The sequence below is a fragment of the Pelodiscus sinensis genome, chromosome 17, assembly GCF_049634645.1.
Source record: "Pelodiscus sinensis isolate JC-2024 chromosome 17, ASM4963464v1, whole genome shotgun sequence".
NCBI lineage: Eukaryota > Metazoa > Chordata > Testudines > Trionychidae > Pelodiscus > Pelodiscus sinensis.
Genome location: NC_134727.1, coordinates 30157194 through 30301372, shown reverse-complemented (window position 1 = coordinate 30301372; position 144179 = coordinate 30157194). Strand labels below are relative to the sequence as shown.

General features: G+C 44.8%; 1 protein-coding gene across 1 annotated transcript; it reads right to left on the bottom strand.

Moving 5' to 3' along the window:
- Nucleotides 1-73484: 73484 nt before the first annotated feature.
- On the bottom strand, nt 73485-121126 carry TGFBI (transforming growth factor beta induced). The gene is made up of 17 exons (XM_075900435.1): nt 120958-121126; nt 113726-113824; nt 101754-101818; nt 100078-100235; nt 98881-99045; nt 96499-96645; nt 95351-95492; nt 91782-91994; nt 90785-90922; nt 90354-90499; nt 89313-89449; nt 87628-87758; nt 79586-79710; nt 78913-79015; nt 77646-77725; nt 75802-75826; nt 73485-74486 (listed from the first exon to the last, which is right to left on the bottom strand). Exons 1-17 carry the CDS (start codon nt 121077-121079, stop codon nt 74446-74448), a joined length of 2037 nt encoding a protein of 678 aa, XP_075756550.1. The 5' UTR covers nt 121080-121126; the 3' UTR covers nt 73485-74445.
- Between the last annotated feature and the right edge of the window lie 23053 nt (nt 121127-144179).

Here is a 144179-nt window from a genome sequence, read left to right as displayed (position 1 = left end):
GGGAGTAAGGGAGAGCCTGTGAAGGATAATTGTATAGACCTCAATTTTCTTTTCAGTAACTTACTACTTAAAAGGTCAGATCTAAGTTGGGGGAAGGACTTTTAAAAACACAGACTTTGGACAGGGCCAATCGGGAGCACAAGAGGGCCATTTGGCCTGGGCCTCAAGCTTAAAGGGTCCTCACATTTTGACACTTGTTAATTTTTAGCATTTGATAAGTTTCGCAACTTGTTTTTATGCGCATCCCTATGGGGCCAAAATGGGGGACACACTCTGGCTAAGTCTAGACTAGCATGATTTTCCGCAAATGCTTTTAACGGAAAAGTTTTTCCGTTAAAAGCATTTGGGGAAAAGAACGTCTAGATTGGCATGGATGCTTTTCCGCAAAAGCACTTTTTGCAGAAAAGCATCCGTGCCAATCTAGATGTGGTTTTGTGCAAGAAAGCCCCGATCACCATTTTCGCGATCGTGGCTTTTTTGTGCAAAACAATACCGCGTTGTCTTCACTGACCTTGTTGCACAAAAGCATTTGCGCAAGAGGGCTTTTGCCCAAACAGGAGTAGCATAGCATTTCCACAAGAACACTGACAATCTTACATGAGATCGTCGGTGTTCTTGCGGAAATTCAAGCGGCCAGTGTAGACAGCTGGCAAGTTTTTCCGCAAAAGCAGGTGCTTTTGCGGAAAAACTTGCCAGTCTAACCACAGCCTCTCAGCTTAGAGCTGCCAAGTTAAGCAAATAAGAGATGTGATTTGGTAAAAGATTTTTTTGTTGTTGTTAACCGATATAGATTTTATTATAGCAAAGAGTTAAAAATGTCCATAAATATTAATAATAATATATCAGTTCTGTCGGCACAAGAGTAGACCATGATGAAGATATCCCCTCAGATCAGCTGCTGATATAAACAAACTGCTACTAGTGGCTGGTGCTGGATCAGTGCTGTCATTTTTTATGTTATGGCTAGGGGCCTCAAAAAGTTGGAAGTGGCTGGGGCATCTCTGGACCTCTGAGGGGACCTGACTTTGGATCTAAAAGAGCAGGCATTGAGAAACATGATCAGGCCATATTTCAAAATTATTCCCAGGCACAAACCTAGCCTCAGTGTTCAAACTATAGTCCACTAGTGTAAGACCGATTATGAACATCAGGATTAGCTCTGCCCAAATGAAAAGATGTGGAACTAGGAGCTAAAAGTGCGGATACAATCCTTGCTGAAGAGTTTAAAAAACAAGTCACCTTTTAAAAAGTACAAAATGATTCACTGAATGAATCCCAGGTAGACCAAAACATCAGCAATAACCCATCTTTTTCCACATTTTTCCTCCAACATATCTTGCAAACGATTAGATTTTGCGTTCAAGAGGCCAGGAAACCAATCAAAGTCAAAGATGATGTAAGTATTTGCTTTAAATCTTCCCTCTATTTGAAAGGTAAAAGCAGAGAAAATTCACATTGAAATCAAGCTGTAAAGAGGAAGGCAATGACATTGAGTTTGTTTAGACCTCACAATAATAGGGAACCTGAGGGTATTTTGCCATAAAACTTTTATTCCTCTTTGATATGAATGAATTACAACTTAGTATCTGTGAGTTTGAAGTCACAGCTTCTTAACAGTCTGACTTGGCCAGGGTTTGACAATCTCATTGCTCTTGTCACATTGGCTGTGTCTACACTGGCATCCCTTCCGGAAAAGGGATGCTAATGTAGCACTTTGGAATAGGCAAATCCGCGGGGGATTTAAATATCCCCCGCGGTATTTGCATTAACATGGCTGCCGCTTTTTTCTGGCTTGGAGATAAGCCGGAGAAAAGCGCCAGTCTAGACGTGATTCTCCGGAAAATAAAGCCTTTTATTTAAGATATTAAGAGATCCTCTGGAAAAGGCTTTATTTTCTGGAGAATCACATCTAGACTGGCGCTTTTCTCCGGCTTATCTCCAAGCCGGAAAAAAGCGGCAGCCATGTTAATGCAAATACCGCGGGGGATATTTAAATCCCCTGCGTATTTGCCTATTCCAAAGTGCTACATTAGCATCCCTTTTCCGGAAGGGATGCCAGTGTAGACACAGCTCATGTGTTATAGAAAGTGCTGCTTTAAATTTATTCAACAAAAATAAGCCCAAGTGATGAGAGGCTATTTTTGTCTGAGAAACCCAGGACTTTCCACAGATCTGTATCTGTGGAATCACAGATTCTCCGGTCTTTATGTTTAACTTCATTTTCCTCACTTTCTTTGATTCTATTCCATATGACTTCCTCAGTCTCTGTAATGTTGAAGCTGCCTCTCCTTCAGGCATTGTAATGGATTTACAGGACTTCAGACATTTTCTTGGTGATTTTCTTGCATGATTCTAAATAATTATTTCAAATTGTCTCTTTAGACAATGACTTTTCCAGCCTCGAAAGTGAGGATTTAAATGAAGTATTTGATGATCTGTTTGGCAAGTTTTAGTAGTGGCCACACATAACACTTTGCTTTTATATAGCAGTTCTCACCCAGAGAGCTCCAAGAGCTGTACAAAGGAGGCAAATATCTCCATGTTACAGAGAAGGGAAGAGACACAAAGAAATCACCTTCCCCCAGGTCACTCAGCAGTCTAGTTCTAAATTAAGAAACAGATTGTATCCTCAGTCAATTCAACAGCTTATTAACTTGGACCCAAAACTTCTTCACCTTCTGACTAAGATGTCAATTTAGGTAAGCATTGCCATCAAGAAAGCACTTAGACCACATTTGCCTTTAGGCATGGGCTTAAGTACTTTCCTGAATCATGGCTTATGGGCATAGAGACTTTTCTCTTGCGTCCAAGAAAAGGTTCTGCGGTGCTAACAGAGCTCACTGCTGGCAGATTTACTCTCCTCTTCTGTCACTTGGACCCAACCAAGTGAGGTATAAGATCAAGAACACATATTCCTGTGCATCCAGAAATATAATTTATGCTATCATGTGCCGAAAGTGTCCGTCCTCTATGTACATTGGACAAACGTCTCAGACACTTCGCCAAAGGATCAATGCCCACAAAACAGATATCAGACAGGATCACAAAGAAAAAACAGTTTCTTGCCATTTCAGCCAGAAAGGACATTGTCTCAACGACTTGATTACCTGCATCCTGCTTCAAGGACCTTTTAATACTTCACTTCAAAGAGAATCCTCTGAACTGTCATTCATGCTTAAATTCGACACTTTACACTCAAATTTGAATAAGGATGCTAATTATCTTACCCATTACAAAGATAGCTTCCCCAATTATCACCTCTAATATCATTAGGTCACAGACATTTACCTCCCCCCCTTCACCCCCCCATCCCCCTTCTGTTCTGAAATTTGATTTGTCCTTTTCATATGTGTTCACTTTTTTTTAATTGTATCCTTTGGTATATATGGTTGTGACAATTTTCTTCCACTATTTGATCTGTGGAAGTGGGTCTGGCCCACGAAAGCTCATCACCTATTAAACCATCTTGTTTGTCTTTAAAGTGCTGCATAGTCCTGTTTTTTGTCTCTTCTGTCAGGGTATCCTATGAAGCAGGAAGAGGATAAAGCAAAAAAACCAAAACAAAACAACACCCCAAATAAAACAGGGAACATTTAAAACTCTATTTTGCCCAGCATTAATTTGGAAGGGGGGGGGGGGGAATAGAGAGGGGTATCAAAGGACTTTTTCCATCCCAAGTTAGTTAGCAGTGTTATTACTCTGTTCAAGAACCATCTTACTTTCCTACATATTCGATTTGGTCCTTCAGATAGGTTCTTCTCCCAGGTAGCATCCCATATACTGACAGAATGGCTAGGGCAGAGGCCATGGTGGCTTAGGAAAGCAGGCCTCAATGTACCTAGAGTAGCTGTTGCTAGAGGAACCAAAGCTTACGTGCTCACCTCTGCTGCATCAGCAGGTACAAACATCAGATGGAGAAAACCAGGGGAGCGGCTACCTGTGTTTTACTGAGTTAGGCACTAGAATTCAAAAGTATTTGGCCCCCTTAACTGTAGCTTAAAGGGACTCAACAAAAGATGATTTTTTTTTCAGTTTAAAAATCTACTTTTGCTCACAAAGTTGCCAACCCTCCAGAATTGGCCTGGAGTCACCAGGAATTAAAAATTAATTTTTAATTAATGATTTTGTCATTGGATTAAATCTTCAGGGATATTTCCAGCTCACACTGGCAACTGTATGTGCTCACAGTTTTGTTTTATATAAACTCATGAAAGGATCAGGACTGGGCTACACAAATCTGATCTCTTGAGTGCAGTCCTTCATACCCTAGAATATTTTTTCCTGCCACCAAGTCGCACTGCATGTGCCAAACTTTTACAGCTCATCACTGTTATTGTGGCTAATTTTGTTGTCCCTAAAGTAAATGCTCTCCGTACATCAAAATTCTGCCTCATTTTTAAATTATCCATTGCCTCGTAGTGGGCTTAATACTGCCTCATCAGTAGTCCTACTCAGTCCAGATGAGAGTCGACCTTCAGCAGGGAAGAGCATTAAACAAGTCACTGCATCACTCGTATTCCATTCATTTTTGCTTCTGCCCAAGCAGGATGGGTAAAAGAGGCAAAATAGGAGACAACTATACTCCATTCCCAAGCTCAGAGAGCCCCCTCCCCACCCAAACATCTGTAATATCTGCATACATACAGTAAAATAGGAGGGGGAAGGGCCCCAAGCAGCATGGTGTACTAAGGCCTCATGTTTCTCGCCTGGTCATATTCTGTAGGGACAAAAATGTGCATGAGTAAAATTGAAGCCTTTTTTATGATGTTGAAAATGTTGGTTAAGTTTTAAGAAATCTAATCACTCACACCCCTCCCATTGACTTCACTGGAGGTTCTAGCTGCTTATCTCTAAGGCCATGTCTTCATTCTGGGAAGTTCAACACTGCTGTCATCAATCTTCCAGAGTTTGATTTAGTGAGTCTAGTTAACACCTGCTAAACTGAACTCAGAGAGTGCCTGTATCAGCACCGGTACTCCTGCTCCTGTGAGAAGGAAGGGAAGCTGATGGGAGCATTTGCTCATGTCGGCTTTCCATTGTGGGGACAGTGGGGAAACTCGAATTAAGATATGTGGACTCAATAGTAATTCAGCCTTCCCCTTCAGTGTAGACCTGGCCTAAGCTACTTATGGTGCACCTTTGCCCTAGCTCATTTTGGGAATGAGATGCAGAAACATCCTAAGAAAGGTACTTGTCATATTATTAGTCGGGCTAGACTAACATCACGCCCAGGCCTCTGAGTCTCTGCAGCCCATGCAAGACTAACATCAGGCCCAAAGTCTTTTCAGGCCCCTCCTTCAGAGCAGGATTTTATTCCTCAAGTAGAAGACTGCAAGGCTGCAAGGACCCAGAGGCCTTTCCTGTGTGTTACCACCCTCCCCACATGCAAGGGACAGCCGCAACTCTCTTCTTCAGCTGACTTACCTCAGCCCTTTATAGGAATTACCTGAACCCTTCCCAGAGGAGTCTGATAATTGAGCAGGACTGGCTGGGCGTAAGGTCCCCTGCTGTTAAAGAGGCGGACCACCACCACAGGTTGAACCTTTATAGTCTGGCGCTCTCTGATCCGGCAACATCCGTGGTCCGGCATGATTTTAATTAGCTGGATGTTCACTTATCATACGTGTGGTCAATTTTCCTTCAGTCCCATAAAGTTCGTTTACAGCTGCCAGTCCTGGCTCTCAGTGTTCTGTGCTGTTAGTTAGCTCCTATTTACCCGAAATGTCTTCTAAGAGTCTGGTAAGCAGTGGAAGTGTTGGTAATGCTGTTAAACAATATTGATTTCCCCTGGTTTGGCACCAATCAGGTCCCAAGGGTGCTGGACTAGAGAGGTTCAACCTGTACAGTATTTTCATCCCAGCCAGCCTAACTGCAGCGAGGCTCCAAAAGGGTTCACCAGTGCACACTCATAGAATTGGAGGCTGAGTTGCAGAAACTGTGCCAAAATATAACTAAGACATTTTAAATAAGCAGCCATCCATGGGTGCTTTTCTGAACTGAATCTTCACAGTATGAGAAGGTTAGGAAGGGGCTTCATGCCTCATTTAGGAGTTTGGCCTGTAACAGGGTTTTTACAAGTTATGATGAATCCATGCACAATTAGACACTTTTGCAAAGCTGTTCTTCCTGCACTATTGAGGAATATTACTGATTGGCTGAGGTTTTCAAAAGCAGCTAATTCATTTAGGAACTCAAGTCCCACTGAAAGTTAATGGGATTGGTGCTCGTTAATCACTTAGGTGCTTTTGAAGGCTTAATTTTCTTGCAATTTTCAAAAAGATTTTTTGATAATAAAACTCAAGATGTATGGTGAAACTATTTGTTATAGGAAGAGATGGGAATTGCATACTAAACTTGCCAGCTGCACAAAGCTTCAACTCAGAAGGAGATCATGGAAAAACACATGGAAGATTTAGTGCTGCCTCGTGACTGGCAGGCACTTTTATCAGCTGGAAGGGCAATTAACATAACATCAATCTTGTAACAGAATGATCTGTATTCACAAGCTCAGTGTGAAGGGAACAGCATGGAAAAAATAATCACATGAAAATGTCCAGAGACAAAGACTGGTAGCACAAAGTCGGTGCCTTGCACTCTTCTGGCACTTTATTAAGTAATGAATAAAGTGCAAGAAAACACAGTCCTAGGGATAACAAAGGTCAAAGATTTGCACCTAATAACTGAAAGCCAGAGTGTCATTGTCAAGAAAGTGGCAGAGAGCGCAAAAGAGGTCTGCTTATCCTGGGATGCCTGAGAAGAGGCTGTCTGAGAATTTGTTAAGTAGGATGAGCTGAAAGTACCAGAAATGATACTGATAGTGCCAGAGGGGTAGCCGTGTTAGTCTGTAAATGGAAAAACTTAAAAAACAACGAATAGTCTTGCAGCACCTTAAGAGATTAACAAAAAATGTAGATGGTATCATGCATTTTCGTGGGCAAAACCCGCCTCTTCAGATGAATGGCGTTTAAGGGGTAGGTCCAGTTTTCAAATAAATAGCACAGAGAGGGGGTGGGGAGAAAGAGGAGGAAAAAGAAGAAAAAAAGGGAAAAGAAATTGTCCATGCTAAATGAAGCTGATAAGAATACTTAGTACCCACTTAAAACACCCTTTGGTTTTTTATGTCATTCGGCTGTGGAATGTAGCAGGCCGTCTACCCAATGTCTTTGTTTAGACTTCAGTTGTAGGAATCAAACTTGTAAATGAAATTAAGTTTCTGTAGCTTCCCTGTGGAGCTGGCTTTTGAAATTGGTTTGAAATGATAGTGTGACTTTGAAATCCATTCATGAGTGCCCAAGCAGGTTAAAATGTCCCCCAACAGGTTTCTGTGTGTTGCCTTTTTGGATATCTATTTGTGTCCATTAATTCTTTCTCGTAGAGACTGTCCAGTTTGGCTGATATACATGGCAGAGGGGTATTGATGGCACTGGGTGGCATAGACCACATTAGTGGATGTTCAGTTTGAGCCTCTGATGTGGTGGTTTATGTGGTTAGGTCATAGAATCATAAAATCATAGAACAGTAGAACTGGAAGGGACCTCGAGAGGTCATCAAGCCCCGTCCCCTGCCCTCACGGCAGAACCCAGTACCGTCTAGCACTGTCTAGGTCCTGTATAGATGTGTGAACAGTTGGCATCAGGGTTGCTTGCAGGGGTGGGTGATTGACAGCGTAAGCCCCTTTGATATCTGATTACATACTTTCAGATCCACAAAGGAGGAGGGGGGAGCAAAGGGAAAGAACTGCCCCAGGGCCCATTCATTCAAAAGGGCCTGGGACTTCCGGCCACGACTACTGCATCTCTAGTGACAACTGGAGCCCCAGATCCTTTAAACTGCTGCCAAAGCCCTGTAGAGCATGCTCCGGGCGGCACTGAAGGCGGCCTGGGGCAAGAGAGCGCCCAGCCTTGCCCCTTCTGTCTCAGGCCCCGTCCCTTCCCAGGGGTGCAGAGCCGACCCTGTTCCCCCACCTTGCCTAGGGGCCGGGCAAGTCTGCTGGCCGCCCTGCACACTCCATTCTTGGGCTCAAGGAGGGTGCTGGACTCTGCAGTACTTTTGGAGAGCTAGTGCCTTGTACCCTTCAGTACCACACCCGTTTTCCCATTCTTTTGAGACACTCACTTGCAAACTAAGGGCCTGATCATTGAGACCAATGGGACTGTTTGTATTTACTTCCTAGGGCTTTGGATTAGGGGTGTAATAGTAGAGTTGATTAACTGATTAACTGATAATCAAAAGCTTATAGGTTAATGCTATAGCCTACACGCATTTCCCCCCTCACCCCTTGCTGGTAAATTTTTTAGCAGGCTGGCCAGCAGTCCAGCTCAGTCCCAACTTGCACTGGGTCCTGGACCTACCCATGCTGCGGCTCTACATTTAAAGTGTATTAGGAGCCAGACGGGAAGACAACCCAGCTCAGTTCCGGCTCGTGCCAGGTCCAGGAGCTCAGACCCCTCCCACCCAGACAGGGCTGCCCAGGGACTGTAGGCTAGTCAACTAACCGATAAGAATTCATGAGGTTAATCGACTATTCAATTAACCAATATTTAACATCCCTACTTTGGATCAGGTCCAAGTGGTCAAATCTGTCCTTAGTCTGATAAGATTCCTGTTGTGGTGACTGTCAGAGTGTGGGTTTCAGCACTAGGTCCAGAGTTCTAGATTTGCTGTAGCGTCCAATTTCCACTTGATGCACGGTGCAGGACAGGAGGGTGAAGGAAAGCCTGCAAAGGGGATGGTTGTCGCATCCAGTCTGATCAAGCCAGCATGTGTAGTCACAATGAGAGGGTGAGCCCCACTGAATATGTAGCTAGGCTTTCAGGTGTGATTGTGCCGGGACAACCAGCACATCCCACACTTATGCCACTGTGGCTACATGGCTATGTTGAGTACCACCAGATCAATCAGAGCAAGCATGGGTATAGCCATCAGAGCTGGAAATGATACTTACAGCATAGAAACGCTGCATGGGATGGGTGGTGTAGGAACCAGCGATGATGGCTCTAAACCAGCGGAGTCAGTCTCAGTTGCCAGAATTTGCCCTGCTCCCTTTGTTCCACCACTCACACATTCAGGAGCAGGCTAACATTCAGGCTCAACCTCCACAGTTTGAGGGTTTTTTTTTTCTTATCCAGCAGAGAAGTTATGTTTAATGATGTCACCGCCCTCCTTTCTGAGAGTTTATAAACTTTCAGAACCCAGAGAGCCATTACTCATAAAGTGTGAAGTATTTCTCTCGTGGCAGGCTGAAATTTCTAACAACGTCCCTGAAAGGGAAAACTGCACTTTGCTCAGTCCTGCAGTCTCACCATGAGTGTTTGTAAATGCAATTGAAAATAAAGATTCTAATTACATTTGGCATGTCTGAGAGTCAGTCTCTTGCTAAACAAATGACATCATTTGTGGCATTGGCAGTAAAAGAGCTGAGTCTATGAAACAGTAAACAAGAATCTATCTAGTGTTCACTTTAAATTCAACAAGAGGAAAGCGGGAAATCTTGTTTAATAGCTGTAATGTTCAAATATTTTTAAAAAGGATTAAACACATGCAGAAAGTTTCAGTCTATACGTCTGCAGAGTGCTATTGAAGTGGGAAAAATACACACGGGCACTCTGATTTTCAGCAAATGTAGGCAGGCCACCAAAGTTGTATGCACACTTACCATGGCAGGCATGAGTCACAAATTCTGGATCTGAACTTTGTCAATGTCCAGACACATTCAGATCTGGGACCTTTGTGTGGTCTCCCTTAGTTCAATTCTTATATATTTTTAATTCCTTTGGAATTATGGGGTGCATGTTCCCAAATGGCAGTTATTTTTGTGGTACCTCTTAAAAATGCACTCCTCCATTATTTGATTTATAATATAATGTTTACTACTTCTTCTCACAGCTGTTTACATACACTAATTGGTCCCCTAACACTTTGCAGATATGCTGGTTTCTGTCGCGAGAATCACAGGTCCGATGATAAATACCCAAGGGGGGAAGGATAGAACCAGGTGGACAGTTTTATCAAATAAAAAATATTTATTTATGACAATGGTGAATTTATAGTATTTATTCTAAGATTTTTAATAGACCATGTTAATAATGGATTTACAGTATTTATTATATTTATTCTATGGCTTCTAGTAAAACGTGTCAGAGATATAAGGATGGGAATGGCAAGGGGAATAGTCTCTAATCTTAAAATATCCAGCTACAGTAATTAAATAACAGTGATAACTACAAACTCTTATGTGCTACCCAAAAACAACTACAACACTAAGCTTATACAACAAGAAAAAATCAAATCATACATACCAACTTACACACCACATGGAATATTTCACAGATATCGGTTCAGTTGCGAAGGCCTTGGTTACGCCCGAGAGTCGGGGGAGGTGGCTGGTTGGTTGATCAGGCCGGCAGCGCTTTGAAGTATGCGAGAAGGCACACGCACGGTGGTACGTGTGTTGCGAAGACCTCCTAGAGCCAACTGTGCCATGGGTATTTATCCCCAAATCTGCACATCGCTTTCCCGCGCTTGCATATTACCATATATGGCCCAATGGTCACCAAGTGGGGGGTCTGTGTCCCAGGGGTTGGGCCGAAACAGTGCAGGTTTCATGCGACCAGGTAAGCCCCGCAGTTCTCACGCCAAGGTGACGGGTGGGAGAGTCTGAGGCTATTTTCCCCTTTTCACACCTTTCCTTTTTCTAAAGGCAATGGTATGCAGGAAGGGTGCGGATGGTTTCTCTCAAGGAGTACTGCAGAACAAGAGCGGTCTGGCCAAACTTTTTTACTGGGGGGGGGGCAGTTTCTTTTCTCTAACAGTTTCTTATAAATTCAGAGAGAAGAGTGTTGCCAACACCTGTGCATTTTTTGAGCTCGCCTTTCCAAGTAATGATCTGTCTTGACCCTGCTTAATTTGTGAGATATGATGGCATCACAGCATGCAATGGTATGAATGCAGCCCATTAATTGTAACAGGATGCTCTCAGGGGCTTTTCAATACACACATGCCTGTAACTGTAATCCGCAATCACATGCAATTACTTTCATCCCCTAATGGAAATGGAAATAATATTTTGCATTCAGTTTGCCTTTAGTGCACAGAGCTTCAGCATGTGATAATGTGACCGCACAAATGTTCAGATGGGTATTTGCCACGATGAATGTGAAAGAGATTTAAAATTAATGAAGGATAACCAGGAGCAGATAGACGGACTTGAAACAAAATACAACAGACATTTACAGGAAAGAACATTTAGCATTGTCAATAGGGTGGAATAGTCACGCATCTGGTTGTCCATGAGAGTCCTCATTTCAGAACATAGTGAAAGGCTGCAGACTCAGTTGGTGGGGCTTGGACTTGTGGTTATATATGTATGGTTCATAGTACTTGTGGACTTGAGTGCGTGTCGGACAGGAGGCTGCAGCAATGACATCTCAGAACTGGCAAAATTTTACATAATCAAACTGACGTCGAGTAAACAAAATTAACAAGAGGGTATTTTGCATCTGTTTTTATTATCAACTGGGGTGGAGGAGAATTTGTCTATATTTTTACAAGCTAAATTATGGGGATTTTAGGTTTGGTTTGACACCAAATAAAAGGATCAGGAAATCTCTCTCTCTCTCTCTCTCTCTCCCAAAAAATAAAATCTATCATATCAGATAATTCTTGTTAAATATTTAAATAGTAAAGGCCAGAATCACTGGTATGCAGTAGCTGCTTTGCTCTATTCTAGCAATGCAAAATAGCTAGAGCCATACTTTATCAATTAAGCCAGTGTTACGGCTGATTTCTCTTTGCTGTGATGGTGAATCTGGCCCTAAATTCTTAATCGTGACAACAGTCTGGGTTCTCAGTGGGTTTTGCTACCACCTTGATTCATAGTATTTGTTGTGGGTCAGAGTATCCTGACATTTTAAGTAGATCAGTATTTTCACTTGGAGCCTGAAAAAAATTACAGGGTAATTTTTCCCGTGGGGCCTCAACCAGACCATTGTACACATGCAGGTTTTTGCTTATCCGCAAAGTGTCAGAATTTAAATGCACAATGCCTTTGCACATTTGATTTGCATTCCCCAATAGGCTGGCAGTGCATTTGTTGCTTCTTTCTGTGATAATGATAGGATCATTGCTTTGCCATTTGCTGCTGCCATTGCAATACAGAAGGCTGGAAGAAGTGGCACAGGCTACAGGAGATGAAATCCTGCATTTTCCTCGATCCAGCCCAATGGCTGGGCATCCTTTGATTTCTCAGCAGTCAATAGGAAGGTTGGAGACACATGGGTTTGATCATACTATCAAATCCGGCAGGATGCCATGTAGCTTTTCCCTTCATGCCGCATTTCAGCACCATCCAGACATTAACTGAAACCACATTCTCAGACATTCGCTCAGTATTATGCTCACTTCTCATTCCTATCCATCCACTTTTAAACAAAAATAAATTCACATGCATATTAAATCAGCAACATATTTCTTTTAAAGACCATAAGACAGCCTGTTTACTTTTTTTTTCCCCCTGGCACTTCGTCCACTGAATTATTTTGTTACAAGGAGGACATACTTGGTAGTTTAATGGTGAGAAGGGACTGTTCTCGAAATGGGTTGTCATGGTAACATGCTAGGAAGCTTAGTACATGCTTAAATTAAGGCATGCAATGAATACTTAGCTACTGTAGCTACTCTTTTACTGCCATGTTTGGAGACCTTCATCAAATTCTTCAAGACATCTTGCTGAATTGGCCCTCAAGAGAGTCTAAGAGAGAGGCAACTAAATCAATGCTTTCACCAACATGTCATCTTTGGTCTTAAACCATAGTCAGGGCCAGCTCGAGCCATTCCTGTGCCTTGGGCAGCAGGCGCGTGACGCATGCGTGGCTCCACCCCTAGGCGCACGGCGCATGCACAGCCCCACCCCCAGCATGCTGTGCCCCTTACAGCTGCCATCAGGCACCACGCACCCGAGGCTGGGGGCCACATGGCGCCCCTCAGGTGCCGGGCCGCACACGGCCTGATGGCAGCTCTAAGGGGCGCTGCACGGCCAGGCGTATGGCGCCCCTTACAGCTGCCATCAGGTGCCCCCCATAGGTTGGCGCCCCGGGCATGTGCCCGGCTAGCCCCCCGCTTAATCCGGCCCTGACCATAGTCATATTCATTGCATAACGTGGGAGCGGCAAGAGCCACAGAACAGCAGCTACGTTGCAGTGTCTGTTCAGCAGTACCTGAAATACTTTCCAGTTCCACTGACATAACTCTTGACTGAGGGTTATATTTAGCTGGAATGTTTGACTGAAAGACACAGGGGTAAATTTTCTAAAGCATCCAAGGGAGTTTGAATGTCAGTGGGAGCTAGACTCCAAGGGCCAGATTTCAAAGCCACTTAACAGTCCAGTGGGATTTCAGAAGTGCCTATCTGCCTCTGAAGGTACCTAAATACTATGGCTATCAAGTAATTAAAAAAAACCATGGTTAATTGCACTGTTAAACAATAAGAGGATACCACTTATGTAAATACTTTTGGATGTTTTCTCTATTTTCAAATATATTGATTAGAAATAATACAGAGTACAAAGTATACAAGGCTCAGTTTATATTTTTCTTACAAATATTCGCACTGTAAAAAAAGGAAATAGTATTTTTAAATTAGCAAAAGAAATAGTATTTTTTTCAGTTCACCTAATACAAGTACTGCAGTGCAATCTTTTTATCATGAAAGTTAAACTTACACATGTAGAATTATGTACAAAAAACTACATTCAAAATAAAACAATGTAAAATTTAAGAGCCTACAAGTCCATTCAGTCCTATTTCTTGTTCAGCCAACTGCTCAGACAAACAAGTTCATTTACATTTGAAGGAGATAATGCTGTCTCCTTCTTTTTCACAGGCGTTTGCATAGCACTGCTGTACCTGGTGTCACAAGATATTTACATGCCAGGTACACTAAAGATTCCTATGTCCCTTCATGCTTCAACCACCATTCCAGAGGACATGCATCCATGCTGATGACAGATTATTCATGATATTTCAAACTAGTATGGACTGACATGTATATTTTTTTATCATCTGAGTCAAATGCCATCAGCAGAAGATTGACTTTTTTGGTAGTTCAAATTTTGTAGTTTCCTCATTGGAGTGCTGCTCTTTTAAGACTTCTGGAAGCATGTGTCACACCTTGTACCTCTCAGATTTTGGAAGGCACTTCAGATTCTTAAACCTCGGGTCAAGTGCTGTAGCTATCTTTAGAAATCTTTCATGGGTACCTTCTTTGCATGTTGTCATGTCTACCTGTGGCGAGTAGATTGCAACCCGGAAGAGCTGGGTTCGGGTGATACGTGCATGTGCAGATCGCCGGACAGCACGGCTGAGGAGCGGGGCTCGCCACGGTTCGGCAAGCCCTGTATATAGCTATTTGCAATATGCCCCATTTTGGTGTGTTTACTAGCTTGAGTTGTACTAAAATGATAGCGTTAACTTTCTTTATTTGATTTCATATTAAATAAACATCTTAAGCATTGCTACTTGTTAATCATCTCTTGTTTTAATATATTGTCTTCCATACCTATGGATTGTTTAAAATATATATTTATACCTATGGGGATGTCTAGACTACATGGCTCCATCGACAGAGCCATGTAAACTAGTTTACCCGACATAGTCAATGAAGCGGGGATTTAAATAATCCCTGCTTCATTAAAATAAAAATGGCCACTGCGCTGTGCCAACAATCAGCTGATCCAGCACAGTGCGGCAGTCTAGACGCGGATCGGTCAACAAGGGAAGCCTTTGTCGACCGCTCCTGTAAACCTTGTTTCACGAGGCAGAAGGGAGCAGGCGACAAAAGCTTCCCTTGTCGACCGATCCGCGTCTAGACTGCCACTCTGTGCCGGATCAGCTGATTGTCGGCACTGCGCGGCGGTCATTTTTATTTTAACGAAGCAGGGATTATTTAAATCCCTGCTTCATTGACTATGTCAGGTAAACTAGTTTACATGGCTCCATCGATGGAGCTATGTAGTCTAAACATACCCTAGGTGTTTTGTTTTTACTGGGACACCGCCCAAGGATGGAAAGTGTTAGAGGGAACACTGGTCAGGGCCTGTTCTCTCTCTCCCCCACCCCCAGGCCACCCAGAGCCTGATTCCCCTCACCTTGCCCTCCCAGGGCCTGTTCTTTTCCCCCTCTCCCCAGACTACCTTCCCAGCCCATCTAGGGCCTGTTCTCTTTCCCCAATTCCTCCAGGCCATTCTTCCCAGCCTCCAGGGGTCCAGTTCTCTCCCTCCCTCTGGTGCTGCAGCCAAGGGTTGGGAGGAGGGGAAAAAAGGGTTTGAGCCAGGGGGGCTACTCACCAGTGTGCTGGGAGACAAAATGGTGGAGCTCCAGCTCTGTTGGCCATTTCCTTGGTGGTTTGGCTGCCCCCAGTGGACACACTGTAGGATAATGCTCCCCTGCCGACTCAATGCCTCCACTGGCCACTCTCAGACTAAGTCATAAAAAGAAACGCAATTTGTGAAACGCAAATTGCGTCTCTTTTTCCACTTTACTGTCGAAAGACAGTGCCAATTTTCGGGAAAAAAATCCTCTTTCGACACATTCCTTCTTCCTCATAAAACAACGTTTCAGGGATGGCAAAACAGCGCATCCATTTTTTCAAAATTTTTTCCAAAAAAGCGGATGTGTTCTTTGGATGTGACATTGCTTTTCCAGGATAACTCCGGTATTCCAGAAAAGCGCTGCAGTCTAGACGTAGCCTCAGTATCGTGTCCCTCTGAACAGCAGCCCCCCCCAAAATTATGGGCATCTGTGCTTTTCCTGGGGTTTCTGGTTGTCTTGGCACAACCAAACCCTGACCTTGCTTTAAGTTAGGAGAAGAGGAAGCTGCATACCAAATTTGGTGGCCTTAGCTTTTACTGTTTAGGAGGAGTTCCTAAAGAAACAGACTCACAGACAGACACACTCTAAGGGTATGTCTACACTAGCCCCCTATTTGGACCTAGGGAAGCTAATGAGGGCAACCGAAATTGCAAATGAAGTGCGGGATTTAAATATCCCATGCTTCATTAGCATGTTCCCGGCCAGTCGCCATTTTAGAAATTGACTACCCCGAAGTAATTGCCCGCGTCTACATGTGGCAGTAAAATGGGATTCCAAATTAAAGCCCTAAATTGAATTAGCTGTTATTCCTCCTGGAATGAGGTTTAACAGCTAATTCGATGTAGGGCTTTAATTCAGAATCCCGTTTTACTGCCGCGTGTAGACGCAGTCAGTTACTTCGGGGTAGTCAATTTCTAAAATGGCGACCGGCCGGGAACGTGCTAATGAAGCGCGGGATATTTAAATCCCGCGCTTCATTTGCAATTTCAGTTGCCCTCATTAGCCTCCCTAGATCGAACTAGGGGGCTAGTGTAGACATACCCTAACAGACAGACAGATAGATACAAAGAATATAAAGTGAGCACTGTGCACTTGGTATTCTGTCTTGCAATTGAAACCAATATATTTGAAAACTTAGAAAAACATCCAAAACTGTTGAATAAATTTCAGTTGGTATTCTATTGTTTATAAAAAGTGCAATTATCACAATTTATTATTTATTCACGATTACTTTTTTTAGCTCATCATGTGAGCTAACTTTGATTAATTGACATTCCTCCTAAATACCTTGGCTCAACTCTTTTAGGTGCTTTTCAAAATCCAAGCCACAAGATTCCCCCTTCCCTCATCCATATTTTGCACAGCATTCAAATGAAGTCTCTACAAGTGGTTTCCTCAGGAAACTCCTTGATGAAGACAGTCCCATTCAAATGGAAAGTTAATACATTTTCCAAACTAAAGACCAGATGCTCAGCTGGTATAAATTGGCCCAGCTCCATTGACGTCTGGAGAGGTATGCCAAATGACACCAGCTATAGTTCTGACCCTGAACGGATGGTCAGCAGGAGTTCTTTCCCTAAACAGTCATTAGGTGGGCTCAGTGCTAGAGAGGGGCCCTCGCAAAAGCCCAAATCCTTGCAAAAGTTTGCATAGCAAAGGGAAAAATAATGGCAGTTCCTAAGCAGGAATTTAAACCAGCACAGACCCTTGGGAGACAAGTCCATTGAAACTTCGATAAATTAAACATAAGGAATGCAACACACACACACACACACACATATATATAATGGGTAAAATTTTCAAAAAAAGTGCCTAAAAGAGACAAGAGTCTGTTTTCAAGTGACATATACACTTCGGGTCAGATTTTTAATGATAGTTAGGTGCTGCTACAGTCAGCACTGTAAAGCCATAACATAAGTAGTAGTGGTCACCAAGCGAAATTAATAGGTAGCAGGTTTAAAACAAACAAAAGGCAGTTTTCCTTCATGCAGTGCACTGTCAACCTGTGGAACTCCTTGTCAGAAGATGCTTTGAAGATCAGGACTTTAACAGGATTCAAAAAATAACTAAATTCATGGAGGTTAGGTCCATCAATGGCTATTAGCCAGCACCGATAGGAATGGTGTCCCTAGACTCTGTTTGTCAGAGGCTGGAAATGGGTGACAGGAGAGGGATCACATAATGATTACCTGTTCTGTTCACTCCCTCAGGGGCATCTGGCATTGGCCACTGTTGGAAAACAAGATACTGGGCTAGATGGACCTTTGGTCTGACTCAGTATGGCTGTTCTTATGTTCTATGTTCTTATTCAGGAGCCTATCGTTTTCAGGAGACCTAGGAGTCTAAATTTCATTGACTCTCAAATGGATTTTGATTCTTAAGTCCTACATATTCCCTATAAAATTAAGCAGATAAAGTTTTACTTCACTGTACGTGATCTGCAGCTTGCAGCAAGGATGACCCCAGACACATGGAAAAATGATCAAAACAAACAAGCTGTGGTTCTTAACAGAAACGGCAGTATCCACAGAAAGGATAAATACACATGGCCTTTCAATTCCTTTAAAACAATACCAAGGCTGAATCATGATCAAGGCTGGGGAGAAAAAACCCAGAGTCCTTTGAAAGAAGAATAAATATGCTAGAGAAAAAGTCTCAGAGGGGTAGCCGTGGTAGTCTGTAACTTTAAAAACAATGAGTAGTCCTGTGGCACCTTCGAGACTAACAAAAATATATATAGGATCATGAGTTTTCGTGGGCAAGACCCACTTCATCATGTGAACTGGAGTGGAAATAACATTTATATAACAGCAAAAGTTATATTTTAAAAATTAAAATTAAAATTTAAAATAAGAGTTGCTGGCTTTTTCGTTTACAATTTTATTTTCATTTTTAAAATATAACGTTTGCTGTTTATATATCTTGGATTTTGTTATTTCCATTCCATCTCATCTGATGAAGTGGGTCTTACCCCTGAAAGCTCATGATCCTATACGCTGAAGTTTAATATCTCTTCTCAAAAGAATGGGAAACAACAGATGTGCCACCAAAGTGTACAAGACAACTCTCTCTCCAAAAGTACTACATCTTCCAGCATCCTACTTGATCTTGAGACTGGAGTATGATAGTGTAAGTCTGATTGTATCTGATTACATTTTCATTTCTGTTAATTTTAATCCTATCTGACAATTCTGAGGCAGCCTGATTTCAGGCATCCCAGAAGGAGGAGACCTCTTTTGCTCTCTCCACCACTTTCTGGACAACCATTACTGCACAATTACAATGCACAAGGTGGATCTTTGGGAATGTGAATACAATGTTAGGGTCAAAGCCTGCTCACCTATCCATAGCAGCAGTCTCAATGACTTCAATGGGATGTGTAGGTTGAGCATGAATTTGCCGCTTTAACTGCAATGTATTTGGGAAGTCCACTCTCCACCAAGGGCCTCCCATACCATTAGAAACCCATTGCAGAGGCCCCATTGACTTTAATGGTGAAAGAAAGTATGTAATAATACAAGTTGTACAGGTTGAACCTCTCTAGTTCAGCACTCTTTGGTCCGGCATCATCCATGGTCCAGCATGATTTCAGTTGTCTGGATGTCCTCTTATCATGGGTGTGGCAAAGTTCCCTGCAGTCCCATAAAGTTTGTTTACAGCCACCAGTCCTGGCTCTCAGTGTTCTGTGCTGTTATTTAGCTCTAATTTACTCCTATTTGTCTTCTAAAAACCCAGTAAGCAGTGGAAGTGTTGGTCATGCTACTAGACAATATTGACCCCCCTGTGGTTCGGCAAATTCTCTAGTTTGGCACCGGACAGTCCCGAGGTTGCCAGACTAGAGAAGTTCAAAATTACAAATTGTTAATTTGTGATAGAAGTTTGTCTGTTAAAAACACTCCCTCCCCCCGGAATTCATTATTTAGAAACACTGCTATTGTCTACATGTTCCCTATAAAAATCAAGCAAATCATATTTTACTGCACTGTACGTGATCTGTGGCTTGCAGCAAGGATGACCCCCGACACATGGAAAAATGATCAAAACAAACAGGCTGTGGTTCTTAACAGAAATGGCAGTATTTACAGAAAGGACAAATACACATGGCCTTTCGGTTCCTTTAAAACAATACCAAGGCTACATCATGAGCAAGGCTGGGAAAAAACAGATTCCTTCGAAAGAAGAATAAATACGCTAGAGATGTTTAACATGCACAACAGCCTTCAGGAAACTGTAGTGTTTGGCACCAGTTAGGAAAAAGCTCAAGCCGGCCTTATTTCAAGCTCATTTGTGGCAACACAAGTGAATATAAATGAGAGATGGGCTCAAGATGCAGAGTTCAGAACAGGATTAGTAAATTAACACTTTTCAGCTTCGATCTGATGCTTTGATTCAGCTACTCACAGAGATGGAAGCCAGCTACAACTGGATCTTTCCTCAAGATCACGGTCTGCTGAAAACTCATGAGGAAATGCAACAGTGCTGTTCTTCTTAATCACCATTATTAATAGCAAGGACTATATGCCGCAAGTGTAGTCTTCATTAACTGAAATATTCGAGAAGTTCTCATAATTCACAAGGAGACCATGAGACCACCAGTGTAAAAATGGAAGCTCTAACCATTCTTCATTTCTTCAGAATGACAACCAATATATTTAACATGGCAGGTTTGGGAGTACAGGTTTAAGCAAGGCACTGGTTTAATTTGGGCTTTTACCACTCTCTTCCCCCGCCTCCCCAGTAACTAGGACACAATCATAAAAAAGAAAAAAAAAACATCACTCAAGTGCTAATAGTCCTCAAGTGCCCTTCCCACAATCCTCTCTCCACCCTCCAAAGGAGGCACTAGTTCTACTACAATCAGTGGCATGGGAACATTTTTAAGGGTAGAGGTGCTGACATCTCTCTCTTAGCTCTGTCCTCCCCCAGCTGAAGTCAGGAGCAAAGCTCTGGTGTTCAGGGCCAGCAGCCAGGACCCAGTTCACACAAAGCAGCAGCCAGGACCCTGGGTGCGGAGCCAGCAGCAAAGCCCCCGGAGGGCGAGGTGGCAGCTGGGTCCCCCGCCGCATAGCCCCCAGTGTGTGGGGAGGCATTCAGGGGACCATGAACTGTACCCCTAGTTCCAATGCCTATAATTGACACAATCGACCATCTCAGCACAAAGCACCATGTGATACGTCCCAGGAAGGGCACAGGCACATGCAGAAATAATGAGGACCCAGTAACGCAAGTAGGGTTTTACAGTGTGGACACTCCTAGCTAGGTGGCACCTGGGTGAACTGTACAATGAAGATACCAGGTAGGGCCTCTAAAGGCTTATCAGGCCCACCGTTCCAGGCATCTTGTAAATCATATCTTACCACCCTGAAAAGGAAACTACTTGAATCCTCCATGCTCCGTCAGACACCAATAGATAGACAGAGGTAAGCAGCTGCATCCCAGGTGTAGCAACTCATTTACCTTGCTCCCTCTGGTGGGCTCTAGTTGCACCTGCACCAGTAGTCCAAATGACCGATTACATTGCTAGTTTGATGTGTCTGTTGTGCAGTTGAATAGATGCACAGTCCCAGTGTGTGTCTGTAGTTTACTTTCACAAAGTGGCAGTGATCACAGTTGTGTCTAAGGGACAGGCCTCCATTAGAAAAGACAGGCCTCTGAATGAGGGTAATATTTCTCAAGAGGGGACAAACTGCCAGCTCACGATCACCAGGGTGGGTTGCCTGAGGGAAAGAAGCAGATTGAAGCAGGCATGATTTGACACAGAACTGCAGTTCGCTGGGATCAAGGTGGGGGCAAATGCCTTCTGGGGCATGTCGTCTGCTGGAGTCTCCCCTTGTAATAAAACTCAGGGAAGCTGGCCAGACACAGCCCAGAGCTTGAAAGGGCTGCATTCGGACCTCCCCCTTGATTCAGACCTTAAAGTGCGCATACTACACACACACACAGCTGTAGTTTCTGCCATGGAAGTGGCTTTTTCAACAAATTGTGAAGCCAAGTAGAACTACTTGGATGTGCACAGCACAACTCCTGCTAGTCTTGAACTCCACTCCCCTACAAGGTACCATGACTGTGACAAAGCACCAATCAAGCAAGGCATTCCAGACAAGTCCTGGCCTCAAGCACAAATGGGGCATGTCAACTGAGATGCAAGGTGGCCACTTTTTGGAAAAGATTTATTTCCCTCACTCTCAAATCCGTGTGTTTGGAATAAGCCCAGTTTTTCGTGGGAAGACTCTACTCTCAGATCGGTTGGTCTCTTAAAAATATGTTGATAAAAATAGCTACACAGAACTTAGAAAATTAGCCAGTTGACATGAAGGCATCAGACTTGACCATCATACATTTCCCTTTTCAGCACCTTTGCTAAAATGTATTTAATTTTTACCTTGCTACCAGTATCTGTAGTTCATAAACCAAAAGAAATCTTTACCACTGGCAAAATACTTCATCATTCAAAAAAGCTTCCAAGTCATTCTAGGCCACATCACAGAGCCCTTACTCCGAATAGCGAGTAATTGCTTACGCACGTAATTCCATTGACTCAAGTGGGGCCGTCTATGTGCATACCTTCACCAGAGATGGGATTCAAAACCTGGCCCTTGCTAAGCATTCCCTATAGCTTGAAACCAAAGCAACTGTGGAGTTATTCAGTAAGTAGTGGAAGAGGCCAGCTAACAAATCTGCTACACAGAGATATTTACACAGCAGATTGCTAGGATTGTAAATATCAGGAGCCTAGGTGAAAATGGCAGTATGTTAGCACTGAAATTAGTGGCTCAGTATTGTTTTGAAAAGCTTATAATAAACTGATTTTCAATGAATTTTATTTATTGTTGAGAAGAGTCTGAGGCCTCAAACTTTAAATCACATTTGGGCTTTAGTATGGGCTCTATCTCTTCTGCTGCTTCTCCCCCATCCCCCTTGGTAGTGTAACACGTTAAAATTATACAACCCATAGGTTAAGAAATAAGAACCCAAATCCAGTTCTCCTTGGAAAGTGCCAGTGACTTCAACTATTCAACAACTTGGCCTATGACATGTTTTCAGTGTTAGATACATTAAAATCAAATATTAAAAATACTGACTTTCAATGGATTTTTTTAAAAAGCTTTGAATAATGGAGCTTTAGAGAGTAATTCATGGAGGAAACAAGAGACACCTGAATACCAAATTCCTCACCTCAGTCATTCATCAAACCTTTGCAGACTGTATTGTAGTGGGGGGAGAAAAACTGACAAATTCCCACTGACACCACCTGAAGAAGACACTTCACAATTTAATAAAAGCTCTTTTGTTGAATCTTGATTTTTTATTCTGAGAAATCATTTTATTTTCTTTAGTCTTCTACATTTTAAGTAAAAAAGGGAAATGAATAGACTCTAACGATCCTCTGGAGAAATCATTATGTGGCACTGCCAAATTAATCTGCCAAAACAGAATTACTGAGCTCCTAGAAATTTGTGACAATGAAATGCATGGTTTTAAGTACCTTATTGAATGTATATTATTCTGAAATCATGTGCGTGAGGAGCAATGCTCAAGAGACTACTGTAAGACTGTGCGCTACCAGCCAGCCTCTTCCTTTTTAGAACTGGATTGAAACAGATTGAGAGAGAAATACCTTGTCTTCTCTCCTCGAGTTCACTGCCTGCGAAGACACAGCAGCCTTTTCCACTGTAGCGATCATGCGGAAAGTTCCGGTGATCTTATTCTTTTCCACCCCTTATACCAATGTTTATTCTCTGATCGCTTCATGCTTCACTGCAAATGCCCCATTCAATGCAGAATGCTTCCTCTCATGCACCACTTCCTAAATATAGATGCTTATTTATGTACTGCATTCTCAGTAAATATGCGTAAATGAGAGAGTTGCCAGAACACAGTTAACATCTACTTTCAATAACGGATTAGTTTGTCATGTGGCCTTCAGCATCAGAGCTGCACGGGGAACTGCAAAAAGGGTTATGAAAGGCAGTGTTTCAGGTAAACATTGATGGCATTTGGCTGTGGAGGGGGAAAGGAGAAGTTTAAATGTTCTTAAGGTTTTTAAGTCTCAGCTTGACCAAGCCCTGGCTGGGTTGATTTACTTGGGATTGGTCCTGCCTTGGCCTTCAGGAGGCTGGACTTGGTGGCCTCCTGAAGTCTCTTCCAGCTCTGAATCTATAAGGTGAGGGGACAGCTCCTCAGATGGTATTACTGGGAAGCAGGGGCAGCCCGTGCCTATAGGCAAACTAGGCAGCCGCCTAGGGCGCCAAGTTGCATGGGGCGCCAAATTCCAAACCCTGCCCCTTCCATTTCCCACGCCTTACCTGGAGCACGGCTTCCCTGCGGCCAACGGGGGGGGGTAAGTCCTGGGAGAGGCAGCGCGCGGGGGAAGGGGGGGTTTCCCCTGTGCCCCGCGGGGAGGAGGTCGGCCCCGGAGGAGAAGGAATGCGGGGGGGGGGTTGCCCCACAGGAGGGGGGGTCTGCCCCGGGGGAGGAGGAATGTGGGGGAGTTTCCCCTGCCCCACGGGAGGAGGGGGTCGCCCCGTGAGAGGTGCATGCCGGCTTCTCTGTGGGGGGGTGGGATCTTGGGAGGGGGCGGGTGCAGGGGACTCTCTCCCCCAACTGGCACCCTGTTCCCTCTCCCCGGCCCCCATCCCCCAAACTCCATCCCCAGCCACCAGCCCCTCGGCCACCAGCCACAGAACTCCATCCCCAGCCACCAGCCCCTTAGCCACCAGCCACAGAACTCCATCCCCAGCCCCCCTCCCTCCCAGCACAGAACCAAAACCTTCAGTCGATATCTGCCCTTGGGGTTGGGGGGGGGTGCCGATTGCATGGTTCGCCTAGGGTGCCAGTTGCCGGCAGTTAGTCTAGGGCCGCCCCTGCTGGGATGGAAGTGTGATCTATGTGGTCCCTTATTCCTACTCCTGGCTCTGAGACAGACCGCTCTGTAGCATCGCACACACTACCAATGGCCATGTCTGACTATCCGGTCTCAGTGATATTAATGGGAGCTTGGTCTGAATCAAGTTGGACTGCAGGATTTGGCTCCTCAGGCTCCAACTTGATTTCCTGGGATGGGACCCTCCCTGGCCTCGGCATGTGGAAGGGAAGGAATGCTGCCTGTCTCCCTAAAAATTAAATCTGAAAGGAGCCGGCTCCTGCATGGAAAGGAAGCTGGCAGGGAACCACCAGAGGCAATGGCAGCAGTCCCACGTTCCCTGGGAGCAGAGGCTCATCAAAAGACAGTATATTTTACCCTGCTGTACGGGCATGGGTGGTGGGTGAAGCTGTTGCTTGGAGATGCAAGCGCCCCAGCCTGTAATCCCACCTATAATCCACCCCTGTTCTGCCCTGGCCCTGCCCACGCCCCATTGTCTCTCTCATCTCTATGTTCACCCCTTCCAGCCAAATTCCTGAACCCAAAGGTAGTAAATGACATTTGGAGATAGAAATTTTAGAAGAGTGTTTTCGAAAGAAAATGAAGCATGTTTTCCTCTGCATGCCAGATTGCGAAGACTGGATATGCAGAAACTATTTACTTAAAAGCACTAAATTTAGGTATCAAAAATGTCAGTCACAGGTTTTTTTTAAATATACCCTCAAGTTTGTGAGATATTTATTTGCAAAATATTTGTAGTAAAGGCAAGTCAGCAGTCCTACCGCATATAACATTATGGAATACATGATGTATCCCTTCTCTGTTTTACGTTTTCTTCATCAGTATTTCTAAGACAATTGTTTTATTTTAAATATATTCTTAAGCCTTCTTCAGAAAATAATCATTCCAGATTATTATGTAGGTAAACTCACTGAAACAAAGACATTAAATTAATTGGTCAGAGTGGTTTAGTATGTTCATAACAAACTTCATTGCTTTTAGAAAAAGGGAACAATAGTGTATTGGTGTGGTTTTCATAACAAGATATATATATGAAATTTCAACCTATGTTTATATTAAAATAGGTTTCCAAAGATTTGAGGCATAACAAAGGGTTTTATTAAGGTACTCTTAAAACTAGTTAATCAAACAGTCAGAAGTAAAAGTGAAACTCATTTGTCCAGATATGGAAGAAAAGGTCTCGTCCCTTTAAGGGCTCTCTTCAACAAGAGGTACGGGGAAAGAACAGGGATGGATAGAAAGGACAGGAAGACTTTGGAACCAAGTTTTTGTACCATAGTGATTAAAATTAAAATGTGTATTTTAGTTTAGGGTGGTCTTTTGAAGAATTTATAAAAACTATATATTTGAAGGTCCAAGCATTTAAGGCTAACGCTGAATACTCAGATTGTGCATCTAAAAATCCATGCAAGGATTTTTGAGAGATGTGATTTCATAATTTTCAGCATCAAACTAATGAAATATTTAAAGCAATTTTTAAGCTAATGTCCTGTAGACATAGTAATGCACAACAGTTTTTAATCAATACATTCAGGGTTGGCTCATGCCTGTTAATGAAATTATTTACCACTTAACGGCTCTTTCACAGGTTCAGCATTATGCTAATAGATCTGGCCAGCTGGAAGGCTGATCGCTTTTAAGTCACTTCTCATATGGGTTCATTTTTTTATTTGTATCCTTTGGTATATATGGTTGTGACAATTTTCTTCCACTATTTGATCTGAGGAAGTGGGTCTGGCCCACGAAACCTATTAAACCATCTTGTTAGTCTTTAAAGTGCTACACAGTCCTGTTTTTTGTTTAAGTCACCAGTCTGCAAGCTGCAACAGCTTGTTGTGAGAGTTTTTAGGAACCATCAGAATAGGGATTGGAAGAGGGAAGAAGTGGAACACTAAGACCCAAGGAAGGCATTACTTCCCCTTGCCTCTTACACCCACTGCCTATATGTACTGGGCAGTCCCAGCAAGCCTGAGTTCCTAAAATCATCACACTATGTACCGTCCCCTGATAGGATCTCCATGCAGGCCCTTGGTGAGTCGTTTCATGGGGCATGGCCGTGCCCTGCTCCATCCCTCGCACTGAGACCCCTAACCTCCATAGAGCCTCTCCTAATGTCCATCCCAGAAAGGGAGAAGGGCATCGCACAGGCATGCCAGAATGAGACTGACTTTACTGCCTGGCCTCACACTCAGCGAGGGCTAAAGAAGGGTCTCTCCATCCCACAGCAAGGGCCAATAGTCTTTGTATCCAATGGCGTCTGTCACACAGTATGTAGCAGGGGGTCAGGCAGGCCTTGTAGCTGAGAGGTGTTCAAAGTAGAGGTGCTACCATGAAACAGAAGATGGACAGCATTGGGGGTGGGGGGCGAGGGGAGTACTGGTCCCTTTATCCAAATAGAATTCCTTGTTCAGGGTTAGACGAGACTCTACTTTTGCACTGGACATCCAGGTCCTTCTGTCTCTACCCTGTGATGTCCTCCATGTAGGCTGCTGCACAGCAGCGGTGCTAGAGCCTCTCCAATGACTGTAAGTGGAGATCCCGGGGCTCATGTCTGCCAAAGGGCTTAAAGTCCTGTTTGCACGAACTTCCCAACCCGCCCTGGCCTCTGTTTCTTTTGATGCCAGGCGTCTCTGGAAACAACAACAGACTTCATTTGCTTGCTAAATCTGTCCCATTTTTACAGCGCCATTTAAACGACTTCCTCAGGAAATTTCACAGGCCACGCTGGCAGGCATTGATTTCAAGCAGAGAATATCTCGTCAGGAAGCTTAAAAGGGAAAGATGTGCAGTAATTATCTCTCTTTTCAGTTTATAGGCTTGTGAAAGGCAAGACATAAGCTAAAGTGTACACTGAAGATACAATGGCAGATAATGGTCTAATTAATGCAATCGGCATTTTTAAGGCATTTCACTGTAATTTGAAGTCTGAAAGATAACTGCACCATGGTATATTTTGTAACACATGATCACAGCAGTCTAGTCATCAAATGGCCACATACAGTCTCCACAACCATTTGACATAGACAAGGCCAATTAACTATTCAGCTCAGTTTCCCATTCATTAACACAAACAAACAAAATCAGACCCAAACTTGGTTCCACAAATCAGTTTCTGGAAACAATAAATGTGTTAGTGGGACAGACGTAAGCATTGCTATGGATGCAGATAAAGATTCCGAGTGCGGGGTGTAGAGAAGATTTATTCTCGCTTTGCAGGACATTACTACTGGGATATGACTGGTACAAAGACGCAGTCTCTCTGAACTATGGTTTTTCCTAGATAATTCAATGCTGATGCAAAGTGCCTGATTTACAGTACAAGTGAGGGTTGCTGGTTAGCCAAATGGTCCAGTAACTGGAGCGTTACACCGATGGTTCATGAATTTTTACCATATGCTAGCCATAGTTGCAGGGTGGGATAGATAATATCCGATAATGGAATTATACACAGAAGCATGACACGAACAAACTTTTACTGCTACAAGTTTACAAATCTGACTTCTGCACGGACTGGAACATGTCAAAAAATGATTCCGGGTGGCTATTGGAATTTTTCCAGTTAACTAAAGGAGGAATTGTATTGCCATCTGTGACAGATGCCAGTTAACCAAGATGTCTGGATATTAAAGGGCCAGGTGACATAGCTTGTACTGTATCTAGATTTACCTAAACATGTTCTGATGAATACATGGGCCCAGAGCCCCACAGGAATTTAGGGGTCTAAAAATCTTTGAGCATCTAGGCCATACTGCCCATAGACTTAGTATGTGAATGCATTATGTGAATTAAAATGGGCAAAATCCTGTTCCCTTTTAAGTTGCTCAGGTACTTATTCGACTCCATTGCTACAATATCTGAGTCCCTCACATTTTTCTATGTAGTTCTCACTTGCTACAGAAGAAACACAGCATAGGTAGTGGAGCTGAAAGCATCTTCACACTGCCCTGTCTGTGGGTCTGTCAGGCACAGTCTACGTTCATAAAAGAGTTATGAGTATAATTGACCTGAGCCATCACATTTTACTCAATCTAGTAGATTTTGTGTACTCCAGCCTCGCAGGCTGTGGGTCGGGGAGGTAGGTGGGAAGGAAGAGGCCTGAGCTTTGATCCTCAGGGACCAGATCCAAGCAAGCTGAGGGCCACATTCAGCCCCCGGGTCTGAGGTTTCCCAACCCTGATCTAAGATATGTAAGATTTGTATTTGTACTTTTGACAGATTCCTCAGCTTAGGTCTCGCAATTTCTGTTCCGCCTACTGAGTACAGTCACAAAAGTTCTGAACTTTCTTTTTTTAATATATAAAGCCAGGTTTTCATGAAGCCAAGGTTTTGGTATCTTTCCTACTTTTATACCATATTACAGTTTCTTTTGCTTTCTTTACTCCAGATCTAAAAAACGGAAAAGACGCTGTAATTAAAAAGTAAGTCTTAGTTTTCTTTACCACTTGCATGTGGCTATTTATACTTACTTGAAACAATAGCTGACCTTGGACTACTGTGAACATTTGGATACTACTGTGTTTTCATTGTCCTTGAGTATTCCCGCCCAAATGCACCGGCCTGCCTTCCCTTGCCAGTGCTGCCAAGCCACCGAATGAAGGGAGGGGACATCACAGGAGGAATATAAACAAAGTCAGTAAAGGAAAGACAGTCCATGGCTTGAATGATGCTAGGTTTCTAAGACACGTAGAGACAGGTTTTTTCCCCTGGCACTAAGAGTATGTCTACAGAGCAGCGTTATTTCGGAATAACTAACGCTATTCTGAAATAACACGGTGCGCATCTACACTGCAAACCTTCATTTCAAACTAATTTCGAGCTGAAGGACTTCTTCCTCTGACTCCTGTAACCCTCATTTCACGAGGAGTAAGGGAAGTCAAAGGAAGGGTGTTCTTCCTTTGACTTCCTGCTGTGTAAACAGCACCAAAAGCCGAATTAAGCTATTTCAACTTCAGCTACGCAATTGAAGTAGCTGAAGTTGCATAGCTTAATTCGACTTTAGCCCTGCTGAGTAGACGTACCCTAAGGCTGTGTCTACACTGGCCAGACTTATTCCGGAAAATCAGCAGCTTTTCTGGAATAGCTTGCCAGCTGTCTACATTGTCCCCTTGAATTTCCGGAAAAGCACTGACGATCTACTGTAAAATCATCAGTGCTTTTCTGGAAAAACTATGCTGCTCCCGTTCAGGCAAAAGTCCTTTTCCGGAAAACTGTTCCAGAAAAGGGCCAGTATAGTCAGCACAGATTTCTTTTCCGCAAAAAAAGCCCCGATCGTGAAAATGACGATTGGGGCTTTTTTGTGGAAAAGCACGTCTACATTGGCATGGACGCTTTTCCGGAAAAAGTGCTTTTCTGGAAAAGCATCCTGCCAATGTAGACGTGCTTTTTCCGGAAATACTTATAACGGAAAACTGTTCCGTTTTAAGCATTTCCGGAAAAGGATGCCAGTGTAGACGTAGACTAAGTGTAATGAAAACTTCACCATTGTCTACTTCTGTATATTAGTATTTTGCTTAGCGATTTTTTTCTGGAGTCTGCAAGAACCCATCACCATGCCTTGCCGGTTTTGTGCCTTCCCCTGTAGCAAGTATTACATTTTGTATGTTCAGTTACCAAAGGCAACAGGACAGAAAGACACACAGGGTGGGAACATTCTGGTAATGGCCTAATTCTAGTCTCTTTGAAGTCTATGGGCAGTTTTCCTCTGCTGGTACAAATTGGGAGAGCTATTTACCGGGCTGGCAACAGACTCGCTGGGCTCTGGGCAAAGTAGGAGAGGCTCAGCTCCGGGAGCCCAGGAAGGGGCAGGACCTCAGGAGGAAGGGGCGGGGCTAGTGGCAGCCAGGCTTCAGCACCACCTGGACCATACTACACCTCTCCCCACCAGCACTCAGCGGTCTGCACCGTGCAGTGCTCCGGCAGCCTAGCCCAGCATCCAGCATCCCAGGCCCTTTTAAACTGCCCCTTTTGCCTGCCCTGTTGGCAGCCTGACTACTTGGTTACCTGTTTGAAAGCTTTTTGTCGGGTCCCCCCTTGTGTTTGCAAATGCAATGTGCAATCCCGTGATAATGGGCTGCACTGTGGTTATCAGTGCTCAGTTTGTAATGAGACACGCCTCAGGGCTCAAACAATTTTTTTAAACATTCATAACGTGTGCAGCCAGCCCAGAGGTGCCAGAGCGATGAACTGCCAGGCCTAGAGGTACTGGGGCTCAGCCTTGGCACAAATTAAGCAGTGGTGGCCATGCGTGGAAAGGCAGAGTTTAGTAGTGGTAGCAGTGCAGTAAAGCGCTACCTATGAAGGACTGTCTGTTCTACACTTTCCTTCCCAAAGGCTCTAGGACACTGGCCAGCTCTATCAAATGGGTGAACCATAAAGTTTACACCTCCAAGGAATAAAGGGTCATCCAACATCAATAATATGATCCAGGTCCGGCCCTACCTTGAGGCGAACTGAGGCGTCCGCCTCAGGTGCCAGACTGTAGGGGGTGCCAATAGGACCCAGAGTGTAGAAAATTGGGTCTACTGCTGGTGCATATATATTGTCTCTGCTCTAGGTGCACAGAGATGGTGGAGTGCTGTGCTGGAGGAAGGAAGGCACAAGAGACCATTCAAAGTTTTGGCCCAAGCGAGGGTGCATGGGGGCATCATTTGAGCTCCCCGCCTCAGGTGCCAAAATGTTATAGGCCAGCCCTGATAGGATCTCCCCAAAGAAGGTCAGAGCTAGAGAGTGGAAAAACAACTGTGCAGCGGCATTCAGAAATAAAGCACTAGTGTTTCCAGCCTTTCCCATTCCCTCATCCCCAAGAGCAGGGATCTGTAGGCATACAGCCCATGGAGTGTTGATTTCTTCTTGGACGGTACAGGGTTGGTGATGAGTGCAAATGCACGACCTCCAATGGTCTAAACGTTAATGCTCTAAAATGATTCACCACTAGATGGATCTCTTGTTTAGAGCTATGGGGAGTCAGGAGGCTCTGACATGCATGCATTGAATATAGACTCAGGGTTTGGAGATGTTCCCTTTTCTCTCAGATGATCTCTGCTTAGCCTCAACTGTGCAGGTGCATGTGGCATTTCTCACTACTTGCTTGCAAAATAGCAAAGTATATTAGGGGCTGGAAAGTGTAACTGAGCAAAGAACTCATGTCAACTCACTGCTTCCACAAATTTCACCTGTTCTTCTGGTTGGACTGTTCGCAGTTCCTTATCGGAGATAAATCACCAAATCCTTGCGCTTAAAGGCACTGGTCCACTTTGGGAGCCATGAGAAGGGGTATAGTGCCTGGGTAAGTCCTGGGTGAAATCATGCCTCCAGGGTGAGACCATACCTCCTGGAGCTCCCAGGGGAACCAGCTGGGGCAGATGCATTACTCTCCCTTTTGCAAGAAAATAGCTGGGGCCCTACTTAATTCACAGCCATGAAAAATGCATCATATACCATGAGAGCTGGTCTCCTGCCATGAAGTCTGGTCTTTACAGATTTCACAGGAGGCGACCCATCTTTCATAAATGGGGGGAGGGGGGAAGTTTGACCCTAAAGAGAGGTCACAAGGTTATTTTAGGGGGGCACCCTTACTTCTGCTCTGCCTTCAGAAGACCAAGGATCCAGATCTGCAAGCAGCAGCGCGGAAGTAAAGCTGGCAATACCATACCATGCCATCCTTGCTTTTGTGTAGCTGCTTGCAGTGCCTCTGCCTAGTCAGCAGCAACCACTCTCCAGCTGCCCAGCTCTGAAGGTAGCATCATGACCAGCAGCAGAACAGAAGTAAGGGCAGCAGTACCGCCACTCCCTCTACATCAGCCTTGCACTCACCTCCTCAACTCCTTTTTTGGGTCAGGACCCCTATCGTTACAACACTATGAATTTTCAGATATAAGTGGCTGAAATCATGACATTTTAAAAAATCCCCAGACCATGCAATTGACTAAAATGGCCTGTGAATTTGGTAGGGCTTCAGAAATAACACGTGTTCCTCTCAATCACAAGCCAGTGGGGACTGGGTTGGGGCCAGGTCCCTTCCAACATCTTTGGGCTGGTAAGTGCTGGGCTAGCAGTCTTTTGTGAAGGGCTAGCAGCCTTGTGTGTTCTGGAATGAACTTGGGACTGGCCAGTGGAGAGGCTGGTCTCCCTCAGGCCCTCCGAAACAGGACTGGGTTGTACAGACAAAGAGGGCTTATAGCTCCAGTTATCTAGGTCTGAGCAAAAATTGCACATCAAATAGATTAACTGGCACAGACCCCAGCGGAAGAGGACACCCACCAAGGAAGTTGTCACTCTGATTTGTGGCGTATGGGCAGGGAGACAGTCCTTTCTATCCCATGAATGACTATGTAAATTAGAATTGCACAAGCCATCAGAACAACTCTATTGCTACAGCTACACTATAGCCTTCTTCCGGACAAGCGTATGCAAATGAAGCACGGCATGGAATATTGCCGTGCTTCATTTGCATAATTAATTAGCAGCCGCGTTTGCGAACACCCCATTACAACCATCCTAGCTGGTTTGTTTAAGATGCAGGAAAGATGAGAAAACTATTAGAGCATTTGAAATGTATGAAGTTGGGATTTAGTGTTCATTCTCAGCTTGATTTTAAACACACTCATTAAGTTATATCAATAGACCTTTTGGTTCAGACTAATTCAGATGTTTGGCTGGGTTTTCATGTACAGTACCTGTTCATAACATTTAAAAAAAATAACTTGGATCTACTTGTCATGGTTAATTCCCATGGAGGGAAAACGTTAGGGGCTCAATTGTTGCCACAGGACTCACAACACCTCCCACTCCCCCCAATCAGCAGACCCCCTAAATTAAAAGGACTGGTTGCACAAGCTAGGGACACTCATGTGTGTAAGGGCTTCCAAGGGAGGGCTGCGTTCAAAACCATCCTCCTACCTTTGATGATCAGCCTGTGCCTTGCCCCAATATGTGCAGAAGGGGAGGAAAATCTAGTCGACCTAGGCTGGGGTGTGTGCAGGAGAGGCACTGTTTTGTGATATGCTCCCCCAATCCTCACTGAAGTGTGTCTGCAGCAGTACTCACGTGAGGAGTCACACTACTAGGATTCAGACCCTAATTTTGCAATCGTTAGGGTAGCATGGAATTCATAGGATCATGTGATTTTGAGACTCCCACTCTTAACTCTCTGCTCCTGTGCCTTTTGATGGAGCTCACTGAAATGGAGGCCGAAACGTCTCCTCAGCTTGCAGGACTGGTTTTTCAGGGCCATACGCCCCCTTCAGTTCCCACCTGATCTCCAGTCCACAAAGAGAGCTGCTGCCAAGTCACCTTTCCAGTTACTTTACCAGCAAGAGGCATACGAGAAAAATCTCCCTGGCCCAATGCCGGATATAAACGCCTTATTTGAAAATAGGGCTGAATTTCACTCCGAAATGCAATGTCTAGAGGTCAGCTGAACAGAAACAGTTTGTTACCGTCTCCCCTTCGGAACACCTCACACGAAATCTCTCCCACATGCTCACTTCACCTGCAGGTGGCAGTGTTCACAAGGTTTTATCTGCAAACTTCTGTAACGTTTCTTTGGTTCATCTCAAAACAACAGCAACAGTATTTCCTGGCGGGTCGCTTTCATATTTGTGTCATAGGGGGATATATACTTTCCTGTGCCAAAGTAGCTGTGGGGCCCCACTTATACCCTCGTCCCAGGCCCAATATTTTACGCTTTAGGTCAGAGGAGAATTCCTCTGGCACAACCATCTGCAGCAGCTCCAGGCGACCTTTTCCAGGCTGTAAGGCCAGGCATTAGGGGCTAATCAAATGTTGGAGCATCTCCCGGCTTGCTCTAAGTCAAGCAATGCCTCCACTACAGACATGGTGGCATAGCTAGATCAGACGGGGGTAGGAAGAAGTGTGAGCCCCAACCGACATAGCTGTGCTGGCAGAAGCTGCTCATGTAGTCGCAGTTCCGCTGTCAAAACTGTGCTTTTACCAATATACAGGATGGACCTCCCCAGACGGCACCCTCCGGACCTGACTGGTCCCGGGTGAGGAATTTTTCCTCAACCAGGGGAGGTCATTTCTGGCCCCCTTGCTGCCAACCACACCCCCTGCCCTACCGCCCCACGGGGCTCTCTGGCCCCTGAACCCCGCAACCCAGCTGAGCCATACCCCGGTTCCCTCCCCCCTCAACCCTGTGTCATGCCAAGACTCTCTGATCCTGGAACATCTGTGGTCTGGAAGATCCAGAGCATTCTGGTTTATAGAGGTGCAACCTGTAGCTTGCTTTGTTAGGGGTGCTGGAGTAAGCTATAACGTTACAACTTTGCTGGAATAAACGGCGTCCACACTAAGAGCACATTGCGAGACTGGGACACCAATAGACATACCTGCAAAGTACTCTGTGTAGACAGGATCTTACAAGAGCCAAAACAACTCAAGTGTAACAGCCCAGGGGGTGCAAGTGTGGTCAAAAGCCACCCCCTGGCTGTGACGCCTGGGCCATTTCTCTCAGAAAGTGAAGCAGAAAGCTAACCCCCAAAAGACAACTCACTACTTACTTAATAGCCATCTCTGGATTTCACCGAGCAGCACGGGACCCAGCTTAAGTCTACAAAGGCCACTATAGGAGACAATCTTCCAGAACTTTTAATATATGCCTGGAAGCCTGATCTCTGGTGTTTGAGGCACTTCATCAACTGGGAAACAACTGGCTTAATTAAAAGTCAGCTTAATTGGCACCACACAGATGGCACTACATCAGATACAGATGCGTCGTTTGACAACGTTACTACTAAACGGAGCAGAATGGTCCTAAGAATTTGTTTTAGCCTTTTTTGTCTTCATTTATTTAAAAACTACAAGAATAAACCATAAAAAGTGTGTTGGGGGGTGGGGGAGGGAAAAAAAATCAGAAAGGGGCAAGCTTTTCCCTTAGGCTGTGTCTAGACTGCAGGTTTTTTTCGAAAAAAAGTAGCCTTTTTTCGAAAAAACTTCACCTGCGTCTAGACTACAGCCGTGTTCTTTCAAAATTAAATCGAAAGAACGCGGCTTTTTTTCCGATGGCGGTACTCCTAATTTCACGAGGAATAATTCCTTTTTTCGAAAGTGCTCTTTTGAAAAAAGGCACTATGTAATGCAAACTGTGCTTTTTCGAAAGAGAGCATCCAGACTGCCTGGGTGCTCTCTTTCGAAAAAGCAGCTTGCTTTTTCAAAAGTACTGTTTGTAGTCTAGATGCTCTTTTTCGAAAGTAGCTTTTTCGAAAGTATCTTTCGAAAAAGCCTCTTTCGAAGGAGGCTTGCAGTCTAGACGTAGCCTTAGAGTCAGAGCGGATGACAACAGGACTGATCTCGAGTACTTCAGGATATTTTTACAGCCACGCCCATCTCGTGATTGTGAGAAAAATCTCTTTCTGTTGCTGAGATCTTTGTCACTTCGCTTTGGGGAACTTCTAAATATTGTGGGTGCCTTTGCCAGCATTTACAACCATTTTATTGCTGGTTGTGGCATCTGCACAGACTTGAGCTGGAGTGTGTCCTCGACATTGCTATCGGGAGTTAAATTCCAGCTGTAACTTTGTTTTTGCTTTTTCCGCCCCCTTCTCTCCTCAGCTGCTGCTTCTATCCTGCTAGTGATGTCAGAGACCATTGAAGCTAGCAAGGAAGAAATGGAATAGTGCTACTTCAAATGCCTCAAAATAATCATTCTTCTGTCCTTTTTCCTTCTCCACTTCTGTTTTGAGTCTCTCCATTCCACTACCTGTTCCATGCAGGCTGTCTTCCTGTGTTTACATGTGAGCTTCCTCCGCACTTCTGTCCCTCTTTCTCCTGCATCTTTCACAACTTTCTTGAAGCAGTTTGCTCCCTAGAGAGCTATTAGCTGGTTGAAAATACGTAGATATTAAATATTTTTGGGCAGGGAAAAATGAAGACACTTTTTTAAATGAAAATTTCATCCCATTTTTGGCCAGCTCTGTAGGTAGCAAACGGAAAGTTGCCAGACTTTGGGTGCTCCGTGCAATGGAGATCAGAAGAATGGCATTGTGCTAAGTTGTGAATGGAGCCACAGGAAACAGCGTTGCATTACGCCAAACAACTGCAGCTAGGTGAACTGGCTGCATAACAACGCTAGCCCACACACTGGGACCTTTGCCAGAGACTCGAAGTGTACTCTGGCTTGCGGCGCGACCTACTTCACGTATGCTCTGCCTCCATTTCATAAATGCCTTTTCCTTTTCTCTTGATTTTCTACTGTTGAGTTCTCACCAGGAACGTAAGTGGACATGACAAGAGACCAACACTGAATTCGGACTGGTTCTCCCCATCACGACAGCCTTGACAATATGCTGTGCTATGTTGTGCTCTCGCTCACACACACTTTGTTCATCACCCAACACATTTCTGCACCTGTTTCCTTTGCATACTTCTCTGTTAACACAACCATAATGGTAGCTTTAGAAATATTTAAGCAGACGACACTGTTGTACTTGGAGAAATTGTTCCTTTGTCTGTCTGCAAATGACAAATTGCAGCAGGAAGCCCACCTATAGCTGAAACACGTTTGTGTTGAGTCTGCAGTCGCGTACGATGAAGGCCTAATTTCTGCTAGTATCAGTCTAACTGGTTTTTCCTAAAGCCATTACTGTACTATCTAGGGGGCTGATTCTGCAAAGTGCCAAGTGCCCTCAGCTCCCATTGACTTCTGTGGGATTCTTAGTAGCTTGCAGATCTGGCTCTGAGGTTAAAGACTACCTCATTGAAGAGGGCCAACACCAGTGTGACACAGTGCTTAAGGGGAACTGAAGTAATGCAGAGGTCACATGCTGGCCTTCTGCATAAGGGCAAAGCTTCCCCCTTGTACAGGACAATCACAGGGAGTGCTATCCAAAGTAAGATCAGACTCCTCAATCTGCTCCTTGGCCTCATTTCCCCAGAGCAGTTACCTGTCTTGCCTACTCCATTATTTAGAAGTTTTGCTTCATGCCCTGAATATACTAAGTTCCAGTCTGCTAAAGTACTCCTGGGCCGTGTCTACACTGGGCCACTTAATCCGGAAAAGCAGGTGCTTTTCCAGAATAACTTGCCAGCTGTCTACACTGGCCGCTTGCTTTTCCGGAAAAGCAATGACGATCTACTGTAAAATTGCCAGTGTTTTTCCGGAAAAACTATGCTGCTCCCATTCGGGCAAAAGTCCTTTTCCAGAAAAACTGTTCCAGAAAAGGGCCAGTGTAGACAGCACAGTAGTCTTTTCCGCAAAAAAGCCCCGATTTCAAAAATAACAATTGGGGCTTTTTTCCGGAAAAGCGTGTCTACATTGGCCACGGACGCTTTTCCGGGAAAAGTGCTTTTCCGGAAAAGCATCCTGCCAATGTAGACACGCTTTTTCCGGAAATACTTATAACGGGAAACTTTTCCGTTTTAAGCGTTTCCGGAAAAGGGTGCCAGTGTAGACGTAGCCCTGTCGTTGGGCACAGAGCGTTGGATTTTAGTCAGTGACCATATGGAGCCACTGCTGAGACATCTAGGTGCTTCACATTCAATTTAAAATCCAAAAATTTGAGCCATCCACATGGGTAAGTCAATACAATTCTTTCTAATGGGCCAAAACAAAAAACAGGACTATGTAGCACTTTAAAGACTAACAAAAGTTCTACATAGTCCTGTTTTTTGTTTCAGCTACACCAGACTAACACAGCTACATTTCTATCACTATTCTAATTAATTGCCATCACAGACAAAACCCCTCAGTAACCAGGTCATAGACTCTACAGATTAAAACCATCCTATGTTCTTTGTAGATGGTATTAATACCATTGCATAATCCGACCATGCTGCTTCTGCCTTAACAGGAAACAATGTCTGTGAATTAAGAATCATGAAAGTTCTAAATTATGTCCAAATTCATTTTTATGTTGATGCTGGGAGTTGTTCCTTTGGTGACATGATCGTTTCCTTTAACTGCGGAACTTGGAAGTGAGCCTTACTCTTTGCCATCGTGGCCATGTGCAATCAGTGCTCACATTTATGACCTATACGTTCAAGTTTACAGACAGCTGCACCGTGCAGTTCCTAATGTTCCTTTCTAAAAACCTATTCCGTCTCAGACTTACACGTGGGCAAGCATGTATAATTCAATAATGGAACATCAGTCACATGAGTGACTTCTGGGCCACCTTCTTTCTGCACTTCATAATCCAGAAAACGGGGAGCACCCCCCCAAAGATTTTTCTGAGCTCAAGTTCACCCTGATTCCGGACCCGATTGCTCACAGTGTTGATTATGTAGCCCAGCACAAAACTGAAAGGAGTCACTCCACTGTTTTTCTACAAGGGAGCCAAAGCCAGCCTGCCTCCCGCTAATTAGAAGCCCTGGTACTGAAATACTTATTTTTTTCCACTTTTTAGCAAAAGAAACCCTCCACTTCCTCACAGAACTCCCAGAGAGAGGCGTCAACCTCCCCCTCGTTGAGCAGGTCACTTGTTGCTTATTTTCTTCATGACCCCTCCCATCCCCCGCTGCTGCTGGGGCAGATTAAAATCTCCAGGTTCCTCTCAAACTCCAGAGCATTCACATGGTAGTGTGACATGCTGCTGCTGTGTCTGTTGGCTATTAGACAATGGGACATTGAAATGGGGCCTACGCACAGCAGGCTGTGCACATCTGCTTCACAGTCCTCCATTTGCATTTCCAAGCACATGATTCTTCCCCCTCTCCCACAAAGGATTTTCTCCTGAATTATCCATTGTTATTAAAGGACAAAAGGTGATATAAACCATTATACTGGTCATCCTCACAAAGGTGTCACCATGGGTATGTCTAGACTACATGGCTCCATCGATGGAACCATGTAGATGAATTTACTGGACATAGGAAAATGAAGCAGCAATTTAAATAATCACCACTTCATTTACATCAAAATGGCCGCCGCACCGTGCCGATGATCAGCTGTTTGGCGGCACAGCGGGGAAGTCTGGACGCGCTGCAGTTGACAAGGGAAGCCTTTGTCGACCGCTCCGGTATGCCTTGTGAAATGAGGTTTACTGGAGCAGTCAAAAAAGGCTTCCCTTGTCGACCGCGGCACGTCCAGGCTGCCCCGCTGCGCCGCCAAACAGCTGATCGGCCCAGCGCAGTGGCCATTTTGATGTAAATGAAGCGGCGATTATTTAAATCGCCGCTTCATTTTCCTGTGTCTAGTAAACTCATCTACAGGGCTCTGTCGACGGAGCCATGTAGTCTAGACATACCCCATGAGTCTTCACTAATTAATGCTCAATGGCCTTGGATGAAAGGAATATATAGAAGTCTAAATCATAAAAGTGAAATATATTATTCCCTTAGGGCATGTTTACACTAGTGAGATCGATCCTCCAGCAGTCGATCTTCTAGTGGTCAGTTTTGCAAGTCTAATGTAGCCCTGTAAATCGAATGCTCAGGGCAGCCCCCACTGGCATTCTGTGAGGAGTACGGGAAGCTGATGGGAGCCTGTGCCCCTGTTGGCCTTCAGTTATGTGGATGGTGTTTTAAGATACACGGACTCCAGCTATACAATTAACATAGATAGATTTGCATATCTTAGGTCCACCTTCCGCTCCATTGTAGACCAGGCCTGAGCACCAAATGCAATGCCCACTGACACCAGTGACCACCTTTCCATTGACTCCAGTGGGAACTGTATCAGGCCCTCAAAGAGGACAAGGCTAAACTATCCAGATGATGATGATAAATTACTGTAATTTCTCTGTGTCATTTTCGTATGTAGCCAAGTTAAAATTTCTTCTTTCCTACAAGTCATTTATCTTTACATTGTTTATGAAAAGAACTCTACCTGTCTGTGGCCTCACCATGGTGGTATCTAAGCACCTGGAATCTTGCCTACCATCCTTAACAAAGTAAAGTCTCAATTATCTGACCTTTGCTTATCCAACATTCCATGTTACCCGACATTCCACCCGTCACGTCACAAGAAGGGGCTTCAGGGACGCTTCACCACAATGGCCTTGCTTTCCCTTTCCCTTTTCCAGGGCTGGGTGGGAGCTATGGTTGGCAGGTCTGCAGCGCCCTCTTGTGCCTGAAGAAGATGCCACCGGCAATGTCATTTTTTTTCCTGTTTCTGGGGAAAGCGGCGAGCGCCTTGCCCTGCATCATGGCTCAGGCAATCCACACACAGCTCTGGAAAATCACCGCTGGGGACTTGGAGTGGCGAAGGGCATGAGCTGTGCTCCCACCGCAAGGTAGAGCCCCAGATCTTAACCCCATTTGGGGAGAAATGCAAGGGCTGGTCAAGGCGGCAGATTCAGGAGGTGTAGAACTGGACCCTGCAAGGTATTACAAAGGGCAAATTTATAACATTAATTACTGTATTAAAAGAATTTTCCATATTATCCGACATTTCCGATATCCAACTATCCTCCAGTCCCATTTAGGTTCGATAATCGAGATTCTACTGTACCTCCCCCTTGAGTGTCCCACTCTTCCGCTTAGTTTCGGTCTCTCCTTAAATGATCAGATGACTCTCCTTGGAAGCAATATGATGCACATAGGCGAAGGAATGACACTCCAATGTACAGGAGTGGACAGAATTCCATATGGGAAGCACTGCGTATATCAGATCATATTGCCTAGTCACATTATTAAATCCCAGTAAGTAGAGGAGATATAATTGTCACCAGTATCTTTTAATACGCCATCACAGTATGCATAATGGCTAAGGATAGGACATCTTTAAAAGGTATGATATCCACTAGTATATTCTCACTCTGCATGCACACAACGTGACACCTTTTAGCCAAAACATCAGTTATGTACCTATGGCCATAATCCTTCTCCTGCATCTATATCCTCTTCTGAACCCTGCACCCCAATCCGCTGCCGCAGGTCACAAACAAACCCTCTGTACCTTCCTCCCCGCACTGCCAGGTCACAATCCCACCCCCCTGCCCGACCTTCCACCCCCTCCAACATCCCTCTCCCAGGCCAGAATCCTCTCCTGCACACATACCCCCTACCAGACGCTGCACCCCAATCCCCTGCCCCAGTTCACAGCCCCTTCCTTCACCCAAACTCCCTCTCAGACCCCACACCCTCTCCTGCACCCCACTCTCCTACCACAAGCTCCCTTCTGCACCCCATCTCCGTCCTAGACCCCACAGCTCCTCCATAGGGGAGTGTGGCCCTTGACCACTTAACAAAATCTTGGCGTATCAGCCTCCCCTCCCCCAATCAAAAATTATTGCCTGCCTCTGGTCTTATGGCTAAATCAATATATTCCCCACAGAGAACGGCTACTATTTGTCCAAGGAGCTTGAATAGCATTTGTGCTTCATGATCTGGAGTTGAGAAGCTTGTGCTTCATCATATTTCCTGCTATAACAGGCACCTGGAATGGTCATACGCTTCCTGACAAATACCTGCTGCAGGACCGTCCCACAACATTTTGGCACCTGAGGCAGGGAGCTCAAATGATAACCCCATGCCACCTTTTCTTCTGCCTGCCTGTTATGTCTCTTGCGCCCTCCTTCCTCCAGCACAGCGCTCCACCAACTCTGTGCACCTAGAGCAGAGACAATACATATGCACCAGCAGCAAACAGTTTTCTACACTCTGTGTCCTAGTGGCGTTTTCTACACTCTGTGTCCTACTGGCGCCCTCCTCCCCCCCAGTCTGGCACCTGAGGCAGCTGCTTCATGGTAAGGCCAGCCCTGACCTGCTGCTTTTTTTGGCCCCAGCTCCAACCTGGCCATTGGTCGCCCTAATTCGCTGCTATATTTATGTCTGACATAGGACAAAGAAGAGAGAGAAGAGGGGAATAGGAAAGGTAGAATTCACGGCACACTAAAGATGCTTTTAAAAGTAAAACCACAGTGCTGCCATTAAAAAAAAAAGATACAATCATCCCGTTCTATCAGCAGTATCTCCTTAGACAGAATTAGGCAGAAGAATAATCATTATAAAAAAGGAATCTCATATAGAACTTTCCATCCATAGATCCTAAAGTACTTTACAAAGGAAGTAGTAGTTGTCCCCTGTTTTACTGATGGGAAAATATACACAGAGACTGTGTCTACACTGGCACGATCTTGCACAAAAGTGGCCGCTCTTGCGCAAAAACTTGCTGCCTGTCTACACTGGCCGCGTGTTCTTGCGAAAGTAAACTGACATTCTAATGTATGAAATCAGGGCTTCTTGCGCCAGAACTCTGACGCTCCCACTCAGGAATAAGCCCTTTTGTGCAACTGTTCTTGCGCAAGAGGCCAGTGTAGACAGGCAACATGAATTTCTTGTGCAAGAAAGCCCTATGGTTAAAATGGCCATCAGAGCTTTCTTGCGCAAGAGAGCGTCTACACTGGCATTCTGGAAGAGTTTTTGCACAAGAACTCTTCCACAAAAGAGTTCTTGCGCAAGAAGCTGCCAATGTAGACGTAACCAGAGAGGCAACATAGTCACCTCGCAGGAGGGTGGCAAAGCTGGGAAGGCTAACTACAGGCAGTCCCCGGGTTACGTACAAGATAGGGACTGTAGGTTTGTTCTTAAGTTGAATTTGTATGTAAGTTGGAACTGGTACATATTGTAGGGGAATCTCTAGCCAAACATTTCTCCAGAGCTCAGTTTTATTCTCCCACACCTCACTTCCCTCAGTCCTTTATTCTCAAGCTGAGGTGTCTGCTGAGAAAAGCCGCTTCGTGAATCCCTGATCTGCTTGGGGGGGGTGGGAGGGGGAGCGCGCTAGCTTCACGTGTCCCTGGTCTGCTGGGGGGGAAGCAGCTAGTGAGGGGTTGCCTCACCCCGTTTGTAAGTAGGGATCCGATGTAAGTCGGATCCATGTAACCCGGGGACTGCCTGTAGTCCAGTCCTGGCATTTATTCATTTGGTCCCATAACCTCCTAAGTGATTATTTTTATAAAATGGGAAGCCTACATTTGGGAGAGAGATTTTACAAGCAAGGTCTGGTCAATATTTATGGGCATTTTATTTATTTATTCTCAGGGGATTGCTAGAAATACTGACATGTAAAAGAAAAAGTAGCAAGATGACCTATGCAGAAATAACTTTGAATGGCAGGAAACCTCCCCTATTTCTGACTCTAGACATACAGCTTTCCTCTCACACACGTTTTGGAATTGAAGTAATTGTAGTGTGAGGAAGGAGACATTTCCAAAGCCAACAGTTATCCACCTGAGTGGTTGTAGGTACAACCAGGCACTTGGGCTTTTTCTACGCTATGACTTTTTCCACGAGAGGCAATGCAAATGAAGCATGGATTAGCATTTTTCCATGCTTCATTTGCGTCCTCTCTTACATTCCGTTTTTGTGCTAGGGGGGTTTGCGCAAAAACAGGCAGTGTGGCCATGGCTGTTTTGCACAAAATCCCCTATTTCCACAAGAACCTTATGCCTGTCCCGAAGAGACATAAGGATCTTGCAGGAAAAGGATTTTTTGCGTAAAACAGCCAGACTGCTTATTCATGTGCAAGAACCCCTCGCATAAAAATGGAACGGAAGAGAGTATTTAAATGAAACACGGGAAAATGCTAATCTGCGCTTCATTTGCATTGCCTCTCATGGAAAAAGTCATAGTGTAGACAAAGCCTTGGTGCCCCACTAAGGTGACTGTCTAAACCAACAAACGGAGATGTTCTGCTAGAAGCAAAGTTCTTTAAGATCTTTCTGGGGAGTCCCTGTTTTTAGGGGCTCTTGCTAGGCTGAAAGCCAGTGCTGATGTTTTCCAAAATATTAGAGAATAATGCTTTATTACAAGACATGGGCAATTCCTTTGTGCCTTTAAAGAGCAATTTGTCAACATTTTGAATTCCCCTCCCCCCACTATCAAGATGCTCTTTTCCAACGATGGATCCAAAGCCATGTAGGCCTGTGCCAGGAGAAGAGCTCCCAGACATAGTCTTCACCAGCAGCTGTGTCCACAGGGTCATGCCTCCCTCAGTCAGGTGAGGCTTGTGCTCAAGGATATCGCTGGATTGTGGAATAGTTTTTTCCTCCACAGATTTCCTCAGCTTCCTGGAAGGTTTCCATGAGGGAATTTGGTGCCACAGATTTTGTGGTGCGCTATGTGGCTGTGTGTGTTGCCTATTGGCAGAGCCGGCCCTAGAAACAAGACATAGGAGTAAACTGCACAAAGTTTGAACCAGGGCCTGAAGAGCTTCAGGGCCTGAGATGGCCAAGCTATCTGGAGAGCTATGGTAATCTCACCAGCCCTCCTGCTGAAGAACAGCCCATTCTACAAGCCCAGTCCACTGCACTTCAGTCCTCTGTATCTGCTTGAAGGTCTCAAGACCCCAGCATGTTCCTGAGAAGGAGCCACTACCCAGAGAACTTGAGTAGCCCGCATTCTACTCCATCCAGGGCCGGCCTGAGAAGTGACCTTCACTCAATAGTTCAGTTCCTGGCATCTGAGTCCTCACAAGATATTGTCTTGTCACTGAGGGTATGTCTACACTACCCTCCTAGTTCGAACTAGGAAGGTAATGTATGCATACCGCACTTGCTAATGAAGCCCGGGATTTGAATTTCCCAGGCTTCATTAGCATAAGCGGGGAGCCGCCATTTTTAAATCCCCGCTGCTTCGAACCCCGTGTAGCGCGGCTACACGGGGCTCGAACTAGGTAGTTCGGACTAGGGTGCCTATTCCGAACTACCGGTACACCTCGTTTCACATACCCTGAGAGAGTAGTTCCCATCCTTACCATAGCAACCTCAAACAGACTTCTCTGTTTGGACTGACCCAGGATCCATTCCTTTCCACGGAGAATCTTGGATTTTTTTTCCCATTCCAAATCAGAATAAGACCAGATTTAAACAATCTGAATTCTCCACACAGTGTTACCTTTCTCCATCCAGTTCTAGTCTGGTACACACTGGCTTCTGTTGAAAGGCAGCCCATCGGCAGACTCGATAATAAAAATCTAGCTTTCGGTATGCATTTCTGACACTTTCCTAAGAGATTTTACAGTTGTCTTCCCTTCACCAGTGAACTTTTAAAGCTGGACTGTTACTACCTGAAAGAGCATCACATCATTTGTAAAAACTGCTCTGGAGGTTGTGTTTTAAATCAACGATAAATCAGGTATGAAAGAAAAATGAACATTTAGTAATGGGAGAAACAGGTTGCTATTGTGTTAAACAGAGATCCCGTCCATTAAGCCCTGAGGCAAAGCCCAACTCAACCAATACAGACTCGTATTATCTTCAGGATGCTTTCGGTCAGAACTTCAGGGCCAAATTCTAGAAGATGTTTAGTACCCAGAAAGCATAGATCCCCAAAAGGTGCTCAGATACCATACTGATAAGCCCAGCATGAGACCATCAATATAACTCAATGAAACACCAGATTTTTAAATTCTTTTAGGTGTCTAAAGTTGTAGTTAGGTGCTTTTAAAAATTCCACTGGGGACTGTTTATTGATAAAGGTATATAATAGTGGGAGCAGATTTCTGGCCTTGAAGTTTGTAAGAATAGAGATTAAAATCTAAACATTAATTAAGCATTCTATCTAAAAAAAAAAAACAGTCTTCTTAGCCAACAGCAGTGGATTTTTTAAGAATACCTGATTGAGAATTATATTTGAATCCTTTCTTCTTGTTGCTTATTTCTAAATCAAATGGGTTGGTTTTCTAAGGCTAGGAATTAGATTCTGGGTGAGTAGAGAAGTTTCCTTTCATTTCAGAGGATTTTTCCACTTCCATTTGTTTGGCTCTAAGGAAAGCAGAGCCTTTCTAATCAGTCACTTAGAGCCACTGTTGTTTTTGTTCTATAAACCGAACTCCAGACGCCCTCACTTCCACAGCATGCCAGAATGTACAATGGCACCAAGGATGAAGTAATAACTCCCCTAGAAGCTAAACAGATTTCATTGCTGTCCGTGTGTTTTTCACATCATAGAGAGAAGTTCCGAAGGAATCTGGACAATTCAAGCACATTATAAAATCTGGGCTCATGTTACGAGGAAAGGAAAGGTTGGGGGAGGGAGGGTGTTTTGGCCTCCCGTGCACTTAAAAGCTACAGTCCCAGAAAACAAGCAGAGCCAGCTCTACCCATGCTGGTCTACTACACAGCCCAGCACCGGTAAAGGTGGTGATGGTGGGGGGCGCTGAAGCTGTGGAGGAAAGACATTGCTAACTTTCCCAGTCCAGACACCATTTACTGTGCTGATGTCTGGTCCAACCAGCCCGGGAGAGTTCATAACCTGGAGCAGGCCCGGGAGGGAGGAGCGGGACGGAGGAGCACAAGCAGCTGCACAAGCAGCTGGAGAGAAGCGATGCTTTTAAGGGGAAGTGCTGCTTCTCTCTAGCTGCCTGCTGCATGGCTGCCCCGTGCTCAGTCCTCCAGCTGGCAAGGGCTGCTTGCCTTCACCTGTGAGCGGGGGCTGGGCACTAAGCCTGGAGGGTGGGGAGGACGACAACTGGGAGGCTGCAGGATCAGTGCTGGGGTGGGAGGAAATGGTACAGGGGGGCGGCCGGAGCTCAGGGGCAGCACATGGCTGCATAGGGCACCATGAAATTTGGGACAATTCAGTGCCCTACGCGGTAGGGATGGCCCTGAAAGAAAGGCATAGGAGTAAACTCCAGAAAGTTTGAACCAGGCCTGCATCTCTCTAAGTCCACGTAAGTCAAAGGGAATCTTTCCACTGACTTCAGTTAGCTTTGGATCAGGCCCAACACACAGAAATAAGCAAGGCTTTCAAGTCCCATTCCGCTCCCACTGAAATCAATGCCAAACCCTCCCTGTAGTTCAGTAGCAACAGGCCTTTACTGTGCAAAGTAGTTTTGCAAGGAGCACTGACGAACTGATAAAGGCAGCTGTTAAAAGCACAGCACAGAGCACAGAAAAGCAGCCTTCATGGTAGAGGTCCAGATTTGCTGGTATACTCCAGCACTTGTGCAATGTTGTCAACCCTAGCGAGTCTACTGAGTCATGTGTGTGTGAGTCTGTCTGTCTGTAGGCAGGGCAGTTTGTGTCATAGCAGAACGCATAGTAGTTTGCACTGACCTATCAATTTCTCTCATCTTTACAGTTACTGTACAGAGTCAGGCCTGATGTGTGAAACTAAGTAGCGTTATTCCAGTCTTGATTACTTCATGTTGTCTGCATTGTGTAATCCAACAGTGAATTTTTATTCACACATTCCTTTTTACCAATTAAACTTCTCAGGAAATATTTTCACAGTCACATGCACAGGACACCTTAAGAATTCCACTACAGTGGTAATCACCAAGCCCTGGTCTACACTAGGACTTTATTTTGAAATATCGCACCCCCCCAGGTTGAATTTGTAAGTGGGAGCATTCACACCACGGAATTCAAAGGTTGTACTCCTGCTTTTCATCAGGAGTAACACTAATTCCAAAATAGTTATTTCAAAATAACAATAGTGTGGACGCTTCTGTGCTGCTATTTCAAAATTGTTACTCCTCTGTGCTTCCTGGGGTAGGTCTACACTGAGGGACAAGATCGAATTAAGATATGCAACTTCAGCTACATTAATTGTGTAGCTGAAGTCAAAGTAGCTTAACTCGACTTTTGGCGCTGTCCATACTGCAGGAAGTCGAAGGGAGTACACTCTCCCTTTGACTTGCCTTATTCCTCATGGAAGCAGGACTACTATTATTGACCAGAACGTCCCTCTCTAGTTAAGACCACTAATTCAAACAGACCCGCTAATTCAAACTTTGGAAGATCGTAGCACATCCATATTAACAGAGCCTGACAAACTAATTTTCAGCTTCCCTGTAGTGTGAACACGATAGTTCGAATTTGTTAAATTGGGAGTTATTACATCCAATTTACTAATTTTGAAATAATTTCTTAGTGTAGACATGGCCCAAGGAGCCAAGCCAGCCTTGGTGTAAATAGGAACAACTCCAGGGAAGTCCGTGGATCTGCATCTTTCCATACCAGAGCTGAATGCGTCCCCTGGTGCTTGCTGATAAATTGTTATGGAACTGGTTTCTTCCAGAGGAAATACAATTTGTAAAAGTTTTTTAGATTTGTTGACAGTGGAGAAAAAGGGCCACTTTCTTCCACTTTTCAACTAGTGGGCAGGATATCTATCATTTCCTGACAGCATTAAAACAAATAATTTAAACTAATGATATGGTCAAGGACAAGCATATTAACAGTGATGTTTAACAACTGACAGAGGGCTATTTGAGGTCATTTTAGAAAAGTTCATAACTAAGAGTTTCTGACCCGAGAAGAGGAGCAGATTCAAACATGTGGCTGCTGTGCTATGGAGAAGGGGAGATTCAAACCTTACATTCAAGAACATACATTTCCAGGGATGGTGAAACAGACACTACGTACACACACACACACACACACACACACACACACACACACACACACACACACCTCATATATATTAACATTCATTGCTGCACATCTGGAGCTGGGATTAAGTCCATGGTGTAGGTCTGCTGACAGCCATTCCAGGCCCCAGAGCACAACCATCTATGTAGATGTGCTCCACTCGACATTTGGGCAGTGCTGACTCTGGGAGGGAGTTAGGGTTTGGTAGGGGGTATGGGATCTAGGTTGCAACAGGGGATTGGGATGCAGGAGAGTCAGGGGATTGGCACTTACCTCAGGTGGCTCTTGAAAGCAACCAGCAAAACCCTATGGGTATGTCTACATTACCACCCTAGTTCGAACTAGGGTGGTAATGTAGGCAACCGGAGTTGCAAATGAAGCACGGGATTTGAATTTCCCGGGCTTCATTTGCATAAAGCTGGGCGCCGCCATTTTTAAATGTCCGCTAGTGCGGACTCCGTGCTGCGCGGCTACACGCAGCACGGACTAGGTAGTTCGGACTAGGCTTCCTAGTCCGAACTACTGTTACTCCTCATTTCAAGCCTAGTCCGAACTACCTAGTCCGTGCCGCATGTAGCCGCGCGGCACGGAGTCCGCACTAGCGGACAGTTAAAAATGGCGGCGCCCGGCTTTATGCAAATGAAGCCCGGAAAATTCAAATCCCGGGCTTCATTTGCAACTCCGGTTGCCTACATTACCACCCTAGTTCGAACTAGGGTGGTAGTGTAGACATACCCTCTGGTAGTAGCTCCTGGGGGTGGGGTGGGAGGAATCAAGGGGTCATTGCAGCCTACAGGTACTGCCCTGGCAGCTCCCATTGGCTGCAGTTTCTGGCCAATGGGAGCTGCAGAGCTGGTGCTCAGGTTTGGGGGCAGCCTGTGGAGACAGCCACCACAGGGGTTGCAGGGACTTGATGGCTGCTTCTGGAAGCAGCATGGAGCAATAGTGGCAGGAAGCCTGCCATAAACCCATTGCACTGGTAGAGGCTGGGGATTTCCAGGCACTTTCAAATCACCCAAGCCATTGCTCCCCTTCTCCCTCTCTCCACTGGCAGGCCTTATGGTGCTAACAGAGCAGCATTCTACTTTCCAGGGCCACTGCAGTTCCTAAAGAGAGACCCAACTGGCAACAAAAACAAAGCCATCCAGGTAAAAACAGACTTGTAGATTCACAACCTGATTGAATTCCCTGAAGAATGTAACATTTTGACTATTACCAAGAGTGATACAAGCCCTTGGTCTTCATCAGATGGAAGAAATGCCTGTGATTTAGGACCTTAAAGGGGGCGTATTTTACTGACTTCTGTACACAGTTATTCAACAATCATTTTTGGTCTTAAAATAAAGTTTTAGGGTGTTTTTCTCCAAATTACACTGAGGGTGCATCTAGACTGCAGGATTTTTTTTTTTTTTTTGAAAAATGGCTGTTTTTCCAAAAAAACTTCACTTACTTCCACATTGCTATTGTGTTCTTTTGAAAGAAAATCAAAGGAACAGAGGGGGTTTTCCGACATTGGTAAACCTCTTTCTACAAGGAAGAACGCCTTTTCTGAAAGAGCTCTTTCGGAAAAAAAGGCATTTGTGGACGTGGAAGAGGGAGTTTTTTCAGAAGAAGAGGAAAGAGGAAAAAGCACAGGTGCTCTAGTGGCCACTCCGTCCATAGTAATCACCAGGGCTCACCGAACCGTGGTGAGCTCTGCTCGCCAGCCGCACTGTCCGGCAATCTGCGCATGCGCCGATCGTTCTGTGCATTCGCAGATCTTCCGAACCCGGCTCTTCCGGGTTGCAATCTACTCACCACAGGTGAGTAGACTGCATTATTTGTCGAGCCCTGGTAATCACAGCTTAAATGCAAGATAGCGTCCATTCAGTGTGGACGCTATCTTTCGAAAAAAGCAGATTGCTTTTTCATTGTGCTTTGGCAGTGTGGACACTCTCTTTTGGAAGAAGTGTTTTCAGAAGATCTCTTCTGGAAAATCTTCTTCTGAAAGAAGCCTGCAGTCTAGACGTATCCTGAAGAAAAAAAAAAGTTACAAACTTTGCAAAAGGCATTCGAGTCTTTATCCCTCCTATCACTGCACTGTAGTATGTAGGCAGGGCTGGTGACAGAGATAGCCGGGCCCAGAGCAAGGGTGGGACTTGGCTACAAACCCCCCAGAAGGGGTATGGCTAAAGGCTAGCCTTCCCCCTCCCCCAGCCCTCAATACTGCACAGACTGTGTCACACAAGGCTTCAGATGGAGCTTTAAAGGGCCCAGGGCGCCAACTGCTGCTGCTGCTGCGGCATCCCAGAGCTCCAGCTGCTTTTAAAACACCAGGTCCCAGGGGAGCTGCCCCTTTTGCAGGTACAATGGAGGAAGCTGTAATGACCATACAATGTGGCCTGCCTGATTCCTGTATTGGATCTAATTGTGCTTGGAGGGTCCAATCCCACCAGCTTGTATACACATGGAGCGCTGGCTACTGAGGACTAGATTCTGGCCAGTCCTCATGTGGCCACCTGAAGCTGCAGGGAGTACAGGGATGTCCCCGAGCTGGTTCCCATGAGGCACATGGCATCCCAAAGAAGATGAGGAGACAGAAAAATCAGTGGAGCCATGCCACGCTGGCTGACCACATGAGAGGATGGGGAAGAGCAAAAATGCAGATAACGTTGCAGGGTCAGAGCCTTAGTTCCCAGGGGCTTTAGGAAAGGGAGTGGTGGTTCAGCCTGGCTCACTTTCCACAGAGCACCATGCACAGTGGCTTCTTTAGAGACATGGACAAACACTAGCTAAACAAGCCTCAAAACAGCCCCAGGACTTCCACTATCCCCGTGGAGCCGATCAGTTGAAGGGGCTTGCCCAAAGCCACAAAGCTGAGGCAGGACAAGCCGTTCACACGCAGCCTTAACTTCCCTTTCATAATAAAGCAAAGCAACTCTTCCGCCACAGGCTCACCATGCACATGTTGGGCGTGAGAAGAGTCCGGTAGAAGCTGGCCGCACGTCATTCAGCACACTCTTCGAGGAGAGCCAGTCTGGCTACTTCATTCACACAAGGTGAAAAATATTTAAAATGTCAGCAAGAGCTCTTTTAAAAAGCTGGGTGGTTTGGGACTGAAATCTCTTGGATCAAGGCCCAGTGAAAAATCAGGTCTGGTTTTACAGGGCTTGGTTAAATCACTTTTCCCACCTAATACAAAATATTCCTTATTGAGGAAATAGGATAAGGTAGAGTAGCTCACCATTTAAATAACTCTACAAATGGGAGTCGTCTACAAAGGAAAATCCAGGACAGAATGCTGCATACCGAATGGAAGCGTAGAAAGGCAGTGACTGCAAGGAAATAATTTCTAAAATCCCTAGACTGTCTGAATCCTGTCTGAACCTCTTAAAACAATTGTGGAAAGAGCTTTACATAGCCAACTCTTATTTTATTGCTTATCTTTTATTTAACAAGACTAGCTAGCATTAGGGTGCTTTTACAATTAAAAAGTGTTACAATAAATAGTTCTTTGTGAAAAGGGAAATGGGGAAAAAAGGGAAAAGGTTAGAAAAGAGGTTTGATGCTTCAGGGATTCAGACTACAGTGGGAGATTTTAGGGGGCAGGGGAAGCTAAGTATCTCATATGAGTTAACCTGTGGAACTCCCTGCCAGAGGATGTTGTGAGGGCCAAGACTTTAAGACCTAGATCATTCGTGGAGGATAGGTGTATCAGTGGTTATTAGCCAGGATGGGCAGGGCTGGTGTCCTTAGCCTCTGTTTGTCAGAGTCTGGAAATGGGCAGCAGGGGATAGATTATTTGATGATTCCCTGTTCTGTGTTGATCTCTAAGTTGACAGCTAGTATCAAGCAGCGTGCCCCAAATGTTGGTTCTGGGGCCAGTTTTGTTCAATAGCGTCACTAATGATCTGGATGATAGGATGGTTTGCACTCTCAGCAAGGTCACACTAAGCTGCGAGGAGAGGTAGATATGCTGGTACAGGTGGGTAGGGTCCAGAGTGACCTAGACAAATTGGAAGATCGGGCCAAAATAAACCTGATGAGGTTCAACAAGGACAAGTGCAGAGTCCCGCACTTAGAAGAGAAGAATACCACGCACTTCTACAGGTGGGGACCGACTAGTTAAGTGGCAGTTCTGCAGAAAGGACCTGGGAATTATAGTGGATGAGAAGCTGGATAGGAGTCAGTAGTGTGCCCTTGTTGCCAACAAGGCTAATGACATATTGGGCCACAGTATTGGGGCAATGCCAGATGATCAAAGGAAGTGATTATTCCCCTCTTTTTGGCACTGGTGAGGCCACATCTCTAGTAATGCATCCAGTTTTGAGCTCTTCCCAGCAGAAGGGATGAGGACAAATTGGAGAGAGTCCAGAGGATTGCAACAAAAATGATTCGAGGGCTGGAACATGACTTATGAAGAGAGGCGGAGGGATTTGGGCTTATTTAGTTTACAGAAAAGAAGAGTGAGGGCTGTTCTCAGTGATGTCAGATGAGACTACAAGGAGCAGTGGTCTCAAGTTACAGTGGGGGAAGTCTAGGATGGATATTAGCAAAACCTATTCTGCTAGGAGGAGGATGAAGCACTGGAATGGGATAGGTGGTGAAATTTCCATCCTTAGAGGTTTTTAAGGCCTGGTTTGACAAAACCCTGGCTGGGCTGATTTAATTGAGGTTGGCCCTTCTTTGAGCCGGGGGTTGGACTAGATGACCTCTTGAGGCCTCTTCCAACCCTAATCTTCTATGATTCTTTGGAACTGATAAGATGAGATGCACTGATAATAAATCTAGTGGGAGGCCAAAGATTACAAGCAGAAGTTACCGGAATCAGTTTAAACGAGTCTCTTTTGATATTGACAGGCATGAAGTCAGAGAAAGACGGGTGGAAAGAGCGAGGAGGAGAAAAATATAAAGAAAGTATTTTTCTTGGTTAATTTTAAGTGTTTGTCTCTCTAGTAAAAGAGCAGTCATAAATTTTGGAAGGAATATGGACCAGAAGAGAAAGAAAAGTCTGAGCTTCAAGATCAAAAGGTGAAAACTACAGTCAAAGCTAGATATGAGGTTCTTCATGCTTCCCAGAAGCAGGATACACCTGCATTGTGGAAAGTGGCCATCCTGTTCAATATTAGTTTTACCTTGTGTATTTGGAGGTCTGCTTTATAGGGGTGTTTTAAATCCAATTTAAAAATATGCCTAGTCTCTTATCAAAAGAATTTTAACTGGCTACACTTTGTTCAAATAAGTTCTTGCTATTAGCAGGAGACATGTCTCTGGAAGGAACCATTAACATGTCAAAGACCCATTATAAAGATTATGTTCAAGGACATTAGTGTAAAGGAGGGGAAAGCCACTTGAATCTTAAAAAGGGCATGTTTTCTACGAATATCTAGGGTCAGGAAAAAACTAGCAGAAACTGGCATGTGGAAAGGAACGTGGTTTTACTAATAGCCAAAGGTCACAGCGAATAAATACCATCTTAGACTGGACTACAGAAGGATGTAACCCCAGATTGCTACTTGAAACTTGACATATAGAAGCACATTTCTTAAAAAGGCTTCCTGTAGCCTCTGCGTATGGACTGCTTTGTTTCTGTAAATCTTAAGTCCTATTGCCTGCTTCGCCAGTGACAACAGCATTTCTGGCTGCGCTTTTCAAAGACACATAAGTGATTTGGCTTCTCGATTCTCATTCATTTTAGCAGGTATTGGGATCCCCATTCCCTCTGCAAATCTCACCCTCCCTCTGTGAAACCTGCTTGCTCAAACCCATGTGTGAATTCTGTGTCATGTGCTCAGCGGGGACAGTCACACCCGAGCATTTCACATGCATAAGTAAGGCATATCCAGACCACATTTTAAACATCTGAAACCATGGATGTAAGCAAGACACACAGACAATGGGTGCACATGGAAAGGAACGAAGAAGTAGGACATCTAATAGTGTCCAATGAAGAAGGGGGAAGAGTGAAGCAATAGGAAGAGGCTACGAAAGGGAGAAGTATAAAGAGGTGAGAGGATAGAAATCAAGCCATTAATAACAATTATACAATTAACAAGCGAAGAACAATCATATAAAGACAAAACAAGGAACAAAGGGGAAGAGAAGAGAGGATGGAGAAGTGAATCAAAGGGAGATAAAATGTTTGCAGGTTCTAGAATGAATTCAACTGGTGCAGGACAACCTCAATTAGCCTACCCGCATCAAACACGCGGCTCTTATCCAAAAGGAGGCCATGCCTCTAGTACAGCTAGGGACGTGAGTCTATTTTCAAGGAGGTAGTTCCACATGTGTGAAGCTTTGGCTCCTGACATCGCTGACTTGGCAGGATTCAAAAGGGCCTCAGCTTTGTTGCTGGATCTCAGTTCTGAGGCTCTCACAGGAACTCCACTGAGGGAGCCAGACAACTCTAGAATCTGGGCAGCTGCCAGAAGGCTTGGACGTCTTTGGTCAGGGGACCCCCACTGGCATGACATCCCCCCCCCCGTCATCCAAAAGTTCCAGGTATCCCACAGAGCTTAGGAAAACTGGGGTTCATCCACCGTAGGACTGCTCCACAGGAAAGGCTCTGTGGTTAAAAAATGTCAAAATGGAGAGTGCAAAAAGTCAGAGGCGGCTTGGACTTTTTCCCAGAATCATCTGCTACACAAACAAGAGAGAAACTGACCAGGTGGAAGGGAGCTGGGACTGTAGGATGCGTGGGCAGGCAGACTTCTGTTTCCTTCTGTGACTTGTACTCTTTACACAGCTGTTTGGGTGTCCTAGTATTTAATGCAACATATGATTTTCCTTTCTTAATTTGCTTTATATTTACATATTCTTTACCTATTCCCCTCTGCACTATTTTATGAATGCAGAAGTATGAGTCCGTGTGCCCTAGGAGACAACAGTGTGCCCTTGTTGCCAAGGCTAATGGCATATCGGGCCTGCATGGGGAGGACCATTGTCAGCAGATCTAGAATAATGATTATGCCCCACTATTCTGCACTGGTGAGGCCACATCTGAAGTAGTGTGTCCAATTTTGGGGCCCCACTACAGAAAGGATGTGGACAAATTGGAGAGAGGTCAGCAGAGGGGAACAAAAATGATTAGTGGGCTGGGGCACATGACTTATGAGCAGAGGCTGAGGGATTTGGTCTTATTTAGTCTTCAGAAGAGAAGAGTGAGGGGGAATTTGATAGCGGCTTTCAACTACCTGAAGGAGGGTTCCAAAAAGGATAGCAGTGGCATATGACAGAACAACGAGCAAGGGTTTCAAATTGCAGTGGAAGAGATCCAGGTTGGATATGAGCAAAAAGCATTTCACTAGGAGGGTTGTGAAGGTCTGGAATGGGTTTCTTAGGGCGATGGTTGAATCTCCATCCTTAGAGGTTTTTAAGGCCCGGTTTGACAAAGTCCTGGCTAGAACGATTTACTGGGGATTGGTCCTGTACCGAGCAGGGGACTGGACTAGATGACCCGCTGAGGCCTCTTCCAAACCTAATCTATGATTCTATGTTTCTAAGTAGGAAGATGATACCTGAAAGTGTCCCCTAAACTTAGCAAAACCTTATGTTTGCTTCAGACGTTTCCCCTCCCACCTTCCATGTAGCAAGCTGGGAATGATTAATGTAAAGACAATGAAAAATACACTTTATGATTAGTCCTGATAAGCATTTACATAAAACGTGTTCACCCAAACCAACTTAGGCCAAAAAGGCCCCTGGGTTTAATATTATGCAGGTTGTTCTAATTATATTTGTCCTAGGATAGCAGAGATGCAATCCTGTATTTAAGTAACAACAGTTCAACTTCTAGCGTAATTAAATTATGTGATCAGAGCTTACAGCATGAAGGTCTACAATTATGATGTACTTGACTGGTAGAATAGTGAAGGTCTGGTCTCCATAAACAGATTGTGAAGAACAGAAAACATGTGGATTGAATTTATAGCCAAGAAGGGAACATAATTACTGTGCTTCAGCTGTGGTGTATATCCTATGAGAGCTCATAAAAATGTAATACAACATTATGTGAAGGCCGTAAAATGAAGTGGAGACAAAAAGGGGGGGGGGGGGGAAATGGAACAACAGGCTTTAGATTTATTGGGATAAAAGTGATCACAACTTGATGGAATTTGCATCCCACATGCATAGTATAAGAGGAACTATATTTTAGCCCAAACTGTCATTTACAGAATTACGCTTACACAGTGGTTTTAAAATTTACATTAAATTAGACATGCATTTGCAGACTACATAGGACTGACTGTTAGGCATTTATAGGATTCTTGCTTATTGCTTGTGTGCAGAATTTGTGGGTTTTAAAGCCAGCTTCCTTTAATAGTCAGACAAATTTGGATGCTGACAACATCAGCTAATTCATTTTTAGATGTATATAGGAGCCATGCCCTCCTCTCAGGACAGCACAAGGAGTCAATTCTGATTCTGCTGAAATCAACAGTAAAACTCCCATTGACTATAGTGCTACCTCCAAAACACAACACTGCAGGCTATCCAATAGTAGCAGAGCAGAAGTGGTCTTCCTTGTGCGTGCGCAAATTACAGGGAAAAAGCTTGTCCCTCTCACCAACAGAAGTTGGTCCAATAAAAGATACAAGGCAGGTGAAGTTGTCTCTCTGATGCCATGGTGTCCAACCAGTTCTGAAGCAGTAGCCCCTATAATAGCCTCCGCTATAGCAAACTAGCCACACTCAACCCGCCAAATAGTCACCTATGGCTAGTGTGTTGGACACCATGGCTCTAATACAGGGCTACTCAACTTTGGAAGCCCCAGGGACCAAATGATACTCACAGTGCATGCCGAGGGCCACAAATGGTTACATATACATACAAATAGCTTCTTTCACACCGACAGGCATGAATACAAAGATTAAGGCAAAACTACGCAACACACAGGCCCCATTTAAATCAGTTCTGCTGCTATTAATAATAATGCAATATTTACTCCATTTCCACCCATATGACAGCACTTTTAATGAGCAATGACAGTCCAGGAATTTAACTACTATTTTTTGTTTTGGCTCCCATCCATGGACCACATGTTGAGCCCAGAGTAAACCCAAACTGCATTGCAGGCCGCAAACAAACAGACCACGGGCCGCCTGTTGAGTAGCCCTGCTCTAATACCTTACTGACATCATGGCTTTAACTGTGGTGGGCAACTCTTTAGGGAAGGCAGCGGGGGGATGAAGCTCTCCCCTGTTCATACAGGAACATTGCTGGCAGTTCCCCTTTGTCAAGGAGCAAAGGTAAAGAGCACAGTCTGCTGCATTCCTCACTCTGGCTGGGGAGCGCAGGGGACAGATGAACCCGGATCTGCCCAAGCTGGGGGACATGCACCCCTCCCCCAGCTGTGCCTTTCGCCCCAGGGCAGCCTGCATACTGAACCCCTCATCCCCACTCCAGAGTAATGATTTAAATGACGCACGTGAATTTTAATTTTAGCTTTCCAAAACCCCCCACATTTAATTGAGGGAATGACCTGAGCCACATGTCATGGTACCCCCAGTGACATTATGGGAACCCCTAGATCTCAAGCTATTTCCGTGTTCTCTTAGTGTCTTATTTTCGATACAGTAGCTGCACAAACAGCAAAATGAGGAGGATACAATTGCCTTAATGGTACCGGGCTTAACGTCCTTTCATAAGGGCAAGGAAGATCAAAGAGCAAATGGACAGCTTCCCCTGGGGTAAGATTCACTACTACTGGAAAGGCACCTATGCCCAGCTGCCAAACCAAGGCAGCGCGAACCTCATCCTGTTGCACCCTATAGGGCATGGAAGCAGCCCAAGAATGCACTAGGAGCCCTGTCCCCGTCCCACACAGCATCACCCTCTTTTGAGTGTGGTGCTGCCCAGCAGCCTACACAGTCCAGTGCTCGTTTACTCACAGTTACTGTTCAACTGTTATGGCTCTAAGAACCACTGAAACCAAAAGCCCCGAGGAAGGTTCAGCAGCAGCCTAGGAAGAGGTCACTCAATGGGCTGGAAAGATGAATTTCTAAAACGAAAAGTTATTTACAATTTTTTTCACTTTTACATTTCTGAACATTGAGTTCAGAGCAGTTCAGGAGAGCAGACACACAGGCTGCTCAGCGTTCTCTCATGCACAGATGGTATCCCCGTATCCTGCCATAAATATTGCTTGTTATTCTTGTGCACTGTATAAAAACCTGTCCTCCGTTCCTCATGTGCTCTCCCGTCATAAATCAAGGGGCCATCACTCAGCCGATCCATGGTGTGCTTCGTTTTCTGACCACAAATAATGCAAGCAGACGCCATTCAAGTAGGCAGCAAGTGCTATGAATAAACTTAAAAGATTCATGCTTTTGGGACCTCACAAAGTTTGTTATTGCAATATCAAATGTGGGGAGGAATAATACGCTTTCAAGAAGGTTTGCAATTCATTACCTTAAAGAATCTTCCGCCCCTGCCGGCCCCATCTTGCCGTCTGTGCTGCTGGCTCAGCACATGGACAAGTTAACACACATATCTGGAGCCAAACCTATGCACCTCTGTCATGCAATGTGTCCTACTGAAGTCAAGGGGACCTTTCATGCCGTTAAAGAGAGTCGTGATTTGGTGCCTAGAACCAGATTCCAAATAACCTCAGTGCTCACAATTGGGACCAGATTTTACAGAGCTCTTTCCCTCCCATTAGGGCACCATAATCAGCAGGCAGATATTCAAGAGTCCAGCATGTAGGGTGCAGAAAGCTCGAGCAGGTTCCTGGTCCACACATCCTCACCTGTTTCTCTCAAGTTTGCGGGGAAGAATGAGAAGAATTCAGAATTACAAAACTGAAATCAGAGAGGGAGGGAGAAAGAGAGAAAAGCAGGAGAATGATGAAGGGACTGGAAAAGATGCCTTCTGAGTGGTAGACTCAAGAAGCTCAGTCTAATTAACTTAACAAAGAGGAGATTAAGGGGTTGACTTGGTCACAGTCTAGAAATACCTGCCCGGGGAAACAATCTAGCTGCTACCATCAATACTTATTAGCCAGGAGGGACAGGAATGGTGTCTCTAGCTTCTGTTTGTCAGAGGTTGTAAATGGGTGACAGGGGATGAATCACTTGATGATTACCTGTACTGTTCATTCCCTCTGGAGCACCTGGCATTAGCCACTGTCAGCAGACAGGATACTGGGTTAGATGGAACTTTGGTCTGACTCAGTATGCCCATTCTTATGTACCAGTGTAAGAAGAGCCCGTGGTTGAAAGACAAAAACTAGACAAATTCAGACTGGAAAAAAGGTGCAAGTTTTTAAACACTCAGGCTGTGTCTAGACTGGCCATTTTTTCCGGAAAAGCAGTCACTTTTCCGGAAAAACTTGCCAGCTGTCTACACTGGCCGCTTGAATTTCTGCAAAAGCACTGGCGATCTCATGTAAGTCTTTTTCCGAAAAACTTTTGCGCAAAAGGGCCAGTGTAGACAGCAGAGATTTGTTTTCCGCAAAAAAAGCCCCAATCGCGAAAATGGCGATCGGGGCTTTTTGGCGGAAAAGCACGTCTAGATTGGCCACGGATGCTTTTCCACAAAAAGTGCTTTTGTGGAAAAGCATCCTGCCAATCTAGACGCTCTTTTCCGAAAAAGCATTTCCGGAAAATCATGCCAATCTAGACTTGAGTGTAGCCTCAGTGTAGTTAACTCAACTGGCCCCAGCTGAGTTATGTCCTCTCCTACCCCTTTAGAATCAGTCAGGTGTTTGAATGCATCAGTTCCATGGCTGGAGGAGTGAACTATCTAGTCTAGCTATAAAGCCAGCTATTCTAGGGCCCTGATTTTGCTGTCAGGCCTTCATTGCAGATCTCAATAGGATAGCAGTTCTGCATTTAAGAGGCAGGTGGCAGTCTCCCTCACTACAGGAGGGTCGTGGTGGACTCTCCATCACTGGCAATTTTAGAAATCAAGACTGGATGATTTTCAAAGAGATGTGCTCTTGTTCCAGCAGGAAGTAATTCAGGGAAGTGCTATGACTGTGTTCTGCAGGAGGTCACAATGGTCCCATTTGCCTTACCTCATCTCTTTGCCACTTTGATTGCACCACTGAGATTCATCTGCTTTTAGTCAGTTTGAGAAATACTTCCCCCCATGTTACCTCATAGAAAAGGAAACAATATCCTTGATTCATTCCATTTTGTCTTTTTGTTTTAGTGCAGGTCTTTTAAAATAAGTCACAACAGTTTAAAATGATAGTTTGACATATCAGTCATTCTCTTCTCCAAGAATACTATGTCAACAGAAACAAGGACTTCTAAGGGGGGGGGGGGGGGAACTTTTGCAAATTGTTGCTTAGTATTCCAGACATGCTGGGGCAAATACATGTTTGGTGCAACAAATACAGCTTTGGTGTAAGCAGAGTGAAGCTGCATTTGCCCTGTAGTTTTCACTGGATTTTGTTCTGCTTCTTTGCTTGTTTAAAATGGCAAACAGTTCAAGGTGTAGACTACCTGAGACACTGATGGAGACACACTGATTGGAGACTATCTACCCATCTTCAGAACTGGTACAGAGTAAGCACCATCTAAAAAAGCTTCCCTGTTCTTCTCCACTATCCATGCCCCTCATTTAAAAAACAAACAAACAAACAACAACAACAAAAAGACAGATCATTCCATGTAGCAGCCCATTGACCTCTCAAACCCTACTAAATTCAGAGTGTGTCCTATTTCCAATATAAACCCTTTTCTTGTCACTGTCCAGATATGCTGTTTGGGTTTGACTAAACTACACCCCTCTGCTGACAGAGGGATGTAGATGAGGCACATCGCTATTGCAAATGAAGTGGGGATTTAAATATCCCACACTTCATTTGAATAAAAATGGCTGCCACTTTTTGCAGATGTGGCACTTTACCAGCAAAAAGCGACAGTCTAGATGGGGTTCGGTCGACAAGGAAAGCGTTTTCCAACAGATCCTGTAAACCTGGTTGCACGAGGCATAACGGATCGGTCAGAAAAGGCTTTCCTTGTCAACCGATTCCTGTCTAGACTGCCGCTTTTTGTCGGCAAAGTGCAATGTTGGTAAAAAGTGGCGGCCATTTTTATTCAAATAAAGCGCGGATATTTAAATCCCCGCTTCATTTGCAATAGCGATGTACCTCATCTACATCCCTCTGTCGGCAGAGGGGTGTAGTTTAGACACACCCTTTAAGTCCTTTCACAACATATAGCGTGACATATAGAAAAGCTGCACTGTGTAACATCGTAACATGTCATATTTGAATGGCTACGCTCTGTATTTTAGTTACTGAGTCTGTCGTACAGTTTAGTTTTGCCACTGGTACAGAAATGTTTGCTCATTTTAAAATTTCCAGTTTGGCATGAACAGCTGCTCATGACGATATTTATAAATATTTCAATAGACCCTCTAAAGGAAATCTGGTTGCAATTAGCAAAAAAATAAAAGGGGGGTGGGCTTGAGTCAGAAAACCCTCACTCCCAGGAACGATCCCGACTTGCGGCACAGTCCCATGAGACAGGATTGCTCAAGGGAACAAAGGGGATCAGTGTTTAGAGCATTGCATTGAGAACAGCTGGAAAATGTGCTTTAACAGCCCATTTTAAACAGGAACATGACAGTGCTCCTGCATCGTATCCAGAGACAGTAGTGGCAGAAGAGCATTTGCTAGGCATGGAAAGGACCACCTACTCAGTGCATTATTCATTCTATTCTCCCTCCAGTGCATTAGAACATCTATGTTTTGTATTTTCTAATTTTCCTTCCCCTTTGTTTGCACATCTGGGATAGGAGGGAGAGGGATACACAGAGGCACAAAAGGATGTAGAGAACAATCTAGTATTCACTCAATAGGAGAGTCACATTTTTAATCGAGTGGAAGAGCTGCCTTCAGCTCTGCACAGCAGACCTAGATCCTGATACATGCCATCCCAGTGAGCAAAATCCACTTCTCCTTGCTGAATACTTGGGATTATACAGGGAACACTGAGGGCTTGTCTCCACTTACCGGGAGATTGAGGCTGTGGAGATCCATCTTCTGAGGGTCAATGTAAGGACCCGCTAAACTGAACACAGAGGGCACCCCCTCCACTCCGGTACTCCACCGGGTTGCTAGCAGTAAGGGAAGTCGATGGGTGAGTTTTTCGTGTTGACCTCCTGCAGTGGGGTCGCCGTGGAAATTCGACCTAAAGTACGTTGACTTCAGCAATGCTATTCATGCAGCTGCACTTGCATGTCTTAGGTTGACTTTCTCCCCTGGTGTAGACCTGGCCTGAGAAACTGAAGCCCACTCCATGTCTGCTGTTGAAGCCTTTGAGATGAGATAGCTGCTCCCACTCTGTGCCTTTTGTGGCAGAGCCAGATAGAGGTGCTTCCGGAGCTAGATCCCAGGGTGCGTCCTTCATGCAACTCCCAAATAGCCCCCTGGGGAAAGAGCAACTGGAGACGGACCCGGAGCCCTCATCCACATAGGCTACGTCTAGATTGCATCCCTTTTTCGAAAAAGGGATGCAAATTAGACGTATCGCAATTGCTAATGAAGCGGGGATTTAAATCTCCCCCGCTTCATTAGCATAAAAATGGCTGCCGCTTTTTTCCAGCACGGAGCTTTGCCGGAAAAAAGTGCCAGTCTAGACGCAGATCTTTCGGAAAATAAAGCCTTTTCCGAAAGATCTCTTATCCCTTATTTTAAGAGGGATAAAGCTTTATTTTCTGCAAGATCCACCTCTAGACTGGTGCTTTTTTCCGGCAAAGCTCCGTGCCAAAAAAAGCGGCAGCCATTTTTATGCTAATGAAGCGGGGGAGATTTAAATCCCCGCTTCATTAGCAATTGCGATACGTCTAATTGCATCCCTTTTGCGTAAAAGGGATGCAAATCTAGACGTAGCCACAGTGTGTAGCATCCTCCCTACCTGCCAACTACTGCTCCCATCACAGATGGCTGGCACAGAGCTGAAGCTGGAGGGGCTGTTCATGAGCCCTTCTCCCTGCTGTTATGTCAGCCTTGATGTACAGGCCTCTGAGTCACACATCTAGCTATGCAAGAAGGTGCTTGGGGGGAGCTGGGTACCAGTGAGGGATCTCTGTTCTCTCTCTCTTTTTAGAAAAGCTGTTCCGCTCAGTTCTTCCTTTTGCCTCTGCCTCTTCTATCATTCAGCATTAGTTACGGGGCAGGAACAAGGGGCTGTCAGGAACAGCAGCCCCTAGGACAAAGGGAGAGAGCTCTGCAGCCCTTGAACCAGCCAGCTCTCTGCTGCTGTCATTGCCCCTTCCCCCCCCCCCCCCAAAAAAAAAACCCCATGGACTAGTTTCCCTCTGCAAAGTGTTTTACAAACCATCGCTAATGAAGCCTCATCAGCCCTCCTAGGAGGTGGGGATGGACAGGCCCATTTGACAAATATGGAAACTGAGGCACGGAGGTTGCGTGTGTTGCCCAAAGCACCAATGGGAAGTCAGTGTGGGAATGCTGGACCGCTTGGCCTGCAGGTTTGGATGCAGATGAGGCCTCGTTCGGTACTGAAACAGCAGCTTATCTGACCTGAAGTTCGAATGCACCTACCTCACCGAACTCCCCACTAGCCAGACAGCGGATTTGGAGCGTGTTGGTGATTTGGCCTCCAACAATGAAAACCCTTGGGGCAAAGCAATAGCCCAAACAAAAACAACCCTTCAGCATTTCCCCATGCTCAGCAGGCCCTGCAAGGGACTGGCCTTCTCAGTTCACATACGCCCCAACAGTAAGTCATGTAAAAAACAAAAGCCCTTCTAAAATTCACAGAGCATTTCCCCGGTAGCCCATACAACTGGGAATGATGCACTGAGGCCCTCGGCTCTCTCCTGTAAATGAGGGACAAGGGAGAAGCGAACGAGAGTTCCACAAGCACATGCTTTCTCTGGAGCCACTGTTGCAGCCATAGTGGGGGAGGCGGGGGGTAAGAGGGAATACTTTGAGCAATCAGTGAACTGCAGCTCCTGGACTTAACAGTCCATCTGTTGACTTGTCCAGCCAACCAGGCAGGGAACCAATAAGGCAGCCTCCTACAGAGCAGCTGCAGGCATTAATTTTCCCAGGGACTGACTGTACTGCAGAGTGTACTTCCTGTCTGAGGCCTGTACAGAGGAATCGATCACAGAACCATGGGACTGAAAGGGCCCTCAAGAGGTCTCCTGCACTCATGGAAGGACCAAGCACCAGACCATCCCTGACAGGCGTATGGGAAAGGCAGGACTGTCTCAGAAATCCACACCTCTTGCTAAGGGCAGCACAAAGGTTTGTGGGGTGCCAGCCATAGAAACACTGGAAGCCAGACTTCCCCATTTGATGCTGTTCTAACCCCTCCCTCCGCCCCTTGAATAAGTGGGATATCAAGGCTATTGCATTACTATTATTAGAAATCCCTGAAATATTGTTTTTTAAAAATCACCAATATAAATACAATTCACTATGAGGCAAAAGATCACTCAGAGATAAACCCAGCTCATCCCACATTTGCCAAGGGACTATACAACCCCATATATACCAACCACACAGGGTTCGACTTCCAGAAAGACCTAGTCACCCAGGGTTGTGTGCCCAATGCAGCTATTTTTCATGTAAAAAAGAGACCATGCAAGCCCAGCTCACAATGTTACCATTGTCCTGTCTAGCATAATTCCAAAAGCTTTGCAATGCAAGCTTGTCTTACTGTTATTTATTCAGAAGAGGCTGGGGAAAGATTATTTCCCATATGCTTTAGTGAAATAGAAACAAGAAGCTAGAATGAAATGGGCAGGGGGTGGAGGAACCACATTGATCAATTTGCACTGGTAAATGCAGTTTTTAAAAACAACTGACAAGTTCCTCATTTGCAGTTTTCATGGAGGTAGAAAAAATTATTCTGTGCGAGTAACAAGCAACCCCTACTAATTGTGCAGCCACATCCCCAATCTGTTTCCTGCCACTCTCTCTGAGCTCACTTATAAGAAACTCAGATTGCATTTCTCGTATTTAAAATGCTAACAGCTGGTCTTATCCTGACCACCTCCTGCTAATAGTCCTTGCTCCTCGAAGGGGTTTTTAGATCATTTCAAAGGAAGTTTTTCTATCACTGGCAATGAGCGCTGCCCAACAGCAGGGTGCCTTTTGCCCTGCATGAATAATGCACTGCTTTGGTTGATTTATTTGGCTGCAAGTCTCTAAAGGGACTACCCTGCAATGCATGTGCCCACGAAAGCTCATCACCTAATAAACCATCTTGTTAGTCTTTAAAGTGCTGCATAGTCCTGTCTTTTGTTTCAGCAAGACCAAACTAACACGGCTACATCTCTATTCCCATAAGTAACAGTCACTCTCCTGACTAGCCCTATGACATCCACTGAAGTCAATGGACCGATGGCAGGAGTGGCAATTATTCACATGAAATAACGCCTCCAGGATCAAATGATTAATTTGCCTTACTGGAGGACTGTAAGGGGAGAATTTGCAAATGTTTTTATTTAGCATTCACCTTTAGCAGCCTTAGTTAGGATATAAACAGGAAAAGGCGGATTGCCTTTCTTGTATAGCAAAGCAGGCTGAAGGCCTGTGCATTTACTGGGAAGGATTCCATCAATGGGCTCTTGGATAAAGAGACATTATTTGATCCCATTATGGGTCAATTCTTTCCCCTAACCCATTTTCCCCACCGGGAACTGAACACAGAAACATGTTGATACATCCTTATGGCAAAGCTGTACAGATACAAACACCCATTCAGCTAACGCTAATATTGACACTCTAGGACCCTAATTCTTGGCTACTGCCTGGGAGCACAAAGAGGGTCACAAAAAGGGTCTTTAAGCCTGAAGTCTGATACAACATGCTCATGGATTTCAGAGGCCCATAAAGTAGTTGAAGATCAACAACTATGCCCCCTTTCCCCTCATTCTTTCCAGGACTATGTGACGGACCCTTGAGAAAATTAGTATAGCTTAAGAGGATAAACAACAAGGTGTTTGGTGGCACCTTAAAGGCTAGCAATTTTATTATGGCAGTCTTTTGTGAGTTGCAACTCACTTTGTCAGATGCATGAAGTGAAAGAAAAAGTATCATATAGTAGGGATACAGAGATGGGAGTGTCACATCCCAACTAATCCAAATCCACTCTGATTAAATTAGCTCTGTTGTAACACTCATCTCTGTATCCCTACTATCTGTTTCTTTCACTTCATGCATCTGACAAAGTGAGTTGCAACTCATGAAAAGTTGTGCCATAATATAATTGTGCTACCGGATTCCTTGTTGTTTTTGCTGAAACAGACTGATATGGCTCTTTCTCTCTCTGAAACCTTAAGAAGATAGATGACCTGCTTTTCTCCTTGCTGCATGATTTTTTAAAGGTCTAATCCTGTCTTCCTTTGACAGCTAACTTCTTTTTTAAAATAGAACTCAGTCTTTGCAAAATAATGGCTCATATAAAATTCACAAAATGAATACAACTTTGACCCAAGTTAAAGAAACTTCAGCTCAAGTACTTTTCCTTGGGAATTTATAACATTCTGCAAACTTTTCCATTTTGTCACTAAAAAAGGACCACAGCTAAATAGCACAAGATGAGCTCATTACTCTTTTCCCATAACCAATTCTGACCTTTTCCTTATTCCTTCAGAGGAAAATGTAACAGGCGCAACCACTTTACATAGGTCATTTGTTGCAATTAAAAATACAAATACATTTAAAGTACAAAAATGTAATTTTTTCCACTGATGGCACGTGAGTAGTTTCACCTTTGCCTTTATCTATGGCTATCAAAAAGCCCCATGTGTTACCCTTCCATAGCGTATCTGTGGAAGTCCTTAATGAGATTTGTGTAGGACTCACTAGCATTTTTGCCTTTGTCTGATGGATAGTGATGTTAGACTGACCGCCCAAATATCAGCACATGGGTCTAATCAACTTCAAGTTCTCGTTGTAAACTAGTAAAACAATGCTCCAAGGTTTCGTTGCTGTTGAATGACCACACATTTTCCACTAACTGAAGAATTTTTATCAGAATAAAGCATAGTGTTGTTTTTCTCCCTTATATAAAATATATTTGCAGAAGACCAGGCTTTAAAGGAAAGAATTTTCTGGAAGGAAATAGTGTCTCTGAAGCTGCTATTGTTAGGACATCATTTCAAAAGCCAAATGGGCAAAACACTATATTTGCCTTCCCTATATGAATCATGTCACATAAAAATGTTTGCTGTTTTGTACAGTTTCCAACTCTTTGCATATTTTCCTTTGTTTTCCATGGTCTTGATGCAGGGAATCATCTCTATTCAGGATAGCACTTAGACACATGCTTAAATTTAAGCATGTGCTTAACCCTCATGGCAGTTCATGGAAGTCCATATTCTTAGAGTTAATCCAAAGAACTGTCCTTGAATACAGATGGGTAAGGGTACGTGGTTTCCTGAACAGGATGGCTATTATTACAGAAAAGACATGTAAAGTGGAACTGCACATTTTTGCCTGTTTTCAGTGTGAAAAAAACTCTTAAAAATAAATAAATAAATAAACCACACTCCCCACAAGACCCATCTTTGCTCATCAATTGGCCTATTTTCACTGGGGTATTTCAACTCTCAGCTGAAAAAGTTTGCAGTAAGAGGCCCATTTTAGAGCACATAATGAACTGGCAGGAGCCTTGAATTTTGAGTGATCTTTTATTTTGTTAGTTATTTTACACCAGAGAAATGAAACACCTGACTGCTTACTGATACAACATCTCATCAGCTTCTGCCTCCATTCATGCAGAGCCTCACCAATTAAGCACCAAGGAGTTAAGCTGGGTTTCTGCGCTCTCACTCACATGTGAAAGCTTACCAAGGTAAAGTTAAGAGCCACACAATTGTCTCAAAAGAGCAGCAGCAAGGGAATAGGCAAAATGTTGCCACACCCAAGGCCAATATGGTGACTATGGAAGTTAACCGCTTGTTTGGAGATTAAGCACATTGCAGCACAGTGCTTTGATAGACAGCAATCACAGGTAACTGTGCCAGGAGAGAAGTATTTCATCGGCATGGATGCTGGAGTGGTGCTGAACTTGGCAGGAGAAACTCCTGTAAAATAGTTGAACTGCTTTGACAGAGAAGAGAATAGCAGAGGCTGTTTGAGCATATTGTATTTTTCCCAATTGGTTCAGCCTTTATGTGTATGTAACTCCTGCTGACGCCAAGGGGAATTTAGTAGGAGACTATGACACAGGGAAAATAGTAGAGCACTCACTGCATATACTAAGGGGAAAATGAATTTATAGCCTCTCCCAGGGTGAAATTTGGAGCCTCCGTAGATGTCACAAACATTCCTGCTGGGGTATGCATCAAAGTGCCCTTCCAAGATTCCTGGTTGCCGAACTATCATACTGGAACCTACGGAGCTCAAATTTGAAGTTTTAGCCTGTTTCCGATTGTCCTGAAATAGCCTATTGACTAGAGCAAGTAACTACCCCGAGGCCATATTGAGCTGAGTAGGTTGTTGCCTTGAAGAACAAAGCCCTCTGTTTAGCCACAAAATGGGAAAAAACAAAGGCAGCAGCCAAACCAGATTCTCCATGTTGCCCTGCCAATGTGTCTGAACATTGCAGACTTAGAAAATACCACATTGCTTGAGACGCGTGGGTCCCCCTAATTCAGTACCATGTCTTCAGCAGGGGCCAGCACCAGTTGCTTCAGAGGCCAGGACCAGTTGCTTCAGAGGCAGTGCACAAAAGGCTGTAGAAGACAGTAAACCTTGAGCTGGAGTGACCAACACTAGATTTGAAGGAGTGAATTTCCCTTGGCCTGTCTCCTAACACGACCCATTACAGATTTTTTTTAAATGGACCTTTTCTCTGATTCTGTGCTGAAACCATCATTCCATGCCACATGGGCTACTCGAGGGGGTTTCAAATTAAGGGTCATGACCCAGGACTGGGTTGTGAGCTGTCAGGCACTGGGTCTCGCTGCTGCAGGGTGCTAAGGCAGTGACCTGCCTGTCCTGGCACTGCAGACCGTGTTGTGCTCCAGAAATGGCCAGCAACAGACTTGGCTCACAAGGGGGGAGGGAGCGAGACTGCATAAGGATCCATGCACTGTCCCTGCCCTGAGCACCAACTCCACACTCCCATTGCTTAGTAACCTGCTGCCAGTTACTTCTGGGCCACATCATGCTCTGCAGTGCCAGGAGAAGCAGGAAGCTGCCTTAGCACCACTGGCTAAGAGCTGCTTGAGGTAAACTCCTCCTTCTCCAGTCCAGCCCCCTCCTCCAAGCCATAGCCCCCTTCTACAACCCAAAATTCTTATGCTCAGCCCCAACCCATAGGCCACGCTTTAGTCAAATGATGTTAGGTCGCAGCATCAACAATTTTCTTCAACGGGGTCCATGAGGAAAAAAAAAGTTTGAAACCCACTGAGCCAAAGGAGGGTAAAATACATTTTGTCAAAACTGCGGGTGAAAGCCTCATCTCACTGACATCATTAACACAACTCCCCTGGGCAGGGGGCAGACACTCACCTTTCTTTCAGCACAGGGTTTCACTTTTCTGTTGCTCTCTTACAGCAATTTTTTTTCTTTTAAAATGTATGAAACTATATACAGCGCCCCCTTGTTTCCCTCTTGACTCTAGCCTCACGGAGCATTTTGGTCTCAGCATCCAGACTAACCTAGCCCAGGTGTGAACAGCCACACTGCACAGCTCCACCTGTGGTTCTGTGTCCTCACTGAGACTGCATTCACCTGTGCATGTTGCTAGGTCATCTGTTGGCTCAGTCCAAGGTTCTTTATGTTGCAGTAAGTGGAGCTGCTTTAGGATTCTTTCCCACTGACGTGTGGGGGATCTTGTCTGTCATGGACACAGGGGAGAAATTGTGGGTAGATACTAGGTGGCTAGCAGCACAGGAGTGTTTAGCCTGAATCCTCACTGCAAAGTGGGTGAGTTATTAGCAAGAATGACAGTGGATCTTGGGTTGTAAACTCCCCTCCTCCCACCAGGTAGAACTAGCCTAGGCTGAAAGCACCACTAAACTCAGGAGAGAGATCTGGGTGTATGGATGGGAGTAATATGCGGGTAAGAGCCCGTGATTAACTTTGCAGGGCCATTGCTCCATCACCTAGTACTGCAATGAACATACTTCGTTATGCTGTAGTGATATAAATTGGCTATATTTATGTAAAACAGACAGTATCTAAAGACCCCTATAGCAAATTCATAAGCTACCAAGTTGGTTTCCAACTGCTTAGCTGATAGCAATATGAGGTGGTTACATGAGACAGGCCTAATTTTTATGCTCCAGTATTTTTCTCAGTTGTCAGATTGTTTTTCCAGTGTAACTAACTAGGGTCAGTCACTTGACCTTGTTTCTGTGGGAGTCCTCTGCTCTTAAACTTGTACTTCTGTAGGGAAGTTATGGTCTCAGCAAGCATTAGTTCCTTCTTCTAAGGATCTTCCTTTTCCCTTATTTAACCAGATTATTCAATGATTTCCCTTTAGAAAACAAAAAGCAAGTTCAAAATCCTCATTTTGGCTCTCCCTGTCTCTCCAGCTGCTATGCTCTTCCACTCCCTTCCCCTTAATCTTCTCAGAAATCTGAGCAACACACTCTAACTAAAATTCCCTCCTACCCAATGGGGTCTTCCCCCTTCCTGTAACTCCTTTCTTCTTCCTCAGATCTGCCCTAATCCTAGTCTCTAGGGAAGTGGTTTTCAAAGCATGGTCCATGATTGTCTTGCAGGTGGACTGGAAGCTGATGGCTCCCCCCCACCCCACACACACACCACCTGGTCCCACAAACCAGTCCTACTCCCGCACCCCTCTCACCCAGTCCCTCCTCCCCCATTTCACCTTATAGAGGTGGCTCAGATAGTGTGCAGAAACTTGTTTTGCATTTAATGCAAGAAAAAGAACATTTCTCTCAGCTGGGCCACTAGAAAAGCCTAGATTTAATATTTCTGAAGAGAAATTATTATATTTGTGCCTTATTTGTTTTATATGGGCTAACAGATTGGCCCAACTGGGAATATAAAGGCTATAACTCAGTGAAGGAACGCTCCTGGCATGCTCAAGTGAGAGAGCTTAACTCCAGATGTTCAGAAAATGCAGCAGAACTCCAGGAGGGAAGGCAGCCTCATCTGCTTTCCAAGTATGAAGAGATTTATTCTATGCTCATTAAGCTCCTAGAGGCCTTAGGCACTAAAGTTAATTTCTTTGCTAATTATACTTGTCGCTCCTATTTCTTCGGATAGGTAATTAGTTGGGAGTGTGAAGACACTGTAAACTTCCACAAATCAGGGGAGAGGTTTGTGGGGTGCTTTCTGGCTAGTATGCAGAGAGGTCAAGGTTTGCCTTTTCGATTGTCTTTAGACGTCCTTCACCACTTGGTAGCAAGAATGAGTGAGGTAACTGATCCAACCTACTGTGCTGACTCCAGAGACTTTAACCTCAATGCAGTGTGATGGCCACTGGTGTATCCCCCTCAGAGCAGAAGTCTCAGGTTCCTCTGAGCCTTGTGAAGAGACTGAGTAGAGGAGCCCTCTGCATTGACCCCTGATGGCAGTGTAGAAGACTAGCACCTGAAGCCACTCAGTCTCATGTCCTAGTCCAGGGCTACTCAACTTTGGAAGCCCTGGGGGCCACAGTGATACTGACAGCACATGCTGAGGGCTGCAACTTAAGTGTGGTTGCATATACATGCAAATATATATGCAAATAGCTTCATTCACACTGACAGGCATGAATACAAAACACTTCCCATAATGCACCTTCTCCCTAGGGGCTAGAAACACCGACACCCTGTACCTGTCTGTTCTAGCCAGCCCGTCCGCTTGCATCTATCAATGCTCACACCGCCTGGGAGCTGTTTCATTACTGTGCAGTGTTCCCAGTGGAGGCCATGTTCAAAGGCTCCCACCCGCGGGCCACATGGTGGCTATGTCTATACTCACAGCTCCTTGCGCAAGAAATATGCAAATGAGGCTAAGTGTGGAATATCGCCGAGCCTCATTTGCATACCTAATAAGCCGCCATTTTTGCAGAAGAGGCTCTTGCTCCAGAAGGAGCTGTCTACACTGCCACTCCTTGTACAAGAAAAACCCTTTTGCGCAATGCTGTTACGCCGATCATTTTCAGGAATAACGGCAGTGTGCAAGAGGGTTTTTCCTGCACAATAAGGGGCAGTGTAGACTGCTCCTTCTGGTGCAAGAGCCTCTTCTGCAAAAATGGCAGCTCATTAGGCATGCAAATGAGGCTCAGCAATATTCCACACTTAGCCTCATTTGCATATTTCTCACACAAGAAGCCGCGAATGTAGACATAGCCGATGAGTCCTGCATAAACCCAAAACTGCACCGCGGGCCCTGCGTTGAATAGCCCTGTCCTAGTCCCTAGTACATAAACAGCTACAAAATAGCAGGGGTGGAGATGGGCCGAACCACTCCCATTACAGGAGCCTAATGTCCCACTTCTTGTGTATGGCGCTGCAATCCATCAAAAACCTTTCACTTTGTGAAATGGAGGTAGTCACGTGGTGGAAGCTTGAGACTCTGGTGAGAGAAACCTGCAAGAGGATTTCTTCCGAGAAGCACAAGAGCAAGGCCAGAGATGTTGAAAGATGTCAAGTCACTTGTAAAGAGGAACAGGATCCCACTAAAAATAGGTGGGAGTTTCCGAAAGGATTTTTTCCCCCCACCCCCTTTTTTTTTTTTACATTCAGAGCTACATCAACTAGCAAGGCAATATTGTCAAGGGCAACCAAGCCTCTAGCCTCACTCAGAGTGACTACTACTGCTATAACCAGACAAGAGAACCCTCCACCTCCCTCACTCCCCGTCCAATTCATTCTGCAGTGCAGCCCAATTATGGCTGCGTAGGATTTGGAGAGCGAACTTTAGTGAGAGAGAACATGAGGGAATGGGCTTTTGTTTTCCCCCTCCCTCTAATGCAGCCATGATTTGGCCCCCAGTTTTTACTAGGCCAAATACAACCTAAGTTTCCAGAAAGTCCTAAGTCAAACTGTGCCCTCAAGCAATACACATCATGCTGCTGTCATTTGTCATATGTTTCTGATTTTATTGCTTTTTTTAAAAACCAACAGTTATTAAAAATGAGTCATTTATTTGAAGGCTTCAGAGAGGGAGACGTCTCATTACAGATATGATGTATTTGCTGTCTCGGTTCACAAGATTGAAAAGTCAAATCCATATGTGTAAACAAACCCAAACAAAAATAGAACAAGTTCAGACCATAGATTATATTATGCAACTTCTCGAATATAAACAACAACAACAACACACAACAAAACCCTCCACCTCAGACTTGCATGGAAGACTTTCAAAACACAGAGGTGGGTGAGAGAAAGAAAAGATGTATTCTTTGGTTTAAAACACAGTATTGCTTAGAAAACATTCAGTGATTATGGATGGTCTTTAGAATAATCAGTGTTGGCATGTATGGGAATGATTTACTTGATTATGTACAATTATGGCCCGGTCATTAGGGTGAATATTTTCAAAAGGCAGCATAGGCTTTGGATGTTCATTTTTTTTTTTTTTTTTTGCACAATTGAGGCCATACTTTTCATCTTAATTTGTAGAGGTGCTGAGAATCCACAATTGCAGTTGAATTCAGAGCTGGAAAGGTCTTGATTCAGAAAAATGTCTCTGTTCAGGATAGTTCTAGTTCCATCCTGAACAAGGACAGACCCAAGTATGTGCTTAAGGCTTTCATCAACCAGAGCTCTAACTGTTTCACTTTCCCTTCCGAAAAACAAGGCCCACAATGGCCACAAATCGAATCTTCAAGCAGCCAGAACCAGTGGTTACTTTTGAAAAGTGTTAGAAGACCGTAAAAGGTCAAAAACAAGCAAAAAGTGTTTAAAAAATATGGCTTTTTTTTTCTCCTAGTCATTTGAGTGGAAACAAAAAAAGTTCAAAGTTTGGTTTTTAAAAACAATTCTGTCCTTCAAAATGACAGCTCAAGCTGATTGTTCTTCTGAATGTTCCTCACTTTACTGTTTCATCCTTGCTAATAACCTGGAGTATACAGGCGCTGAAAAGGGGAAGGAAGAAGATAGATGTGAAAAATACAATGCACAGCAACATTTCATTCCACTCCTCCCTCCCCCCCCCCGATTCACACGAATGGGTTATGCTCATTGTGCATGTTTTGGGCTAGCTCCCGAGAGGCAAAGAACATTATAACTTCCACTGACAGTCCAGGGAGCTGCAGGGCTCAGAGCCTCTCTAGGATCTGGTCCTTTAAGTCCAAAGCATGCCCAATAAAAGGGGGCTCTGTTTCTGATCTACATGTCCAGTTTTTGGAACATCATTAAACACTGCTTGCAATTGTATTGTGGCACCTTGGGCTGTCCTGTGGCGCACAAATAGTTTAGACTCCAGAGGACCAAAATGCTTTTGTCTAACCCAAGTTATTAGACTTCATACAGTTACAGCTGGGTGAAATTTAAATGTCCCGTGATATACAGGAAGTAGGATGAGATGATCTAATGGTTCCATCTGGCCTTAAACTCCTATGAAATAAAACTTACCGTCTGGCCTTGTAACGCCTACAACAGTGTTGGGCAACCTGCAGCCCATAGACCCCTTCTCTGCCCCTTCGCCCATGTGCCTCTTATGCACTAGGGCACGGGAACCCTGTACTTCCTACTCCTCTTCCCTCCCAGCACTTTTGGAGCACACCAATTTCCTAATTTGTGCTTCATCCCCATTCCTTCCCCTCCCTCCCACAGCTGGAACATTGCGAATCAGCTGTTTGCAGCTGTTCAAGCTCTGGGAGGGAGGGGGAAGAGTGGAGACAGAATGTGAATCAGGCCATTTGGTACTCTAAAGTACTGGGAAGGAGGAGGAGGAGGAGGAGGAAGTGGGGGGTGAGAGGTGCGTGAGAGAGGCGGCAGATAGGGGGTCCACAGGCTGTAAGTGTTGCCCCAGTGGGCTGTGGGCCACTGAGATGAAGGGGGGCCACTCATGTGGCCCACTTACTCTTCTTGGTGGACATCACTGCCCTACAATATGTGACCACACACCAGCATGAGGGTAGGTAGGAAAATATTATATATCCCTTTAGATGATGATAGCAGGTTCCCCCCTGAGTATTTTATTCAGTATTTGTGAAAGAGGTTGAAGGCAGCCTAGCAGTGCATGTCTATTGAGGGAGGGACTGATGTAAAGTGATCAGTGGAAGTTGGTGACAGAGTTCAGTGGGTACAGTAGCAAACCAAGATATTTGAATTTGACTCATAAAAGGGAAGGCTATTCCATTGGTTAAAAAACAGAGGTGCCAAGGGCCACTGAACACTGGAAATATCCCAGAGAATACAAGAGAGAAAGTAAGATATTTTATTTACCTAGCCGAACACTCCTTTGGGAACCCTGTAAAAAAAGAATATTTTAAAAATAATTCTGACTCTTATCTCTGTTGGACAGCAATTGATTTTTCCAAGTCTATGGAAAAGACCCGGTCACATTGTTTGAAACTATCTGCAAAAAAAAGTTTGTTAAAAAATGGTTTATATTTTTCACACTTCTAATGAGGAAGCCCATTCAGCAGCAAAAGCTAGAACAGAATACATCTGAAGCCTGTGTTCAGGGGTATGAGTAGCAGGAAGCAGTTTATACTAGCTCTTCAAAGACAAGGCTGACTTCCTATTTGTGTTTTGAGTACATATGGACTATGATGTCTAAGGGCATGTCTAAACTACATCCTTCTTTTGAAACAGAGATGTGAATTAGACCTATCGAAATTGCAAATGAAGTTGGGATTTGAATTTCCTGCACTTCATTTGCATAATGGTGGCCGCACATTCTTTCGAAAATGGGTATTTCGAAAGTGAAACCGCCGCCTAAACATGGTTCTCTCTCGAAAAAAAAAAAAAAAAAACCTTTTTCGAAAGATCCTGTACTCTGAAGTTTAGAGGATCTTTTGAAAAAAGTGGGGTTTTTTTTCCCAAGAGAACCACGTCTAGGAGGCGGTTTCACTTTCAAAATACCCGTTTTTGAAAGAACGTGCGGCCGCCATTATGAAAATGAAGCATGGGAAATTCAAATCCTGGCTTCATTTGCCATTCCGATAGGTCTAATTTACATCTCTCTTTCGAAAGAGGGATGTAGTCTAGACATAGCCTAAGATCACAATCCTGTATGTACTTAACTTTATACACAGTCACTTCCATGGATGATTGTTCACCACATTAAGCACTTGCCTTTGTAGGGCCAAACAGTAAAGTCCCACAATGATTTGGGTTCTACTTACTTAAGACACCTCACCCCTGTGCCGCTAAGGTCACCTGGGGAATTACAGATTTTTACAGCGTGCCATCAAATGGCTGGTGAAAAGACAGTCTCAGTGGAGGGACCCACAATTCTGCAACTCCCTTACCTCAGTGCTCTAAAAGCCCTTGGATCTGTTCGTAGCAAGAAACTGTCAGGTCCAGGTTTGAGGTAGTTATGGGGCATAGTATATAGCTTAATGGTGGGTAAGACTCTTCTACTTCTGCAATTGGTCAACAAATTCAACACATTATTTCTAGTTATTACAATTAACATTCTCTAGGAGTGCTTGGCAGATTACAAACAAATGCAGAGGGGATGCTTCCTGCAGTAGAAAATGTACTGGATCTGAACAGGAAAGAGAAAGAATGATGCAATAATGACATTTGAATACAACATATATTGCTGAGGTTTGCCACGTCTTAACAGCACCAGGATTTTATCTGCAGCACGTTATAAAATGTCTTTTTAAAATTTGTTCTTCCTGGCCTATGAGGATAGAACAAGAAGCAATGGACTTAAACTGAAGCAAGGGAGGTTTAGGTTGGACATTAGGAAAAAGTTCCTAACTGTCAGGGTGGTTAAACACTGCAATAAATTGCCCAGGGAGGTTGTGGAATCCCCATCTGTGGAGATATTTAAGATTAGGTTAGATAAATGTCTATCAGAGATGGTCTAGACAGTATTTGATCCTGCCATGAGGGCAGGGGACTGGACTTGATGACCTCTTGAGGTCCCTTCCAGTCCTAGTATTCTGTGAATTGTAAGCAAGAAAGAGAAGACTGCTGAAAGCCCAGAATGTTATGTAATTAGTATTTTCATAAAACAGAAATTGAAGTTAATAAATATAATTATTCTTAAAAGTTGTTAATAGGTTTATAATTTCTGGAGTGTCCTGGTGCGTGAGGTACATTTTGTTTACCTTGGATAATGAAGATGCCTGTTTGAAGATTTCTAGTGCGGGGTCTGCAGGTTCATCTCCTCTTTCTTGAGGCCTAAAAGCTGAAGGGGACATTTAAACATCATTAAATATATACTTAAAAAATATTTCCTGCTTCCTTCTTCTAGGGTTCTGTAGATGAAATGAGCACAATACATGAAGGCCCTGATTCATTCCTAGTCAGGACAGCACTTTAAGCATGGGCTTAACTTTAAGCACATGCTTAACTTCCACCCATTTCAGCAGCCTGCTTACATGTTTAAAGGTAGGAACGTGCTTACATAGCTTTCTGAACTTAAATGTGAGCCTGAATAGGACTCAGATGAATAATATTAATTGTGACACCACGTGTGGTAAAAATACTTTAAAAAACCATGGGATAATGTAACTGAACTGCATATACAGACTACATGACGGATGGTACGTTGCACAGCTGATCAGAAAATACTATCAAAAGGTGACAACTGTACCTATTCTGCTAATAAAACTTATAGAACTAGGGCATTAGCTACAGCAAATACAACTATACAAATATTGCTTCCTAAGAAACCTGCACAGAATGCCCATTCTTTTAACTTTCTGCCGAGAGAATGTATTTAGTTTTATAAAAATAATGAGCAGTCCTGTGGCACCGAAGGGTGTGTCTAGACTACATGCCTCCTTCGATGGAGGCATGTAGATTAGACAAATAGGCAAAGGGAAATGAAGCCGCGATTTAAATAATCGCGGCTTTATTTAAATTTACATGGCTGCCGCGCTGAGCCGACAAACCGCTGATTAGCGGTTTGTCGGCTCAGCGCACTAGTCTGGATGCTCCGCGCCAACCTGAAAGCCTTTTATCGACATCCCCGTTATGCCTCGTAGGATGAGGTTTCCCGGGGATGTCGATAAAAGGCTTTCATTTCGACAGGGGAGTGTCCAGACTAGTGCGCTGAGCCGACAAACAGCTGATCAGCTGTTTGTCGGCTCAGCGCAGCAGCCATGTAAATTTAAATGAAGCCGTGATTATTTAAATCGCGGCTTCATTTCCCTTTGCCAAACAAACAAATCTACATGGCTTCGTCGACGGAGCCATGTAGTTTAGACGTACCCTTAGAGACTAAACACATTTATTAGGTCATGAGCCTTTGTGGGTAAAACCTACTTCATCTGCTACCCGATACTTTTGATTTATAAACAGTACAAAAGACCACTGAAATTCCTAGCCAGCAACCCATGCAGATTTCTATAGCTAGAAATGTTGACCTACCTGCTGGTTGTAAAACAGTATTCACGGCATAAATTACACCATTAGTGGCCATGATATCAGATTCAGCAACAGGTTCCTTGTTGACGTTTACTACATCATTTTTCTAAAGGGGAAAAAAGTAAAACTACCATTTAACGGATAGACAACCCCCCAAGCCTTTACAATTAAAAATCAACAGATAGTCTAGTAGCATCTTAAAGACTAACAAAACATGTAGATGGTATCATGAGATTTTGTAGGCACAACCCACTTCTTCATCTTCATTTTCACAAAAGCTCATGACACCAGCTACATGCTTTGTTAGTCTTTAAGGTGTTACTAGCCTACTCATTGTTTAAGTTTTTCTGGTTACAGACTAACTTGGCTACCCCTCTGAAGCTTTATAATTAAGTTGGCTTTCTACAGAGAAAACAGACTTTTCTTGAGATCTCAAAGCAAAGGTTACTATTTCAAGACTCTCAGCTCCCTGTAATTATACATCTCCCTGCTAGGGCCGGTGATGGCACTAAGCGGGAGCATGTGTCCCTGTGGATACTGTTCTAACATTATCCAAGAGATCACAACCATTTTCTTGAGACAAACCAGAAAACAAAAAGCTCCAAAGAAACTTCCCAATACACACACACACACACACACACACACACACACACACACACACACACACACAACTTACAGAGCTAATTTCAATTTTATCACCCTGCAGAGTCTTCATTCTCACAAGAGCGCCAACAGCTCCACTGACCAAGATTTCCTCCCCAATATGATACTTCAGAATGGCAGCAAGTTCTTTGGCATTCCCTGGCAGACGAAACAAATAGTTACAGAACAATGTTATAGCTTATTCCCTACACCCTGTCACAATTTTAAGAAATAAAAGCCATATGCATACATAGGTGAATATATATGGGTATATCTACACTACAAAGTTAATTCGAACTAACGTCCGTTAGTTCGAATTAACTTTCATAGGCGCTACACTAGCGCTCCGTTAGTTCGAACTTAATTCGAACTAGCAGAGCGCTTAGTTCGAACTAGGTAAACCTCATTGTACGAGGACTAAGCCTAGTTCGAACTTACTAGTTCAAATTAAGGGGTGTGTAGCCCCTTAATTCAAACTAGTGGGAGGCTAGCCCTCCCCAGCTTTCCCTGGTGGCCACTCTGGCCAACACCAGGGAAACTCTACTGCCCCCCTCCCGGCCCCGGACCCCTTAAAGGGGCACGGGCTGGCTACGGTGCCTGTGCCAGGTGCAAGCCAGCCAGCACCCAGCTAGCAGACCCTGCACCTGGCACGGCTCGAGCCAGCCACCTGATGCCCCCCAGCCCTCCCCCTCTTCCTGGGACCAGGCTGGCGGCTCCCAGGAGCTTGCCCGGGACCGCAAGAGGCGGGCACCCGCCTGGGCTAGTGCGGACATCGTGGACCTCGTCCACGACCTCCGCACTAGGCACAGGAAAGTGGCCGTCTAGGGCAGGAGAGCTGCCAGCCTGGCCACCCAGGAGCAGGTGTGCATGAAAATCAAGGTGGTCCACTGAGACCCCCGACCCTGAGCCCTGAGCTGTACTGGGTCAGACCAAAGGTCCATCTATCCCAGTAGCCTGTCTGCCGACAGCGGCCAACCCTAGGGACCCTGGAGGGGATGGACTGAAAACAGTGACCAAGCCATTTGTCTCGTGCCATCCCTCTCCAGCCTCTCCAGCAGAGACACCACTCCTACCCCCTGGCTAATACCACTCCATGGACCCAACCTCCATAACTTTATCTCACTTCTCTTTAAACTCTGTTCTAGTTCTAGCCTTCACAGCCTCCTGCAGCAAGGAGTTCCACAGGTTGACTCTTTGCTTTGTGAAGAACAACTTTCTGTTACTAGTTTGAAGCCAGCTACCCATTCCTTTCCTTTGGTGTCCTCTAGTCCTTCTATTATGGGTACTAATGAAGAACTTTTCTTTATGCACCCTCTCCACCCCACTCATGCTTCTATAGACCTCTATCCTATCCCCCCTCAGTCTCCTCTTTTCTAAGCTGAAAAGTCCCAGTCTCTTTAGCCTCTCTTCATATGGGACCTCTTCCAAACCTCTGATCATTTTAGTTGTCCTCCCCTCTTCCACCCTCTCTCTTCCGCTCTCCCACCTCCTTTTCCCAGTCTCCCCGAGTTTTGTTCAATAAAGAGAGATTCTATTTTTGACCACACGTTTTCTTTATTTTGTACATCAGGAAGGGGGGCTAGGGAAGGGTAAGTGGAAGGAGGTGAGGGAGGAATGCGGTACGAGCCCCCGATGGGGAGGACTGGGCTGGCTCTGCGGGCTTCTGGGGATGGAAGCTCTCCTGCAGCCCCCCAATTGCCCCCTCTCCCCAGATGGCAGCCTGCGGCAAGTGCAGCCGGTCTGATGGCTGAGTGCTGTGATGTGCCCAGTGTGGGCACTCAGGGCACTCCAAGCCTGGACTGCTTTGCAAGCGGGGCACCCCTGAGAACTGTCTGTCCGGGGTGGGGGTCGGGTCCCTTTAAGCACAGCCCTCGGCTAGCCTGAGATAGCAGCTCCACGCTCTAAGTCCTCCTCTGATGCCCTGCCGGCACTGCTTCCGGCCATCCTTAACCCTGGTTCAGGGTCCACTTAATGTGGACATGCTAGTTCGAATTAGCAAAACGCTAATTCGAACTAGTTTTTAGTTCTAGATGCGTTAGTTCGAATTAGCTTAGTTAGTTCGAATTAGCGCTGTAGTGTAGACATACGCTATGTGATACACATATTTATCTCTCTAATATCAAGAACAACATGGCTAAACAATACCACATATGCATATAAAGTCACATCTTCTTCTACAGAAAATCATTCACCTCTGGCAGCAAATGGAAAGCATCATAGATAGCGCAAGAGTACAAAGGTATTTCAGGAAAGTAAAATGTAAATATCCAATCTGGAACTGGTTAGAGTATCAGGGTTAGCACTCATAGGTACACAAAATATCCTAGGATCTTTACCAAGCACAAACAGACAGGCCCAGAGCTGTGCAAATAACAGATTTTTTTTTTCAGTTTCCTGGCCAAGCAAGAGGTGGGACAGGAGTGAGGGGAGGGGGGGAATTGTCTAAAAAGTTTGTTTCAATTTGAGTCCCCCCCGCCCCACACACACACTAATTCAAAACAATTCAACCAATATTTTTTAAAAAAAGATTAATTCCAAATCAAAGTATTTTACACACATGGTTTTGGGTCAAAATTTCATTTGAGGTTTTATAAAAACTTTTAAAAATAAAATGAAAGTAAAATTCTAAGCAAACTTTGTTTTGAGTTGAAAAATTGAGATGATGTATTTAAAAAAAAAGTTGAAAAACATCTCTTTTTTTAAACTTAAACCAGCCAGTGAATCAGCACAAACTCATGAAATGTTTCAGTTGACACAAAACTGTAGCTTTTAGCAAAGAAAAAGTTTTAGCAGGAAAATATCACTCAGCTCTAGAGACAGCTACTGCAGTGCCCTTGAACAACATACTGAAGTATTGTGTCACTGCTTCCAATAAGATTCCCATCTTTGTACAGACCAGTACCAATCCTGTTTAGTTTATGAAATCTAACAAGATCACAACTCAGAGCCACTTCTAGTCAGTTAAGCAACGTCTACACTGCAGAGGTGTCCCGAAATAGCTATCCTGCGTCTTCACAGTGCAACCATTATTTTGAAATATAATGGGCTCGCTATTCTGACATCCCTGTAAACCTCTTTCCATGAGGATTAAGGGACGTTTTGAAATAACAGATTATTTTGAAATTATTAAATAAACTATTCCCAGATTGACTCAAAATAAGGTATGCAATTTGTATAGCTCAAATTGCATAGCTTATTTCAAGATACAGGTGCAGTGTAGACACACCCATAGTTTTTCCATCATGCCTCTCAAAGTATTTTCTCTCTCCCAAGTTAAGAGTGTTTCTTTCTATTACAGGCAGTCTTATGTCGGATCTTTTCTCGCCCTGGAGGACGCGGGCGGCAGGACCGCCCAGATGGGCCGCGGTCCCGCAGCCTGCATCCTCTCGGGCGAAAAAAGCTGCTCCGCGTTTCCCTGGTCTGCTGTGGGGGTGGCCCCCCCGGGGACGCCCCCCAGCAGACCAGGGAGACGCGGAGCAAAGCCACGGAGGACCCGGGCGGCGGGACTGCGGTGCGTCTGGGCGGTCCCCCCGCCCGGGTCCTCCGCGGCTTTGCTCCGCGTCTCCCTAGTCTGCTGGGGGGGACCCCAGCAGACCAGGGAGATGTGGAGGACCGGGGCGGCGGGACCTTGGCGCGTCTCGGTCCTGCCACCCGCGTCTCCCTGGTCTGCTGGGGGGGGGGCAGCTAGTGCGCCCCCCCAGCAGACCAGGCTTTTCTCCGGACACCTGTGATAGAGCAGCTGGGGCACTGCCGGTTGGTCCCGCAGCGCCGGTCTCAGCGCTACTGGAGCAACCCAGCAGCACCCCAGCTGCTCTGCCCCAGGCGTCCTGACTCAGCCGCTGATGGTCAGTTTCAGCAGAGGCTGAATCAGGACGCCTGGGGCAGAGCAGCTGGGGTGCTGCTGGGTTGGTCCAGTAGCGCCGCTCCTCGGCGCTACTGGAGTAACCCAGCAGCATCCCAGCTGCTCTGCCCAGGGCGTCCCCAAGTCAGCTGCTGCTGAAACTGACCAGCAGCTGACTGCAGGAAGCCCGAGGCCGAGTTGCTCTGCCCCGGGGTTCCTGGAATCAGCCGCGGATCAGTTTCAGCAGCAGCTGACTTGGGGACGCCTGGGGTTCTTAAGTTGAATCTGTATGTAAGTCGGAACTGGCGTCCAGATTCAGCCGCTGTTGAAACTGATCAGCGGCTGATTCCAGGAAGCCCGGGGCAGAGCAACTCTGCCTCGGGCTTCCTGTAGTCAGCCGCTGGTCAGTTTCAGCAGCGGCTGAATCTGGATGCCAGTTCCGACTTACATACAGATTCAACTTAAGAACAAACTTACAGTCCCTATCTTGTACATAACCCGGGGACTGCCTGTACTTGCTTCATTTCCTGGCATTGGTTGGGAAAAAAAAAAAAAAGGAGGAACTCAGAGAATCTCATCTGCTATTTCAACAGATCAAAACTGTTGCTGATACAAATGTTATTTATAAATAGATGCAATGCTTGTCCATAAGGAGATCAGTTGTGGCATTGGGTGAACATTAGTAACATTAGTTCGGACTAAGGGCTTTAGTCCGAACTAACGCATCCCGGCACGCACTTCCTGGTTCGAATCAGCTGTGATTCGAACTAGCGCGCCGGCGAGATCATGTTAAAGGAGCGCGGGATATTTAAATCCCCGCTTCATTAACTACTTCGATTGTCTCCATTTGCATCCCTAGTTCGAACTAGGGATGCAGTGTAGACATACCCAAGATGGTTTATTAGGTGATAAGCTTTCGTAGGCCAAACCCACTTCCTCAGATCCAATTATGGAAGAAAACAGGCACGACCATATATACCAAAGGGAGATATATATATATATATATATATTTATTGTGTGTTCACTTTTTTTGATTGTATCCCTTTGGTATATATGGTCATGCCACTTTCCTTCCACAAATTGATCTGAGGAAGTGGGTCTGGCCCACAAAAGCTCATCACCTAATAACCCATCTTGTTAGTCTTTAAAGTGCAGCATAGTCCTCTCTTCAGATATCAGATAGAATTCTCTCCTGGGGCTTTGGATCAGGCCCTGGAAGAACCAGGATGGTGTATCCCTCTCAATTTATTTCCTGTTAGCCAGAGAGTCGTGCAATAGTGGACATCAGCCGCTCTCATTTTCTCCTCAGAGATGCCAGTGCCAATAACTAAACTCTAGGTCAGACAGAACATGGGATGCTGAGGGCCAGCTTGGTAAAGATATTCAGGCACATAACTTCCACTAACTTAATGGGAGGTAGGCACTTCAATCCATTTAAAAATCTGGACCGTGGTCCATAATGAAAGCAGCCCATTTAGCCAGATGTCTATTTCATTTCAAGCAGCTTCATAGCAAGAAACAGCAAGTCTTTTTCTCTGTGGTCCATATGAGACAGTTCCCTCTGTATATTCCTGCCAGCATGATTCACTTCACCTTCAGAACCATAAGCTAAATATTTGTCTACAAGAACCAAGAACATTCCAAGCACTCACATCTGGGGTATTTCACTCAGGGGCTGGTTACAGTAGTTACAAAAAAAGAGTTGTGAAATATTTATATGTATAAACACTAGAATGACTGTGCAAGGTGATGTAAGAGATTACTGCTCTGTGCACTTAAAAGGATAGTCAGCTACCATATGCAAATGATGAGGTCACTGCTTGGTTGGATTTCAAAGTCTATTTATACTGAAAACCTGGCATTTTTTCCAAACCACATCCATTTTTTTCAACCCAAAAGTGACCATATCCTGTTGCTTCCACAGAAGATGGCTGTAAAAGTTCCCATGCTTTTTCCGTGTCATGTCGGAAACGTCTGTGCTCTACAGGAGTCTGGTCTTTATCTTCCTCTTGGTCTTTACTTTTCTTAGTCCAGAATATCAGTTTCTTTCTTATGGACAGATTGTTTTTCCTCTTTGCCAGCTATTCCATTATACCCATGTACTACGTGCGCACATATTACATGTGTGCGCACACATGTTCGTGTCTTCAGCCATGGAGTGACTAAATTTCATTTCACTCAGTTTTGGGTAGGACACTGCATGACAAATGCTTGGATGGGGATCATAATTTCCATCTTCAATATTAAAAATTTGTCTTTAAATAACCAGGATCTGCGTGGGTCCACACTTAAACTGCTGTACTCTGGGGGTGTGTCTAGACTACATGCCTCCTTCGACGGAGGCATGTAGATTAGCCAGATCGGAAGAGGGAAATGAAGCCGCGATTAAAATAATCGCGGCTTCATTTAAATTTAAATGGCTGCCCCGATCTGCCGATCAGCTGTTTGTCGGCAGATCGGGGCAGTCTGGACGCGATGCGCCGACAAAGAAGCCTTTCTTCATCGGCACAGGTGAACCTGGTTTCACGAGGCTTACCTGTGCCGATGAAGAAAGGCTTCTTTGTCGGCGCGTCGCGTCCAGACTGCCCCGATCTGCCGACAAACAGCTGATCGGCAGATCGGGGCAGCCATTTAAATTTAAATGAAGCCGCGATTATTTTAATCGCGGCTTCATTTCCCTCTTCCGATCTGGCTAATCTACATGCCTCCGTCGAAGGAGGCATGTAGTCTAGACACACCCCAAGTGTCCTTAATACAGGAACACCAGTGGCATGGAGGAGGAAGTGGCTCTGTGTGTTGTTGTTCCCTAACCCCCTCAGGCCCTGCAGTGCTCTCTCTGCCCTCACAAAATCCTTAGTCCATCATATCCTACTTCCCAGAGTTGCCGGATTAAAGAGGTTTGAATGTACAAAGCTCACGAGAAGAGGGCGCAATGATCCTTCCATCATATATATTTACAGGAGCTGCACAAGCAGACTTCAGGCAGGCTCACAGTCCTTGTAATCCTGGCCTGTGAGAACCAGAGACCTCAAGAGTTTGTCTAGACCAGGCCTGCACAACATGCGGCCTGCAGGGGCTCACTCTGTGGCCTGTGCCGACCCTGGTCGGTGCGGCCCCATCTGATCCGCCGGCTGGATGGAGCGCAGCACCGCCAAGGAGGGGGAAGTGCAGTGATTCTCGCCGCTGGGCTGCCGGCATGCAGCTCCGGCGTGAGGAGGTAGGGCGCGAGCCAGAGGGCGGGACGCCGGCAGACGCCAGGATGCTAGCGTGACGTGGCGTTGTGATGTCACGGCTGGCAAACACCAGATTCAAAAAGGCTCCGGCAGCCCCGCAAACTGGAAGGCAGAAGCCAGGCAGGGGAGGGAGACAGGTCAGGAGAAAGGGGCAGGCATCAAGTGGAGACACGTGTGGGTTTTTTTTTTTGCTCTACAAAAATTTTTAGCCTGCGTGTTCGGTATATTTTAGGAGAGCATCCCTACTTGTGGCCCGCAGCTGTTTTCTTTGGAGTAATATAGCCTTCGCCGCTTTCCGAGTTGTACAGGCCTGGTCTAGACTACAGGGATTTTTCAAAAAAAGGCCTTTTTTCAAAAAAAATCTTCCCCTGTGTCTAGACTGCTGCCGCGTTCTATCGACAGTAAATTGAAAGGACGTAGCAGTTTCTGACCACGGAAAACCTTGTTTTACGAGGAAGAATACCTTTTTTCGAAAGTGCTCTTTTGAAAAAAGGCGCTATGTAATGCAAACTGTGCTTTTTCGAAAGGTTGCATTCAGACTGCCTGGATACTCTCTTTTGAAAAAGTGGCTTGCTTTTTCAAAAGTACTGATTGTAGTCTAGATGCTCTTTTTCGAAAGAGGCTTGCAGTCTAGATGTAGCCCAAATGCCAACAGCATTGCTAGAAACATGGAGAGATGAAGCACTTGTGGCTTTCAGCCTGTCTATACTTATCCAGCAGGACTGAGTCCAGGCAGAGAAATGCACACTGTATCAATGTATCCTCAACATTCCCGGAGGTTTTCTATCTGCTTCACTGGAAAATGTAAGACCACTTTTGGATGCCTAGTGATTACAAGCTTTCTGTTGGCCTTCAGCATATATAAATTGGCTATGCAGGAGGAGAGCTTTCAATGAATTTTAAGGATCAAAGAATGCAGCACTGAAGACATTTATCCCAGTCAATCCTTCAGAGGACTTTCAGCATTAAACAACATTAAAATCATTATCTATGGCTATTTACCCATAAGTTTGTTCAGTTCTCCTTGTGGCATAGCTTGGAAAGCTTCGTTGGTTGGAGCAAACACTGTGAAGGTACCTGCCCTATTCAATGCCTCCATAAGACCTGCAGATTGGATGGCAGCCACCAATGTACTGTAAAACACACACAACACACAGCTGTAAGCACTGCTTAATTTGCAATGAAAGAGGAACCAGGGCTCACACAATGTTGTACATTTAATTATGCAGCCATCCCAGAGCAATGAACTGCCAAGCCTACAGGTGCCAAAGCTCAAATTAAGCACAGGTTGTAGGTTTAAGCAAACGAAGCCTTACATTTATCATTTTTCTAACTGCAGAGTAACTGCTGTAATGTTAAAGCTACAAAATATAATAGGTTCTGACAAATAATTTAATTCACAAGAAGTTAAGGCCTAATCCAAAGTCCACTGTCGCCAACAGGAATCTTTCCCTACGGCTCTGAAACACGCTCTTCTCGTATTAACATATGGACGATTCTTCTTTTAGATCCCAATCCCAGCCCCCATTGAGTTGCTCTGGGGCCCTTTGATCATTGGAATCAAGGATACCATTGGGGAGGCAATAGAACAATTATGGACTCCCTTTTTAAACCCCATTTTTTATTTAAAGTTACGCTGCTTTTAATTGAGGGAGACATGCGCTTGGATGGCGATTCATTAACAAGTCACTAGGGGGCTGCACGCGCTGCTCGCCAACCCCCCTCTCGGCTGGGGGCGGGGCGCGCGGCAGGCCAAGGCTGCACCAGCCCAGGTTCTCCCACTGGTTGGGCTCAGATGGTGGAGGGGACCCAGCCCCAGCAGCTCCTCACTGGTGGCACAGCTGGAGCAGCTGGCCCCAGCAAGCCGCTGAGGGCAGAGGTGGAGATGGAAGCGGGGCTGCAGGCTGACGTCATCTGTCGCCCCGCAGGAATGATCAATGAAAATAAACAATAGGAATATTTGATATATGTAGTGTAATGACTACAAATCCAGAACAGAAATTGCTTTGAGAGCTGTGCTGCTACTGCAAGACTAACAGTAAGAACAAAAATTCACATGATCTTTTCCAGTGGTTTTCAAACTTTTTTTTCTTGTGACCCAGTTGACGAAAATTGTTGATGCCCGCAACTCAACATAACACTTGATTAGAGTGTGGGCTCCGAAGTGGGGCGGAGGAGGAGAGCTTTGGCGTGGAGGAGGAGGCTCCAGCTTTGGGGGTGGGGAGTCAGAACTGGGGCAGGAGGGGCTTACTTTAAGCAGCTCCCTGTCAGCAGTGCGGCAGGGTTGCTAAGGCAGGTTTCATGCCTCTCCTGGCACCGCAGGCCATGCTGCACCCCAGAAGCAGCCAGCAGCAGGTTCCCAGCCAATGGGAGAGCGGAGCTAGTGCTTGGGGCAGGAGCAGTGCATGGAGTCCTGGACATCCTCCACCCTTTCCCCGCCTAGGAGATGGGCCTGCTGCCGACTGTTTCTGAGGCACAGTGCAGCGTGTGGTGCTAGGACAGGCAGGTAGCCTGCTTTAGCATCCCTATTGGTCACCTGGGCCCCCTGCAGCAACGAGACCCAGTGCCTGACATTTCACGACCCACTTTGAAAGCCGTTGGTCTATTCTACAGGGGTTCTTATATTGCGCTCATCATCAGTGTCTGAGCACCTCAATGAAGGTGCATTCAGCAATGCGAGTACACACCTGAAGCGCCGGTCTGCTTTTAGAACATCCATAACGGTTCCTACTGGGGGAGTCAACATTCTGTCCACTGTAAACAAGGTGCCAAACCTTCCTCTCCTGTCGTGGGCAGCAATACAGACGTTCTCAATGCAGAGGTTCTGCAAATATAAACACAGGCAAAAGAAATAATAATCTGAAGGGATAGAAGATTTTAATTATTACATAAGGGTGTGTCTAGACTACATGGCTCCGTCGGCGGAGCCATGTAGATGAGTGTACTCAACAAAGGGAAATGAAGCAGCAATTTAAATAATCGCTGCTTCATTTACATAAAAATGACCGCCGCGCTGTGCCAATCAGCTGATTGTCGGCACAGCGTGGTAGTCTAGATGGGGATCAGCCAACCCTAGAACCCTTTGTCGTCAGATCCTGTAATCCTCGTTGCACGAGACGACAAAGGGTTCTGGGGTCAGCTGATACCCGTCTAGACTACCACGCTGTGCAGACAATCAGCTGATTGGCACAGTGCGGCAGTCATTTTTATGTAAATGAAGCAGCGATTATTTAAATCACCGCTTCATTTCCCTTTGCTGAGTACACTCATCTACATGGCTCTGTCGATGGAGCCATGTAGCCTAGACACACCCTTACTGTTTGCATTTTTCCCCGTACAGACTTCGTTCAAGTTAACTATTTTTCCCCCCACTTCTTATGTAATTTAGCCCTTAACAGGCTCACACGTTTCACTTGAGGGCACCATTTTTCCTTCAGAAACTTTCCTACAGATGATGATGGATGGGAAAGGACAAACACAGCTCGACTCTCGGATTCTAAAATGAGTTTTCAGATCTCTGCTAAAATTCTGGCCCCACTGAATTCAGTGGCAAAATCCCATTGACTTCAATAGGGTCCAGTACTTCACCGCTGATGTGTTATCAGTGAGACACTACAAACCTGGAGCTCCCATTGATGCTATTTTACTGAAGCGCTTTGCAGAGCAACTGCCCTGCTACAGCAACAATACTGTCTCAAATTAAGAAAGCGAGTTCAATAGGTACTCACATTACGGTACACAAACACTCTCAGTTCTTTGCCACCCAGAGTTTCTAGCTTCTGTCCATGGTAAAGGTATTTAGAAGAAAGCTGTTCTTTCAGAATGTGATCTAGAAGCAAATTCTTCGTGTTGCTATTGATAGGAGGTGTCCCATCTGCAACAAAAAGCATTTTGACACTCAGGGATTCATTTTAACAGTATCATGAAGACTCTACATGGATCTAAATAATAAATACGGTATCTGTTTTGCGTCTGTTTCAAAAACAGTCCATGCACCCAGCTTAAGTGAGAGAGGTGATATGTGTTTGTTCATGCAGAAACCTCAATGAAGGAAACAGTGATTAACAATAGCAAAAATCTGATACAGAACTCTGGTTCCTCCCAGAAGCAAGATTGTGACCAGAACCAATGGAACACACAGAAGATTTCCAAAGTTTACCTTTGAACACGGTGTTTATTGGGGCAAGAAGCGTCACACGCTCACTTCCAGTGAGATGAGAGCTGAGATCCGCTTGTTTAAAAAGGTCAACAGATATCGAAACATCGGATTCTTTACCTAACTCAAACAAAGTTTTAGCTAAGGAAAAAACAAAAAACATATGTTAAAATATACAAAATGTTTTAATAATTTGTGTCAGCATGAGCACCATTTATTCGTCATTAGAAACATATTCTAATGAAAAATGCATATTGCTAGAAAGCAAATGGATACAAAACTACCACTCATTAGCGCTACTGATTTCCAGAGTATGTCGACTGGGATTTCCAAAGACACTGGAAAAAAATTATGTTTGTTCCCTCTGGGGCATATTGCATTGACCACAGTCAGAAGCCAGGACATTGACCTAGATGGACTGTTGGTCTGACCTAGTATAGACATTCTTAAGTCCAAGAAAGTTAGACACTGAATTTCAAAGAAAGTTGAATGTTTCAACTGTCTCAGGCACCTCTAGAAATCCCCACCTTGTTTTTTTGACTGACGAGAATACCTACCTTCTCTTTGCCCTCTGTTCGGTTATTTCCAACGAATCCTTCAGTAAAGAACTTTAGTGCTTGAAATTAAAACACCCCATTTAACTGTAGTGATACATCATTCTATTGAAAAAAGCATATGTCCAAAGTAGGGTTGGAGAGGAAGAGCATAAGGAGACTACCTTTGAAAAGGTCCATGTTGACCTCCCTAAAGGATAATGAAAAACTGTGTATTTGTGCATGTAAATTCAGGTAACTCAGAAGCCAATTATCCCATGACATACACAGTTACCTAATTTGTATGCAGAAATACAGGCTTAGTGTTGAAGACATGTGTGTCTGCATGGGGATGCTTGTTACATTCCCCGGTGAAAATTCCATCATAAAATATATTAAAACCCGACAACATGTTAAAAACCACTCAAAACAAAACAACCCCACAATATACCGATGAGTGGTTTTACCTGAGTCTGGAATCAGCAGCTCATTAACAAAGTGCACTACACCATTGGTCGCTAAGACATCCTTGTTCACAATGATAGGTCTTCCATTCAGGGTGAGGTCATCACCAATGCAGCCAACTTCCAACGTGGTACCGTCCAGAGTCTCCATGGACAAGCCAGCAATAATGGCCTCAGAACACATGGCTGATTTCAATATGTGATGGTTTAGTAGGTCTGGGCGAAAGAAAACACACATGATACATAGACTTTGGAAAGCCATTTTAGCAATTATTATGCATAGTGCCTACAAGTCCTAGTCAAGGACCAGAACCAGTAAACTGAGTGCTTGTGGGCCACTCTGGAGATTCAAATGCTACCCACCTGATTAGCAGAGTAGCCAGAGCCTGCACAATGTTTCTATTGGTGATGCACATTTGCACATGGCTTGGTGCACTCAACAAAATGTATTCCGTACATGGATGGAAAAATTAGGGGGAAACATTGGCCAAAATCCTATACAAAAAGGCTGTCCCAAAAGAGCTTGCAGTGACAGGTAAGATTTTACAGTCTATGGGCCACAAAACCTGCCCAAAAAGGAGTAACTGACAGTACTCTAGACTTTTTATATAGAATACAATCCAGTTCTTGCTACATTAGTGAAGATTTAAATTGAATTCTCTCTCCATTCATGTAAACAGGCAGACATTGCCATCTGTTAGGAGCAGAACCTTCACTGTGCAAGATGTGGATGACTATAATAGGAATGCAAGTGACTAGTTGACTACTTGCTAAGCCTAGGCTTATTGGGTAGTCGAGTCACTACTCTGCTAGTCGCTCCCCCCCCCCCCCCCCGCCACCTCTGTATCAGAGGCAGCAAAGTGGAGGGGAACAGGAGCCATTGTTGGGAGGAGCTGGTTTAAAAGCTGCGCCTCTTCTTTTTAAATGTAGTAAGAGTCCCCAGACAACTGACCCCTGGACAGCCCAGTCCCAGACCGCTGCAGCTCTGCTTTTTAAATGTACAGGCAGTCCCCGGGTTACGTACAAGATAGGGACTGTAGGTTTGTTCTTAAGTTGAATCTGTATGTAAGTTGGAACTGGCGTCCAGATTCAGCCGCTGCTGAAACTGACTGCCAGTTCTGACTTACATACAGATTCAACTTAAGAACCCCAAGCATCCCCAAGTCAGCTGCTGCTGAAACTGATCAGCGCTGATTCCAGGAAGCCTGGGGCAGAGCAACTCTGCCTCGGGCTTCCTGTAGTCAGCGCTGGTCAGTTTCAGCAGCGGCTGACTTGGGGACGCCTGGGACAGAGCAGCTGGGGTGCTGCTGGGTTGCTCCAGTAGCACCGCTCCTCGGCGCTACTGGACCAACCCAGCAGCACCCCAGCTGCTCTGCCCCAGGCGTCCTGATTCAGCCTCTGCTGAAACTGACCAGCAGCGGCTGAATCAGGACCTGGGGCAGAGCAGCTGGGGTGCTGCCGGGTTGGTCCAGTAGTGCCCAGAGCGGCGCTGCAGGACCAATTGGCAGCGCCCCAGCTGCTCTGCCCCAGGGTCCAAAACAAAAGCCTGGTCTGCTGGGGGGGGGGCACACTAGCCGCGCCCCCCCCCCCCCCAGCAGACCAGGGACACCGGGAGCAGAGCCGCAGCGGCAGCGGGGTGCCGCGCCTCTGAGGCTTTGCTCTGGCAAAGTCTCAGAGGCGCGGGACCCCCCCGCGGCTGCGGCTTGAGTCCCGGTGCCTGTGGTCTGCTGGGGACAGTCCCCAGCAGACCACAGGCACCGGACTCAAGCGGCAGCAGCGGCAGTTCCGCGCGCTTCTGAGGCTTTGCTGTGGCAAAGCCTCAGAAGCGTGGGAACCCGCCCGGTGCTCCTGGTCTGCTGGAGACGGTCTCCAGCAGACCAGGGGCACCCGAGCAGCTTACGAACGGGGCTTTCTCCCCCGGAGCTCACAGGTAGCAATCCGCTACCTCGACCTCCGGGGTGAGAAAGCCCCGTTCGTAAGTGCGGATCCGACATAAGTCGAATCCGCGTAAGTCGGGGACTGCCTATAGTAAGATTTAAAATGCTAGGCTCTTACTACATTTAAAAAGCAGAGCTGCAGCGGTTCCGGAGCCAACACAAGTCGGGACTGCTTAGTTCTGACTCACGCTGCCCTTGGAGCTATCCTCTTCATCGACTAGTTGATTAGGCAATGGAAATTCCATTGGCTACTCGATTAGCTTGCTAACCACAATTTAACATCCCTAACCTATACTAAATTCAGGAGAAACCATCCTCATTTTGAGGCCACCTAACTCGCAGCTGCCGAGGAAGCAGTTAAATGGAATGGAGGCTCCACTCTTGTCCAAGGTATGGGTCTAACAACTGTTCAGAGCTATATCAATGGAAAACCTGGGAGGAGCTACATTGGCTTCCGCAAGTGTCTCCAGATTCATCATGTCAAAGTTGAGGGTAGGATTTGGCCTGAGATATTTAACTTCTCTAGTAAAAATTGATAATCATCTACTGGCAATAGATAAAGGCTGGAGACCAGTCCCTGACTAATTCCCCGTTGTGCTATCCCAGTAATTCAAAGGGATGCATCCAAGAATTCCCCTCAAGTAGGCTCACTGCTACTCCCTCTCAATCTTAGATGAGATTGGAGTGAGTGACATGCATCCCCAGGCTGCACAACAGCTCCTAGGGGGCCACTACCAGCAGCTCAGAACCAGTTCTAACTTTTACCTGGACTGAATCAGCCACCAGCTAGAAGGAGCACAAAGGTGGTTTAGCCCACATCCCACACAGAGCAACGATTGGCTGGATCCAAGGATTTGAGTCCACGTGGCTATTTATATGGACTGGTAGCTGTTGAACTGATCACATGAGCAAGGCTGCTTGGCCCAGAATTTTACTATATCATTAAACTGCCTGGATGTTTCTAACAAGAGAAATTCTATTTCCTGTCTACACTGTAGCCCAACGAGTGCACTTGTTCGGATCTGAAGACAGTAATTCTTTGTGGCCCATACCCTGCCCCATCCCACCTGGGTGCAGAAGGTCTTCTACACAGCCAAAGAGCTGTAGTTCCACTATGGCATGTGAGCACTGGCAGATGGCAGGGCATTTACACCTGCTGAATGCCATAAAGCAGGGTTCTCGGGACAGTCACACACACTCGCTCTGAAGCAGTAAGGTAAAGCTGGAGGACGGGCTGCTTCGTGTGACTTCAGATCCTTTCCCCACTCAAGCAGAGATAGCTGAAGGGTCTGGAGTCATATTCTCTTATCTCCTGGGAAATCCCAGCCTCAACTGCTCAGTGAACCAGCTGTGTGCTTTGGGGAGTGCATTGCTTCCTCTCTTCCCTCCCCTTCCTGCCTCCCTGGAGTTCTCCTGTGCCTACTTAACACACGCAGTGTGGTGCAGCATGGGGTCATTAACACAGCTCCTTGTGTTTTGTCCTAAAGATAAGGCTGCGCCATCTCACATTAAAAAACAAAACAAAGAATGCCAAGTGGATTATTCCAGTCCATGTCAGAGAGAATTAAGGGTTAATTCTCTTATCAGAAAAAATACTTTTCTATCTTTCAACACAGTTGGTAAATGGTCATTTACCTTTGAGAGCTTCTGGGTCCCCAAGGATCCTGTTCAGTGTTTCTTGTGGGATCTTCTCAAAGGCTTCATTGGTTGGAGCCAAAAGTGTGTACTGACCATCATTTTCTAACAAAGTATTAAGACCGGAAGCAGCCACAGCAGCCTTTAAAGGAATGGGAGGAGAGAGCTAGAACACACTCAAGAACAAAGAAGGAAAACTCATGTGTTTTCACCTAGACAAAGGCTATGGACCAGACTTTTAAAAGCATTTGGTGCCTGCTTGCATTTGTAGGTGCCAAAATACCTTTAACAAAGCTAGCCCCACATACTTAGCAATATCTTACCCTTCAGGCAGGCAATGTTTGGAACACATCAGTCTGGAGAGAAACTTCCTAACCAGTGGTTTAGGGCTTTCTCCAATACCCAATGAAGTCAATGGAAAGGATCCCAGTGACTTCAAACAGCACTGGCTCAACTCCTTAAGCTGATTAATTAGGAAGTGTCTGTGATTAAAAGTTAAAATTAATCTAAAAGATGTGCATTCACAATTAATACTTTAGTTTGGCATGTTATCTTGGTCAGAGTTTCTGAACAGTAACTTCTAATGCCAGGACTTCCACAAGAAAATAAGAGTGAGGCCTGGAAACATTTAAAAAAAAATGTACCTCTATAACTGTCATTAAGAGGTGTGATTTGATACTGTCACAGTTACACCAGAAAAAGCCTCAGTGTAGCTAGTTATACCAATGTACGATGCTTTATACTGGAATAGCTTAGACCAGGTCTACATTCGGAGGCAATGTCAAACTAAGGTACACAATTCCAGCTACATGAATAGCATAGCAGGAGTCGACATATCTTACTTTGAGTTAGTTTGCATCCCCACTGCAGGGGGTTGATGGGAGCACAATCAGCTGTTGATTGAGCGGGTCTTTAGTAGACCCACTAAATCAACCCTTTGGATATTGAGTTCTGTAGCACCAATTTCCCGGTAAGTGTAGACAAGGCCTTATTCTGATTTGGAATAAGCATAAAGCAGTAAAACTTTAAAGTGCAGACAAGTCCTTGGTGACATCTAGCCCACTGATATTCAATGGGAGTTGGACACCTTTGAAAATCATGAATGATAGCATCAACTATCCCATGGTGAAGCCCTGAGATGAACTTACCCGAAGAGTTTCAAGACTCTCCTCAATCTCAATGACTTGCTGAATAGTGTTTGTTGTGGTGGCGATGACTTTATCTATCAGATGGACCACTCCATTGGTTGCATGATGGTCTGCTTTCAAAAGTCTGGCGCAGTTCACGGTCACGATCTGCAGGGGAGATAATCCAGAGAGGATAGAGTTCAACTTATTAAAAAAGAACCTAACAATCCACAAACTGCATTAGTACCAAGAAAAGCTAAAAAAAATGGGTGTAATCCTTTGTTTCAAAGAGAATGCCATGGTAATAATTATCAGGAGGCAACCATGTCTTTCTGGGAAACTGCTCTAAGGGGCTATATTACAAACCATTCCTCTATCGGGTAACTCTACTGTTTGCCATCTCTGAGGCTCACCAGCATGCAGCTTGTTTAACATGTCCCACTATGCAGGAAATAAAAACAAATTACTAGCCAAGCTAAAATTGCACAGAAACTACAAGATCCTTCCTCACTCGAGTGAATATTCCAGTGACTGCAGTTTTCCTGTAAACAAGAATTACTCAGGTGAGTAAGGATTGCAGGATGAAGGCCTATATCTAGAAAGATCTCATTCAATTATATTCTGAAGATGTGGTTACCCTTTTTAACTGCTTTTGGATACCTTTAATTACCACTAATTCATATGTGCTAGGTTAGATTCATTATGTAGCTAACTGCCTTTTAGTTTCATACTTAATACTATAATGACTCTGAAATCATGCTTTTCAATCCATGCTCCTGGAATTCAGCTCTGTAACCAGAAGTTCAAAACCATATTTGACATAATTATACTGCAGCAAATCCACTCTCACTGTAGCATGAAGTATAAGCAAATACACTTGGGTAAGCATGCTGATGTTTACATAACATTACTACAGCATCATCTATGGAACTAACCGTGTATAAAAATTCAAGACAAGCTCCTTGTGCACCTACATACTGAACCAGGTGTAGGTTGCACTCTCTGGTCTGGCATGATTTTAGTTAGTTGGATAGACACTTATCGTGGGTGTGACTAAGTTTTCTGCAGTCCCATAAAGTTTGTTTACAGCCACCAGTCCTGACTCTCAGTGTTCTGTGTTATTATTTAGCTCTAATTTATCCCAAATGTCTTCTAAGAGCCCAGTGGTAGTGTTGGCAATGCTGCTAAACAATATTGACTTCCTGTGGTTTGGCAAATTGTCTGGTTTGGCACCGGACAGATCCTGAGGGTGCTGCACTAGAGAAGTTCTACCGGTATTATATATATTATTACCCCCATCTACTTATTTATATTTCTTATGTATATCCAAGCATCTCTATTAATCGTGGGCAACTTGTGGCTCATGCACTCCCTGTCTGTCCCCCCTCCCCTAAGCACCTTTCACACAATGGAGCCCCACACTTCCTAGTCCTCCCCCTTCCTCCCAGCACTTTCGGAGCATCACGTATCTGCTGATTCATGCTCCATCCCCACTCCTCCCTCTTCCTCCCAGAGCTTGAACATTGTGAATCAGCTGTTTGCGGCTGTTCAAGCTCTGGACGGAGGTGGAGGAGCAGGGATGCAGCATGAATCAGCACATACACGATGTTCCGAAAGTGCTGGGAGGGTGGAGGAGGAGGAGGACGTGAGGGGCTCCAGTGCCCCTAGTGAGCAAGAGGCACATGGGCAGAAAGAGAGGGGTTTGCAAACCACAGATGGAGCCCAAGAGAGCCACAGGTAGCTCACCCAAGGGTGGCCTATGACTATAGGCTGACTCGGCAGTCGCCTAGGGCGCCGCCTTCAACGGCTCCCGATGATGATGTCACAGGGCGCCCGATGATGACGTCACTCCATTGACGGACACGCAGGCAGGGGTGCCGATCATGTGTTCTGCCTGGGGCGCCAGCTACTGTAGCCTGCCTCGGGCTGCTCCTGAGCTTGCCACTAGCAATCATGCAGCCCACAGAGAGGAAGGAGGGCCAATCCTGCAGCCCCCCGCCCCTTCCCCGCACTCATCTTGGTTGCCCATTGCTGATCTATATTCTGCTCTGAATCAGCTCCTTCATGCACTCCACCTTACTGCACTAAACTGAGCTCCAAGAGAAAAGAGAATCAAGCAGAGTCTACTACATGTTGTGACCTGTATGCTCACTTAATTTGGGGCTCAATCCTATGACATGCAGAGGGCCTTCAATTCTCATTGAGGTCAATGGGTATTGATTATCTTCCTGAATCAGACCCTCTTCCTCAGAGTTTTTGGGTCTATTTATCATTAATGTTTTACAAAAATAGTACACTATAAAAATACTGGGGTAACTTGGCATAGCACCAGGGATTTGCTTCAATTTATTCCATTTGTGGATCTGGCCCCCACTGTTATAATAGCGCAAGTAATTCACTTACTCCATTAGGATAGTGGTGGATCTGAAGATCAATATTCTGGTACATTGAAGGAAGAGACATTCCATGTTTCAGCTCATCTGTTAGCACCCGTCTGTTCACCATATGGTAACGAAGAGCATTTAGCAGTTCAATATTAACATTGCTGACCAAAGAATCCAACATTTCCTGAAAATAAGCAGAAATCAAAATATTGCCTGAAAATTACTTTGTGTCCTTACATTTAGTGGAAATCGAATTCTGTCCATAGCAGCACCCCTGTCTTTAAACACAGGGATCTTCCAACATGGATCCTTACTCCTAAATGGACTTCTGCAGAATGCCACACAAGTGTGAAGTTCCCTGGAAACACGTTTCACTAATCTGTTAATCAAAATTTTGTTGAGGAAAAATAGATCTAATATTATTTAAAAACTAAGTTGTGCAAACCAAAGGGACACATTTGTTTTGTACTTTACAGCCGTAACTTTCCAGTATACTTAGCCATATCTTTGTATGTCTCTAGCCATAACCTTTCATTTATGATCATCACTTGTATTGTGGTAGTGCTTAGAAGGGGCATCCTGGAGGTGGGGTGAGTCCAGCATGGCTTAGTGGCTAGGGCATTGCCCTGGGGAGTGGGTGGTGGGTTCTAGTCAGCCCTGTTTCCCCCTGGGAGCAGATAGGCAAACAAGGTTGGTGCTCCAATGTGCTACATAACAAAAAGATGGTCATGGCCCAATATCTATTTATTTACTGTTAAAAATATACACTTTTGGAGTAGTGTCAGCAGACCAGCCAACGAGTCTGAATTCTTTCTCTCTGGTCAGGGCGGCTTGCACACTTGTGCGACATGTGGTGAATGCTTTTCCATTCAATGTGTCATTGAACTATACAACTCACTGTCACATGAAGCTGAAGTCAAAAACTCAAAACGAGAGATTGGACATTTATATGCTTCACGAGAATATCGAGAGTTATCTTAATTAAAAAGCCACAAAAAACCCACGAGAGGGATAGCAACACTCATGCTTCAGAACTTAAGACAATCTTTAACTTGCTGCTGGACTAGATGGACCTAGCTCGGCTCAAACAAGGCAATTCCTATGCGGAAAGCTTACGTTGCCTATCAGGACTGTATCTATCATGCAGACAGAGGACTCTGCTACAAATCTAGACCATTTGGGGAGAGGAAGAGAAGGAAAATGGATTGAATCTTACAGCAGGTAAAGCTTTCCAGGCCTCATTGTTTGGGGCAAAGATGGTAAAACTTCCAGGTCCTTCGATTTCTGGTCTCAGGTTCGAGCTGTCGGAATAAAGTTGTGTGGTGGAGGCTCCAACAATCCCCAGCGTTTCATAGATGTTTGAAAGCGGCAATGCTGAAAGAGGAAAATATCAAATTTGACCACAGTCGTTCTAGCAGGCAGCCACCCCATCTCGCTGCACACCGCTGAATTAAGGACAGAGCTGCTGGCAAAAATATATCTGGAAATGCAACATGTCAGTGAAATTAGACATTAGGAGAACTATTTGATATAGGTCTGTGCGCTCCCCTCTATTTCCCATGCTTTATTGCACCTGCCCCAAAACTTTGCAGTCCGAAAATGGAGACAGAATCTGATCTTGATTACAGCAGCATAAATCCAGAAATGGCAACCTTACATGGAGGCCCTTTGGATTTATATAAATGAAAAACTACAGTCAAAACCTGGCCCAGATAACTGGGGTTACAAACTCAAGAACCAAAAGCAGTGGAACAGTTTCACTTGGTCAGTCATCAGACCCGATGTTGCACATTTTTCCCTGGTGGTTCATATTTAGGGATGTGGGCTTGAATTTGGCAGCTTAGATCTTGTACATTTTCTTTTTAGGAGATGTAAATGTACCTCCCTGCAACTGCCCGATTCCCCTTGGGACGCAGTGTATCTCCCTGGAGAGTGATGGTGTTACTTTCCCTCAGAGCTGCCCTGATCTCCACTTGGACTCCCTAATATCCTCCCCTCACTCCCATAGAAGTGGCCTATGGGAGATACTGAATTAATGCGTAATAGGGTTGTTAACATGTGTTTATTTTTGTAAACTGCTGCTGAAATTTTCATTGGTTACATGTTTACACGCATCGGGGGCAGGCTCCTGCCTCCCCCCCCCCCCATGATGTTTTCCCTCTCCCCCATGGTGCCTCTGCTACGCTCCTGCCTCTGTGGGAGGCAGGTGGTTCGGGAGTGGGGGTCTCATGTGTACCGGCTCCTGGCTCACCCCTTCCCCTGTGCTGCTTCCTCGGATACAGCAGGGACATCATGCCCATAAGAATGATTCAAAAGAGATGGCAAAGCAAAAACCATTTCTTTTTTACTATAACTGCAGGGTTCCCTGCCTCTTTTTTCAAAGTTACTGAAGTATACCAAATCCTTTGCTAAATGCATAATCATCAAATCAATAAGCATGCTCTGGAAGACCTGTGTGCTACTAAAGATAGTTTTATATTACATTTCCAATAAAGTTATATTTCCCATTGCAATGCGTATTTTTAACAGACTATACTTAGAATAATTGTGTTCAATAGTTTGAAGTGGCTAGAACATTTCTCACAACTTTGCATGTTACTTCTGACAAAGTGGGCTCTAGCCCACGAAAGCTTATGCCCAAATAAATGTGTTCATCATTAAGGTGCTGGTTGTTTTTGCCCACACAGATTAACATGCCTACCCCACCGAAATGTTGCAGTACTGTAGCTAATGCGTGCCATAACTTTGTGCTCCGCTTGGTGGGTTTACCCATTCATGGAGGTGAGTGCCCAAAATCCCACACAATCCTAAGGATCAAATTCATTTTTCACAACTGTCCATGCTCAAGTTGTAGAATTCTAAAGCATCTATAGAAACAGAACACATTTTTACCAGCTGGGCAGCCTTTTTCTCCAGGTACCTTTTCATATCCAGGGCAGCACTCATAGCTGATCACTCTGTAAGAGAGGGAAAAGACAAAGCAGATAATAGCAAACAGTTTTTCAATCCATGCTGCTTCTATTCAGGCAGCCCAAGATCATCATGGAAGAACAACTGCTGTTGTAACCTTCGGCTACATTTCCAATGTATGCTGTGCTGAGGATCTAAAGCAGATCCTTCCTGGTGAAATAACTAGCTGTACTTTGGGCACAACTACCCTTAAAATACTGCATTAAGGCAAATATATTGATGCGGTGAGGATGTAGTGCTTACGTGAAGTTGCTCCTGCTCTGATGGGAGAGGTGATACCTATAACGACAGGAGACACCCTCCTGCCAACGCAATGCTGTCTATACTGGCGATTAGATCAGTATAACTACATGGCTCAGAGATGTGGATCTCTGATGTAAATCTACAGTAGACCAATGTTCCTTCTAACCTTTTCCATCCATGTGCAGAATAATTTTATGTGAACTAAGGCATGTGCAAATGTGCACTATCAGTAGAAACAAAATATTTAGCTCTGCTGGGTGCTCTGCTAATCATCTGGGTGGCACTGGAATCTCTCCTGAGTGGCTGCACAGGCTCACAGGAAACACTGGTGTAGTCTCAAGCTTCAGTCTTTGTAATATCCCAGCATAAAACAAACAATATTTCCCTTGATGGTTTGTTCACTACATATCCAAACAGGGGGCTACAAAACAATCTTAGAATGCTAGCTGAGAGAGTAGAAATGGTAACTGATTCACAACGACCATCGCAGCAGGATTAAGATTTTTATTTTATAAAGCAGCCTGGAACTTGGCCTGCTAAACCCAGGGTTGTGAGTTCAATCCTTGCAGAGGCCATTTAGGGATTTGGGGCAAAAATTTGTCAGGGATGGTACTTGGTCCTGTTGTGAAGGCAGGGGACTAGACTTGATGACCTTTCAAGGTCCCTTCCAGTTCTAGGAGATAAGCAATCTTCATTAATTTATAACTCAAATATCACTATCTTTTTTTTTTTGGTAGCTACACTGATTCATTTAAAAAAATTGAAGTGTGTTGGATGTAAGTTATATTTCTGATGCATGCAGGGACCTACAATGAAAAAGAATTATGAGCCATAGTGGACAAGGATGTAAAATCCTGGTTAATTAGTTAACCAGTTAAACCTCAGGTTTTATTATTTAATGAACCCCAAAATCTTTACAACAATGACGCTATGGCAACAAAAAACATACAGGATTCAAGCAACATTACTTCCTCACAGGAGGTGAGGCCATACCTTCAAGAACCAAAATAATTGTTCAGATTGCATGTTGCTCTTCTAAAGTCCACAGCTCAATTCTATTTTCTTCTATGGCAGAAAAGGTATAAGTTGACTGAAACTGTACATTAAGGGTATGTCTAGACTACAAGCCTCTTTCAAAAGAATCTTTCAAAAAAGCTTTTGAAAGAGACGTCTAGACTGCAACCACTTCTTTCGAAAAAAACGAGCCGCTGGATTCTCTCTTTCAAAAAAGCCCTGTTTGTATTCAAGAATGCCTTTTTTCAAAAGAGCACTTTCAAAAAAAGGCATTCTTCCTCGTAAAATGAGGTTTACCACGGTCGAAAAAACTGCCACGTTCTTTCAATTTACTTTCGAAAGAACACAGCAGCAGTCTAGACGCAGGGGAAGTTTTTTCGAAAAAAGACCACTTTTTTCGAAAAAATCCTGTAGTCTAGACACACCCTAATAGTATGACATGTTTGAGGCAGAGGAAAACTTATTCAATGTTACTAGTGTTCATTACTTTCTTTGGAGTTACAATGGCTTGGAGTTACAATGTGATTTAAACAATATCTGGAGAACTCAGCAACAGTCCCTTGTGCCTATTTGGTAAGGAATGATGCAGTAAGAGCCAGTTTACTTTACCACATTAAAACAAGCTATTTTGGTATCTCGTGGGCTTGTGTACCACATTTAATCACAGTTTGAGTAACACACTGCAATTCTATTAGAGTTTACTTTAAAAAAATCCAGTGGTCAGCCCAACTCTTTCCTTTAGAAAAGCCATTAGCTCATTTACAGCAAGCTGTAACAGAGCTTTCAGTTTCAGCCAAAGCTTTGGAACGTTATTAATTAGCAGGGCCGATTTGTTCACTGACGGCAGTTATTTACAATGAGTGGGAAGGAGAGTCTGCAATATTTTATTCACACTGACAACAGGCGCCAGAAAAAAAAAATCACTGGAAGTGGCAAACTTAAATCCATAGCCCGTGCGTAAATTACTGCAATATGTGAACCAGTCATCGGTAACATTTAATGAAGTTCCAAGGATTTATAGCAGAGACTAAACCACTGATTGATTACAGAACTGTCAATTTCAATTCATCACCAAATACTTATTCTCTGCCTGGTCTGTTATATAACGAAACAGCCCCAGCAATAAGCCAGATCCTCACCTCACTGGGGTCAAGCAAGTAACATTGATTTACAGAGATTTACATAATTAGGACACTGCCATTTGTTTACCGTTCAATAAATAAGTAAAGACAGATGCCATGTTTTCAGATCTGTCCCCTAAAGAAAATGTGTGTCCATATCAACAGGAGGGGTGGGGGAAATGCAAACAGAATCTTACAAATTTGTTTTTTCTCAGAGGTTTGTTTTACTTTATCTTCTCTGCTGTTAGACGCGGACAAAACAATGTGATCTTAGTGTCGCCATAGTGGAGAAAAGCAAGCATCCCTCTTACAAAACACTCTTCCCCCACTCCTGCATTTCAAAGTACAATTGGACTGGAGGTAAGACTGACATTGCAACCCCAAGAGCTGAGTTTCAGAGAGCCGGGTTACAAAATAAAGGAAAATCCAGAGCCTTCATCATTTGAACACTGTTTAAAAACAAACGAACAGTGAAAATGCCTTGAATTTAAAATAGAATTATTCCTCTGCGTTATTAAGCATCAGTAAGTGAAACAAATACCTGCACTTCTGTGACAGCAGCAAATAAATTCTGTGTCATTGTTTCCTAACCACATTACAAAGCAAATCCAGACTGACTGTCTAGACATTATATATTCCACGTGGGAAAGCATTTGCCTAAAGCAATCACTTCCTTGGGCTATTTGGGATCCTAACACCCTGCAGTTCCACTTCTCAGTTACCCTATTTTCCATGTTCATTAGTAACACACACTTTTGTCTCCCCTTGTCCTGCCCCCATAACTCTACCTAATTTCCATTTCTCTTTTTCCACCAAAGAAACTAACTCAAGTCTAGACAGTTCCTCAGCGCAGAACTGTAATCGAAGGCAGGGAGCTGATGAAACAGAAATCATCCCCAGGCTCAGCATCAGTATTCTTGAGCTCTGATGTACATCATTAAAAGGTTTATTTACAGATTGATTACAGATTAATGAGCTATAGCCAACAGAGCAGGAAGCTGCTGATACACATCACAGAAAATGGTCTAAACGCTTTCAAGGAAAACACTGAAGGAGGCTGCCCCCAGCAAGCCAAAGGCTGCTGAGGGTGGTATAGTTAGAACATAAGAACGGCCGTACTGGGTCAGACCAAAGGTCCTTCTAGCCCTTTATCCTGTCTGCTGACAGTGGCCAGCACCAGGTGCCCCAGAGAGGGTGGACCGAAGACCATGATCAAGCGATTTGTCTCCTGCCATCCCTCTCCAGCCTCTGACAGACAGTTGTATCGGCAGATAAAAACTGGAACCTCTTACTCACAAATGAGCACGCCATTGGGGCCCTCAGTCAAAGATACTAACTGGAATGAGGTAATGGCTCTAGCGGTGACTCCCACAGTACCACTTTCTGCCTCTGCCAAGAGTGAATCCTATAGTGCCGGTGGCCTTGCAGCTATTGGAAGGCATCACTTACCAGATGAATGTGCCTGGAGAAGCCACTGTGTGCACCAAATATGCCCATTGTCCTCTCACCTTGCTATCTATTTCCTAATTGCTTTCCCACACTACCCCATTTTCAGTTTTAAAAAACTGCATATCCCTCATCTCTCTCCCGTTGTGTCTCATCACCTGCTGCCATCCTTTCCTGCCTCTGGCCAATGTAATGGTCAGCTCTTCCAGGTAAGGGCCATCCCTCTTCTTTCACTTCTGAGAGGGACCATACTGAATTTTTAAATTGCTGACATCACAACATCCCTGGGGAGGCCAAATCAGGACTGTAGAAGAGTTCTAGCCATCAGCAGCCAATCAGAGGGCACCAAATATTATTACTGGCCAATGGAACGGATGACAGCCTAGAACACACTATCAATCCCAACCATCAGGGTCAGAGTTCTGATCTTCAGTTGAAGAGTGGCCAGCTCCATATCAGCTGGAAAAGTAAAAAATGCTGTACATCCCTCTTCTCCAACCTGGAATTTGTGTGGCTGTAGCTATTTAGGTCTTTCTATGGTGCTCAGACCTGTGCCACAATACATTCTAAGATACTTCAGTCAGTACAGAAGGTGGGTTGTTAAGTATTAACACTGTAGGCTGTAGCCCTTCTTCTCCAGAACCTCCCCTATATTCCTATTAGCTTCTGGGACAAGCCAAGTTGTTGATTTTCATCTATAAAAGCCCCAAAAGGTTTACATCCTGACTATCTGAAGGAGGCCTCATGGGGAGGTTAGCTGGGGTAGATTATCCCTGTAAGCAGGTGAGATCAGCTAATGTGCCCTTGCTCTAAGGATCTTGGTGCCACAAGCAAGGAAAGTATTAAGTAGCTCTGGCTGTGAAATTGGCTCTTGCAGTCCATCAGAGCCAGATTCTATGTTTCAGAGCATGAAATCAGGCTGACTGCTTTTAACTTATGAAGACTGATGCTGCGGCGATCGATCTTCTGGCATTTGATTTAGCGGGTCTAATAAAGACTCACTAAATCAAATGCTGAGGGCACCCCAGTGAATGCCAGAACTCCTACTCCTCACAAGGAATAAAGGAAGTCAATGGGAGGATAACAACACTAAAGCTTGGTTTAAGGTACATCGACTCCAGCTACATTTTTTACATAGTTGGAAATGTGTACCATAAATCAACCTTCAGCTGTAGTGTAGACCTAGCCTTACTCTTTAAGGTGCCACAGAACTCCTCATTGTTTTTGTAGATATAGACTAACATGACTACCTCACTAAAACAGTACTTCATTGGCTATCCTTGTCTACATTTACCCAGACATCAGTACTCCACAGACTGATCTTCCAGGGTTTGATTTACCAGGTCTAGTAAAGGCAGACTAAATCAAATGCTAATGGTGCCATCAATGACTCTGGTACTCCACTGGGTTGTGAGGAGTAAGGAAAACTGATTGGATGGCTGCAGTGGGGCCATCTCACAAATTTGATTTAAGGTCCACTGACTCTAGCTATGCAGTTCTCACAGCTGGAGTTGCATATCTGAAGTCAACTTTATCCTCCAGTGTAGACTTGGCCTTTAAGAGTGAAAAAGAAGTGCTCCTCCTAATCTATAGAACAGTTGTTGGTAGCTGTACTGTTAATGTCTAGGCAGATGAAACTGCAGAAAGATAAGTGTAACATAAGAGTTTTTAAAGATATCTCTAGCAAATGGAAGGTTCCAAAAGAGAACCAAATTCTGCCCTCTGTTAAATCCATGTACCCCCAATTTAAGGCAACGTGTACTTTTTAGGCAAAATTTTGCCCATAATAAACATAATCCAGTATGAGTCTGTATGAGTGTTAATAAACAGTGTAAGCATTCAGTTAGGTTTTGTTCTTATACGGCTATATATTACATAGTTTACAACAAAAATCATGAAATATACTTCGCAATTTACAGAACAAGCCAGTGGTATGCTATTTGACAGCACTTGAGTTTGCCAAATACAGTGCATGTTTATGATGTCTGATCATTGGTTACAGATCATTACATCTCAGCAAGGCTGGTGCCAACTATGCGGGTTAAATAAGCAATCCCGTCAGAATGCCCTCATACAAAGAGCGTTTGTCATACGTTCTGTAATGCCTTGTGACCACAATTTCCTGCCCTCCCAGTCAACTAGTTTTAAGTAAAATCTTTGTAGTTCTAAAATCTGATTTAATTTTCAAAAGACTATGCTGTAAAATCCAATATGCAGTAAAACTTGCACTGAGCTTTCTCCATATTTTATTAGCCATTGTTTCCTGCTGTTGTGTTGTTAGAGTCCAAAATTAAAATTTAAGTGCATTTTTCAAAGCAATAAAAATAAGCACAAGCATACATTACCAAATAAAGTTCCATTTATAATAATTTCCTGTAATTAACCCCACATGTTTTGTTTTATAAACAGAATCAGAGACTTGTTCTTTTCCTGAGCTGGAGAAATCACATCAGACAAATGAATAATGTTAATTCAGCTCAGGAACACAGGAAAGTGTGAAGGGGCAGCTTTATAAGACCAGTAATTTTTGAAGGCTACCTTTTTGTTCTTGACTAAACTTCTTACTGTTCTGTTATGCTCAGGATTCCAAAAGCATAAGGATCCAATAGTGCTGCCATTGGATTTCGGAAAATATAAATACAGATAGATAAATAAAATATCCCTTTGCCTTAGTAGTAACTATGTAACTGAAAGTAGAAAATTGTATAATTACTAAAGCAAAGATCTTGCTCATTATGTCAAAACAATATCAAACATCTTGCTCACTGTTTTATCCCAGACCATCTAATTTCTTCCAAAAAGCACAATCCAACTCTTTAGCAAAGAACAGAACACCAACAACGCAGTCAAGAAGGCTGGAGCAACATTTGAGCCATCTGTTGAACTGTCCAGTTTTATTCATCAGACACAATATATTACACATATGCTCAAATATTTCACAGCAATGGTGGAAAATGACTTAAGGGTATAAGCCTGTAAGAACTTACTAGCAGGCGTGTGTCCCCTACCATAAGCAGTCTGTTGATAACTATGAGACAACCCCATCTAATACAAGTTAGATGGGGCTACTATAAGGTGGGTGCATAACTGGCTGGATAACCGTACTCAGAGAGTAGTTCTTAATGGTTCACAATCCTGCTGGAAAGGTATAACTAGTGGGGTTCTGCAGGGGGTCTGTTTTGGGACCGACTCTCTTCAATATCTTCATCAACAATTTAGATATTGGCATAGAAAGTACGCTTATTAAGTTTGCAGATGATTCCAAGCTGGGAGGGGTTGCGACTCCTCTGGAGGATAGGATCATAATTCAAAATGACCTGGACAAATTGGAGAAATGGTCTGAGGTAAACAGGATGAAGTTTAATAAAGACAAATGCAAAGTGCTCCACTTAGGAAGGAACAATCAGTTTCACACATACAGAATGGGATGTGACTGTCTAGGAAGGAGTATGGCAGAAAGGGATCCAGAGGTTATAGTGGACCACAAGCTGATTATGAGTCAGCAAAAAAAAAGTGATGCTGTTGCAAAAAAAGCAAACATGATTCTGGGATGCATTAACAGGTATGTTGTGAGCAAAACATGAGACGTCATTCTTCCGCTCTACTCTGTGCTGGTTAGGCCTCAATTGGAGTATTGTGTTCAGTTCTGGGCACCGCATTTCAAGAAAGATGGAGAAATTGGAGAGGGTCCAGAGAAGAGCAACAAGAATGATTAAAAGTCTAGAGAACATGACCTATGAAGGAAGGCTGAAAGAATTGGGTTTGTTTAGTTTAGAAAAGAGATGACTGAGAGGGGACATGATAGCCGTTTTCAGGTATCTAAAAGGGTGTCATAAGGAGAAGGGAGAAAACTTGTTCATCTTGGCCTCTGAGGATAGAACAAGAAGCAATGGGCTTAAACTGCAGCAAGGGAGGCTTAGGTTGGACATTAGGAAAAAGTTCCTAACTGTCAGGGTGGTTAAACACTGCAATAAATTGCCCAGGGAGGTTGTGGAATCCCCATCTGTGGAGATATTTAAGATTAGGTTAGATAAATGTCTATCAGAGATGGTCTAGACAGTATTTGATCCTGCCATGAGGGCAGGGGACTGGACTCGATGACCTCTCGAGGTCCCTTCCAGTCCTAGTATTCTATGATTCTATGAACCCACATTAGCATTTGCACAAATGGATCCTATCATAGTACTACTCCTGTGTTTTAAACCATTAATGTATCTGGATTCCCCTTTTGTGCCTGCAATTATGTTCAGGAACAATGTGTATTGTTCAGGGATGTAACTACTCCACCAACATATGTATAAACGCTAAGTCTATCCCCTGGGAATTGCAGCTACAACAATACATACAGGCTGTAGGTGGAAAAAAGGAAGTTTGCCCATAAAACCCAGCCACTCATCTCCTAATGCCTGTGATCACAAACAAGTTACATCAAAATCAAAGACAGTTTAAGTGCTGCTAAGTCATGTTAGTTTAATAAAAGCCATGTAATATGGCCTTAAAATATGCAGATTTTCCTGCCCAGTTGCTGCAGTGTCCTTAAAGATGTTCTGTATTTTAGGGTATGTCTACACTACCACCCTAGTTCGAACTAGGGTGGTAATGTAGTCAACCGGAGTTGCAAATGAAGCCTGGGATTTGAATTTCCCGGGCTTCATTTGCATGTTGCCAGGCGCAGCCATTTTTAAATGTCCACTAGTTCGGACTCCGTGCCCGCGGCTATACGCGGCATGAACTAAGTAGTTCGGACTAGGCTTCCTATTCCAAACTACCTTTACTCCTCGTGGAATAGGAAGCCTAGTCCGAACTACCTAATTCGTGCCGCGTGTAGCCGCGGACACGGAGTCCGAACTAGCGGACATTTAAAAATGGCGGCGCCTGGCAACATGCAAATGAAGCCCAGGAAATTCAAATCCCGGGCTTCATTTGCAACTCCAGTTGACTACATTACCACCGTAGTTCGAACTAGGGTGGTAGTGTAGACATACCCTTAGGGCTTATCTTCATGTCTACACTACCACCCTAGTTGCACTTCCATCGACTCTGGTACTCCACCAGGACAAGAAGAGTAGCTGGAGTTGACAGAAGACCAGCCCCTGCCGACCTTACTGCATTGAAAACACCATGGTAAGTATGTTGACTTCAGCTATCCTATTTTTGTGTAGCTGACATTGTCTAGCTTAGATTGACTGGAGGGGGGGGCATAGTGTAGACTAGGCCTTACGGTGCACGTGTTCTGCAGTTAATGGATCATCAGGGAAACCCTTTGGAGATGGTATGCTCAGCTATCATTTACTGCAATGCCTTTTTGGAGAGCTCTCAAACTCAATGAATAGAGTTTTGCTAATGTTTCTGGGGTCTCAATTTATTGTTCATTCAAATGTTGAAGACATCCATGTTTGTCTTCACCTCCCAGAGGTACTGGTGACTCATGTGAATTCATACTTTGAAACTTTAATAGCAACGTGCTAGATTTCTGTGTTCCTAGTAGGCATTACATGTCAACTTTGAGACCTCTTGTGGTGATGCATTAATACTTGCATTGGTGACCCCACACTTCCATGAGTGGTTTAATTTCCTTCAAATGTGACTACTCACTGGAATAAGAGCTCATCGGCAGGCATATGTGGCACAATCTGGCCCTCAGAATTTGGTTTTTGCTAAAATTGCCAACAGCATCAAATAGGATAGTGGTTTATGTGACATAAAGACTCACCTATTTGGAATGTGGCTCCAATCAAACTCTTTTCACAAAGATCTCTACATAGCTGTCAGATGCTCATGGTGATTGACCCCTTTAAGATGGCATACTGCCTGTGTGCGGGGCTGTAGCACCACTAATCCACAGAGTCATCTAGATTTGCTCCTCCTGAGGTTTTGCTGTTATCTTGGGGGGGAGGAGTTTGGGGGGTTTGGGGGAGAGAGAGGTTGCATTATTTTAGCCTCTGGTTGCAGTAAATGTTTTGGCATAGGTGAGCGAAGCCATTTGAGATTACTTTATCACACTGAAAATATAATCTAGTCCTCAGGTTTTAATGAATTACAGGATCTCCACGTAAAGAGTAAGGAATCCACTCCTTTGAGATGAATCAAATGAATGAAGTGTGCTGAAAGTTCAGAAAGTGTGCTAAGTGGCAATTTCTGGACTTCCTACCTCTTCTCTATACAATTAACACAGGGGACCAAACATGAGGCTCAGTACATCCAGTTGAACTAAGCTACTGTTTGTTTTATTTAGAAGCCAACTTAAAACTCTGGTTTGTTCATTCATGATGACGCAGTGAAAGGGCTCTCAGTTTGCTATCTAGCAAAGAAAGAGTTTATTTCATTTAAGTTCAAGAGACAGCGAAGACATGCCAAAATAGTTAGTTTTGTACTGGACTGAGAAGTAAATTTTTTTCCAATCATTCCATAAACATCTGGGCGATTTGACGTCAGAGCTCTTGACTAAGTGATTTCTACATATAATCTTAGTCCAGTAGAAGTTGCTAATCCTTTCATTTCAACTCTTGCATTTATTTTAAATTAGCATGGGAACTTTTGTTTAACATTGGTGCTTGAAAACAAAACTAGCTCACATAAAACCTTCCAACTAGCTTCTATCTTCCAGAAGCTTATGAAGCTACCTTAGATCCCCATATTCCAACTTTCAGAGACTTGCATAATCTTATGTCTCTTGGAAGATGGGCAGACTTTATCTCATGTCTGGCAGCAGAATTTTACATTGGGTTTAAGTTGTTTAATCAGGTAACCAGTAAACATTAATGTTTAACTGGTTAACTGCTTAAAAGTGGGAGGGCAGTGGGGGTCCTGTCTGGGGTGGAATGGCCTCTCTCTCGCAGTGTGATGGGCCCAGCCGGGCTGGAGCAGCCTAGTAACTAATCGGTGATGCTAATCGGTTAACCACCGACATTCCTAGCAGAAAGCATGGCATACACATTCTTAATTATTTGAAGACTGCACCTTCCAGAAGGATGTGCTGAGGCTGGTTGCACAGATTACTCTCTGTAACAATTGCTCAAATATAAATATTTGGAGGTTTGGGCATAGAACTGATCTGAATGCTTAATTTTTCCTGCAGTCCTCAAAGAACTTGTCGTAAACTGAAATCCACCCCCCTTCTCACTTTGGTTTTTATCCTCCACCGAACTATCTGTATATATAAATGCATTTTATGTTGTTCCCGATACCCATCATCCTTGAGCTGCTTCTTTATAGAAAAGCAACACAGGGCCTAGGCCTGAGAGAGGCACAGTTAGGTACTTGTTCCTGTACATACTTCATTGCAGCACTGAAAACACTGTAAGTACAGAAAAATCTCTCTCAATCTATAACTAAATGGGCTTTGGATTTATAGAGCACTTTCCACCCTTAACGTATTGAAGTGCTAGAGGATCACGATCAACATTTTACAGATAGGAAATCATGAGGCACAAAGGTTTATTTGGAAGCAAATGAATGCTGACGACTCAATGTCTAATGCATAAAAAATAAGAAGGCTCCCTGTGTTTCTATTTACTACTGGGGGGAGGGGGAAGCAGCGCCGAACCACACTGTACTCCCCTCTCCAGCCAGCCCTTAGTGCAGCTCAGGGCTCTGGCAGCTGCTGCAGTAGCGGTGGAGCAACCAGGAGCTCTGGGCTGTTTTGAATTGGCAGGCTCAGGGGCATTGCCTCTTTTGTCCCATTAGTGGGCCTGACTCACCAAGAGTGAAATTAACACATCGGTGCCCTTACATGTTCAATGATTTCCCACCTCTTGAGAGTCTTTCGTGTCTGGCTATGCATTCCCGTTGGCAAATGACAAGATGTCTGGTAAGTACGTGTGCCTTTCCTAAAAATGCACGGCTTAAAAATAAACGTGAATGCTGTTATCAGCATTCAACGGAATTGCTTTGAAGCGCCTAGAAACAAGAAGCCCTACCCTGCAATCTAATGTCCAGCGTGATTAATAACAGCTGTTTCTTTTTCATTACAACACTTTGCTTTGAGCCAAAAAAGTCTGATGCACGTATCTATACTGAAGCTTATTTATTTATTTTTTTTAGATTTCTGGATACCTCTCAAGTACTTACGTTGACTTTCCACAGACTTTTCTCTGGTACCACTGTTTACAGTTTGTGTAGTATTTCCTGTTTGTTCCAATAAGTTTCTGCACAGCACACACGTTGGGGCTACATATAAAGAAAGACAGAAAAAAATACTTTAAATTATTCCCTCATTCAGACATATAAGAGTTACCCCATTGACAATAGATCTGAAAACAGTACTTTGATTTTTATAAAGGAATCTTTTATAGCTGCAATTTACCTAAGAGATCAGAATGTATGAGGACTGCTAAAAATTAAACTAAACTGAGAAAGAGCTCGCTTTTCATCGAGCCAGGATGTTTTCTTTGCTGAGTCCAAAACCCTGACCTTTTTCACACATCCTAGAAATAAAAAATGACAGATAAAGTGACAGTTACATCATGTTTCTACAGTAAACCTCCAATAGTCCGGCATCCAATAGTCCGGCACTCCTGATAGTCCGGCATCAAAATGGCAAGAGCCTAGTAAGTGAGCTTCAGCAAAAAATGAGCCACAAGGTAACAGCGGCGGCAGCTGACTGAGCAAAAAGGTAAAAAAGGCTTAAAAAACTAAAATATTACAGTATACTGTATACAGTATGTACAATAAAAAGGGTTAAGAACACTTTATATACAGTATATAATGTATACAGTATGTATATAACCAGCTTATAGTACCTCCTGATAGTCCGGCATATCTGATAATCCGGCACCACCTAGGTCCCATAGGCTCTGGATTATCGGAAGTCTACTGTAATAGGTTATAATGCAGTGTTTCTTAAATTCTGTTCCGCAGAACACTGGTGTTCCATGAACAACTCGCAGGTGTGCCGCAACCTCTTCTTTGCTTCTGTCTTTTTTTGTCTAACAACAATTTTTTTTTTGAAAATTTTTTTTCATAGGTGTTCTGCATAAAAAATGATTATCGTTTCATGTTCCGTGGACTCAAAAAGTTTAAGAAACACTGTTAGAATGAGTTAGGCTTACTGGTGCTGGTTAACCAGTAGGGCTGGAGCAGTTCTCTGCCCATCCTGGGTAGAAAGCTGTTCCAGCCTCGCAGGATCCCCTGGAGCAGCCCGTGTCTGTGGTGGGCCTACCTGCCCCTTCTCTGCTGCAAGTGACATATTGACTCCCCAGGAGAGGAGCCGGCAGGGGCTGTTGACTGATTGCAGGGAGCTGGCTGCAGACCCCACAGTGAAGCCTCTGCGGGAGCAGGGCTGGCAACAGGGCTTTCCCGCCTGGAAGCAGGGCTTATTTAAGCTTTATACCACAGAGCCCAAGGTGTGTGCATCCATTATGAAGTTTTAGAAGTTACACGGTTACATTCTTAACCGCATGTTTACATCCCTAGTCTCTACTAGGTGTGTGAAAAGTTAACCGATTAACACCACCAGGGCCAGCTTTAGGCCAATTCCACCGATTCCCCTGAATCGGGCCCCGCGCCCTAAAGCCTTGGTCACCAACTGGTCCTGCCTGCAGCTTTGCGCCACTTCCGGGGGTTCCAGAAGTGCACTGGCTGCTCCCCTCCCACAGCTCTGTGGCATGCCGGGCACGCTGCGGGAGGGTGCATTGGCCCCGGAGGAGGAGTCAACTCACCCAGAGGGGTGAGTCGAGCACAGAAGTTTCCCTGCGGTGTTTGTTGTTGTTGGTTTTTTTGCTCAACAAAAAAATTCTGGCTGCCAGGGCCCCGTTGAAACTGTTTGAATTGGGCCCCGCACTTCCTAAAGCTGGCCCTGAACACCACCCTTAATGGGTGATGCTTACTGGTTCTGGTTAACCAATGGGGGCTGGACCAACTCCTCGCCGGCCACGGGCGGGTGCTCCAGCCCTGCCGGGCCAACCATGGACAGAAGTGTTCCAGACTAGCTGGAGCATCCCCTGGCTGTGGCAGGCCTGGGTGCATCGCAGACAGGAGCTGCTCCAGGCCAGGCCCGCCTTACCCACCTTTAATCAGTGAACTGGTTAAACATCCTGGTTAATCTGTTAACCAATTAAATGGGATTTTACAACCCTAGTTTCTACTCTGGACACCTACTCATTAGGAAAAAATAAGCTATGGATAAAGACTTGATAGAGATGACAAACAAGGTGAAGATATTTAAATAAATGTAACCAAAAAGATAAACTATGTTTAAAATAAAAAATATCAGGGTAATTAGCGGTAGATCAGACTAGAACTATTTTGTATATGAAAATAGAATTGTTATATTGCTAATAATGAACTTGTGCTAGTGTTTCAACACAGTGACTTTTCCATAGTCTGGATCAGTATTTCTCAAAGTGTTCTGCAGGCCGCTGCTTCCGGCAGCTTCTCATGGCTGGAAACGGCGCACTAGAGTCAATGAGAGTCACTAGGCTCCGTGGCTACAGACCCTTTAGATAAACAAAGCAACAAAGGCCGCTAGTAGCTTTCCCAAAGCGGGACCATGGAACACTTGGAGAAACACTGGTCTGGATTAAGGATGTTAGTTGTTTAAACGATTAATCAATAAACCTGGGCTTATATGTTAATACGAACGACTACATGTACCCCCGCTGACTGCCTCTCACAGGGGCAGCAGTGCAGAGGACAGGTGGGAACCAGTGTTCGGGGTGAACCAGTTTAATTGCCAACTCCCTATGAGCACCAAATCCTGCAGAGCCACCTGGCCCCACCCCGCTGCTGCCTCTGTATCACAGGCAGCAGCGCTGGAGGAGCAGGCAGGTTGCTGGAGCAGCCTCTGTGGAGCTCGGACACTTGGAAGCTACTTGGAAGCTCCTCGGCGCTACTGGACCAACCCAGCAGCACCCCAGCTGCTCTGCCCCAGGTGTCCCCAAATCAGCTGCTGCTGATAATGATCAGTGGCTGACTCCAGGAAGCCGGGGCAGAGCTGCTCTGTCCTGTGCTTCCTGGAGTCAGCCCCTGATCAGTTTCAACAGCAGCTGAATCGGGACACCTGGGACAGAGCAGCTGAGGCGTTGCCAGGTTGGACCAACTCGGCAGCACCCCAGCTGCTCTGTCCCAGGTGTACCCAAGTCAGCTGCTGCTGAAACTGATCAGGGGCTGATTCCAGGAAGCCGGGGCACAGCAGCTCTGCCTCGGGCTTCCTGGAGTCAGCCGCTGGTCAGTTTCAGCAGCGGCTGAATCGGGGACACTTGGGGTGCTGCCGGGTTGGTCCCGCAGCCCCGAGGGGCAGCACTATGGTACCTACCTGGCAGCACTCCAGCTGCTCTGCCTCCGGCTTCCCCGATTCAGCCGCTGGTCAGTTTTAGTAGCGGCTGAATTGGGGAAGCTGGGGGCAGAGCAGCTCCAAGGTCCGGCTGCCCGGAGCACTTCCGGGTTCCTGATGGTGCCAGACCATCAGGAGTGCCGGATCATCAGATGCCGGACCATCAGAGTTTTACTGTACAAGGTTTTTGCGCAAAAACCTGAAGAGCGTCCACAACTCAAGCACACTTTTGCGCAAGTAAATTGACAGTAAAACAGCAGAACGGAGGTCTTTTTGTGGTGTAGATAAACCTCCTTCTACAAGGCTACCGCTGTTGCACAAAAAGGCATGTGTGGATGCTCTGCAGGGGTTTCTTGTGCAAATAAAACCCATCCGAAAAAGCACAGGTGCTCTGATGGCCATTCACAGAATGGCCATCAGATCTTTCTTGCGCAAGAGTGTCCATGCAGTGTGGATGCTCTCTTGTGCAAAAGCGATGCGCTTTGAGGTGTGGACATGCTTTTACGCAAGAAGTTTTTGCGCAAGAATTCTTCCGCAAAAAACTTCTTGCGCAAAAACCCTGCAGTGTAGACATAGCCTGAGAGTCAGCATCTTTCCCTAGAGTGCTCTGCATCTTACAGGAATCAGCTGAGTTTTAATTCACAGAGCCACAAACCTAGTGTGTGTGTGGAGGTGGGGGAGGACAAATCACAGTGGTCTCATGTTACTCAGACAAAATATTCTATGGCCTTGTTTGCACATGTGCTCTGAGGAATTCTAAACAATGCTTACTTGTCAGGCTTAACACAGGAGATTCTGTGGTCTGGTGTGGATTCATCCTCCCTCACCTGTGTGCTGCATATTTTCACTATTGCGCAAGAACTCAGTTCTCCACAATGGTTGGTCTCCCAGTCATTAGTATGAATTAGTGGGAGCTTGGCTTTTCTTTAGTAAGTCTTTGTTCATCTCGCTGCACCATACATCTGTAGAGATAGGACCTAGTCCTGCCAGGTGCCAGGCACTTCTGCCACCCACAGAAGTCCATGGAAGTTGAGGGCTCTTAGTGCCTCGCAGAACTGAGATCACAATTTTCATCACTGCTGTCATTTCCAATAAAAACTGCTTGAAAGCATTCCTTTCACTTTGCCAAATGGTAGGAATGCAGGGGAGAACATTAAAAGCGAACTCAGACTGTCTGCTCTTCAGCTGGTATAACTTGGCCCTGCCACACTGACTTCAATGCCACTATGCCAATGAACACGAGGGGAGGAGCCAACCCCACAAGTACAACTCACCGACATTCCCCAACCATCTGACTCAGCCTACCTTGTACTGCAGTGAGCAAATCGGATTACTAATGCATGCCAACCACATTGCTCCTTGATTACAGCGTCCATTTGATCGGTAGGGCATAAGCCCTCCAGGATTCATCCTTTACGTAGCTGGCTACCAGAGAACTAGTTTGAGCGTTTCTTTTGCTTCCTTGGGAATGGTCTCTTACTTGTTTAAGAGGCTGCTGAAGAAATACTTTGCACTCTTGAGTACTGCTTTCATATTAACCAATTATCCTTTTAAAGAGAAAATACTGAAGCAACATGCAGCTGCTTTATCAATATAGTGTCATGCAGGTTCAGCTCATGTCCCAGGAAAAGAAAAAAAATCACTGTTCTGTGCTTTCAGTGATCCTCATAACCAGGGCCTGATTAAGGAAGTGCCTTTAGGGGCTGCAGTCCTGGGCCTTCCTCAAAAAGAGCTTCAGATCACCAAAACTCCTGATCTTTTTGCGAGGTCTCTTAGCCTGGGGCTCTGGGTTGCTGTTACAGAAGTCCCTGCCAGAGTGTGCATTATCTGGCCCTGGCTGGCCAGGGGAGGAGGGTAAGGGGATTGGGAGAACAGCTCCACAGCCCAATTTGCACACTTTAAGATTAAAGGCTTTGATAAAATTTGGCTATTTTAATTTCAAGGCATATGTATGTGGAGGTCTACATTGCATATCAACTACGTAAGGCAGGCAATAGCCTCCAGAACTCATCTATTAAGGTTCTATGTCTCATTGAACACAAGCTAACATGCTGTTTTTACAACAGCTGATCTAGTTTCCAAGGCAACATGTTGATTGCAATATTTCTTTGTGGTTTTGGCTCTCACCCCCCTTCTACCTTATAGTTTCTCTTAACTACAGATTTCACAACAGATTAACATGGCCGAGACTTTTTTACAGATGTCAGTTAGTGAGAACAATACATCAATGTCAACAGAACCAGCATCAGGACTATGTTCCTAATAACGTGTTTCCAATCGAGGAGAAGATTTCTACATACATTTTTGGATGCTCTTTAGGAAGTATTCACTTAAAGAACTCCAGTTGATTAGGAAAAAAGTATTTTAAAATGTGTCTGACTTTACTGCAGGGTATGTAAACTTAAAATTAATCCAGAAATAGCCTTGGAGGCATCTTAACTCTTACAGTTTGATGTTTTGCAGACAAATTAAAACTTCATACAAATGCTCCATGTTATAAAATTCACTCCCAACATCTTCTCTTCCTCATTTTTGTCTAGGTCCTGTAGTCTTGGTTTTATATAACATTAAGTGTGGATAATATATTTGTGCCTGCCAACAATCAAACATTAAGATTGTTCTTGCCCCAAGGAGCCAGCAGTCTAGAATCAGACCTGAGCCGGGGTCTTTATAAACAAAAGTTGATGATAAAGCCCTTGCCGTGAAGGGACAGTCTAAATAGAAATTATTTTAGGAATGATTGATAAATATTAAATTGTAAACTGGTCTAAAGGGACCATGCAATACAAAGGCACTAAAAGGGGCATCAAATCTGTTATTGTTACTTTGACACAATCTCACTACTATTTACATTTCAACAATATGTAGTTATTCATTTTGCAAACATTTGTTCAGAATAACAGCAACCATAGAACTTTGCTTTTATGTAAGCACTTTTTGTCCATGCTGCTCAGGATGCCTTACATTACAGCCATCAATAAAACCTCAGAGATACATTAGGTGGGAAATGCAGCAGGCTTTAAAACTATGGAATTTGTTGTTTTCTCACTGAAATGCCATCAAGGTCAATACTTTCCAACAAATTCTTTCTTTCTTCAAGGCCCAGAAAGACTAAACTCGGCCATATGTGACCACAGTACATCCTCCAGTATTCTGAAGTTCATCATACTGGCATAGATGTGGGGATTTGGGGAGCAGGGATGCTGCAGCATCCTTGGACTCCCAGCCGAGGACCTGGGGTCCCAGCTATCAGCCCCACATGCCAGGACTTCTGCTGCTGGCTCCATACACCTGACTGCTGCCCTGCACAGTAGGGACTCTGCTGCCAGCCTCAGGTGCTGGGGTCCTGGTTCTAGTCCTGCACGCCGGGGGCCTCTGCTGCTGGTCCCACATGCTGGGGTCTCAGTCTGAGCCCCCAACATCAGAGGCTTCTGCTGCCAGCCCCATGCCCAGGGTCCCAACTGCCAGCCAGAACTGTGCTCCCAGCTGCAGCTAGGGGGTGGAAAAGCCTTAGGGGCCTCATCACCCCCTCTTAAGTTCCTGCCCCAGTTCACACTGGAGTTAAGCTGAATTGTGGTGCCCTCTGCCATTATTCCAGGTTGTAACAGCTGCATTCCTCCTAGAGCACTTACAGTTTCAAAAGGGGTGACCATCCACACACTCCCCCCTTGGGAAAGGCTGCGTATGGGCCTGCACACCCCCCTGCTGACAGTCCTGCTGACAGGCAGCAGCGCCTTGCTTGTGCCGTTCTGCGTCTGACTGTCCCGGTACCAATGCAAACAAAACCCCGCAGACTAAACATCTAAGCGAGGACCTGCAAACCGGGGGGAGGGGGGGGGGGGGAGGGAGTCTCTCTCCTCGCCTTACAGCAGCTCCCTGCACCTGGCGGCTGCACCGGCCCCGCGGGCTTGAATCATCCACGAACGAGCCTCACTCCCACCCAGCTCCGTCTGGCGGAGCCCGGGGACCCTCCCGCTCCCCCGCGGACACGGGTCCCCGCCTCGCTGCGCAGCCCGGGTCGGCGCCTTACCCGTGCTGCCGGCCGCGCAGCCGGCTGTGCTGCAGGACCTGCTGGTAGGGGGACCGGGCCGCGCCGCACAGGCTCAGCCCCAGAGCCGCGGCCAGCGCCAGCAGCAGCACGCCGGGCTCCATAGCGCCGCGGGCAGAGGCTGGGCGAGTGAGACCCCGACGGAGCGCCCGGCCGCGGCTAAATAGGGGACGGAGCGAGGCTGGGCAGGGGGCGGGGACGGCCGGGCCGGGCAATGGGAGCGCGTTGCCCCCGGGACACAAGCTGCCCCCCTTCTCCGCCCCCCCCCCCGACGTCCGCGGGAGGGAGCGGGGGTCTGCCCTTACGGCGCCCTTTGCCTGCAGCCGCCCCCCCCCCCCCCACATCTGGCTGCTGCGGCATGCGCCCGCCCCTCTTCTCACCCTGCCCCCAGCAGCGCTGTGAAACCCGAGCGGGGGCGTCCCGCAGCAGCCGCATAAAAGGGACCAGGACTCCCCCAAGCCAGGGAAAAGGGGGGGGGTCGATCTAGTTCCCCCACTCTCCTCCTCCTCCCGCCTCAGTCCCACCTTCCCCCAACCTGCTCTTCCTCCCAAGCCTGTGACCCTTTCTGCTCTGGCCACCCAGCCTGCCCCCTTACGGTGGGGCTGGAGGGAAGCAGGAGGAAGGAGGGAGAGAAATGAAGGGAATAAAGGAGCCGGTTGGGGACAGCGTGGCAGATCTGCAGCAATAGAAATATAGCAAGGATGGGCTCCACCGCATGGAACCAGATTGTTGGTCCTTAACAGTAAGAAGGTTGCAGAGCAGTTTTTTAACTAAGGCCCTTCTCCAGGTATCAGAGGATCCTCATTCTGGTGATCGATCTTCTAAGGTTCACTCTAGAAAAGACTCACTAAATTGAATGCTGGGAGCTGCACCATCAGTTCCAGTACTCCTCCCTGTTGTGAGGATTAAGGAAAGTTGGTGGGAGTATTTCTCCCATCGACCTCCTGCTGTGGAGACTGTGCCAAGCTCTCCAGCTACGTTATTTCTGTAACTGGAGTTGCATATCTTAAGCTGACCTTCTGGCTCTAGTGTGAACCTGGTCTTAGGGCTGAGGGAAAGCTGACAGGTGTGGAGAGGTACATGGATTGGACAGAGACATCCCTTAGGGGAGGATCTATTAAAAGAGCTTTTCTATGGTTTAGTAAAAAGGAGAGCATGGAAAATAATAAACTATAAGTAAGATCTGATGAAAAATAGGCACATGAAAGAGTCCCATCATGCAATGGCAGCTAAATAGTGACACATTTTTAAAGTGCTTATATACAAATGCTAGAAGTCTAAATAATAAGCTGGATGAACTGGTATTGAATAAGGATATTGATAAAATAGGCATAACAAAAACTTGGTGGAATAAGAATAATCAATGGGACACAGTAATAGCAGGGTATGAAATATTTCCGAAGGACAGAACAGGTTGTGCTGGTGGGGGAGTGGCAATACATGTGAAAGAAAGCTTAGATTCAAATGAAGTAAAAATCGTAAATGAACCAAACTGTTCCATAGAATCTTTGTGGATAGTAATTCTCTAATAATATGAATATAGTAGTAGGGATACATTTCTGACCACCTGACCAGGATGGTGATAGTGACTGTGAAATGTAGAGGGAGATTAGAGAGGCTATAAAAATGAAAAAAAAACCCTCAATAATAATAGGGTATTTCATCTATCCCTATATAGACTGAGTGTATATCATCTCAGAATGGGATGCAGAGAGAAAGTTTCTAGACACCTTAAATGACCACTTCTTGGAGCAGCTGATTCTGGAACTCACAAGAAGAGAGGCAATTCTTGATTTAGTCCGAAGTGGAGCACAGGATCTGGTCCAAGAGTGACTATAGCTGGACCACTTGGAAATAGTGACTATAATATAATTTAATTTAACATCTCTGTGGTGGGAAAAACACCACAGCAACCCAACAATATGACATTTAATTTCAGAAAGGGGAATTACACAAAAATGAGGAGGTTAGTTAAAGAGAAATTAAAAGGTACAGTGCCAATAGTAAAACCCCTGTAAGCTGCATGGAAACTTTTCAAAGATACCATAATAGAGGCTCAACTTAAATGTAAACCCCAAATTAAAAAACATAGTAAGGGAACCAAAAAAAGTGCCACCATGGCTGAACAAGCAAGTAAAAGAAGCAGTGAGACACAAAAAGGCATAGTTTAAAAAGTGGAAGTTAAATCCTAGTGAGGAAAATAGAAAAGAGCATAAACTCTTTCAAATGAAGTGTAAAAATATAATTAAGGAAGGCTGCCATATGAAGAGAGATTAATAAGACTGGGACTTTTCAACTTAGAATAAAGAAGGGGGGACATGATGAAGGTCTAAAATCATGAGTGGTGTGGAGAAGGTAAATAAGGAAAAGTTATTTACTTGTTCTCATAACACAAGAACTATGGGGTCACCAAGTTAAATTAATAGGTACCAGGTTTAAAACACACATAAGTATTTCTTCACATAATGCCACAATCAGCCTATGAAACGCCTTGCCAGAGGATGTTGTGAAGGCCATGACTTTAACAGGGTTCAAAAAAGAGCTAGATAAATTCAGGAAGATAAGTCCATCAATGGGTTTAAGCCAGAAAGGTGTCCCTCGCCACTGTTTGTCAGAAGCTGGGAATGGGCAAGAGAGGATGGATCACTTGATGATTCCCTGTTCTATTCGTTCCCTCTGGGGCAGCTGGCATTAGCCAGTGTCAGAAGACAGGATACTGGACTAGATGGACCATTGGTCTGACCCGTTATGATAGTTCTTATGTTCTTATGAGAATCCTGAGCTGGCTTGGCAATAGGGAGAGAAACAACTGAAGTGATACGAGAGCCAAAACCCCCACACATTCTGATCATAACTCACCTGCTGGAGCACTTCCTCCTGTGATTAGCTGACATTTCAAGGTGTCCTCCCTTGGGGCTCATCTAGACAACGCAGAAGATTTGAAAGAGGATATGCAAATTATGCAGGAATATCTTCTTCTGATGTCGCTTTCGAAAGTGAAAGTAATCAAGATGCGGTTTTTTTGGCACCCCCCCTTTTTCAAAAAGCCGCTTTTCCTCAAAAAAATGAGGTTTATGCAGCTCCGCTTTCGAAAGTGAGATCAGAAGAAGATATGCAAATTCCCACTGAATTTGCATATCCTCTTTCAAATCTTTCATGTAGTCTAGATGAGCCCTTGCAGATTACATAGAGCCAGGTAGAATCTGTGTAATACACAATAAAGGGGATCATTTTCAGATCAGTTTGGCATGTGGATTTTTTTCATAATACATTTTTTCCAGGTTTGTGTTTTACTTATGGCAGTTGGCGGGTTATAGGCTCTTTCTCTGTGTCTCTGGTTTAAACTACACAGTTAGGTCTCTATGGGTATGTCTACACTAGCTCGGTAGTTCGAGCTAGGTAGGCAAATGAGGGCAACTGGAGTTGCAAATGAAGCCCAGTATTTAAATATCCCGGGCTTCATTTGCATCTTCCCGGGCGCTGCCATTTTTAAATCCCCCTTAGTCCGAACTCCATGCCCGCGAAGTGGTTTTGACCACCAAAAACTCATGATACTACATATATTTTTGTTAATCTCTAAGGTGCCACAGGACTACTCGTTATTTATCAAGTGCTATGTTTCCCTAGTTTATCCTCAATTTTCATTTATTCAGAGCTTAGTCTGTAGAGTGGCACTGAAGAACTTTTGAGGACTTTTCAGCCTCTGCTTGTTGTTACTTCAGTTGGCTACAGTGTTCTAAGAAACAAACAAATTGATGTGGAAAGCCTTTAAATAGTCACTTATTTTGTTCCTTGAACACTTGTAAAATCAGATAAAATTCCCATCACCACCAGCAGATGACAATGAAAATTAGACAACACCACAGTATGGGTATGTCTACACTACCCTCCTAGTTCGAACTAGGAGGGTAATGTAGGCATACCGCACTTGCAAATGAAGCCCGGGATTTGAATTTCCCGGGCTTCATTTGCATAAGCTGGGCGCCGCCATTTTTAAAACCCCGCTCGTTCGAACCCCGTGCAGCGCGGCTACACGGGGCACGAACTAGGTAGTTCGAACTAGGCTTCCTAGTTCGAACTACCGTTACTCCTTGTGAAATGAGGAGTAACAGTAGTTCGAACTAGGAAGCCTAGTTCGAACTACCTAGTTCATGCCCCGTGTAGCCGCGCTGCACGGGGTTCGAACGAGCGGTGTTTTAAAAATGGCGGCGCCCCGCTTATGCAAATGAAGCCCGGGAAATTCAAATCCCGGGCTTCATTTGCAAGTGCGGTATGCCTACATTACCCTCCTAGTTCGAACTAGCGGGGTAGTGTAGACATACCCTATCTTTGCAGACTAAGCAAACAAGTTTTGGTTAAAACCACAAATTGAACTAGCCAAATGAAACCAGGTAATTCCTTTTGAGTTTTTTGCTATTTTGTACTGCACTTTCCCAGAGAGTGAGACACAGCTACTTCTGTAAAGCAAGGATTCTGACAAGGTGCAAATTAACCATTTGTTAAATGATATAGGAATAAAGGGAGTAAACCAGTGAAATGCTGGAGTTGGGGTGACTCAGCATCTGGGAGGATCAAGTCAAACTGTTACAAAAACAAGCAGCTGATTTAAATCAGTTCAAATTCATTCACGTCAGTGGAGCAAATTCTGATTTACACAAACTGAGATCTGGCCCCTCAGTTTCATAATAAAACTGAGTTAAAGGTCATGTGAACCGAATTCTGCTCACTTTACTGGCTTGAGACGCTCCACAGAACACAAGCATATGGATTTAGGGTCTATGTGTGTCTCATCTTCTCCACACTTCTTTCTCAGCTCAAGTGTCTGCACACGATCCCCTTTCTCATTTTTCATATTCACCATTCCATGGAGAGCCAACTATGTAAGTTCTCATGCTGGCACAATGCATGAGCTGGAGAAAGGTAATGCCGGCCACAAGTCAAGGCTTAGTTGTTTTGTTATTTCAGGAAACACAAAGCAGCTGTTCAGATTCTAGTTTGTGGGCTGTTCCCTTAACGAGACATAGTCCTGTGGATGGCAGAAGATCACAGTGAACAATATGCACAGCTAGCTGAGCAATGTGTCGTGGGCCTAATCCTGCAAATAATTCATTCCAGGTTAATGGGACAACTCACAGCACTTGGCTCTCTAGCTACTAAATGTTTGATAGATTGGGCCCTAAACCATTTTACTGTTTGAAGATTCATATAATGTGATATTGCATCAAGTAGGGTGGACAAAAAGGGCCGACACTCTTCTTTCTAGCACACTCACCGTACCAACCTACTCCTCTACTCACTTGATGGGTTTATTGAGGCCTCATCCAAAGCCCTTTAAAGTTACTGGAAAAACTCCCTGTGATTTCAGCAGGCTTTGATCAGGCACAGAAACACATATCCTCAAAGGTATTTAGGTGCCTAACTCCCACTTGCATGAATAAGATGACCCAAATTTGGGCCTCTCTTTAAAATTCCAGACCATAGATATTACCCAGAAGAAAGTTAAATATGCACATTAATATTTATTTTCAGTATTTGATATTAATGTCTTATCCTCTTACTACCCTGCTTCTTTCTCTTTCTCTTCTGCTTTCCATATAAATATCGCTTTTAGCCCTCATCCTTTATCCATAGTGTTTCCTTTCCTTTTTACATCTTTAAACTCTCCCTCTCTCCTGCATTTACATGTATGCACACGCAGACAGACAAACATACAGATACATTGTTTTGTGCCTGCTTTCCTGGCTCTATGTGTTAAAAATATTACAGATGCCTTTCAGCACCAAACTCTTGCCTTCACAAATGGATCTGGCTATAAAAGGAAACTGATTAAGATCACATAATGCTATTTTAAATCCTAGTAAATTTCCCTTTCCAGCCAGCTCTCTATTATGTATCCAGAGCTTGTTGAAGGAGGAAACTAGTTAATCCTAATTTCCTTTTGCAAGCACCCGACACACACAGCGTGCTGCAAAGGGGGAATTGACGAGATGTATGCCCCCATTCCTTTCAGATCCTGGGCTATCAAGCACTGTGTAAAGTATTATTATTACATGGAGTAATACCCAGATCAGATAGCTGTTCAGTATGGACATAGCAATATTAGCTTTCTCTATAAACTTTGAAAAGTCTGCAGAATAACCTCACTTATTAAAAATGTAACTTGTTCTTTTAAGTATACGTTTTATTTAGGGATGTTAAATATTGGTTAATTGAATAGTCGATTAACCTCATGAATTCTTATCGGTTACTCAACTATTCTATAGTCCCTCAGGGTGCAGCAGGCAACCAGTGCGTTTTGGCCCCACTCCTGAAGAGCCCCCTGCCACTCCGCACTGCTGCCTCTGTATCAGAGGCATCAGCGTGGGGTGCCAGGTGGGAGCTGGTCTGCGAGGGGAGCTGGTTTAAAAACCAGCTCCCCTCGCAGACCAGCTGCCTGTTGCCCTGTGCTGCTGCCTCTGATACAGAGGCAGCAGCATGAGGTGGCAGCAGACCCTGTCCAGAGGAGCGGTCTGAGCTCTCAAATCCAGCACAACTGAGCCAGGCTGCCTGCCCTCCTGGCTCCTAATACACTTCAAATGCAGAGCCACAGTGGGGGTAGGTCCCAGACCCGGTGCAAGCCAGGACTGAGCCAGACTGCCTGGCTGCCCAGCTCTTAACACACTTTAAATGCAGAGCTGCAGCAGGAGTAGGTCCCGGACCCGTCTCAAGCCAGGACTGAGCCAGGCTACTGACCAGCCTGCTAAAAAATTTACTGGCAAGTGGTGGGAGGGGAAATGTGTGTAGTCTATAGCATTAACCAATAAGCTTTTTGCTTATTGGTTAATCGGTTAATCGACTACACTATTACATCCCTAATTTGATGAATTCCATTACAAAATGTTGTGAACTAAAAAAAAGCCATTCAGTTTTGGTCAGACAGGTACGTAATAGTAGAATGAAAAATGGGAACTAAATCCAAACCCAATACAAACCAAATTGGAGCATATTTTGATGAGTTAATTTAAGCCCTGGGATGTTAAACTCGGTCTAACACGGTCTCTCACCCAATTCGTATTTCATTATTCAATTACTTAATGAAATGGGAAAACCCCCAATAGGAGAGACTGAAGGATCACCACATCAGACTGTTGCACAGCTTCTACTGAGGCTCACCAATGAGAAGTGGCTGATCCCTTTTCAAATCCCTTCCCTTGCTTCAGGTGTGGGGACTGGAAGGAGGGGGTCGCCCCGATCTTGGGTGCACACCGTGTCTACAAGGCTAAATGTTACAGTGTTCCCAACCTTTTCTATACCGTGGACCGGCAAACCCATTCACAAACTTTTGGCAGACTGGTAACATTTTATTTGCAATTTGCATGTTCATTATGCAAATAATGAATATGCAAATATGCATATAAAATGTTACTGGTCCACCAAAAGCCTCAACCTTCAGAGCTGCCATGAACAGCCGGCTTCAGCTCTGGCAGTCACCACGTGGCAGGTGGCTGCTGCAGCTGAAGCCAGCTGTTTGTGAAAGCTCTGGGGTTAGAGTACACCACAGCCCCAGAGCCTCCCCCCCCCCGTGCCAGCCTTAACCCCTAGTGCCCCCCATCCTTCCACTACCCCCCAGTGTCAGCCCCCCTATTCCAAATGCCTCAATGCCAGCCCCCTGCCTCTTAGAACCCCCCACCCCCAGAGCCCTCAGTATTATCCCTGCCCCAGGAGACCCCAGTGTCTGCCCTGCCCCCTCACCTAGCCCTGCACTGCCTCCCAGCCGCCAGCTGAATGCTGCTATCTGGGTCGCAGCTGCTCTAAGGCTGCTAGGCCAGGCTCCGCATGACCCTCCTGCTGCACAGTGAACCGCTCTTCTGAATCCGGGAGGAGACCCTGCCCCGGCCCGGCGCTGGTTGGCTGAAGGGTGGGGCAGGACACACCTATCCCAAGAGGTGCAACAGGAGGGGAGGCACTGGGCAGTGTACCCCAGCCTCCCAGAGCCATCCCAGAACAGCAGCCAGCAGTTTGCAGCCCAGCGGTTGGGAACCACCGTTATAAGAGATAGGCCCTCCACCATCTTAGTAGTTTTGTGTGAAGCGCTTGATCTGGCAAGAGGCCTCTACACATGCCTGTTGGCTTGGTCCCCTGCACACAACTTCAGCAACCCAATGCCTCTCCTGGTCTGTGAACTGCTTTGGGGATTAGGCAGAAAATAAGCACCCAGATGTCAAGAGTGTGGCGACAGTGCACACGGTTAGGCTGGAGAAAGCCCGTGTGTCTAGAGTCTGGCTGCAGTGTCCATGCCCAGGGTCAATAACATAGATGCTGAATGAATTTAGGCCCCGACGAGGTGAGGCAACTGCTGAGGTGGAGTTGTGTGGACCACAGTGTTGACTAAAAATGGGACTTTGACAGGATGTGGGTGCCTAAGGGCATTCATGGATTGTGCCAGTATTCCCTCTAAGATTTGCTCCAAGCATGAGCACTCGCGTTTTGGCTTGCGTACTAATATTGCACAAGCTCTGGCAGGTGCACTAGTTTGGATGTGTGCTACCCTGGCACCCAATTTATTAACACACACGTGTTCCCAGCCGCCGGAGCAGAAATATGCCCCCCCCCTTGTCTCCCGCCATGCATCATGTCCTGTTCCCAACCACTGGAGCAGCCCCTACCCAGCCATGCGGTAAGTCTTGTTCCAGGCCCCAGCCACCCAGCATGTCCTGTTCCCAGCCACCGGAGTAGCCCCCCTCCGCCACTCAGCCATGGCAGGTCCCAGGCTCCCACCCCAACGGCTCCTTCCCTATGCTGTCTCAGCCGGCCCTGCCTGCTGGAGCAGCTGCCTGCTGTGTGAGTGCCGCCATGAAGCTCTCCAGAGAAGATGGGCAGAAGAAGAATTTTTTTGTGCGCAGGTGCACACCTTAGCAGGAGCTATGGATTGTGCACCCTGAAAGCAGCCTCTCTTATCAGTGTCTTCACTATGAATTGTACGGATCCTCAAATGGTGCATTTAAATGCCTCACTTAGCGGGTGATGCTTAGCAGGTAATGGTTAATAATTATCCAGGAGCAGTCTGCAGGCACAGGGCTGTTCTAACCCACATGGTTGATATTGTTAATATTGTTCAGCAGCATTACCAGCACTTCCACTGCTTACTGGGCTCTTAGGAGACATTTAGGGGGAAATTGGAACTAAACAACAGCACAGAACACTGGGAGCCAGGACTGGGAGCTGTAAAACTTTATGGGACTGAGGGAAAGTGGACATCGGGCTAACTAAAATCATACTGGACCACGGATGTTGCCAGACCAGAGAGTGCTGGACTCGAGAGGTTCAACCTGTAGCTGAATGAGGTGATACATTAAAATTATGTAGCAATGTAACAATGTAAGGGAAGTCAAGCTCTATTCAGAAGCAACAGGGCTACTTACCCATTTACCCCATATAGGATTATGGGGAAAGATGGAGAGAGATTGAAAACAGTTCCTACCAAGCATTTCTAGGACTCATGCACCCGTATACCCTGAAACACTGTATTTATTTGCATTTAGGCTAACAGCATAAACCTTGGAAAACTCCACAGCACCATGGGAGAACATATCACTTTGAGAGTGGAGTCTTCAGATCTCAGAATGGATAAAAGAAAGTTTATTCTGGCTCTTTGTAACTGATTTAAACGTTTGATAGAAGCCCAACGTTAGTGCGGTAATCTGCTGTGGTTGGCTGTAGGCCATTTTGTAATGTAGCAATAGAGTAAATTTTCAAGTGTCCTAAGCCAAACTGTAATAGGCTGTTATTTTGGGAGGAGACACTTTGAAATCTGATTTCTTTCACTTTATTATGACCTATTTCCTGGGGAAAAAATGACATTCATTAGCTTTAATTAAACAACCAGAGACTGAAAATTCTTCTGAAGTACAAGGAAGATAACTATTTCTTGCCAAAAAATGCATAAACCACACGGTGTCAATAACATATCCCATATCTAGAAACGGGCATTGGCAAGAACACTGCTTCTGCACTCCTGCTAAATGCGAGAGAAATCCTGATCCCACTAAATCTATGGTAAAACTCCCACTGAATTCAGTGGGGCCTAGCTGGGACTCCAAGGTCAAAACTCCAGAGGCAGGACTCCACAATTCAGCATGAGCATTTCCATGTGGCATTTTAAGGTGACAATACCACCATAAAAGCTTTTTTCCTATCTCCACCTTATAACTACATATTTCCCCCCACCTCCCAGACCCATGGGGCTTGATTCGATCCCTAATTACTTAATGGTCATAAGACATCGTCATGGTCACCTGTTTCCTTTCCTTTTTGGAGTATTTCACGTGGAATTACTGAAATTAGAGATGGTAAAGATCTATTAGATCATCCAGTCTATAGTTTAGTCAGAGCAAGATGTTCCCTACTACATATTCTCAAACGTATTAGGATTACATTTATGAGGTAATCCAACAATTTTATGTAAACCATATGGCTATGTTGCAGAACATATTATAATATTGCAAACTACAGAATGATGGTAAGTCAAGAAACCCATTTGGAAACTAGTATAGCATGTCTATTGAACAGCATGAAAGATCAGCATGTTTTGTTTAATTTATTTCACAAAAAGAGAGGAAAATTTACTTCTCAAAAGAATAAAGAACCTTGTATTGGTAGATACTTTGCACCATATTCATGGTGCTTAATCTCCAGGAATCTCAAACTTGTATGCACATTTTTAACATAATTACCATGATTGGTCCCCAGGAGTATTTGAAGGATTGAAGCCTAAATCTTCAGTGAGAAACTTCTGAGAAAACTGAGTTGTAAAGAGGGTTTGCTTCTTTTTTGACAAAAAGAAAATTTGATTGTTAGAGCACAATAATATGGTCTTCTTACTTTGTAACTAAACAGCATCTGTTTTGTTCAATATTCTATGGCAAGCTATGAAAGTCTTGATCATGAACTTTTCCATCCCCCTTCTCTCAAAGGTGTTTTTTTCCCCCTGTAGGTGAATATTCATAGTATACATTTCTTGGTTCATATGAGTACTTTCGTATATTTTATCTTTGCCGTCTGCGTGACTACATGCCATTGGCATTTTAGAGGTTTGTCCCAAGCTCAGTGAGTGGAAAGGTGTCATACTCTTTCTCCCACCATTACCCAACAGTTCTATGCTCAGAGCACAAGTTGGCCAGAAGCGCAAGTGCACGCGCGCACACACACACAGACACACACAAACAGCCTTTCTTAGAAGTGATTGAGAGGCGGAACAAATGGTTTAATTGAATGGTAAGGACACTGTAAGATGTAGTTAAGCTGATAATTTGTAAAAGATGGTCAGAGCCCTGCACAGCTACAAAATTTGTATCTGCATCCGCACCTGTAGCTGCAAAAATGCACATGTAGATCTGCGCATGCACAACCGCACAGATATAAAATGGATATCCATAGATTTGCAGGGCTCTAGCGATGGGACCTATCTCTGAGAGGGAGTGACTAATAATAAAGACTCAATTTACAGGTTTTGCAAATGTCCCACTTGTCCCAGGACCAGGGGACTACATGTAAATTTCATCTCGCCACTGCCAGTTGAGAATGGATGTCACACTGTGTGTAAAGACAATTTAATGATGAAATTATTTTTTTCATTATGTATGCCTTACATGCAGCAATGTGCTGTTTCCAGAAGAACCTGAGTCCATGTGGCCTATAAGGGGCCTCATTTGGAGAAACTATAAAAGAAGTCCATGTGTATTTCTCTGTCAGATGGTTTGGCTATGCAGGGATAATCCCTTCATGCTCCTAAGTCCTGTGTGGCTCTGTCATTGTGACATCCTCAGTTTGACTCAGCATATTACTAGCCATACTTAGCACAATGCTGTGACTGTATAATGGGCTATAGAAATGCTGAGCACCTTCTTCCTTGTGGGAAAGCCAGTTGTAAGTTAATCTATTATGGGACATAAACTTGCAAGGTGGTAAATGCTTCCAAGGAGTGTGGTGAAACTTCAAGGCCCTTGTTTCAACAGCACACCTAAGCATGTGCTTATAGTTAAGTGCATGCCTGAGTCCATGCCTACTCAGCAAAGCACTTATGTTGAAAGGTAAGCATGATCTTCACTGTTCTGCTGAATGGAGGCCCTAGCCTTTGTCACTGATAGGATACTATAAGCGGGTGACAAAGCTCCCACCAGGACTTGGGCAGACTCCAAAGAGTGACAATCTGGAAAGATTCAGGCTTTTACACAAGATCCAACACATGCCACAACACAACATTGTGGAGCAAATTCAGCTCCTCTTATTCATGGAAGTAACCCATTTCTTATTTGAGTAAGGCAAGCACAACTTGACTCTTGGGACATTTTAATAGGTAGATCTAGACCCACAGATATAATCAGAGAACCTGCTAAATTTTTTTAGATTTAGTATCCTAAATTAGTTCAAAGCAATCAGAAATCTGAAATGCAAATCTAGCCACATCTCAAAATATGTAAGAAGCTCTTAAAACCATGGAACTCATTGTTCCTCCATTGAGATATTTAAAAAGGAAGTAATCAAATGTTAATTATATGAATAACTGATGCTCTAATCAGGTAAGATTTTTTATTTGTATTTTTATTCTGAGGTTGCTTTTCACAATAGTTTGGCATCTTCAGTGCTCACGACTGTCTGACACGTCAATTGGCAAGTGGAAACGTTTTGTTTCTCAGTCTATTACACCTCAGGGATGTGCTAAGTTATGCTAAGAATCCATTGTGTCTGCTCAACTCTGACAAAGCCATAGCAAAACCAGTGAGGGTCTGCTTTCCTTGCCAGTAGCAAGCACACATAAAGGAAAAAGACTTACCAGACAGACTTGTAAATCATATGGGTTTAAATCCTTAAAGCAAGGTGAAAAACATCTCCCGGGATGAAGTCATCATTGGTTTTTAATCATCAAATATACTTTCCCTAGAGGCCACATCAGCTGTTAGTGCGCAACACAATGTTTCTAGGCACTGATTCTTGGATGGGGTGGGGTGGATCTACAGATTCACAGACTTTGACTGGACACACAGGCTACGTCTAGACTGGCATGATTTTCCGCAAATGCTTTTAACAGAAAACTTTTCAGTTAAAAGCATTTGCGGAAAAGAACATCTAGATTGGCACGGACGCTTTTCTGCAAAAGCACTTTTTGCAGAAAAGCATTTATGCCAATCGAGATTCGCTTTTGCGCAAAAAAGCCCCGATCGCCATTTTCGCGATCGGGGCTTTTTTGCGCAAAACAAATCTCAGCTGTCTACACTGGCCCTTTTGCGCAAAGGATTTGCGCAAAAGGACTTTTGCCCGAATGGGAGCAGCATAGTATTTCTGCAAGAAGCACTGATTTCAGACAGTAGGAAGTCAGTGTTCTTGCGGAAATTCAAGCAGCCAGCGTAGACAGCTGGCAAGTTTTTCTGCAAAAGCAGCTGCTTTTGTGGAAAAACTTGCCAGTCTAGACACAGCCACAAAGTTTAGAGCAAAGGTTCCAGAGGAATATTGTCTCACCACCACACAGCGAGAGGTATCATCTGAAAGGCAGTGGTGGGGTTGGATAAAACTTTTTCATCAAAACTTTGACAGAAAATGGATTTTCATACATTGAAAAAAAACCATGGAAAAAAAGTTAAAGTTTTTGTTGAACATTGTCAGAAAACAAAAAATCTGAACAAAAATTCAGATGGGGGGCGGGGGGGAGGTTGTAAAAATCCATACTATGTAAAAGAAAAATATGTATAAAACCAGTAGTTTGCTCTTTTCATCAAAATCATTTCCCAAGCAGCTGGAGCCTGGTATAATTGTATGGGTGGTTGTGGGAGCTTTGGTTTGCTGGTAGCCCCTCTCCCTTGTTTTAAGCACTTTTATCTTAACTTAGCAGTTCAATAATTTCCCTCAGAACCATTTTTTTCACATATCGATATGAAGATACCTCAGGGGGGCCACCAAGCAGGGCCAGCAATAGACACGCTAGGGCCCAGGGCAGAAAACCACAGCCTCACATGGGGCTGAAGCCTGGGTCTTGAGCCCCATCACCCAGGCCTGAAACTGAAGCCTGAGCAGTACCGTGGGGATCCTGCGGCATGAGGCCCCAGACAATTACCCTACTTGCTTCTTCCTAACACCAGCCCAGGCTTTTACATACAAAAGAATAATGATTGTGGCCCAAGACATTTTTATGGCATGATGGAGGGGGCCTCAGAAAGAAAAAGGCTAAGAACTCCCAGGGCAGGAGACTTGGCTAGAGCACCACTGGTCATTTCCAGTCCAAGGACTCTTAGGGTATGTCTAGACTATACCTCTCTGTCGACAGAGAGAAGTAGATTAGGCATGTCGAAATTGCTAATGAAGTGGGGATTTAAATATCCTGTGCTTCATTAGCATAAACATGGTCGCTGCTTTTTCTCAAAACGGAGCTTCTTTGAAAAAAACAGCAGTCTAGATGCAGATCTTTCAGAAATACAACCCTTTTTCGAAAGATCCTGTAAATCTCATTTTTGTGGCCATGTTTATGCTAATGAAGCGCGGGATATTTAAATCCCCACTTCATTAGCAATTTTGACGTGACTAATCTACATCTCTCTGTCGACAGAGAGGTGTAGTCTGGACACAGCCTCAGATCCTAGCTTAGGATTTTATGTGGCTGTCACCCACTGTAACAGATGAGCAGTACAAACAGCTCTGTGGATGTCTGAACTTGCACACCCAGGGTGTGTCTAGACTACATGCCTCCGTTGACGGAGGCATGTAGATTAGACAGATCGGCAGAGGGAAATGAAGTGGCTTCATTTAAATTTAAATGGCTGCCCCGCTCTGCCGATCAGCTGTTTGCCGGCAGATCGGGGCAGTCTGGATGCGCCGCGTCGACAAAGAAGCCTTTCTTGATCGGCACAGGTATGGCGCGTCAACGGAGGCATGTAGTTTAGACGTACCCCCAGTGACAGCCCCTAAGCAGCTGTTCTGCAAGCTGAGGAAAGCTGGAGCAGAGGAATGGAAGAGGCAATGCGGCCAGGAACAGGTGACACAGAGCCAGGTACCCAGAGCCAGTTTTCCAGTCCGTCTGCATAGCTGAGGCCATTCGAAGGGGACAGAGTGGGGGCAAAGACATGGCCATAGGGTTTTGAACCTGTTTACTTCAAGACACTGTCAATATTAATATGCCCCAGAACTGGGTAGTTTACCAACTTTCTGATCGGGGTCCTTTATTTTCAATATTTGTATTCAAACTCAAGCTGGGGGATGTGAATTGATGATTCCAAAAGAAAAAAAAAGAGAGAGAGAGAGAGAGAGAGAGAGAGAGAAAAGCAGTATCACAAAGAGCAGACCTTAATGACTCCTTTCTACGAAACCACTTCCAGATGTCTGCAGCAGCAAATGTATCACACGTTGACGTGACCTACTGACAAGTTACTCCCTGTTCATTAATGACAGCTACTGTTTCCTGGCAGAACAATGCGTGCATCTGTGTTCCCTCTCCCCACCCCATTTAGGTCTCTAAAGTAATGCTGCAGGGAGCATTTCTTCCTCTGCTTCCTTATTAATCGAACTTCACCAAAATGACTACAGTGGATGAAAAATTTAGACTGTACTGCAACTATGTTCAAAGATCTCAGCTTTGGAGGAAGAGCGTTGACCCAAAACAAGCTACAGGTGCTTGATCAATACAATTATTTTGACGTGGAGAATTTTAGGATTTTAATATCCGTTTGAAAACAGCAGATTTTTAACACTGTCCATATTAGTTAGCTACTACACACATTAACAGAGCGCAGAATGTTATTTTGTGTGGGACAAATTCTATAATCCTTACCTAGCTAACGTGTGAATTTTGCCTGAATAAAGACAAAGATTTTCCCTGAAAAATATTCTGCCAGGTACAACTTTCATAAACTTCAATTGGAATTGTACACTCTCATTCGAGGGAGTTTAGGCCCACCATCTATTTAGCTCCAAGTGTACAACATTCACTGGCATTAGACAATGTTACAGAGTCAGCACTGTGGGCAAATCTTTTTTACTTCCAGGAAAACCGGGATTGAAACTGTAACATAGGTTCCAACAGATGGAGTATGGGGTGGGGGGAGGAGGGGACTGATGTGAAGAAGCATCCAGACAACAGGTTGTTAATGAGAACCATATCTCCAGAAGTTGATTTATTTCCTATATTTAGCAAACCTGTCATCCCAATGGTATGATATTCTTTTGATAGAATTGTAAGGCATATTAGCTACTGCGGAGCTAACTGATGGGTGAGTTATTCATGATACATAATTCATGTGATAAATTTCCTTTCTTTCTCTCTTTGTGGAAGGCCTGCAGATGCACCACCATTTTCTCACATCGTCTCATTATTCAAAAATGCATTTAAAATCTGAGCTGCATTGCTTGCCCGCAGCATTGTCACCATTTGGGTTTGCATTATCCATTCAGCTCGTCCTAATTTCATGAGAGACAGTAGGAGGTATATTCTACTACTTGTGGTTCAAAATAACCTGGGACTATAAATGCCAGCCAATATGAAAATACATTTTCCTTCAATCTTAGTTAACAGGTATAATTAAGAACCATTTGTCTTGACAGTAAGGGATAAATGATTTCTTCCATAGAGAGGTCCAATCTTGTTTCCTTGGCCAGGTGGCAGGAGGGACGGATGTAAAATCCACTTGGCTGACTCACCAGCCATTACTGCCATTACCACATTAGATGAAAAAAATAATATTCAGTAGCTACCTTGGAACAAATGCTGGTCTGACATGCCAAATCCAGGCTTCTGCAGCAAAGTCTTTCAAAATATCTTTTTAACTGTCACGTTGCTTATTAACATTGAAGCTAGTGTTCTGGTTGGAAAGGTTTTTTCCCCGGATCCTTTGACTTATGAAAGCCATTTCAAACTTTGTCCCCATCTCGTACGAGCATTGTGGAAGCAGAAGAACAGAAAATAGCAATGGATTTCTTGCAATATGCTTTTACCCAAACCACCCTTCGGAGTCTATGCTTTCTGAACTTAAGAATGTAAAGTCTGTTCTTTTGACTTAATTTGCTTGATTTAGTCATATAGGTTCTACACACAAGTTCCGCTAGCATTAATGTAAATAAACTGTGTATATGCCTTCTCAGTTGGTGGGACAATAGGCTATGTTATCTGTGATTTTTTTTAGCTTTACTCCTCAATTTCTGGGTAGGCCACTTGCAGACATAGGGGCAACTGGTGTAAACAGGCACAATCCCATTATTGAGCTATGATCATTAACACCAGCTGAAGTTGTGCCCCATTGATTTCTAATCAGTGGAACCTGTGATTTCTCAGCAGTCAGGAACAAGGTGTCTAATTCAGACATGCAAAAATGGGGGCAGAAAACTTAGTGAACACTTCTGGAAATTGTGGCTTTAATGAATCCTCCTTTGTACCTGTCATGGCTCCTTTCCCACTCTGGCACAATGAATGCAGAAGTAGGGGCCCGCAAAAGTACCCCAAAACCTTATCTTTCCAGGCTTTGGTATAAAACTTCCCCACAAAATCTTAAAAACCTAGATTTTGGGGATAAAATCCGCTGCCACCACCCAAGTAAGGATAAGAAAATCAGGGGGGAGATCACTTGGAAAATCTCACCCCTAAAGTAAAAACCAGGACACAAAAATTAACCAATGCCAAGTTAGTAAAAAGAAAAGAGTAAAAACTTTTATTATCAACACAATATTCCTGTTACAAGCATAATGACTAGATGGAAAAATCACTACTTAATAAACTCATGGGGAATTCCACCATGGGCCAGAAAGTTAATTACAAAGGAGAGAAAAACCCATTTTTAAATGCATAGACATCAGATTCCCATTCCCAAACCATAAAACAATAAAACCTAACAGATTTATCTAAACTTTACCCTACTTGCAGATAGTGAAGAGTTTTCTCTTGGAGGGAGACATAGGGTACGTCTAGACTACATGCCTCTGTCGCCAGAGGCATGTAGATTAGGCTACCAGACATAGGAAAGTGAAGCGGTGATTTAAATAATCGCCGCTTCATTTAAATTTACATGGCTGCCGCGCTGAGCCGACAAACAGCTGATCAGCTGTTTGTCAGCTCAGCGCGATAGTCTGGACGCGCGGGTGGCGACATCAAAGGTATTTGTTGACCACCCAGGTATTTGTCGACCACCCAGGTATTTGTCGACCACCCAGGTATACCTCATCCCAGGAGGCTTACCTGGGTGGTCGACAAATACCTTTGATGTCGCCACCCGCGCGTCCAGACTATCGCGCTGAGCTGACAAACAGCTGATCAGCTGTTTGTCGGCTCAGCGCAGCAGCCATGTAAATTTAAATGAAGCGGCGATTATTTAAATCGCTGCTTCATTTTACTGTGTCTGGTAGCCTAATCTACATGCCTCTGGCGACAGAGGCATGTAGTCTAGACGTACTAGTGTCTATCCCCCTCAGTAGCGGAGAGAAACTGCCCAGGGACAAAGGAGAGAAAAACCCAAAAATTCCTTTGTCCCAGTTTGAAATTCCTACCTGCATTCCTATTGGCTGACTCTACCTGGCTTAGGTAAGGGACATAGTTAACCCGTTAGTCCCCAGGCTGCTGGCTAACCATGACAGTGGTCATGACAAAATACAGGACTATGTACATTTATGGTTGAAATGGCCTAACCAAGTGAGTTATAAGATCAAGAATACATATTCCTGCGCCTCCAGAAATATAATCTATGCTATCATGTGCCGAAAGTGTCCGTCTGCTATGTACATTGGACAAACGTCTCAGACACTTTGCCAAAGAATCAATGCCCACAAAACAGACATTAGACAGGATCACAAAAAAAAATAGTTGCTTGCCATTTCAACCAGAAAGGACACTGTCTCAATGACCTAATCACCTGCATCCTACTTCAGAAGACTTTCAAATCTGCACTTGAAAGGGAATCCTCTGAATTGGCATTCATGCTAAAATTCGACACTCTCCGCGGGGGGCTGAACAAAGACCCCAGCTACCTTACCCATTACAAAGATAGCTTCCCCAATTATCACCTCTAATACTATTAACTCACAGACATCTACCCTTCCCCACCTCTAATATCATTAACTCACAGGCATTCACCTTCCTTCCTCCCCCCCCCCCCCCCCCCGCATCCCCCTTCTGTTCTGAAATGTGATTTGTCCTTTTCATATGTGTTCACTTTTTTTTAATTGTATCCTTTGGTATATATGGTTGTGACTATTTTCTTCCACTATTTGATCTGAGGAAGTGGGTTTGGCCCACGAAAGCTCATCATCTAATAAACCATCTTGTTAGTCTTTAAAGTGCTACATAGTCCTGTATTTTGTTTCAGCTACACCAGACTAACACGGCTACATTTCTATCACTAGTGATCATGACAGTACTTCTTGCACATACTCTTTTCTCCTTTTTTAGCAGCTTGGTATTGGTGTCCTTCCCCTTATTTCTTCAGCATTTGCTTTTGTTTGTGACTCAAGTAATAGCTTGCCCATCACATGTATCATGCATTCCTCACAGTCTTGCAGCAGCTCTATGGTGATGTTTTCACTTCGCAGTGCCTTTTCAGGAGGGCGGGGAGGGGCGGGTTGAGCTTTCTGTTGGCATGTTTATGTCTTCTTCCAAGAATTCCGGCATTTGCTCTCCCCTCATTTGTGCTCACAAGCTTCTTCAGGACTGCTTCCTCTACTGTGTTCTCCCCATCACACGGGTCTTCAAAATATCTTTTGTACAGCTTTTTTTTTGCTGGTTAGCCCTCAGTTATTTGCCAACATTTGTCTTTCAATTTGCTTGTTCTACTCAGTTCTTTTACAGGCCTGTACACGGGAATTTCTGTGGGGGGTGGAGTGCTTTTTTTGTAAATGTGGGCTACAAGGATGTGGACTCACCGCCATGCAAGCGGGGAAATCAGCCCCACCCTTTCTCCAGCTGGCCAAACCATGGAGGAGGAAGGCTTGGGCAGCGTGCTGCTCCTGCCTTTCCCCGGTAGGCCAGAGCATGATTACTTGCAGAGGCAGCCCGTGACTATAGGCCGACTCGGCCGTCGTCTAGGGCGCCGCCTGATGATGTCACCCTATTGATGGCTGTGCAGGCGGGGGCCCCCAATCGGGTGTTCTGATTGGGGTGCCAGCTGCCGCAGCCTGCCTCGGGCTGCTCCTGATTACTTGCAGGGCCACAGGGGTGCTTGTGCACCTTTTGCACCCCCTCTGCATTCAGGCCTGTTTTATCTCGAGATACACAGGTGTCTCTGTGTCACATTTCTCTTCACATATTCGGCTTCTTCATATTGTTTGTTTAGCCAGTCATTTCAGTCTCCTTTGCTTTCTGTTTTATTTCTCCAATCAGTGGAGTGACCCACCCCAACCTGCTCTGCTACCCACCTCTTCCTCCAAACCCTCTCCCTCAAGCAACATGGCAGGGAGCCAGGGGTGTGAAGCAGGTTGAGGCCTGCTGCCACTGGTGAGTGCAGAGGCAGGCCCGACCCCCTGCTGCTGGGACGAGGCCCTCTGGTAGTCTCCCAAGCTACTTTAGGCCCTGCAGCCCCCTCCCCCCCCAAAGCATGGGGCCTGGGGTGGTTTCCCCTGGCTGAGACACTTGTGATGGTTGCTGTCCTCTTCCCCAGAGCATTTGGGGCACATGGCCCTTTATGTCCCCCCCTCCCATCACCTCCGAAGACAAGGACACACTCAATTACCAGATCTGTCCAGCTTGGTAATGGAAGCAGTGATAGCTCCAGCTCTGAGAAATGAAATGGGTAGGACAGTGAATACGCTTAGATTTGCAGCCTAATACTGACTTCATGGCTTTGACCAAGGAGCATTTCAAGAGAGAAAGTGACAAGTAGAAAATTCAGACTGAAGAGCTTGAGCACAGAGAAGATAAAAAGTGTAGCAGCCAGAGGACAAGACAAAGAGGTAGAGACCAAGACCTAGAAGAAGGGCAAAGGTGTGTACCTTGGAGGGCTAGCACTGAAGAGTGGGAATTATGAAGAGGGCATACAAAGAAGAGTCTGAGTAGGCAGAACAACAGCCCAAAACACCTACAAGGTCTGAAAGGCTGAAGCAAAATGCAGGACAATGTAGCACTTTAAAGACTAACAAGATGGTTTATTAGATGATGAGCTTTCGTGGGCCAGACCCACTTCCTCAGATCAAATAGTGGAAGAAAGTAGTCACAACCATATATACCAAAGGATACAATTAAAAAAATGAACAAATATGAAAAGGACAAATCACATTGCAGAACAGAAGGGGGATGCGGGGGGGGGCGGGGGAGGGGGAGGAAGGAAGGTAAGTGTCTGTGAATTGATGATATTAAAGGTAGGGAGAGTGGGATGTTTGTGAGTTAATGGTATTACAGGTGATAATTGGGGAAACTGTCTTGGTAATGGGTGAGATAGTTCAAATTCTTGTTAAGTCCTTGTTGGCAAGTGTCGAATTTTAACATGAATGACAGTTCAGAGGATTCCCTTTCAAGGCTGAAGACATTTCAATATAAAGTGACACGCCCCACCCAGTGCGTTGTGCACATGTACAAAATGATTGTGCAGATTCCTTAAGCTCCACTGGGCTCTTTGACCTTGGTTCCCCCTCAGTGGGGCTCGGATAAATTCATGGATCGATTGGGCATCTTGGACTTGTCTCTCTCCTGATGGGAAAAGAGTAAATGGTGTTGACTCACCCAAATGCCACCCATGACACAATATGTACAATACCTGGGGCAGATCTGTGATCCTCTCGTTCCTTTCTAGCATGAGGAATGAAAGAGTTAATAATATTTACATTTTAATTGTCCTTACCGGGCACCATGCTGAAGTGAATGGGGCAGCTCACATCTTTCAGAACTAATTTTTCCAAGCCCTTTACAGACTCCTTACAGCACTGGTCACAGTGTGTTCACATCTGAGAGGTTTTCTTCACAACCAGAGCAACTACAGGTTGAAGCTCTGTGGTCGGGGATTCTCTGGACTGGCAACATCTGTGGTCTGGAAGGATAACAGCTCCAGCACAGAGATTTCAGGCTGGAAGCAGAGCCAGCCCAGCAGGGCCAGCGGGGCAGTGTAGCCCACGGGACACCAGAGCCTGCAGCCGGCCGGGGGAGAGGGTAGAGCGCACAGCCGGTGAGGCCAGGATGCTGGCAGGAACACTGAAGTCTGCAGGGTGGGGGCTGCTGAGCCCAGAGCTAGTGGGACAAGGAAGCGAGGGGGGTGGCTGCAGAGCTCACAGCTGGCAGGGCTACAAGTACCTGCAGGGATGCCACCAGAGCTTGTGGGCTGGCGGGGCTGCTGGAGCTCACAGGGCTGAGGAGTTTTCAGGGATGCCGCAGGCAGTGGGCCAGGGCTGCAGTTACAGGTAACTGGGAAGAGCAGTTCAGAAGAGAGGCTGGCACCCCTTCCTCCCCTCCGCCCCCCAGACCTTCCCTGGTCTGGAAAACTCCCTAGTCCGAGACCTGTCAGGTCCTGAGGGAGCCGGACCAGGGAGATCCAATCTGCAGTTATTGAACGGGGGTGTTTAAAGGACAGCTAGGATTCTAGAGGCCAAGAATGCCATTTGAGAGAGGAGTCAGTATGCCATATTACCCCATACCAGCCTAATCCAAACCCTGCCTGCAAATGACTTGTTCAGCTCACCCCTCTCTGGAACCATTCTAACGGAAGTAACTTTTTACAGAGGCACAGCACATCTTCCGTAGCAGGAAAACATTTCCAGCACCCTTCCCAGCCGACTGACCAGACTGGTGTTGCTATACTGGTGAGCAAATATATCCACTGTAGGAAAGGCCGGTCCTCACCGTTGTGTGTCTTTTTCTTGACTAACCGAACATTTAAGCAGGAGAATAGCAACTAATGAGCACTCTTGTTCATGCACAAGAATCACTGTCCATATGTTTAACTTAGGCTTGTGTCTGAACAACAGAATGCGGTGAACATTAGTGTGAACAAAGACCCATTTGCAAGATGTTATCAAGTTGCCGAATGGTTCAAAATTCAAATCCGTGTTTGAACAAACTATTTTGTAGCAGTCAGCTAGCATTAGTTCATTAGCATTGTTCTCAGATCTTCTGCACAGATGTGAAGATTAGCGTCACTCATGCTGAAACATCTCTACTGTCAATGTCCATTATTTTTTCTGAGTATATAAATCAGGATTTCAATGTATAATCTCAGGATAATGTTAATGTTTACTACCAAATTTTCCGTTTGTAATCAGAATGGCCAATTATGCAAAGC

Excerpts from the sequence above, each read along its gene's own strand:
- TGFBI (XM_075900435.1), bottom strand. The coding sequence starts at position 121,079 with ATGGAGCCCGGCGTGCTGCTGCTGGCGCTGGCCGCGGCTCTGGGGCTG. Across the intron at positions 95,493-96,498 it reads AGAGTCTTGAAACTCTTCGG|GCTGCTGTGGCTGCTTCCGG; the intron begins GTAAGTTCATCT and ends ATTCCTTTAAAG. Across the intron at positions 75,827-77,645 it reads AGGCATCTTCATTATCCAAG|GGTTCCCAAAGGAGTGTTCG; the intron begins GTAAACAAAATG and ends CTTTTTTTACAG.